At 41.8% G+C, this 105,760-nt stretch overlaps 2 protein-coding genes across 3 annotated transcripts; one reads left to right on the top strand and one right to left on the bottom strand.

The window, feature by feature from the left end:
- The first annotated feature begins 382 nt into the window (after positions 1 to 382).
- Positions 383 to 19,510, top strand: PACC1 (proton activated chloride channel 1). 2 transcript variants are annotated; one of them, XM_077175893.1, is made up of 8 exons: positions 383 to 623; positions 4,159 to 4,255; positions 5,872 to 6,081; positions 8,113 to 8,267; positions 9,117 to 9,259; positions 14,413 to 14,557; positions 18,008 to 18,112; positions 18,814 to 19,510. In XM_077175893.1, exons 1-8 carry the CDS (start codon positions 588 to 590, stop codon positions 18,973 to 18,975), a joined length of 1,053 nt encoding a protein of 350 aa, XP_077032008.1. In that variant the 5' UTR covers positions 383 to 587; the 3' UTR covers positions 18,976 to 19,510. The 2 variants fall into 2 exon arrangements, with proteins under 2 accessions (XP_077032008.1, XP_054485264.2); XM_054629289.2 differs by having other exon boundaries at positions 484 to 623; positions 4,096 to 4,255.
- Positions 19,511 to 21,468: 1,958 nt separating this feature from the next.
- PPP2R5A (protein phosphatase 2 regulatory subunit B'alpha) lies at positions 21,469 to 63,831 on the bottom strand. The gene is made up of 13 exons (XM_054628957.2): positions 62,976 to 63,831; positions 45,733 to 45,929; positions 40,547 to 40,648; positions 35,920 to 36,012; positions 33,733 to 33,863; positions 33,468 to 33,527; positions 32,153 to 32,261; positions 29,751 to 29,804; positions 26,666 to 26,716; positions 25,836 to 25,955; positions 25,620 to 25,747; positions 23,413 to 23,514; positions 21,469 to 22,693 (listed from the first exon to the last, which is right to left on the bottom strand). The coding sequence occupies exons 1-13, from the start codon at positions 63,124 to 63,126 to the stop codon at positions 22,561 to 22,563; spliced, it is 1,431 nt and encodes a 476-aa protein (XP_054484932.1). The 5' UTR covers positions 63,127 to 63,831; the 3' UTR covers positions 21,469 to 22,560.
- Positions 63,832 to 105,760: the final 41,929 nt, after the last annotated feature.

The raw sequence follows: 105,760 nt of genomic DNA, 5'->3' as shown, positions 1-105,760 counted from the left end.
TGCGGGCACAGCGTGAGTGGGTCACCCCAGGAGTCCTGCAGGAGTTCTGTCTGCTGGTCAAGCACGCCTGGTGTTCTGATAACAGCCTTGAGCAAAAGAAAATAAAAATTAAAATTAAAAAAAAAAAAATTAAAAGGTAGTATCTTGTGCAGCTTGGGGGGAGCCGGCTTTCCAAGTCTGGAAATTGTATGTTTCACGCTTGTGTTAGCAGAGTTTGCGTTGTGAAGCAGGAAAGTCTCATTTTCCCGTCAGTACGTCTCTCTGTGGGGAGAGCTGTCCCCACAGAGCTGCCCAGGAGCTGCTCAGGCGTGCGCCGAGCAGCCGGAGCGCCCTGCCCGGACTACGCCTCCCGGCAGCCCCGGCAAGGGGCGGGCACCGCCCGGCGACGGGAAGGGAAGGGCCGGCCCGGGCGGCTCGGGGGTCCCGGTGGCGCCTGCGTGGCCCGGCCCGGGCGGGGCAGCTCGGCTCGGCCCGGCTCGGCCCGGCTCGGCTCAGCCCGGCCCGGCTCGGCTCGGCCCGTGGCTGCCCCGCCCCGTGCGGTGCCGGCGGGCGCTGCCCGGCCCCGCGGCGCCGCTGCCGCCGATGCTATGCCAAAGCCAGAGGTGTCCGCATCCTACCAGGAGGTACGGGGGACCGGCAGGGCTGGGGGCTCGGCGGGCGGGGACAGCCGGCGTGTGGCCGTGAGCTCGGCTCGGCGCTGGGGCAGCAGGCGGCAGCTGCAGCCTGCAGAAAGCACCGGGTGGCCCTGGCGCGCACAGTTCCCTGCTTCACCTTGGAACGGGGTTAAAGAGCGGGCTGTTTCAGCTCTGTGAGGTGGGCACGGCTGGGCTCTGTGGCCGGGGTTTGGTCTGCCGGGTGGGAGAAGCGACTCGGGTAGCAGAGCTCCCGCACCCGAAACTGAAGCACGCTTTATCACACTGCCAAAAGCCCGAGGCAGCGCCTGCTCTGCATATCAATGTACAGGCTCAGCAGCCCGGCTTCTTTGCTTGTTCCTATCTCTCCTAGTAGACGCACGAGCAATTTATGCCAAGCTCAGCAGCGGTAGAGTTACAGCAAAGCACTTTTGTATCTTGCAGGCAAAAGGAATGTAGATATCTTCCTTCCTCTACACGTGACGGGTAGTTTGAGGCTCAGTTTTAATACATTCTAATTTAGTGTGGTACAGTCTGTTTAGTTTCAGCTTCTGGTTTTCTCGCCAGGCTAGAAGGCATTGGAAGATGATGAATCAGCAGATCAGCAAAAGGCCTGTATGAACAAGTTCTCCTTTTATTTAAGGGAGTTTTATCCAGTAGGAAGGTTTTAGCCCGTGACTATCAAGATGGGGTTGACTTGTGTGCTTGTACCTAGGGAAGGTGCTTGTGAGAGTTAGTGAATCTGCACTGATGCCTGAAGTGTGGACACGGGCAATACATGTTGTCTTTTTACCTTAAGTATAAGCCACCACTGACACTGCTCCCCACGTGTTTGGGTTTATCCCAAACTGTGTCAGGAGTCAAGATAGGATCTGTGTGTAAGTGCAGCACCTGTGTGTCCCCTCCTTCTACAGCAGTCTTGTTGCTTTTGCCCCTGGCAGGAATGCTCAAATGTCTGGAATTGCCTTTTCTGAGCTTCTTTTTGGCCAGTGTTTTTTCTGTGTACAACACTGAAAAAGAACTGCTGGGACATGGGCAGGTTCCTGTGGTTGTTTCTCCCTCAGCTGTCTGTGCTGAGCCCAGAGGAATGCTGAGTGAAGTTGTGCTTCATGCCCTTCCTGCCCTTGACATCCTGTGCTGTCTCTGCATCCTACTGCAAGCTCAACCACCCTGCAATCTGTGCTCCTTCTGATTGGCACCATGCTTCACCCCTTTATCAGAAATACCACATGGGAAGGGCTGGCCTGAGAGGGTGAGCCTGGCTGGCATGCTCCAGGTTTGCTGTTGGCAGAACCCCCAAATCCAAGGGGAGTGACAAGTGTGAACTGGAATGAGCTGTCCTGCAGTGTCCTTCCCAGTCCCTGGGAGGCTGCAGCAGGGTGTGTGTGTGAGGTGTTGGGCTTGTAGGTCTGTGCTGCCCTGCCTCATAGAGGTCTGTGTGCTGCTCAGAGCACAGTGGCTGAGCCATGCACAGCGCTGGGATCTTGGTCACCTCAGTTCAGGATCTGCAGTAAAAAAGAGCTGGTTTTAGCTGTCTTACACATCAGCTCAACCTGCTTACTGCATCTGAAGCACTCTTAGTAGTCCTGCTCTTGCCTGGCTGTCCTTCTCTGCCTTTATCTGTGGAAAGCTTATGAAACATCGTGTACAGAGATAAGAAAACATGGTTGCATATTGTTTGGGGGTTTTTTGGTTTGTTTCTAAAGAGTGCTGAAAGTTTGTGTTTTCTGAGATTACCACAGAATCATTTATATTAGGAATTACCTCTAAGATGATTTTACTTCCACTTGTTGAAAAAAAATTGCTGTAGGTCCTCTTGAGAAGATAAGAAATGTTGCTTATTTTGTTCTTTTTTAACCTTGCGTTGAGATCTCCTTGCCATCAGGAATAGAATTCACTTACCCTCCCAATAACCTCAGTCATTGAGGTGCCTGTAGCTGGGAATCAGAGAGGTGTGGGAGTCAGCTGAGGAGCTGCAGTGACTTAAATTGTTGGATCAGCCTTGGTATCAGCAATGTGCACGAGTATGATTTGAGCTGGGTTCTTAGCTGATTTAGTGTAACTAGTACAAGAGTTCAGTGAGTACTTTCCTTGGGTCAGAGTAGCTTATTTTGGGTCAGATAAACAGAACTAGCATGTTTCTACAAAAAGGAGCACAGTTTTAATTTTCCCTTATTTTATGGTGATAATTGAAAAAGGTATCTTCAGTTGGACCCCGGTAAGAGTCTTGCACGTGAGATGAGTTTTTAGCCTACAAGTTACCTCTTTACTTCTTGCCTCATGCTATGGGAAATCATGCTTTATTTATGTACTAAGCATTCAAAACCAGCTGGGTAGCTGCTTTCATCTTGCTTTGCATGATGGAAATGAATACAGAAATACAGCAGGAAGTGAAGGAGACTTTACGTCAGACTTTGAAGGTGTAAAATGAGTGGACTCTTTCCTAATAGGTGCTGATGATGACCTGGTAATGGCATAATGATGATTTCAGTACTGAATTAAAGCTGGGTGAAATAAAAGCACTCCCTTGTGGATACATTCACGTTTCTGTTGTGTAAGTTAGGGGTGTAGTGTTTAATAGCATTCAGTGCAGCTGCAGCATTAACTGTGCCCCCGTTTTCCTTGAACAGAAGCAAGGCTAATGTGGTGTGCTGCAAGCTCATGCCTTGGTTTGCATTGTTGTAATCTCTGTGTCAGTTATCACCAGGAAAGAAAGCTTGGAAAACATACAAGAGATACTTTCTATTTATAATGTACAACGTCTGTAGTGCTCCACAAAGTGGTGTGATGTGTATCTGCTGTGACAAGCCTCTGACTCTGACGGAAGTGGCCCAGCAGTTTGAGCCCAGAGCTCTGAATAGCAAAACAAGAAAATATCTGGTCTCTGTTGGTGTTTCAGAAACACTGGAAGACTAATTAGTTGCATAAGCACTAATATATAATAATCTGCACAGTGAGATCAAAAAAGGAGCAGAAATACAGAGATGCTTGACTGTTGTTTCGTAATGACCCTGCCACGTGTGGCTGAGATGTATTTCAGTGCCTTGCCTTAACACCTGTCAAAATGCATCTCCTGCTTTTTGTGCCTCTTTATTAAGAGGTGCTAATGCTCTGTTTGCTGCTATGTGCTGTGGTTTCTTTATGCCTAAAAATATATTCTTCAGTGAGAGAATGAAGTTCCTGCTTGTCAGAGCACACACTCCTAATTGTGGGGTTAAAGTGTGTTGGAGCTGCTGGGGAAATAATTACTTTGAACTTGAATGGAAAGGTGATGTTATTGTTGAAGCAGCAGGGTGGAAGTAGGTTAAATTTGTAGCATGCAAGTCACTTAATTTGTGGCTCTAAGTCTACAGAGCTGTGGCTTTTGTCTTGTGAACAAGTGGAACAGATGTTGGGTGCTCTTAGACTGGGGATGTGTTTTTGTGTGTTCGGTTAGTTGGAGCCTCTTTTATTTGTACCATAGAAATTCCAACAATTGCAAGTTGAGAGCATGTTTGGAAATTGAACCACTGTTTTAACTACACAGCTGAGTGAAGATGTGGAGCGAGTATCTGAAAATCCAACAGAGGAGAGAGAAGAAGATATGGAAGTTCATGAAGATTCCAGCTCTGTTATTTTACCAGGTGAGAACTATTGACCCAAAAATTACTGATTTTTAGGGCCTGTTACCTGCTGCAGTGTGTGGCTGTGGTTGTTTTGGTTTTGCTATTTTATTGCACTTCTGAAAGTAAACAAAAACACTAATTTCACTACTTATTTCCCTTACTTCACTAATTTAATTTACTTATTTTATGTGAATCAGTACTGATGGAAAGCCAAGGAGGTTATCCAAGGACTGATAGGAGAATATTTCTTTGTCAGGAACTGTGCTCAATCAAAACACGTTCAGCACATGTGACTCTGAGATAGCTTAGTGTGTCATCTTCCTTTGTTGTGTCCCACCTCAGTGGCAGTGGGTTGCAGGCAGAGTCTGCACCAGATTTACATGAGCAAGATGCAATGTTGAAGAGATGCTTTAAAATAAATTCTTAGTTAGACTGTTCAGGCTGCTTTTGGAGGGCATGGAGCAGTGTGAAATGGGCTTATTGCAGCTCAGGTGTGGGCACTGAGGTTAGCCAGCCTGAAAGGAGCATGGCCTAAATGCCTTGCACCTGTTCCAGTCCTATTTGTTTCAGCAGTGCAGTTTTATGCATATTAATGTGCTAATTGCCTTGGCTGCCATCTCCTGGCATGTAACTTGCCCATGGACATTTGTAAGTGGTTATGTGTGCAATAGGGGTCACTAAAAGGCTCCTGTTTGCTCTGGGAAGGCACAAACACCAAACTGTAGGGTGGGAGAGCAGAGTGTGGCATGGCCTGAGAGGGCCTGACTCATTAGGTGACACCACACAGAACAGTCAGCAGGGTGCATGGCTGCTTATCTCCTTTCTTACATTGAGTTTTAACATAAAATTTTGTGTGTTCAGCTGTATGTCACTCATGACAAAACACGATGTGTAACTCAAGAGTACAGGAACCTTTGCCTTAGAAGTATTGCCAAAAGAAATGGGAAATGCAAGGGGTATGGGTAAAGCAGTGTCTGTGTGTGGGTGACACTACTGAGAAGATCTAAAGAGAGCAAGATTTGAAGGAAAGGAGACTCTGGGAGAGTTGGGTCAGTCTCTTTCTAGCTGTAATTGAAAGAATCCTTCTATGGAAGTTTTTAATGTGCACAGGGATTTATGAACTAGAGGGTAACAAGTATCTAGTGACTTCTATTATGGGGGAGATACAATGCACAGATCTGGGCATGAGCATTAGAATATCAAATCACTCCACTGATGTCTATGCTGAGTGTGTAAGAATCACTTCAGACTGGAATTGGGGGGGAAAGAGTTTTGGTTTTTGGGTTTTTTTCCCAGAAGCAAAGATTTACCATCAACAGACTTTCTCCTGAACTTTATTTAAACTTTGTTTCTCAGTTGTCCTTGAATACAAACCTTGTTTCCTGCCTGCAGTGGCCTTAAGCAGAGTGCCAAATTCTGGCATGTGAAAGGAGACACAATCCTAGGTTGATTACACCTCATGCTTGAGAAGGAAGTATCTGCCTGGCTGATCATCAAAACTAGAATTAGCTGTGGTTTTTAAAATCAAGCTGAGTTTGAGGCTTACTTTCCTCTCACATGATTGATCTTTAAATGTAAATTCAGCAAAAATATCTGTGTGCTAAAGTCCCAATCCATGTTCTGTTTGGTTCCAGATGGTGAGCTGGGTACCACTACCCCTTTTTTGCGTTTCAGCAAGACCTGCCTAAAGAATGTTTTCTCAGTAATACTCCTGTTTATTTATCTGCTGCTCATGGCTGTAGCTGTGTTCCTTGTCTACCAAACCATCAGTGACTTCAGGGAGAAGCTCAAGCACCCAGTGATGTCTGTCACTTACAAGGAAGTGTCCTTGTATGATGCACCTGGTAAGAGTGGTAACAAGTAAAATGGGGTTAAATTCATGTTCTTGTTTTTCTTGGATTGTTTTAAATTTTTGGTGTTCATTCTTCAGAGCCCACAGTGCATATAATACTTGACCCAGGTCTTTCATTTCCTCACTTTAGATTAAAAGGCTGTATTGGCTTTGCACAGAAATGTAAATGTTGTATGGGAGATTTTTGGGCGCTTTCATGCCAATAACATGAATGGCAGAAGCTGTGGAGAATTACGCAACATTTCATAGATAAGAAGTGTTTTCAGGCTTTAAGATGAGTCCTCTTTTAGGGGACAAAGTGAATTTCTTTTGGAAACATTCCCCAAACTGTATCATTCAAACAGAGTAAGGCATAGGAGTAACACAGGAGCTCAGTGCTGCACTGGGCAATGAGATGCCATTCACAGTAAAGAGATGAATTTCTCAAACCAACCACAAAATAACCACAGTGCCACTTTCTACTTCCACCCTGCCTTGTTTACAACATGGCATTACATCAGTAGGCAATGAAAGTCTGATGTGACTGCAGGGAACAATGTTGGCACAAAAATGCAGCGTGGCAGCAGAAACTGTTGCAGTTTGCAGGAGGAGTTGCTCCACAGGGGCATTTTTGAGTAGTGAGTTCTGTTGTTATTAATTTTTTTAATTGTCCAGTAGCCGTTCATAAGTAGAGCCATGGTAGCAAATGCAGCTCAGTCAGTCATCAGTGAGTTTCCAGTTTAACAACACTTCTGTTTGAAGTGTTACCACATTTTCCAAATACCCACTTCAGTAGTTGTGGTTGAAAGGTATTTTGAGGTGTTGCCATATTGCTGTAGTTGTTTTTCTCTATGGCCAGTTAGCCCAGCTCTGGAAATAGTGCCTTATGTTTGGGCCATATGAATCTGACTGTAAGAGCAAGCAAACTCAAGCTTTTCCCTTTTTTTTCCTCCCCTCCTGTGAGCATTTCATACAGCAACGGGAAGAAAATAAGCAGATTTTAAATAAGCATAGCAGCATACATATAAATCCAAAAGTATTGTTGGAGATCCCTGCAGATCAGAGAACCTAAATCAATGTAGTCCTTTATTTTATTGCTCTATTAAAATGATGAGATGGCAAGTTGCAAGCCTGGAGCTCTGAAGAAAGGAATAAAGCATTTGATATATGCTGAGTGCTTTGACATCTCACATTTTGGTGGGCTGGTCATTTCAGTTGTAAGTTAATTATATCTAATCAATCATACTCTTTTTTTTTTTTTTTAAGTTGGACTAGATTATCTTCCAGCAAACTTGTTTCCAATAATTAATATGGCATAGGTGGTGTAAAAGCATTTTGAGGTTTGGCTCTTGTATTTTGCTGGCCTTCCAAAGCTGAGGTGGCTGAGGTTGCTTGAATGTGCTGTTGGACTGAAACAGGAGGTTTATGGCAAATGTGGGTTTCCATCCAGGTGGAGTAGATGCCTGCCCTACCCAGTGCTGTAAATAATAAGGGATGGTAGCAGTTAGTGCATGTTTGATGGCTTTGTTTTTTATCATGGTGTCACATTCAGTTAACAGAAGATATTGTATTCTGAAGAGCATCTTTTCACTTCTGTTAGCTCAGCCAGTGATCTTTGATCTGTCATGTATGGGTGTACATTATTTCCAATTAACACTTGATGTGTTAAATGCTAATATCTGAAAACTAAAGGACTACATGTCCCATTTGATGCTCCCCAATATATTTTACAGATTCATCTGGGATTGAGAGGGACTGGTGGATTAGCTGCTGGCTTGTGGGAAACTTGGTAGCTTCTATGAACCTTGAACTGTTTTAACAGAATATGAGCCCTGGTTCTTTTCAATGCATCATTGGGGTTCTGTCCTGATGCTGTTGGTGTTTTTGTCCTGCTCCAGAAAAATGTGGAAGTGCATGGTTTAATTTGATTGTTTTGTTGCATCTTAAAGACAGCTCAGTATCCTGTGGGATTAAATTCCAGAATGAAAATCGATGTCCTCAGGAAGGAAATCGGTGTTTTCCAATGTTTTTTCTCCCCAAACAGGTATTGCCTTTTACCCAGGCAAGGCTCAGCTGCTCAGCTGCAAACATCATTACTACGATCACATTCCACCTCTGGTAAATCCAGGTCAGCCAGGAGACATTGAATGCACCACTCAGAGGATCAACTACACAGATCCTTTTACTAATCAAACTATGGTAATAACAATATCATAGAACTAAGCTTATTCAGTGTGGGGTTTCTGCTCATAATCTTGTTGGAAAGTCAAAGTATGTCCTACGTGCTGTAAAAAAACTCCTTGCTTCTGGTTTGGATTTTTGTAAACCATCTGTCATTTTGTTTCCAGAGATGTAAAAGACCCCAGTCAGTGTATATATGTGTTTTGGAAGGTCAGCTGTCCTGTGGGTGTGAGCAGCACAAAACCCTTAATGGAATAAAATAAGTCATTTTTCACAGTGAAGCTCTCACTTCATTCTTCTCCTAAATGAGCTGAGAAGCATTTTCCTTGATATGGTAAACCTAGCTCTGATTGAAGGCAGTATCAGTATCCATTAAAGGAGGATAGCTAATCTCTTTTTTTATGTTTGCTGGGAATTCATACATGAATTCCTGCTGGGAATTACATACCATGTTTGTCACACTTGGAAGAACCTTAAATGGGTACCAAGTGCTTCATTACACTGAAATGCTTTGAGCCAGCAAGATGGGTACACTGAGGAGTGATAGTCTGCCTGAAATTGCCTTTAGAAGTGCAGGGAAGCTTGCTTCTTGATAAACAAATGTCCAAAACCCACAAATTACCATATTCAATACTTAAATATTAATATTTAAACACTGAATCTTGGTGTAAAGACCTCCTTTTTAAACTAAAAGGAGAGACTGAAGTGGCATTCTTCTAGGTATTTTAATAAATAGTACTTAGTAGCAGCCAAGAAACTCTGTGGTGTGTGTGTTAGATTTCTACAGAGTATTAGTGCCAGATGGTAAATTAATGAACAGGAAATGAGGATTCCTTTGCTCCTCTCACCATCTCTGTTTGCTTACAGAAGTATGCTTTGGTTGTTCAAGGCCCTCGTGATGTGAAGAAAAGGGAGCTGGTGTTTTTGCAGTTCCATTTAAATGAAACAGACCAAGATTTCAGTGCCATTGATTACCTGCTGTTTTCTTCTTTCCAAGAGTTTGTCAGCAGGTATGTAAAGGGGGGATGAGCCTGGGGCTGCATTGAACTTGCTGTCACAATACTTGTGAAAGCAGGGCATTTTCAGTAAAAACCAGGCAGGCTTTTATGATTTTTTTAAAATGTTTGGACTATGTTGATGCTCTTTCATGTCTTTGTTTACTAATGTGACCTTTAAAAAATGTATTGAGGGCTTTTTCAGTGACAAAAACTGTTCTTCATCTATGCTTAAACCATTTGTTGTGCACTTTCTAAAAGCTTGGAGTTTGTGCTGGCTTCCTGCTGTCTGCTGCTGTGGGTGCTCAGGAAGTGTGCTGTGCTGGGCAGTGTGTCAGGAAGTGCACCAAGAACACAAATATTTCTGTACCATTTGGGGGTTTTTAAAGCAATTGCTGTAGAGGTCAGATCCCTAGATTGCTTTGTTGTGATTTCATTGAAAGATTAACTCTATTTCTTTGTATTACTGGCTATATTTAAGATTCTGCAGAATGATGTAAATTCATATATTGGGTTTTTGAAATTGCTTTGTATTGGTTTGACATTGATTGCTATCATTGGAGTGTCTAATCTACCTTCTAATTTTAACAAGAATGGGATTAATCTTGTCTTGAACTTTCTTGAAAGACCCACTCTTTCTTCCACCTTTTAAGAATAAATTTCATATTTAACAGTTTAATTTTTGCTTTAATTTGAATTCAAGTTCAGTTCTTCTCTCTGAGATCCAGATTAAAAGTTAGTCAAGAAATATTAGTCATAGTGACAGCTGATAGCAAACCTTAATTTGATAATAGAGACTCAGTGAAAAAGGGGCAGGGGATAGAGGACCTATGCAGAACGAAATCAGGTGAGGGAGGGAAGAGAACAGATTTTATTGTAGCAAGACTTCCTCAGAGGCTTGGACAGGGTCATACTGATGTTTTTCAGATGGATCAAAGAGTGGAAGTGTTCAGGCATGCTACCTCTGGGTGGCCAAAGACCAGTTAGGTGGAATTGCCTTTTACAAAGCATTTCTGCTTCAGTGAAGACATCCTAAGTCTTTAACTGTTTTCTGTAACAGTTACAGAAAACTCATAAAATGCAAATGTTCTGGGTGTTTTAGGCATTGATATTTTAGGGTGAGAGAACACCAGTTAAGAGTAGTGGTGTAGAAGGTGCTGCTCATTCCTTATGTTGTTTTTTTCTGGTTTTATGGCTTGTGCTCTGGTAAGAAATGCTTACAGTGGGACCAGTTGCAGCAAGGTTGCTCAGCTCTTTCTGTACTGCCAGGCACCAGCACTGCCTGAGGCCACCCCTGGTGCTGCAGCTGGCTGGGGGCAGGATGAGCAGCTCAGTCTGTACATCCTCAGGCCTTGGCAGCCACAGGGAAATGGGGATGTTTGTTTGGGGATGCATCCTCTGTGCTTGCTTGGGGCAGACAGTAGGAATAGGAGTTGAAACTGGTTTTGAGCTAACCTAGGTGAAGATTAACATTGGCAAGGGGATGAAGGCCTTAGTGGTAAATGATCTGCATGTCTAGATGGAATAAAGGAAAAGAACCAGCTGTGGGCAAGAGGCCAGTGCTGTCTTTTCTGCAGCATCCTCCCAAACTTGATACAAATGGTGTGGCTTGTCTTGCTCAGTGCTGTGTTTGCTGTCCTGGCATGAACTGGCTGGGCTCAGGGCAGGTTGGGAGGTTACATTTCCCCTGACTGTGAAAAGTGCACGTGAAACTGCACTGTGTGTGTGGAGAGCACTCATTCTGTCCAGCTTCCAGCAGAAGAGAAAATAGAAATGGTTTCTTGTTCATCAGCAGATCCTAAATTTAGCTGATGGGAAGTCTGGCTTAAGATATCTGTAGAAACTGTTGTGTGTCCTTCCATACAGCCTCTGAAAACTTCAATTACTGGCCTCTGTTAACTACTTTTCCTGACAAAGTGTCTCACAGGTTGTGAGGGCCTAGAATAACTCTGTGCCCAGCAGTTCATGTACAGTGTTATCAGAGGTGCCACAAGCAAGAAAAAAATGGTAACTTGTACCTTTAAGAGATTTTCTGTGGTGTAGTAAGCACTGAGGACTCGAGCAAGGCCCAGTTGTTTCTGTCAAGGGCTTCATTCTCTGCAGCCCTTCTGTTAAAATTGGATCAGACTCCATGAAACTGGCACTGCTCACTGGTTTTGTTCTGGGCTCCACAGAACATTGCTGCTCTGTGTGCTGCTGTTGGCCTCTGAGCTGCAGGGAGATGCTGCTGCCTTCTTTTCCTTTTTCCTTTTTTTTAAGGTAGTGGCAGCTGCTGTCTGTACCATATTAATTGGAGAGAGGGAAATAATGAAACCCTTGCAAATTACCCAAAATGTGTGGCTAAAAATGCAAGTTCCTCTCCTGAACTGTCATTAGGATAATACATGGGGTTTAGAAGAAAATCCTAAATATATTCCTGACAAAACTATTGTTAGTGTAGCATGTCAAATAACTGAAATGATGGATACCAGTGTGAACAGATCAGAGATGATTTCAGGGTCTAAACTGAGCTCAGTGTTCATGTCTCTGATCTGGATTGCTGCATGCAGAGAAATACAACATAGAAGGATTGAGACTTTTGGTGCCACACTAGCCTTTGTTAGATGCCATGGCTGTTTGAGAGTTTCCTGCTCTGGGAAACACAAAAGCAAAAAAAAACACAGATTGGACTTGAACCACCAGTGGGTTTGGCTCTTGCTGTTGCATTGGAATCTGCTGGTGGCATGTCCTGAACTTCTCTGGCTCTCCTGGGGTGGTCCACACACACTGGTGGTAAAGGATCCACTGCAGCACTACAGCCCAGTCCAGAAATAGGTTAGTGACTCCCACAGATTAAAAAAAAAAAAAAAGAAAAAAGGAAAAAAAATCCCAAACAGCAACAAAAAAAGAGGTGTAGCCTGTGTGGGTAGTCTGTCTTTGGTGTGAAGAGGGAATTAAAAGAAACTGCCTGGAGAACTGTTTTTCAGCTTAAAATCCCTTTCCTGTCTTGTGTTCACTTGGCTGTGTGTGGTTTTAAAGCTGTGTAATTTGCCCTCTGCTATAATTTGTGCAAAGCTTGTTCCTCTGTGCTGTGCTCCTCCTGTCCACCCCCCTTTTTTCCCCCTCACTCTGTGGCAGTGGTCTGGATTATGGAGATGCCTCTCAGATCACTTCTCCACAGCTTCTCCCAAGATATTATTAATCCTTCTTTTTCCAGCCTGCAATTACTGTCAGAGGCAGAGCACACTGCTGCTGCCTGCCTGCCATGGAAGTTGTGGCTGTAACATTCAGCTCTGTGTCATAACTTCCTGCCTCATTTTTCCATCTTGGCTTGGAAAGCTTTTCTAGGATGCTGTATTTAGCCAGCCATTAGGCATATGACTGCCTGGCAGAGTGCTAATTATGTGTGTTCCTCCTGAGTGGCAAAGCACTCCAGAGCTCCCCTGGGCTGTCCCCTCAGCTGCTGCTCTGCCCACATCCCAGGAGGGGAAGCAGTTGTTGGATTGGGTGTTCCTGTCTCACTGGTTTCCTCTGGTGAGGAGCAGGCAGGCCATGGGCTTTGTCCTTAGGCTCTGCCCACGTCTTTCCTGTGGGAGGTGGAGAGGTGCCATCCTGTTGGGGTCACTACACAAGCACCTCATGTCAAAATAAAGATATTCCTAATTTCCTAGGACACCCTGGGAACAGCATCTGCCTTGATAGGTAGCAAAGTGTGTTAGCTTTTCTTTCCAATAACCCTTCTCTTTTCTGTGCATGTGCACAGTGGAATTCTGTGTCTGAGTCCATTGCCTGAAGCCCTGACTTGAGAGAATGGCTTTGTCCCATGGACATGTGTGTATTCATCTGTTAAGCCTGAGCAGGTGCTGTGGTACAGAGTAGCCATTGCTTTGATATTTATATCAGTGCAGTCCCTTTGGTCCTTGTAGACAAGGTTTGTAGTCTTGGTTTGTAGAAAGAAAGGAAGCCCTGAGTTTGAAAACTAAGAAAAAAAGACAGGAAAAGTGCAAATCTGATCAGCTGGACAAGTCTTCCTGATTGGCCTGTTCTGGGACAAGAGCTTGCTTCTTCACCTCTGCTTTTCTCCTTTACTTCTTTGCATTTTTCTCCTGAAAGACCAAAACACCTTCATCTCCTAAAAGACCTGGTTATGCACACCATCTGCCACAAAAGCAAAGAGCACTCTTTCCCTTCTCCTAGGTAGGTGGATTTAGTCTGGATCAAAACCCTCTCCCTTCTTTTAAGGACCAACATACCCTGGCATATCTCTACAACCTGAAATCTGCCTTGGTAAAAATAGCCTTTAATGGTTCCTGACTTCTCACAGTGGTTTACCCCTTCTTCTCAAATGAAACCTTATTGGAAAAGCAGCTGCAGGGCTGGGCTTATTTCACTGGGATGACATGGAAATGGCTAAAATCACAGTACTGGAGAGCTCCAAGTAAATAGCATGGTTAATTCACTATATTCTGTGCAGCTGGTAGAGAAGAGCTGGAGACCAGATATGCCTTAAAGCTGCCCCTTTACTACTTGCAGCATGAGGGGTGTTGGAAGCCCTAAAGATTTACAGGCACAGTATTAAAAAAAACAAAACCCCAGCCAAAACACATGAAGCAACCCTGCTGTTCTGGGGGCTGCAAATAGCTGGGATTGGATATTGGGATAGCAGTTACTGCAGCTGGGAGCCTTACACCAAAGCTTCAGTGCTTCCAAAATAATAGGATTATACTGAATGTCAATTTTGAGGCGTTTTAAGCATGTATGCATTGTAACTGGTTTATTTGGCAACCAGAAATGAGGTGAAGCACCCTGTCCTTCCTCTAGGCTCTTCCTGCTGTCCCTTGCTTCCTGACATGGTGATGAGTTGTTTCCTGAGGTCCTGGCTGTGCTCCTTTCTGTCCCAGGGGTGGCTGCTGAGCAGAGCTGAACTCCCTGTGGGGCAGAACAATCCCTGCAGGCAGGCAGAGCTCCAGGGTTGTAGGGCACCAGGTAAATCCTCTGCAGTTAAGGATGCACCAGTGAAGGGCTGCCATTCATGAAAACATCACTACACACAATGTTCTAGATGTGCTGAGTTTATCAGGTGGAGAATAAAAGGAATTGTGAATGTAGTTTGAAGTACCTGTAGGTCTGACCTTCTGCCTACAGTGCTCAGTTTGGTCAATAAAGTAATGCTTTTTTTTATGCTTTAGTCCAGAAAAAGCAAAATTCATGAAGGACTGTGAAAGCTCATACTCCAGCTGGAAGTTTTCTGGAGGCTTCCGAACTTGGGTCAAGATGTCCTTGGTCAAAACAAAAGAAGAAGATGGTAGTGAGACTGTTGAATTCAAACAAGAGGTAAAAATTAAAAAAAATAGTAGCACTCATAGTACTCATGATGTTTTGGGAGTTTGGTTTTGTTTCATTGCATCCATGATGCCGCTTTGCACTGAGCAGTTTTGGCTCTCATTGCTCACACTGTTTCTCAAAGAGGGATTCTGTAGAAGTGTGAATGTCTTGATGTGGTCTGCTGTTGGTGTGGCCTCATGGCAGAGCTCAGGAGAGCATCTCCTGACAGCAAGGCCAGAAATCCAAGCCTCACTTGGGTTATGACACCTGTAGTGTCGTATTAATTAGTTCTTAAATAATATTAAAACAGCTATCTACAGTTCAAGGTGGAATTGTCTAAATAACAGCTAGTGTTGGAAAGAGGTATTGTTGAGGTTGCCACTGATGTTAGGATAGAGAGGTAAATGTAAAGCCTTGCATCCTTTGTAGCATTCTTATCTCTGCTTTTTGTTTAGCTGTTGAGTGTCTTTAGAAACATGGAGTAACTTCACTTCTTGCATCATTTAAAACTAGAAAATATGCAGGTGGAAGATGCAAACTTATCTGGAGAGAAAATGAGCCTTTCATTCCTGTTCTGTTCACATTCATGCACTGGAAAATAATTATGGTTTGAGTTTGTTTTGCTTCCAGTGTTGGTTGGAAAGGAAGTGTCTCACCAGTGGTGAGAAATGCAAATTTTAGGAGCTGTCCTTTCCAGAGGGTGTCTCTTTCAGAGATTATACTTTCTCTTGGTCCTTGGTACTCTTGGGTTCTGGGGAGAGCAGAATGAAGCAGAGTGTGCAGTTCCATCCCTAGTTCTCACAATTGGGTGTTACATGGCACAGCCTTAAGGGAACCCAGAGCTGGGACTGTGAGGGGGGCACACTCCTACTCCACTGGAGAAGGACAGGAGGCAAATCCCAGAGTCATGCAAGTGCCAAGTCAATACTTGGTTTGGAGGAGAGGGAAGAATGCATCAGTCTGCTGCTGCTGCCAGGTAAGCACTGACAGCAGCTGACTGTCTGTCCTTCATCACCTACAGCTCTCTATCATTTGCCATTTGGTGCTTACCAAGTATAGGATTTTTGAAAGTCTTCCTTTGTGTGCCCAAGTCTAACGTGTCTCAAAGTGGAAACAAAAGACTGGCTCAAATTCAGGGGGGAAAAGAGCTTTTTGTGACCATAAACATCTGTTTAGTTCAGCAGTTATGGACTGGTCATCTGAGTAAGGGAACTGTTGCTGGTTTGGGTTTTCTGTTTGTTTATTTGTTTGTTTTTAATAAAACCTAGGAACCAGGCATCAGATCCCTATTAATAATACAACAGAAATTGAAACAGCTCAGACATAATTTGCACTTGCTTTGTTTGTCAGTACAACATCTGCTCAAATTGCACCAGGAAGTCCATTAGCCTTTCAAATCCAAACCTGGGAGCTGGCATACTGCAAAGATGGATACAAATACCAGGTGTAACAGAGCAGTCACTCATTCTGTTAACTAGCCCAGCAGTCATTCATTCATTCATTCATTTGTATTTTCCTCCTTTCCCATTGCCTTTGTTTTGCCTTGTTACTGTTCGTTTCCTGGTGTGCAGTTTTCTTGGATGAGTGTGGCTGGGACACTGGTACCCTGCAATAAGGAATCAGCTGTGGAAGTGTGGGGCAAGTGTTGGAAGCCAAAATGAGGGGATTCTCACAACTTTGGGCCTGTAAGCCAAAGCTTAGAATTAAACACTGGATTTGATCCGAGACCTTGGAAAAGGCTTCCAAACTTAGGTGCTAGAAGCAAGAATGTGGATTTGTAGTTTAGAGCAGAGGCACATTAAGCTAAGTAGAGGAAAGTTTAGAGTTTTAGGGTACAGTACTGTAGGTTTGTGTGTCAGAACATGACTGGCTAAGAAAGCTTACACTGTAGTATGAGTCCATAAGATGCAATATTTAAGCATTGGGTGAAAAACATAAATATCCTTGTTGGCAGTGTTTTATTGGTTAATAAAAGGTCCTGTAACTGGAGGTCTTGTGACCTTCTGATGAACCATGGGGTAAAGATGTGAGCTGAACTCACCCTTCCTGCCTGTGTAGAAGATAAGGAAAATAAATTGCACCATCTAAAGAGCTCAGAGGTCCTGTCTCTGACACATTCAAAACTCCTCACAAATCCTCACAGGCAAGTCTGCAGCAAAGGTGTTTGAGCAGAAACCACAAGCTGGGGAAGCTCCATATGCTCTGAGTGGCCATGAACAGTGTTCTAGCTCCTGCTTCTTTCTTGCCTGCAGCCTAAAATCTGTGCAGGGCTGTGGAGAAGACTGAGAGAAACCCTGAGGTATTTGTAAAGAGGCTGCACCATGGTGGATCAGAGGCTTTTGTGGCAGCTCATGCCTCGTGCCATGGGAAGCCTTGAAAGGAGGTGAAGAGTGGTCTCCTTAGAGACTTCCAGCTCTGCCTGGAAAACTGGGCTCCCAAAACATGGAAAAGGCACGCTCTTCCATCATCTCTCTCTTTTTTGTGTCACAAGCCTGATGCACAGTCACAGTGCTGCTGGACTCATTGTTTGCAGTACAGAATTAAACAGGACCAGCAGCAGTACTCCCCTCTGCACACACCAAGATGTAAACACTCCTTTGAGGCTTGGAGAAGTCCTTCCACCACTGTGCTTTCCTGAGGTGCCTGTGTGACAAACTCCTGGGCAGTTTGTGTTGTGTCCTGGGAGCAGGGGGCAGTTCAGACTGGTGGTGTTGGTTACTGCCTGTGTACAAACCCTGTGTGGTTCCCCCCACAGGCTGGGGGCAGCTGGTACCATACAAGTGTTTTCCTGGGCCTGATGTCTTAATATTTTCCTGGTTGTGGTTCTTGAGACTCTGGTTTCATGTGGCTGTAACACAGTCTGGTATCCTAACCCAGTTCCCTGTTGGAATTGTGTTACAGCTCTGCTGGGCAGCATTAGTTTCAAGTGGTGACCTAGTTAATGGGCAGTACTGGGAAGTGTGGGTTTGGTTGTTAACACCTGGGCTTCTTTCCTTCTTTGCTGGAATGTTCTAGTTTATTCTACAACCCATTTTTCAAATAGAAGGAGTCTTCCTGCCACCATTATGTGATTCTGTGGCAAATAAAGCAAATTTAACATTCATTCATGAGAACTTTCCAAATGTTGTATTACTGCAAGTAAATGAATTTTGGAAGTAAATTGTCCCCTCTTGAGAGGCAATGTAGAAATGGTATTGTAGTGTGATACTGAGTGAGAAATAGGAAAATAATATGAGCGTGAGACAGAGGGAGGAAACTGCCCTTGCCATATTTTGGCAGCCCATTGTTCTAGGTAGAGAAAGGCTGCAGTGGAAGTCTGGTATTTGGAAGTCTAAATAGTCTGATATCTGGAGGTCTAAATAGTCTGGTATTTTCACCTTCTTACAGGCCTTTTCTGTTGCACAAAAGACTCATTGTACTGCTGAAGAGTAACCTGCACTTTCCTTTCCCTGTCCCCAGACCAGTGTGGTTAACTACATTGACCAGAGAACCAAACCAGGGAGTGACCAGCTGTTCTTTGTGGTGTTTGAATGGAAAGACCCTTTCATACAGACTGTTCAGGACGTGAGTAACCCACCAGTCCCCTCCTGAATCACTGTCTGACTGTGCAGCTCGTGCTCTGTGTGTGCATGCACCTCCTTCTCTTACCTAACCCCAAGAAGAACTGCAGACAAGAATGAGGATGCTTCTGAAATTCCAGTGTAGGCTCTTCCTTATGTCCAGTGATGCATTCTGTGTGGAGGTCAGGACCATGTGATGCTGTTCCTTGGGCTGGTGACACTCAGCATTCTGCTTGCAGCTAGAGGTACCATGTGGCTAAGAAAATCCCCTGTGTTCCATCAAAGGGTAGCTTCAGGGCAGGGCTGAAATCTTTGCTTTAGCAAGTCTGCTGGATAATTTGATTTAATGATTTCTTTTTTTTTAACTGACAAGAAACCTAGGCTGAAATAAGAATAATAAAAACAGTCTGGTGTAATTTTTTAATCCATTATTAGAATAAATTCATTAGAATAAAATATGGTACTGTATTTACCCAACAACCAAGGTCCAGGAGCAGCAAAATTTAGTGTTGGTGTTTTCTTGCCCAAAACCAGAGTGTGCATGCAGACTGTGTGGGACAGGAGCTGGGCCTTTGCACTCCTGCTGTCCCAGCAGGACCCAGGCCCCTCCCTGACCTTTAGAGACCACTCCTATTCCCACAGCTCTCACTCCTCTCTACCTGTGTGGAATCAGATGAGGGGACTAATATTTGTCTTCTCTTTCAGATTATCACAGCAAACCCCTGGAACATGATTGCTCTTCTCTGTGGTATCTTTCTGGCCCTGTTTAAGGCAGCAGACTTTGCTAAGTTGAGTGTTAAGTGGATGATCAAGATCCGAAGAAGGCATCTGAAGAGGACTCGGCAAGTAACGAACCACATAAGCTGAGCCTAAGAGTGCCTTTTAACTGTTCATAGCAGGAGGGATAGAAAAGAACTGGAATGAACTGCAATCAGCAATTCAAGCTGAAAACCAGGAATGCTTTCTTCCAGAGAGATGCTGGCTGGAGGAACAGCCTAGTGAACTGGCCTTGGAACTGCAGAAGGCACTAACTCTAGGACAGGTCTAACAAACTCACGCTTTTCCAGTCCAAGTTTAACAAGTTCACCTCCATGTATGGGGGACCCAGGGGGAAAGGAGGGAACTCAGTAATGTTCAGAAAGCCATCACTGTAGTAAATTGTGAAAAGTGGACAGTGTTTTGAATGTTTCTCCAACAGACCCTTTAGTTTCTGCATCAGCTGTGAGCTGCTCCCATAGCAGTCACTGCCCTGATGGTGCTTAGTGGAAGGCAAAGTGCTCTGAAAACATCCTGGCCTCTCTTCTCCAAAGTATACTTTAAAACAAAATACACTGGAATTCCATTACATGTCATCTTTAAATCAAAGTACAATGACTTTAATATTAAAAAATACTTCAAGTAATCTATTGTGTGCCTTCTTTGAAAGTATCTGCTCTCAGGCTGGGAAGGAGAATTCACAGGAGGCAGGAGTGCTGTGGCCTGAGGAGAAGGTGAAAACCACTGATCAGTCCAGCTCAAAGGAAACTCAAGCAACAGGACAACGTGGGGGGCTGAGCTGGTGGCTGATCTCAAAGTCTCAGGCTGTTGTTTTTCCCCCTTTCTGGCAGTCTTTCCTAAGGAAGTGAAAAACAGTCTTTCATCAGCAGGGCATGGAACTGTGATTCTCTGTTCTGTGGGGAATGCCTGCTCACCAACTGTGCTGGGGTGCTGGTGTCTTTTTCTTCCTTATAAGTCCCTTGTTAGCTGGGATGCCTGACTTGGCCCTGTGGAGTCTGCAGGGAGCAGGGCACCACTGTGTGTTTGCTCTGAAGCCTTTGCTGCAAGGATCCCAACTCAGAGTTTGCTTCTTCCTTCCTCTTCCAGCAGAGTACTCAGAGGAGTAAGTGTATCCAAAGTACCCCCTCACCTTCCTTCCTTGTTTCTGGCATCTGAGGAAGCCTTTTGGGACAAAATTTCCTACTTTCAGCTGGCTTCCAGAGCAAATTAGGGCACTTGACAGAGCAAATTAAGGCACTGCATTGACCAGACAGCCTTAAACAGGGGAGCAACAACTCATTGCAGTAAGAGAAAGAAAATAGCAGTGCTGGTTGTTTGGGGGAAAGTGTTTGCTCAGGGGACAAAGATGTTTGTATGGGAGAAAGGTGGTGTCCAGTCCCCACCTTATCTTCAGCATCTCACAAGGATGGCTCCTGAACAGCTCAGCCTAGTGCACAGCAAGGGAATGAGATTAAACTGGGCAAGACCAGCAAAGGCCAAACACTGCATGGCTGAAGCAAAAAGAGCTACTCCATCCCTGGGTTATGGGGAACAGGACAGAAACCAGAATGCCCCACACTTAACCCTTCCACATCAAGAAAACCCCCAGACTTTACTACCTAACAGCCTTTGCTATGACAGCTGAGCTTTCTTGATGCCTCACTGCCAAAGGAACACCCAACTGTTCCTTGAACAAATGATATTTTTTGGATTTTCCAAAAAATATAATTTTCTATTCTTAGATTTTACAAAAAACAAAGAACAACAACAAATTAGAAACAATTGGAACCAGTTCTGATGGTGCCTACTGCATTTTTTTCTTCTTTTTTTGCTAATGAGGTCAGAGAAGGTAAGCTGGAAGACAATGTAGCTGCAGCTGTGGGGTGAGTAGAAAGCATAGTTAAATAAAGGATAAACTCCTTTTTGCAGTATGTACTGTTTCTTTCCCCTCAATAAACTCCCACAGCAGTCCACTTCAGTCACTACATCTCAGCTGTCAAGATGTTTTGTTTTATAAGGAAATGTTACAAGAGCAGACCAGTGATGCCAGCCAAGAAACCTTTCTTTTACATACCTATTTATAGGAGCAATCCTGACAGCAAGTGTTGCACAATTTGGAAGGCTATCTTACAGCTCCTCTGTTTTTTGGGTTTTTTTATTAGTCCCTATTTGTAACTTTGGGAAAAACTTGTCACAATTACAAAATGGCAGTGATTCATTCCTTGAACCCCTGCAAGGTGTTTGGTTCCCCAACATTTGTGTAAGTTTTTTTCATTTAGGCTCTGGGACAGCTGAACAAAGTTTGTCACACACTGGGAACTTTATTTTTCTAAAGGCAAAAAGGCACTGAAGCACTAAACCAAGATGAGCTTGTGCTTGTGACTCTTTCCCTTCAGGCACTGCCAGTCCCATGCCCTCTGTGAAACAACTACTTAGACACAAAAATGAAGCAACAAGTGCAGTACAGTTGGCTCAAAGAGTGGAGCAGGGACTTACCCACTTCTGCCACTCAGTGAAAAGCCACACTGGACAGTTAAGAAGTGTTTGGAACAGCCATTCTAATTCTCCTGGCCTTCAGAAACACAAAGATGTGAGGTACAGCACTAAATACAAACATAAAGACTTTATTGAATGCTGCTCAATTCCCCAAAGATCTTTCATTACAAAATTTTTCCACACAACTGCAATTTAAGAGATTGGAATGGTACTCTGATAAAAGATGTGAAAAAATACTTGATCAAGTAAACAGACAAGACTTCTATTGTCAACTTTCCACCTTTAAAACACACTGCATTTTCTTTAAAGAAAACAAGGAGTAATTTCTTGACATTCTTTCCTCCTTACTTAAAAAAAAATATATATAGTAATGCCAATTTTGGTCTCATTCTTCAGTCCATGTACTAATAGTACTGCAGAAACACCCAAGATGGGTCTCTCTTGGAGACTGCAGCACTCTGGAGGGTCCTTGGGCTGATGAGGAGCATCATTGATGGGCTCTCCAGAGGAAGCTCCATCCTCAGCTGTAGCAGGAGGAAATCCCTAACTAGCCCAGGACCCGAGAGGCAGCAGGAATGGGGGAGAGGCCCTGGCCACCCCAACCTGTTGCAGCAGATTCTCTCCCTACCCTGCCTCCTTTCTGATGTGAGCATTGTAGAAATCTAAATCTGAATCCAATCAGAATTCAAGGACAGCTTCTGTATCCGAGTTCCTTTCAAAGCTGTCAGGGGCATGTACTGAGTATCTCAAGTTACTGGTAACGTACCTTGGTTTTATTTGAGAAAATACAGCACAACTAGAAGCCTTTTCTATCATCTTAACCAAAGTATGCAGCAATGTGAAAAGCACATATAAAACAAGGAAAAAATGTGTATGTAGCAAACTATAACCACCTATGTGCAACACAATCAAAATTCAAGTCATAATTCTCACCACTCCCGTAATTATTTCACTCATTAAGGATGAAAACTCAGTTCTATGAAACATTGGAAGTGACAGTATATCAATAATTAGACAAATTTACAATATGTTGTGGTAATGACATCACTTAACTGCTGTATTTAAATTCAAATCTTTACATTTGCCAGAGAAAAAAATTGGCTGTTTCTATTATACTGATGAGGTTTCTTTTGCAAATCCTTATATATTTCAAAAGGGTACAAAAAAAGAATGTCTGCCGAGTGGAGGTGGTCATTTCTTTTATTTGGCACTTGTGTTGTGTGCATTGAGCACGTTGTGAGTGCTGTTCTGCTTTTCTGCCATCGCCTTCTTAAGCTTTAACTCCTCCAACCTTCTCCACAACTCTTCACGTTCCAATTCTTTCTTTTTCTCTCTGAAGAAAAGGGTGAAAGATCAATTTCAGATCTCTGTTTTAAGCACAATCTGGAGACACAGTGACTTAACTGTGACTTGCATCTACTAATTCCACTTTGAAGTTTTTCTCCAAAGCTATTTTTAGAAGCAATTACAGTTTCCTCAATTAAAAAGAGAGAATAACAAATAAGTAATGGTGAGTGGTGAAAAAGTACCTTTGCATTTCCTGGAGCAGACAATTGCTGTAGGGTGGCTTTGCACAGCTGGCTGCTGCTGCTTTAAGGAGGTTTTTTATCACATGCACACAAATTAAGGGACTGAGAATCTTTGTGGGGGAGGAACAGAGCTACCACTAGGAGGCTGGGCAGTGGTCTCAGCTGGCCAAGGGTCCCCTGTGCCCTGCCTCCCTGACCCCAAGAGTGCTGCTGAGTAGGTCAGTAGGGTAAGCACTGGTTCTGCTGAGCTGTGAAGAATTCTCCAGCTCCATTCCCTTCAGACACCTGAAGCAGCACAGGCAGCAGCAGCTGAGAGCATTTCCCCAGCCAGGAGGGAGCACAGTCCCTGCCCCTGCCCGGGCAGGAGGGAGCTGGGGCCCTCCCGTCCCTGCCCCCGGGCACTGCCTCACTCACGGCTCACCCAGCAGCAAACAGCTCCATCAGAGCCCCACAGGAGCAAAGCAACAGCCACAATCACAGCCTGGACACATTCATCAGGGGAGCCTGGGAAAAGGCTCAGTACCTTTGCCTTTCTGCTTTGTACGAGCTCGTGAGTTCATCAAAGAGCTTGCCATTCATTTCCATCAGGGTTTTCAGCACGTTGTACACCAGTGCCACAATGGTTCTGAAACAGGAGCACAGCCATGAGATCTACTAAGTGACAAAATTAACTTCAGAAAACAGGCATTTGATTTCTCTTTTGGATTCCAAGCTTCTTATTCAAGATACTACTGTAAGGTCCGGGAGTTTCTGAAACAAAATCCTCTCCATTTTATTAATTTACAGAGGAAATTATAGTTTAGTTAAACATTTTTTGAAATGGCTATTTAATCTTAAATTCCTGACTCCTGTAATTGCACAGGATATAATTATTCATGCTGTGGCTGTACTTTAAAGCCATTCAATTATGTGAACCTTTAATAAACCAAGTTTTAACAACAACTGTAATACTTGAGCAATGAAATATGAGAGTCTAGAAAAATAAAACTTCTGGCTTGTAGCTTCAAGAAAGCAGCAGACAAACCACAGGCTTAGTGTGGTTTAGCACACAAAGCTCTCCTAGCAGTGTTTCTGGGCAGCAAGAGTCTTGCTAGAGAGCTAGAATCAAGAACATCAGATAATGGATTTGGGTACCTCAGTTTCCTTGAGAAACTCACCAGCTTGAGCAACACTGGCTGTGTGTTACATGGCTGCCTGTATTCCTTACCACCCTTCTTTCTGTGAAAGTATTCACATTTCAATAAACCATCTTAAACATTACCTCCTTTAAACCTACTCATCTTTATACAAAGAAATAAAAAACCAATAAAATTAAACATTTAAATGCCTGTCATTAAGCTTAATCACTAAGCAAAAAGCAGGTAAGTTGTCTTCTCTGTTTTCTCCCTCACTAGCAGTTCCCCACTGACTGCAAAGCTGCAGCCCTGTGACCTTGAAAAGGAGTCAAAAAAACCCCTAAGGAAATAACCAAAGAACCAGGTTTGCCTTTTCAGTGCACTCTGTCCATCGTGGCACTAGGAAATCTCCCAGCTGTTCATGAGAGCCTTGTGCTCATTCCATTCAAAATGTACAGCATCCTTTGCCTGTTTATACACTTACTTTTTTAATTTGGTTTTTTTTTTGGTACCCTGGCTTTCATGTGGTTTGAGGCCAAAAGCTTATTTAATGTTTTGGTTTTCTGAGAGGAAAAGTTGGATTTTGAGCAAGAACTTGAGTCCATATCAGACAACCAGATGGATAAAAGCATCTTTTGCTGCCCTCCAAAAGAGATTAGAATCAAAGGATTAGACTTTCTTCCCCAAACTTCCTTGTCCTCAAGGAGGCAATTATCCTGTGTCTTCTACTTCCTTCATAAAGGGCAACTTCTGCCTGCAGATAGGGAAAGAGGGACATCCTCCAAATTTGTTGAGGTCCCAAATACATTGATGGTCCAAGGATTATTCCCCCAAGTTTATATTCAGTCTCAGCTGCTGTGTTTGCAGCTAGACACAGCATCTAGATAAACCCAGAATAACTGCAAAGCCTCCAAGGGCTTAAAACGGGACCTGTGTTTTACTGCAGGGCTGTGGGAGGCTCCTGCTCACCCTGGCTTTTGCCTGTACAAGCTTTATATTCTGCACACTAACTTGCAACTTAATTCAGGGTGCTGGCACCAGCAAGCTTTGCTTTGCAGCATTTCAATACCATTACTGCTTCTTTCAAACACAGGAATACCAATATTTAACTTGTGGCACTAAATATAAAGTGAAGTAGTCACTCATTTCTCAGTCCTACCACCCTTTACAAGGGTTGCTATTCTCTGATAGGATCTTTTCCTCTTCTCATCTCACTGATCAGCAATAAACACTTGGGAAGACACAGACAGCTGTATTCATCTGAAGTATTAACAGACAGCAAAGCATAAACAGAAGCAACCCTTGGAAATGGTTTTGGCCTAAGTAGCATTAATTTGCATTTTGAACTAACACAAAGGATCAGATGTGATTACAATATAGAGATCATCATCCAATTTCCTCACACTTTTTCAATAAATTTCAGGTTTCCATCATAACAGTGCAGAACAGTGAAAGAACAACACAGCTGAAAGTGACACTTGATTTAACACCCAGAATGTCATGGATTTCATCTGATTTAAGTAAAAATGAAGTCACATTTACAAGCTCCCAATCCAAACCTGAAAGAGGGGACAATTTATTTATGGTGCTACAGATAAAGTGAAATGTTACATACGGATTCCAGTGTTCTTTGGAGATCTTGTACAAACTGCCAAACATAATTGGTAGAATTTTATCAATGTTCTCCTCAATCAGGCTAAGAATATATTCATTATTCCAGAAGTACAAAGCTCTTTCTGCAACCTGAAACACAAAGTTAAGGGTTCATAACAACCATAAAATAAGTTACCACAAGGTTTGCTTGGGATTTTTTTATACTTATTTTATTTACCTGAAAATGTGAACTTGACACACTCTTGGATATTTGCTTAAATAAAGGCTCTTCTATTTTTTTGAATTGTGTTGGTTCTATAACATCTAAGATTTCTTCAATTTCACCTAAAAACATTACCTGTTAGTTTAGAAAGAAAAAAAAAGGATGAGAATGTTTCATATCACCCCTGTAAACAGAAGCACACAAAATACAGCTTATCCATTAGTTATGAATCCTGCAAAGAACACTGTTTGTCATTACAAGGCATTTGGACATTCACAGGGGTTTTTTGCAGCCTAAAAGAAATCAATCATCACTCTCATCTAACAGGTTACAGCTCTCCTCTTGGACTTCTTTTGTGTAAATACTGAATAATTCACCAAACTGCTTCTGCAGAAAATGGGATTTTACAGTTACAAAATAAAAAAATTAGGGCATCTTATTTCAAGAATGGTTGCAGAGATTATCAGAGATCACCAAAGTAGCTTTTAAAGTGATAAGCAGTTAATTCCCATATAAAATTGCAACCAGCAGAACTCTGTGTAGCTGGCACAGAAGAATTTGTCACCACTTGCAGAAAAAGAGACAACAGTGTTAAGGGACCCACTTTTAAAGAGTTGTTGGGGATGGATTCTGGTGGGACAAATCAAACTCCTGGTTTTTAAGCTCATTTTAACTACATAGAGGAAACCAGACTGCATCACATGACAAGGGTGAGTGCCTCAAGAAGCTTCAAGAACTGCAAGTTTTCTGCAAGATCTCTTGAACAGCATGGCAGAGAGGTTTGTGAATCTGCCCCACGAAATTTCACATCACAGCAGACACCAGAAATGAGACACAAAACCAACCTCTTTCTGACTGCATGTTTTTGGCCAAAATTTGAGCAATCCTCTGATTACCTGTATGAAAAACACAAACATGTTAAAGCAGGATAAGTTTCTACTACATACTAGATAAGAAAAAAAAAGTACTGGTTTGCTTTTCTTTATTCATTGGTTCAATGAAAACTGAATAAACATCATTTAAATGTTTGTCTTGTTTAGGTTATCAGAATAGCTCAGACCCCTATTGCTTTGTGTGCCTGTGATTATCCATTCACACTCTGCCCCCATCCCAGTACTCACATGAATTGACAGGATGCTGATCACACCAAAGCATCACAAAGTGAAGTTAAACTCCCTGTAGCTAAATCTCACAGAATATTTTTTTTTGTCTTCTACTCATCCATACTTTGGGGAGCACCTGCCTTGGCATCAAAGGTTTGAAGCTTGAGAGGAAACAATAAATGCTGACAGGGCTCTAGAGAGGAGCCATGGCCTCCAACTCTTCCTTTTCTCTGCCACAATTTGACATGTTAGACTGGAAACTCAAGTAAGAAAGACATGAACTTACAGAGAAAATGTATTCTAGTATCTACATTTGAAACTACCTTACAAAAGACTGGAAAAACAAAACCTTTGGGAAAATTAATTGGAAAGTACAGCCCCCAAGAGGAATGGAGGGAATACAGCAAAGAAAGGCTGGAGGCATTTTTCCTAGAAATAAACATCTCACATGGCATCTAAATTACAAAATGAATTATGGCTTTAAAAAAAAAGAAAAAAAACCCTGCAACTATATTCCAGAAGCAGAAACATTCTCAGAGCCTTATAAACTTTCATTCTGAAGAAAGGACTTCTACTTTGTATGATACAACAGCACCTAACTGATCATATCTAAAGGGAAAACTTTCTCAATTATTTAAATACCTTCTATATTTGCTTTTGTCATGTTGTTGTTTTTTTCCTTCAGCTTTCCAGCTGGCTGCTTTATTAAAAACAACATGGACTATCAAAAGTGGCTTTCCAGAGAAAAAAAGTTAGTAAGACTAAAGTGCACTTCCCAGCACAAATTACTGCAAGAATTTTAAAATATATTTTGCTTAAGAAGCATATTCCCAACTTGATAAAGAAATAACATGTTCTGAGTGTAACAGTGCACACCTCAACAAGACACCTATTCCTTGCTCCTCCTTGGAGTATCAGTTTCCAGCTTGACTGTGCCTTTATATTAAAAAGCTGATACCTGCACATTTATGTTCATGGATTGCTGCTTTCACTACACAAGATCAATATTCTTCCCTGAGCTACAGGATTCCCATGAAGTGGGTACAACTGTAGGCACCTGCTGGAAAACTGAACTCATGTACAAGGACTGCACATTTAGCCTGATTTCCTCCATGTAAAGGCCATTGCACTCAGCAGGGTTAGGTAACAAACCCCTCTTGTCAGCTCTGCAAACATCAGGACTGACCTGAGGCAGACTACCATAGCTACAAGAGCTTGGATTGAATGTCCTCCAAATTGACCCTGAGTGACAATCCCTGCCAGAAAAATAACAGTAAGGTATGTGTGAAGACAGCCTTCTGATGGAGTTCTTAAAATATTACTTGACCTAAAGCCAAGAAAAATTTCCAATGCTATCTCATCAGTTGACCCAAATTTTAACATTTACTTTTCAAGCATTTCAGAAAGTTTCTTAAAGCTTCACTTCTTATCTTACTGACTTTAATTCCTTTATAAAACAACTTTTACTACACACCCGAGTTACAACCAAGGCAGTGACTCTGCAGTGAGTTCTTGTGTCTTCTCCAGCCTGAATTCACCTTTAACTGATTGAGAAGCAGCCACAATTATATAGACCACAGTCCAGATGAGGCTCAGAACTGCCCTGCTCCAAAGCCCTGCCTTCTTCACAGCAGTTTGGGCTTGGATCCTGCCCCACACTTGTGTAAATTTGTGTCAGGAAGTTCTGACCTTGTCACGCTGTCACTTCACTCAATCTTGCAGGTTTTTACGTAACACTCCACATTTTCTGCTCACATGTCAGCTTTAACTGTCAAAATGCCTGGGTTGTTTCCTCACTTGGCTTAAGGAATACAGGTTACACAATTCCCTTCTCCTCTCCCTATCCCACAGAATAAACTAACTGACCAGTGTGGCTGGGAACACTGCAGCACAGGGGGGGAAAGATGCTTCAAGCACACAAGGCAAATCCATAGACACGAATAACTGGTCAGCTGAAATGGCTGTGCAGAAAACAAGCTTCCTGAAAGGGCACTCAGTCAAGATCAATGTTGTTTTCCCAAAGCTGTTTATCCTTTTTTTTTTTCACAGAAGAAAATTTAGGTCTTGCAGAAGCTCTTCATTTTACTGTCACAAAAGGGTATAAGTATTTAAATACCAACGTAGCCCTGATGGAGATATTCCTGATTGTCCAACTAAAAGCAGTTTCTTTTATAGCTGGCCTGACATCACTCTGTGTCCTCAGGAGCTGCTGCACTGCCCTGAGCCTCTGCTCTCCATGGGCCCTGCCAAAGCCTGAGCACAAACCCTTTCTAGCTGAGCTGTCAATATGTGTCACAGCAGACTCACTCTGGCAAAAGGCACAGATGCCTCAAGCACCTGAGTTTTGGCTGCCAAGAGACACCCCAGGAACTGAAGAGGACAGACAGAAACACCACATTTGGAATTTCAGAGTTCTTTCTGTCTAAATGAAGTGCTGTTATTCTTTTCATCTTTTATTGCGGGATTGTTTATTCCCTAAAATATTTCAACTTCCATGCACTGGCTAAGCACAAGCAATCTGTACCAAAACCACTGAAATTTTAGTTTTTATGAGGAGAGAATACAGTCATGACATGCTTTCTAATTTGGGGTAGTTTGGTTGATACCAGAAGTTCAAACTTATAGTTAAATCTGTGCTCTATCATGGCTCTATCTTTCAAACTCAGAATTTTCTTAGCTATTCTAGATTTCATTTCCACCCCCCAAAAATTCCTACCTCTCCATCTTTAATCAGGATAACACAGCACTGCTGCACAATTCAAAAGGTTACACTGCAATATTTAATAGAAATTAAAAATAGAAAGATATCCAACTGAAAAACACTTACAGGCTCTGTTAAAGTTGTGTCTTTTTCCAGGAACTGTACAACACAATAGGCAAGCTGGAATGTAAGTCATATGGTTATTTAGTTTAAGCAGACACTGTTTGGACATTGCAGCACTACTGAATATCACAACTGCTAATGGAAGCACTTCAGATCATGGGGGGAACCCAACCCAAGACACCCCTACACAGCCAGTTCATATTAGTCCAAACTAAACAAAACAGCAATTAAAGCAGCAAGATATACAGGCCTGCTCTATCTTAAAAAAACTTCCTGCATACCAAAAATCATCTTTTCTTTTCAACCTAGAAAATTATTTTTAAGCTTGGCAGATATTTCCCTAACTCAGATCCCATATCCAAACAGATTTTTCTTAACATCAACTCCTGTGTTAACAATACAAAGCTATCACTTTCAAACATCTATTTTGGGGTAAAAAAGGCCACACATCCAGTAAAAACCAAGTTGTGACAGAGGTTTGACTGAGCACACATTGCACATTGCTCAGGTGACATCTAGAGCACACAGCATCCAGGGGTAAGATTACAAGTGAAAGAATTTGAACATATTCCAAGGCCAAAAGAGATGAGGCAGCTGTTGCCCAGCTGAGTGTCCTGTCCTTTGCAGCAAGGGCCAACAAGTGCCTGGGGAAAGGTGGAAGGAATGGGGAGCCATAATGTGATCAAAGCACCAGCACTGCTCTCCCAGCCTCTCCTGCTTTCGTGTGGGGCCTGCTCAGGCCAAGGATATTTAATGTTACATAATTACTTACACTTTAATTACTGAGCACACAGTTGAGCAAGTAAACAAGCATCCCATGCAGAAACCATACAATAATGCTATTACTGAACTAGTTACAATCTTTCTTAGATTCCATTACGACTGATTTTAAAAAGTCACATTATTTCACAATATAAAGCAAACACAAAACTATGTGATAGGCATTACATTTCAATACTCAGGATGCTTGAATTTAAGCAGCACCTTTCTTTTTTTTTATTATGCCAAAGCAGATAATTATAATGCTGTAATTGCAACAGGTCTAATGTCTTTCTTTTGCCCTTAGGCTACTGATGCATTTGTATAGACTCAAAAAATAATAAATGTCACACATTAATCTCCCAAATCCCATTTTATGTGTATATTCAGTACAGTAATGCTTTACTGCTCAAAGACACAAAGACTCAAGCTTAGTTCATCTTCAAGGCTTTAACTTTTAAGGGAAGGCTCTTCTTTACTCAGCAACAAAGCAACCAGGCCACTTGGGATTGCAAAGCAGATTTAGCACTGGCTTAGCTCTTTGGGATAAAATGAAACACACAGTGCTGTGTGTGCACCTGGCACCAGTGTTTTATGAAGGGACAGAAGACTGGCCTGGTCAGCAGGAAGAATGTGACTTTCAGGTACAGCTGAATTAATAGGGCCCTTTCAGTAGCCATGAACTGGATTAAATGTACCCCAGAAAAAAGGGGAGTTTGCTGCACTGATCTGTCAGTGAGAACACCTCTGGGAGGTGACTGGGCCCTTTCATTTCACTGACTCATTTCATGGAGCAGCAAGGCAGTAAATCACAAAGACAAGTGATTTGCTTAATTTAAAACTTCATATGAGAATTAGGAATTGAGTGAGCTCTTCACTTGATCCTGTTTGTAGGCTATATAGTCACAATGACTTCACTTCAATTAGAAAACCATTTTCTTGTATCTTCAGTCTGTATTAGTGAGCTAAGTTAAAAATCAAGTTTTAATTAGCCACAGCAGAATTACTTCCAAGTTTACATCAACCATATTCAATACTTGAAGTGCCATATGTCTGGAGAGGATACAGATTATTCCTCAAATGAAATGCTGAATGTCTGTGGCAAGTATAAGAATCAAAGTCAGCTGAAGAACTGCAGCATTCTGACAGCGTGTCATGGATCTACATAATTCCTGCCTGATCCAGAGAGCTACTGTGCACTTCTGCTATTTATAAATGGAAACAACATTCTCCCTCCCACCCCATCACTGGTGCAGCTTTAGAAAGAAAAAAACACTTCTGAAATAAATACCTGGCCATACCCAAGGGTCCTTTACACCCAGCATTTAAGTTACAGAAAGGAAATGACAACAGCACAAGGCCCTGGGATTAAATGAAGGTTAAAGTGTGACAAAACTACAAGCAAAAAAGCTTCCAACTTCAGCTGATATGTCTTTCACTCACTGGTACATTCTTTCACTTGTAATATATGCCAAATAATACCTCAAAATTAACATTTAGATATAAGATCTGGAAGACTTTTTCTAGAAGTGACTGAATTGGTAAACGTTTTGGAATATTGATATTATAACACATAGTGCTTTAAATTTCATTTCAAATGTAAATACAAAAACCCCACCACTCTTAAAAAATAGGCAAAAGCTTACCTGTGCATGAAACAAAGCTAATCCCTTTGCAGTATGCATGGGAATCAGAACTTTCATAAGGAACTGTTTGTGTTCTGCTTTCAGTGGCAGTGCAAAACCATTGATAATACTGAAAACATGAATAAGCAGGATTTATTTTTATTAAAAAAATAATTTTTTTCCTAGCAAGTCAAGAATTTCTGTAAGTTCAACTGAAACTCCATTTCTGATTCCATTTTTAAACCTGATTATTTTGAAGCCATAAAATAGCTCAACATGTGCACAACCTTTGAAATGCTGGTATAATGAGAGTTTAGACTCTTGGTAAGGAATACCAGAGAATCATACTAGAAGCTGAATAATACCCATTAGATGAGCTGAAGTATTTTTATCATCCATTAAATAAAATCATCTACAGAAAGTCCTGTTGTCTAATTGCAAAGCTTAGACAGATGTATCAGGAGGCTGATCCATCTCACCCACCATCACTAGCAACATGCAGAGAAAAAAGACTATGCAATTTTAATAGTGCACTTTAAGCACTTGTTTTGAGATTGTTGAACAACCTTTCCCTTCAAAAACTAAGTTTAAAAGTTATCTCATTGATTCAGTCCTCTTATATTTAAGAGTTGATGAGCTATAGATCAGACAGAAGTCCTTCAGGAAAAGTTTAGTTTCTCTTGCCCCTTACATTTCAGGAAAATCTGAGAAAATAATGGGATCCCTATCACTTGATTTTTCATGAAAATTTGTTCCACAATAGCTTCACCATATTTGTATTTTCAGTCAGATCAATAATACAATTTTCTCCTGTGAAATGCATGACAGTTTTGGAAAGACAGTAAAAAAAACTACCAGAGAAAAACTTCCAAGTTAAATTGAAGTTGGTGAAATAACATTCAAAAAAAAGGTAACTAAAAACCCCTAGCACTTACAAGGCTTTCCTGAAAAGAACTGAAGGAAAACCAGCCTGCTGAAGATTAAAACATTTCATTCAGCACGAGGGCAAAAGTTAACATTCATTTTTTGAATCAAAGAACAAGTCATCCATCAGGCAGAAGATAAGCAAGAGTAGATAGGTCTGACAAACAAGGACCCTTGAGAAACATTTTTTGCCTGTCATCTTTAAAACTTGCACTGAAAAAAAGAGTAATTTATTCTGTGTCCTAATTTGATATTCATGTGGTAACCCAGACAGTATTAGATTATCAGTGACTGCACTTCATCACTTGTTACTGTAATAATTCTCTTCCCCCCTCTCCAGTCCCAAAGCACAAAAGCTGAAGCAAACATTCACAATAATGTTTTATATTTTTCTGTGTGAAATCAAACTTACCTTCCTAATATCTCAAGGAGTTCAGCAACACCATTGAAGTGCTCTGTTTCATATATAAACCTGTTACCAAAAAAGACAACCATCAAAATTTGCCACAGAGGCTCAGAGATTCCAAAGAAATAACGTTTACTAAGCTTCAAATATTTGAAAGCAAGATCACAGACCAAACACAAGTCTTTCATTTCAAGAATAAATCACTGCAGACCCAGACTGTGAAGGCAAGATAAAATATTCCTCAATCTAGTCACACACAAACACAGCATACCTGAGGAAAATGTTGTTGATCTGTTTCCTGATGAATGCTCTTAAACCGAGAAATTTTCCATAAATTCTATGAAGAACTGTCTTTAGGAAATCACGTTCTCGTGGGTCTTCACTGTCAAAGAGCTCCAAGAGCTTTAAAAATTAAATAGAAATGTATTACTTTTGAAAGACTTAAGGTTTTGTTTGGTTACTACCTGATTTGAACTTTCTCTTTAATTTACATGTTTACATTAGGAAAAAAATAGAATCAGCTTAACTGGACATTTTGTTTAGATGTCAATAGTAGATTTTCAAAATTACATTTTTAATAAAGTTGATTTTTCCTAATAAAGTCATCAACTTCAATCCTTTCCGGTGTACAACAGACACTGAAGTCATTTCAGTAACTATTATACTATCAAAATAAAAATGCAATTGCAAACATGAGATTATCAAACTGTAGGTAAGTTGTTTACACTTGTTATTTAAGAAACCAGAATTAATCAAATCCATATCCTATATTTACAATTTTGTAATTAAAATCCTTTACTGCTTATCTCAAAACTTGTGTCTTGATGGTCAAGTAAAAGCATTCCTATACAATAAATTTTACAATTAAGGAGAGGGCCATAGAATAAGCACAAGATATGTAATTACTAACCAATTCCCCATTAATACAGACTAAATGCTGCAGGAGATAACAAAACTTTCCACAAACTTTTATCTTGTAGAAAGTCTTCCAAGGATACAGAGAAGACCATGCTCACTCCAAGACATTAAAAATACTCAGATCATGTTACAGACCATAATTTTTGTTGTTTTTTTTTAACCCTGCATGGCCAAGCAACAGCATATTTAGAAAAGTTAGCCGCCTTGAGCAAGTCAGTAGCAGCTCAAGCAGAGTCTCCTGCTCAGGTCTGAGCTTAGGTATGTCTGTACCAAGCAGAACAAGGGACTGGAAGCAGCTGTTCAGGAACTTGGTTCAGGCTCATTTCAATTTTATATTTAGCAGGAATTTCTCAGGGTCACTACTCCACGTTTTTTCCCATATATAGCTAGCTGTTGGTGGCATTGTCTCTGTCTTGTACTCTAGAGAAAGATCAAGTGAAATGTCAGGAACAAACTCTGCAATGCTGCTCTCAAGGACCACAGGTCAGTTTGTAAAGTGGACACCCATAGCAAATAGCTCACCAGCAGCCTCAGGCTTAAAGTTTGTGTATAAGTTGAATAAAACTGAGAAGAAAACACATATACAAGAACAGCAGAACCAATTAAGTGGAAATTAAATGAAGGTAGGGAGGGCAAGCATCCATCTTGTGGTTTTACTTTTCCTTGCTGTATTGTGATGGCCTGCTAGCACTCACTCTTCAGGGACTGAGCAAACAAGTATTTTGACAAACAAAATTTGGCAAACACACATTTCAACACAGTGAAAAAATCCTCACTGAATTCACCTCAAACCAAAAATTGTTACTGCATTCTACACTGTAATTCTCTAAGAAGTTATATTTAATATGAAATCTCACTTCATTTTCTTGCTCATAGTTGCTTTGCATGGTAAAGCATGACTTTCCTAAATAATTTCTTACTTGATTTTCCTTCCATGGTTAATACACAATAGTAAAGAGAATTACACTATCCAGGCACAAGTCAAGAGGTGTTGAAACACATTTCATGTACAATAAGAGCATGAACTTTTTACAAGAAAAAAGCTTGCTGTAAGTTTTCCCATGGTAAAAAAATTTTAAAAACAATCATAGAAGGATTACAAAAATATAATTACCACATTGTTGATTTGGCTAGAATTAAGTTACAAATCATGAAAAACAGAACTTAGAAATCCCAAATATCTTGCACTGCAAAGCACTGAGGTTGATATCTGAAAACAAAGTGTTCCTGAATTTACTAAATACATATAGGCCCTGTGTTGATTTGGCTGGAATTAAGTTACAAACCATGAAAAACAGAACTTACAAATCCCAAATATCTTGCATTGCAAAGCACTGAGGTTGATATCTGAAAACAAAGTGTTCCTGAATTTACTAAATACATATAGGCCCTGTGGTATGATGTGCTGTTTATTTAGTGGTTGGCACCAAACCACTGCTGCAACAACTGAAATTTACCCTGTGTCAGCAGGAAAGCTGATAATTTAAGCTCCAGAGGTGATCTTTAAATGCCACTTTCAACTTTCCCAGTCCCCCCTTACCTGCTGTACAAATCTCTGGTCAATGTATCGCTTCGCAATGCTGGGCTGAAAATCCGGGCTCTCCAAAAACCTCAGGAAAAACTCATACACCAACTACAAACATGGAAATGAAAATTCCAGTTAGTAAGTACACCACAACATAGATCTCAGCCTTGTCACCACCACCAAAGGCTGTGGGACTATTCACGTGCTCAGAAAGTACAAAAGGAATCAAAGCCTAACACATCACTGCTTAACCACAGTTCCAACTGGAATTTACTGAAATAATTACAGTAAGTACCCAGAACACTTTAATTCCCAGAAGAGTCAAAGCTTAATAAATAATCTACTGAAAATACCACTAGTGGACAGAAAACAAGTTCTAAGTGTTACATTCCTGCCATGTTAAGAAACTGATTATGCAGAGATGGGTTACCAAACATTGAGCAGCACTGAGAGTTAAATTAGGTGCTCTAATATTACATAATTCCTAAAGAGATGAAGAAACATCTACTAAGTGTTCCTGAAATTAAGTTTTGACCACAAACTCTGAAAAAGAAAAGTTGTATTAAAACAGCTGAATGAACTCACAGAAACTGAAAGAATTCTGATTAAAATGAGGCTTCTATATCTTAAAAACTCATTTGTAGCATATTATTTCTACTTAGTTCAAGCTCCTATTTGCTACAATCCCACAATGCCCAGAGATAAAAATCCTGACAAGAGACAGAGCTACCAAAGGCCTGGGCCAGCAGAGAGTGGCATGAAGAGGCCAGAGCACAAGCCCCACACTTTGGGGTTCATCAGAAGTCCAAGACAAAACACTGTATTTGCATAACAATGGTAGATTAATAAAGTACACAGAAGGCACCTCTTCACTAAGGCAAAACTGAAAGATGCCTTATGTTTAGATTACATTCAGAGCTATTTGTGTTCTCAATGCCTATTTCATAACTCCATATAATTAAACAGCTGATTAGTAATAACACTACAATGCAATTTAGGTACATAATGCCATCACTGACTGGGCTTCTAAATAAAACCCATGCAGAGCTGTGCTCATACTCAAAGGCATGAATTTCAACTATTACCACTCTGAGGACTCAACTAAACTGAGAGCCAACACCTGAGTAATTCATAATTATAATTAGGAAGCTGACTTCAGAAAAATGCATGACAGTAAGTACTTTCATGTAGAACATTTGAGCTGACAGTTACTTATGCATAGCCCCAAGGAGGGTGTGCTGCATCTGCAAAGCAGAGGCTCAGAAACTCAAGCTACCATTCCCTTTGTCCCCCTCTGACCGAGTGCAAGAAGAGCTTTTCATATCAGCAGTTTACATAGAATAACAGGATTGTTAGGGTTGGGAGGGATCTCTGGGAATCATCTAGTCCAACCCCCTCCCAATCCAAACATGCCCATTCTACTGATCTTTTTCAAATTAGCAGCCAGATAAATTTGTATAGAAATGGGCAACATATGGCCAGAGGGAGGTTATATAGCACAGCCTCATAGGGATTAATTTTGGAATTTAATTTAATTCAACATTTCTGTAATAAATTCCTATATGAATTATTTCTATCAACAGAACAGTGACAACAGTAAAGAACAGCCATGTGTGATAACTGCCACAATATTAGAAGCTACCACCAGGGGGAAAAATAGAAAATAAAAGTTTCTATAAAATAGAAAATAAATGTTACCCACAAGAAAGGACAAGTTGACCCTGAAGCTCTAGAAAAATAAATACAGGATGAAACTCAAAGATTGCAAAGTCACAGTCGGAGTTCCAAGAAAAAGCTCTGCCAAGCATTTGCAAGCCCTAAAGCTGAGAAAGGGTTAACCATAGGATGATTCAGATCCATCCTCACAGTGAAGCTATGGAAGTGACACATGAAATCCTAGGATATTCCAGGAAGATACTGACAGCATAGACAGAGATGCACAGACCTACATGTGCTCGAGGAAATTGATTAAAACCTGGAAGGATACAGAGAAAGAGCCACCAGAATTGCCATGGGATAGAACACAGTTTCTAAGAGTGAACACCATACTGGCATATTTTGTTTTCCCTAAAGGACAGGGGAGGAAGGATAATTACAGCTTCTTTCCATAAATAAATACACTGACTGCAATAGACATCAAGCAGATGAACTAAGTGAAAAGCACAATGCTGCAAATCTTGTAACAAGCTGTCCAAGATTAAATTCGGGACATCAACTGGGTATGGCATCAAATAACTTTGGAAATCCTGGTGAGATACATGAAAGCCTCTTTATCCAGGGCATTTTAGGAATCAAGTTGCAGTGTCCATTTCTGAGTAAGTCAAACTCCCCCTTCTCCTGTATGCTAAAGTTTGTAAACTTAAAACCATAACAACAATCAAACTAGGGGCACCAGAACAGATTCTGGCCACAACAGATCCTACCTAAAGAGACAGGCATCCTCAGCTTTCTTAAAAGAAACATTACTTCTGGAAATACCAGATCAGGGGAAAGATGATGTAGTATTTTTTGTTCTCAAAACTGGTCTGTTTGGGTCAAAGAGCTATGAAATACAACTCCCTCTGCTTCAGTGATTCAGTCTTGCAGGGACCACTAAAATATTTATATTTATATAATTATATTATTATATTTATATAATAATATTTCTATAATATTTAAACTACCAATTCCACCACCTCTGCAACTCCCTGAGCTTCAAAATGCTTTAAATGGATGGTTTTAAATGCCAGCCTGTTCAACCTACTTTGGCTGTTACAAACCATCTTGAGCACTTGCTGCTTTAAAGCAGCATCTTACAAGTGCCACTCATTTTACTGAAGGTCTGGAGGCTTTTGTTGTGGCTACACACACTGGTAACTTACTAAGCAATTATGTCAACAGATTCAAGCAGAGAAGAGGTTCAGATTTTTTTTCTTTCCTCTCCCAGAAAACTGGCTACCTGACTGCCAGATCAGGATAGAATTTGGAATTTGTTTGTAATTATCTGTCACAAATCACAGCCACCAAAACATCCACACCTTCCCTCCTCAAGCAGTCCTTTAGACTATGCCAAAAACAATACTGTATTTTGCTGAAGAGGAGAATGGTTGTGTACAGATTTTATTCCACACACAAAATCTGACATTTCCAGCAGCTTTGTGCTCCTGAAGGGCAATGAGCAAATTATCCAACTCCGTATTCTATGGTCCAGTAGCACATCAACTGTAAAAGGACAGAGTGGGAAACACAAACTGTTTCCACTGTGCTGCAAGGAGTGATCTATTCCAAGGCAGGATGAACAACAGACACAGGAGAGGGAAATCCACAGCCAGGGACCAGACAGCCTGGCAAAAACTCCCTTAGAAGACAGCAAGGAAGAAACCTGAAAATACAATTTCAAATAATACCACAGGCTACAAACCTCTTTCAATTCCTCTCAGGCAAGCCTAAGGCACAAGTGAATGGATCACAAAATCCACAGGCCCTTTTCTATGAGCAGGACTGGAGTTTAATTATGGCCTAAAGTGAACTGAGCTAGCATTTACAAATTATACCTCTGAGACACAGGTATTTAGAAGTCAGCTGGTGCTGCTCCTGACTACAAGAGACATTTGTTTAGCTCTTGCACCCTCCCACTCAACAAAGCCAAGCCTCTGATCCAGCTCATTTACAGCCATTTCACCTACAAATCAGAATCAGCCATATATCAGAAAAAAATTATTACAGCCTTTAACCTGCAGAGTTATTTTCTGTGGTAAATTCATTCTTGTTTGGTTTAAGTCTGAAATACTATGCTGAATACATACCTTTCAGAGTCAATATTAGAAACCTAGTTTTTAAATAAGAGTTTTAAAATAAGAGCATTTGTGGATGCATTAGAACTGTAATATTAAAGGGGCAGAGTAGCATTTTAGCTCTGGAGAGGAGAGAGCAAATGGTATGCAGATGTGCAGCAGCTTAATCTACCACTACTAGGAGATGCTACTTCACTCTTCTTTAACAGATACTACTTACATAAATTCAGCAATGAACTACCCAAGATATGTGCTTGGACATTTACAGCTTCTAAGAGTTAACTGAAAATAAAATAAAATTCAGCAGCATTTCAGGTCAATCACGTGATTGATACAGCAGAGCTATAAAAATCACGAGATCCCAGGGAAGTGCAACAATGGAATAACCGTGCAACTGTTACCAAACAACGCTGAGATTGTCAAGTTTTGGCATGGAGGGAGAGAAGAAGGAGGGCATTTCTACTTGCTCAAAGGACAAATAAAGGCTATTACTCCATTTTTTGTTATTGCCACGAGAAACAGAACTGTTAATATTAATTTATATTTTATTGAAGCAACACTAAAGTTGCTCAGTTGCAGAAAACAAACCTCTTAGGTGAAGAACATAATTACAGTTTTAAGACATACATACACCACAATTTAACAGTGCAACCCCTCTGTTTTAAAAACAGTATTTAAGTCACTTAGAAGAGTTACATTCAGCCATACTTATACATGCTTTAAAAAGTACCTTTTTTTTTCCCTCTCAAGTATAAAAACTCAATTGTATTATAAAAGCAATTTTCTTGTTCTTAACAAAGGCACAAAATGATTGAAGTATCCACATCTCTTGCCTTACAAGAAGGCTTGGAAATAAAGGAATCACATACCTGTATGTGGGGCCATGAGGCTTCAAGAGTTGGTTCATCTTCTTCTGGATCAAAATCTGGGTTATCGCTAGGTGGAAGTGTTCTGAAAATATTAGAACTAATCTGCAAGCAAAAAAAAATAAATTACTTGTATCACTGTTTATATCTTCACAGATCACACTCATTAAGGTACTGCATTTATCCTGAAATCAAATGAAACGAAACCATGTAAAAAAAGTAACACAAGAATTCACTACCTCATTTTTTTCAAAACTGCAAAATACAAACAGCCAGAAGTCTGTAAGATGTCAGTGAAAATAAGAATTAGCAACTCGTGTCTCAGCTGCTTTACAAGCTTGGGGCTTTAGACATGGTCATAGTCCAGAATCTTCCCTGAAACTATGGAAGTTTTAAAAAAATCAGCTTCCCTATCAAAAACAATTTTGAACTACATGACACCAAGAGCTGTTTTTATATAAGACCACAAATAAAACATAACTAATCAATTATGATTTAATGAGAGCTCTCTCCACATAGGAGAGAGCATGTCTGTCATGTAAGGCAGACAATCCCAAAAATATATCTTATATCTACAGTTCTTTACTTGATTTCAAGATATTTCTGTTTACATTTTTCACCTTTGAATATTTCAAGATGTTTCAAGGGTTTGGAAAGTTAGAAACACACAACCATTCTAGCTTTTCCATTTAATATAGTAGCTATTTTTTGCTGAAGTTACTCTAGGTTACTTCTAGTATGATACAGTCACATCAAATCCATTTCAAAAGGACAAGTTTAAAAAGGTTTCTTCAAGGATTTTTGAAGAATATTGAAGTATGGATAGAAGACCATTCAGATGTCAAAGGAAAAATGTCATATCTTGCACAGATAGCACATGCTGGATTGAAATCTCAAACACAAACAAAAGAGAACATGCAATGCAGTTCATTTCTGCATTTTCTACCATTCTTTCAGGAACAAGTTTAACCCAACTTTTCCAATCACCTTTTAAACTCTTTTAGACTTTTTGATCAAATCTGTTTCAAGTAGCTGCTTATCACCCAAGCCTACTAAGCACAAAAGGAACCGTTTGACAGTTTGCACAAAATCCTCCTGCACATATTCCAAGGAGTCTCCAAGGTGTTTGAAGAATCTAGCACAAGGACTTTACAGAGATCCTGTAGTCACCCAGCTGGCTCTGCACACAAGAATCAGCTGCTTCATGAAACAAGATACACAGCTATTGCATAAACTGACTTTTCATTTCCTCCTATGCCCTTTGTTCTGTGTCACTGTCTCCTGTTGGGACGTGGCAAAGCTCTCCTCGATTGGAAGGGCAGTGAAGTTCTGTGTGGATAGGCTCAGCTCTGAGCTTAATGCACAGGAAAAACAACAACAACAACAACAACAAACCAAATAAAACCACCCAAAGAAACAAACAACCCCACAAAAACATTTGTCCTTTAATGTTGTAAACACAAGGGACTTGGGATTCCAAAGCTCAAGAACAAAAGGCTGGGGGGGGGGGCAGGGAGAGGAAGGGGAAATAGGAGTCAGAGAACATTAATTTTAATCAAGCTCAAAAACAGCAGTACAATCCTGGGTCTCTTATTTGCTTTGTTTACTCTTACCAGGTATTCAATAAAACTCTCCAGCATATGAATCACTTCTCCTACAGAGAATGCTCTACCACTGCTTGCAAGTGTTCTGGTGACATCTCCTGAAAACACTACTTTTTCTTTCTAGATGCATCTTGCTGAACTGAGCTGGTCAGCCTTGAGCACAGAACCCCAGAGTGGTAAGTTTCATGTCCAAAACAAAGCTACTAAATACACTTCTGTAGCACAAATAATTAGCAAGCCTCTCAGCCAAGCCTTTGGAAAACCAATTGTATGATTTTCAGAGTATTCACTACTTCCACTAGCATTATTCATCTCTAAGAATATATGAAACTTAAAATAAACCTTGTACCCCTTTTACATACTAGCCTGTCTTCCAAAAAAAAAAAAAAACAACCAACCAACCAGTTAATTTACTTTATCATGCTTGCAATACTTCTGCAAATTCTTCCCTATATCCTCTTATACTATTTAAAATATTCTTTTTCTTTCCTAAGTGGTGTCTTATTCCAAAACTGTGATTTCAGAAACACAAATCATAAAAGGTTTTTAAAGCTGGATAGATTTCCAGATAAATCCAGCACCAGCTTTCTAAACTAAAGCCCTAAGTTTTCCAAAAATGACATCAGAAAATGTGCCAGTTAGTGTAGTGAAATACAGCAATTATGCTTTATTAAAACAAAAAAGAAAAAAAGTCCCTTATTGTCTGTACATTTAATCTAAACATTTGAAAGATACTAGGTTCAATTCCAGTTTCTGAGTGTGCAGACTGAGGATACCTGGCTTATCTTAAATTCTGAATTCACAACCCATACAGCCTGTTAGGACACTGTCATTACATGAGATTTCTATATGCTGCTGGGGAACAAGGCAAGGCTGATAGGTACAAGGGGATGAAGAGTTACATTTATTGAAGAGGCACTGCTGTCATGTTCCCAAAACTGATACAAGCTAGAACTTTCTAATTTCCCGAGTTTTAAAACTTAAAATATTTACAATTGCAAACTCTAATATCCTTTTAGCTTCAGAGTGCTTTTAACTGAGAATTTCCAAACAGAGAAGACACTAGTTTTGGATGACCCAGAACAGAGGTGCACTGACTGCTGTGCTACACCTTCAAAGCCATTTGTCAGCAGAACTCCTCCTCAGCTGAAGGAAAATCAGGCTGCCCAGGGCACCAAAAAGATAACCTACAGCGTGTCATGCACATCTGTTTAGACAAAGACTTTTTAAAACGATGTTGTTCCATCCTCAGCGGCTTGAAATGACACTGGTATCATTTCCACCTCCCTGCCTCAGGATCCCAGCAGAGCAGAGCCAACCAGAGGAGCCTGTGTGACACTTGGCTCAGCAGCTATCCTGGCAACAGGGACCAGTGAAGGAAAGAATGCCAGACACCTCCTCACCTGCACAGACCCTGCCCATGCACTGGTCAGAAAAAACATTTTATTTCCCTTCCTGCTGTCTGTAAGGCATTGTTGACTTTGCCTCCCCACAGCTCGGGCGACTCCAAGGAAACCTGTTTGAAACCTGAGGCTGTTTCCTCTGTGAGCTGGAGAGAAGTTGTCCCAGGCCTTTGGAAAGAAATTGTTTCTGCTTCTGCCACTGCTGCTACTCTGGCTTTTCTCAGGGAATTTTTTAGTCTGCCTGTCCTTTACTACCAGCCAGATTATAGCTGGATTTCATTAAGGCTATTTCTACTTTTTCATCCCAAAACCATACTTCAAACTCTGCCGCAAAACTCAATTTTTTTTTTCTTTTAATGTAGGAACACTGAACAGCCTAAAAACTTAAAACCCAAGAAAACAAAAGTGAAACGGTAACTCTTCAATCTCATACAAGTTTTGCTACCAAGAAAGGCCTGGAGCCTGATGCAGGTGTTAGGTGGAGGGAGAGACAGACCCATGCAGATTTTTTTCTGAAGCTGGTACTTCGTCCTAATTCACAGCAAAGGCCTTTTCTGCTGCCAGTTGCCAGGGAGATTAGAAATACTATTCAAGCTTGGAGGGATCTTTTGTCTCAAGCTCTCAAAAAGCTCTCACTGAGCATTTAAAGCTCTCACTGAGCTTCTTCACTTTCTGTCATTTTAGGGGAGAAAAGGAGATGGAAATTTGTTATGGAAGGAAAAACAAGCATCCACAGAATCCAATCATTTGCACAACAAAAAAACCTCAAAAGAACAGCTCGACACCACCTTATCTCCAAGAAAGGAAAACAACTCCAATATAAAAGAAAACCTCCCTTCAACAAGTACTATGGGCTAGTTAGTATATTCTTTCTTCTAACAAGGGGCTACAGAGGGCACACAGAATAAGAAAATACTGCAAGGATTCAGGCTTGCTGCCACCAGCAGCAAGAAAAAAAAGAAGCCTGAGAAGAGGTGAACATACTTTGTCCTTTATTTCCTTATGCAAAAGCATTTAGGACAGAGAACCAGGTCCTTTAAAAAACGAAACTATACAAAACCCCCCAGTGTCCTAGATTTTTTTGTAAAACTTAATAAGCATCTGCTGAAACAGCCAAAACGATTAAAGGGTTCCAATAATCCTAGCCCTTCAGTATAATGGCAAAACTTCCACACTTATTTACATTAAAGATCTGATCTTCCCTATCAGCTGCCCAGAAAAACCCTAACCAAACAACAAACAAACCACCAAACAACAAACAAAATGAACCTTAGGAAAAAACTAATTTGTACTGTATAGAGAACTACACAAGTTGCAAGCTGTATATTTGAACTGCTCTGCTTATGCTCCTGAGAGCTCTTTTAAAGTCAGCATTTTATCTATGTAAACTTCACCAAAGTTTAGAGAACCATTAATGTAAATGCATGGGCACTAAAGCCATTGTTTTTACATTTCACACTTCCAGGAAAAAAAAATTCAGATGATTCTTAAATTTCAGATTATTCTCAAGTGTCATTCAGTTGCATTCCCTGTACATGGGGTATAGGCAGATCAAAAACATTACTTAAGTAGCATTTGAGAATGTACATAAACACCTGGGAAAGTCAGCAGATAACCACAAATATTTTGTTCATTATTCAACAAGCCATTAGCGGCAATTGCATGGGACAAGTCATCCTATGGTTTATAACATCAGCAAACCACTTGGGCTGCTCTAGTACAGCTCTCCAAGGCCAAAATAGTAACAAACAGCCATAAAAAGTATTTACAAAGTGGAGTTGCTTTCTTATACTGATAAACCTTTCTGCTGTCACCAGCACCTGCAGCAATCACAATCAGAAAACTTTAGCCTAATTCTCCATTGCCACTAGGAAATAAAGATAGGCAGCACTGAAATATTGCCATTTTCTGAAAGAGAACAACTTTAAAGCTTACCCAGACTGCAAGTAGCTGCAGTGTACCAGTTCTTTCACTTTAATTAACCTGAATGCATCATGTTTCAGCTAATAATTAAAACCTGCAAGTTGTTTGTTTTTACAAGCCTTTCTGGGCCAAGTTATCATTAACAAATTATATTATATTGTATAAGCAGAATAACCAACCACAATTCTGAGTTAAATGCCATTAGAGTCATAAACTGATTTTATTAAAATACAAACTATAACAAGAGCATTCTACTTACCATTTTCACTATGTCAGCATAAGCTGACTCAACAATCACTCCACGATTTGTTGAAACATATTCAACCAGTTCATTCAGTGTTGCTCTCTTGATTTCTTTGCTTTTCAGGTCTGAAACAGAGTCCATGAAGTCAAAGAGCACACAGCACTGTTGCAACTTCTGACAAAAAAGATCTTGCTGTTCATTGAAGGTGGCATCTATAAAAGAAAAAAAAACCAAACCAAACACTTAAGTCTGTAGAAGCAAACAGGATTTCTAAATCTATTTTGTTGACAAGAATTTGCATAGCTATGACTTTTTTTTTAATGTGGAAGAGTAGTGCTTCATAGTCAGCAAACTAACAGCAAATTATTAAGCAATTTTGCCCAAACTAAAACCATCTGTATATCAGAATGGAACACTCACCATCCCCAACTTATGGTACATAAAAGAAATAACGGACAAAGACAAGGCAGTAAATTTATTTACCAGCAATGAGTTACTGAATTAACTTTATTTTAAATACATAAATATTAACAAGTCTCAGTTCTCCATCACCAAAAGTCATATCCAGAAGCAGTGCATCAAACTAACCTTTCATTCATCCGATTTGTCTCATTCTGTTCCCTAATCCTTTATTATGTAACCTGCTTAAAAGCTGTAAAATCTGCTTTGAAGGAACCTTGTCTTTTTACCCCAATACAAAATGCTTCACATACTTTCAACATCATGTGATCAACGTTTCTCTGAAGAAAGAATTCCAATATTTCGAAAGGATTAATCCTGAATTTTAATGCCTTGGTCTAAATAATTTATGACAATCTTAGTCATGTAAGGGTTTTCCAGATTTTTTGGCCTATTAAGACAATGTGTTTGGCTGTGACTTAGCATTTTCATTTTAGCATTCAGTACCTCTGTAATCTGATAAGCAGAATTCCTCCATTAGCATTTCACATTTACTCTAAAAGAGACGGATTATCAAACACTACACTCTTCAAAAATTTAATACATCCTTAATATGTTGTAACTATTCCAAAGCTGCATGACCATAACAACCATAAAAAAGCCATGGTTTTAACTGAAAATTTGGTTTAATGTATGTTTTGTTCTTGTTTTCAACTGTTTATAGGGGTTCAAAGCCACTGGACCAATACAGCATCACCTCCTCTATCAGCCAGCTGGCATTTCACTCACTCTGGTGAAAAAATAATACTCCCAATTTTATCTCCAAATAAAGAATGCTCTCCCCTGAAGAATTTTCAAGACTGGTCTACAGCCTGACTACATCCCTCAGCTCATTCATTCACTGCAGTATGGCTATGAGCACTGCTGTTTCATCACTAAAAGAATTAGCAAGACAAGAAAATGCAACTGAGTACTGAAAATCTTACATCTCACTTTAAAACCTGGACAAATCACGAAAAATCTCATGCTTCTCTTTAATGTTTTACAATTATTCTAATTCAACGCAGTTCATTAAGTTTATACCTTTAACTGTATAAATATAAATATAATTATCAGGTCACTCTGATAATACCTGTTTCTCAAGTTTCCTACCAAAGCACCTTTCATTTAGTGGCTGGAACAACAACAGTCAACAGCAGGTGTAATATTCAGCAGTTATCTGCTAGAATTGCTTTGTTTCCATAAGCAAATGTAATTGCTGAAATGGACTGACACCCCTGCACTGTGACCCATAGGTGCTTGCTGTGCCCTGGAAAGCCAGGCACAGAACACTGCATTGTGTTCCCTTTGCCCACCTGACAGCTGTGATCCTATTAGCTGAGCACAACAACTTCAGGAGCTTTTCAACCAGCCAGCAATCACTACTCCCTCCTGAAGAACGATTCACACTTCTGAATGTCAATTCTGCCATTTGAACCATTTTTCTTTTGAAGAAAAAACCTTGCAAGATGCTTATTTCACTCAGATAACTACAAAGACACGAATTCTTACACTCTGCAAAATAATGAACCTCAGCTGTAAAAACATTTGTAAGTTATGTAACATTTCAGCTCAGATCTTCTCATATTCTACAGCGGATTGCATGAGTAAGTATTGTATCATAGCAACAAAGCAATAACAGTGACATGCTGAGGATAAAATCCAAAAAAGCCTAATTTAAGGAACCAACACTGGGAGGACAGCTTTTTTTGTTGCTAGCCCCAAGCTGATAGCCAGACTGACACAGGAACCAAGCCTACTTTTATTTTCCCTCACTACAAACTCAACTATAGTTCGAGTTACAAAGGTCCACAAGTGAGACACAGGTAGCTGATGATAAAAATTTTTTTAAAAAATTAAAAATGAAGTGTTACTAAGCAAAATTTACTTAGAAGTTTCAAAAACCAGCAGACAGCACCTGAATACTTCTAACCATGGCTCAAACAGACTAAAGACCTCAGGTTAAAAGCCAGTAACTGGAATTCATACAAAATAATTAAATCACTTATTACCTTCCCTAGGATACCAAATAAATTCCTGCATTAGCCACTTCTAGTTAGACACCAGAGTAAAAGAGAATCTCTCCCCTGCCATGCATCATAAATCATTAGCAACCTGATCTCTCTCAATTGGACATGTTTCCTCAAATGAAAAACCTGCCCATTAATCTGTTTTGTTACTATTAAAACATTTAAAGTAAAACCAAAGTAAGTATCTTCTTGTAAGCATACATCCTTTTTTTTGGACTTGCAAGGGGAAACACAATTATTTTGTCAACTTATCATCTCTAGTCATCTGCAAGAGATGAAAATTATGTGCAACCATGTCAAAAATAAGGTAACAAGAAAGCCAGCTCTGTTCTGTCAGCACAATCTGTCTTCATGTGCTCAATCCCTGCTTGACACATTGCACATTTGTCCCAGGAATGTTATGAAAGGTACCATGGGAACCACCAAGTGATTGAGGAAAATTTGTTTGTCATATAGGGCTCTTAACTTTTCAGAGCCTTGTCTTTATCCCAGCACAGTGAAAGCTAGAAAACTTTATACCACAACAAAATCATATCACATTAGTTTATTCTAGTTCTACGAATAAAATAAACTGTGCCACCATAACTGCATAAATACTGGAGCTTTTGGCTTTAATAGTTGAACAACCCACAGCATGATTTTAAACCAGCTTTAATCTAATATTCTATGAAGATTTACATCATACATGTGGAGTTCAAGATAATTGCTATTCTTCAAATAATAAATACCATAAAGACCACAGAAGATAAATTAGGTTCAAAATAGACAGTGGATGCCTCAATGAAACAACCCTGAATCAAGCATAATGATGGTAAATCCTGAAGACAAAAACTTAACATCCAGCACCAAAAGAATTATTGCAAAGGATGATCCACTTTAATCATGACTTGCCTCTGGCCATTTCCATGATAGATAGTAGACAGCTTGTACCCAATTAAAATACTTAATTTGATTGTTGCACTTCATAATACTTAAATTCTCCACAGACTATCTGTACTGCTTACAAACCTCCACTTATTACAGACAGTAGGCACGATAATAAAGGACAAAAAGTAACAAGCAATTTGACTTGGAACTTCTTCCTGAGCAGAAGTTTTAAAATGTTGAAACTGCATGATTGTACACATCGGTCTGTAAATCGAATGCTTTCAGACTTATAAGGTCATCAATGCAAATCTAAGCACAGAATGTTGAGTTAAGAGACTAATCTTTCTAGGGCAGGCCCAAGCAAAATATGGAAATAAAAAGAAATATGGAAAGAAAAAGAATTCACAAGAGCTACCTCACTGGTACATAAATGGAGACAAAACACACTACAATGATGTCTTCCTACAATATATTTATCTCTTATATTTACAGGCCTTCCTCATGGAAGGAAAAAAAAAAGACAATTCTCCTTTCTCAACACAATTGTTTATCCAAGACCTTCAGTACAAAGCCAGAGAACCTAACATAATCCTTGATTTATCAGCAGAAACCGGACTTGAAATCCACAAAAAACTCTCTCAACTACACAAATGGCAAGTTCAAAATTCGTAGTTTTCCTGCCAATACAAAATCAACCCCCTCAAACATTTGCAACCTTTTAACCTTTTTCCTTTTTTTAAGTCTCACTGACTAAATATTTCTAGTTTGTCCTGAAAGAGCTACTCCAGGAAGATGAAGAAACCAGAGAACCAACCATGAGCTTTTGTCAGACAGCCTCTTAAAGCAGTTCACACACAGCCCTCTCAAGCACTTAGAGGACAATGATATTACAGAATAAAGTAACACCTATCTCCTTAGAACTTGGTGACAATTCTACATAATTCCCTGACAAGCTGAATACATGAAGAGGATCATGTCATAATTGTGCTGCATTCCCCAGTGCAAAGTTTAGGATTTAGGCACTTACTGCACTCTATTCAGCTCAGTGGTGGAAGGATCTGCTGGAGCAGGAGGAAGCCTTAACACTGACACGGAGAGGAGCATGGGGACTGAGACACCAAACCTCTGGGTTTGGTTTTGGGCCTTTTCATTTATGGGAATCAACGTTTTTGTACAGTCTGCTCCTTTCAGAAACACCATTAGTCTGAAAAGGAGGTAGTGTAATAAACTCTGCCCCACTTACACAAACCAAGCATGGGGAGTCCCATTTGACCTAAATGTAATACTTGGTTTTGTCCCAGAGAGCTCTTGTGTATGTGATTGTTGTGGTCTCTCCTAACAGCTGAGTGTCAGTGCTGATGTTAGAGGCATGGCAAAACACTGGTAGGAAATGCAGTTTTGGTGCAGTTGATGTCACAACAGTGTTTCCAGGCTCTCAGAAGTCTCCACCTGCAGCCTGCCAGGCAGCAAAGTCGTTGGCTGACAGAGATTGAGAGAGGTCTCTCTCCCTGCTACCCCCCTTCCCATTTACTCCTCCCTTCCCCTCCTCTGTTCCAGTCACATCCATCCATCAGCACTGGCTCTGGAACTTGTCAGGCTCTTCCCAAGCTGCTTTAACTCAATAACATGGTCATATTAGTGAGGTTAGATGGCTTCTGGAGGGGCCTGATGTGCATCAGCTCTGGCACAGGATTAGAGACAGGAGCAGCAGCTCTCTGCAGTGAGCTGCTAAGTTATTTACATCTCCTCTTGAGCCATATCACACAAGTACTGAGGCATGAGATAATGTATAGGTAAGATTTTTCAGTTAAGTTCGAGATTTCTGAGAATAATACATTTTGGATTTTGTGTTTGTTGTGAGGTTTGGTTATTTTTGGGGCTTTGTTTTGTTTTAAATCATTTTAAGCTCCTTTTTAAAGAAAAAATGTACCCCCATATACTTGGCTGGTAGTGTATAACATTCCCCAGGAACTCCACACACCCATAGGAGAAGTTCCCACAATTCCAGCTTTTGGCAGCTCAACAGCCCCACTGAAACTGAGGGGGCTACTCAGATGAGCTCTGTGCAGCACCACTGGCATCCAAGGAACTTTTCATCAATATTTTCAGGTTTTCCACATTAAAAAAATCTTTCTCACCCTAAAGAATAAGCACTATTTTTAGTAGACCAGGGCTGTAGGTTTTCCCTCTGCCCCCTCCAATCAAGTGTTCAAAGAATGTATTTTCAAATTACCTCTTACCCCAAAATCTACAGATGTTGCTAGAACTACAGAAGGGGCTGAGTGAATTTTTCTCCATGTTGTCAGTAAACAGAACTCTGACTTTCCAGGACAGATAAGGGAGTCAGAACAACATTATGCATCCTAAAAGTTAACCAGCACCTTATTCAATACTAAGTCTGTTCACTAGAGAAGGAGATTTGGAAGACAATGAAATAAAAATGCATTTTCAATCATTATTGAAAGGAAATTTATACTACGTATAGGAGATAAACAGAAACCAAAACAAAACAAAAAACCCACAAAGTAAACCACAAAAAGAACTTTGCACTGAATTACCAAGTTGATCAATCCTGTCTGGGATCCAGGGGCTCACACTAACATTTAACCTCTTCATTTCAGAAATCAGGACTGCAAAGGCAGTCAAGATAACAAGCTGAGCTTCTCCTGTACTTCCATTTTTAAATAAACTATTCTGCAGATGGTCATCAGCCAAGTCTTGCACACTGTGGCACCTTCCACATGGTAAACCTCCAGTCTCTTTTGGAATAGTAAGAAAATCAGAAATTTTGCTCATTGGAACATTCTCAATGTAAGATTAATTCTGTGATACATGCCAGGGAAGGAAAAAAAAAAAAGGAAATCACATATTAGAAGCAAAACTAGATGAGAATAGCAATCAACAATTCCTTTTATTCACATACAGCACTGTGATTTAGAGAGTTAGTTACAAGTCTGGGCTACAGATAATTTTTAAGTCATTTAGTAAAAAGTACTCCTGGAAAGCTGTCTCCCACCCAGTAAGATACTGTTTGTTCAGAGTCTCACCTACTGCTCCACGTGGCCAGCAGTTGACCTCAACAAATCAGTGCAGAAAATCTGAAAAGCCCACGCTGATCTAACAACATCTGTCACAAATTCTGTGACAGGGCTCCTTGCAATGATAATGAACTGCAAGTGTCTTATCTAGATTGTTTCTACCTTCTATCTTCCAGGCTTTCTTATAACCACATAAAGTTAAGAGTCTCCAGCTACTACCATGTTAAATTCCTTGATTTTAATTAAGATTTGAGTCAACCAAGACACTTCAGAGAGTAAGAAAGTACTGAAATGCTTTTATATTAACAGCCCTATTTCTTACTGTTTAATTACAGAAGACAACAAATAGTTAAGATGCAAAAATACAAATTATTCTCTTGGTCCTTAAAGTTAGACTCTAGTAACTGGGCCTGGCACAATTCACCTTATTTCTACCATACTTTCTAAAAAAAGAAGAATTAAAGCACCACTGGTTCTTTAAACAAATAAAAACTCACCCAGCATACCAATCACTGGAACAGGAACAAAAAACACCCTAAAGTACCCTTAACAAAATGTACAAGTTTAACAATACAAAGGTAACCTCAAGAGCACACCAGCAGTTCAGAATCCAGCTGAAATTCAGTTCCATGCAACAACAAGGAAAGGAAAAGCAGCTGAAAAAATTGTCCAATGGACTGACACAGTTGAATCAGTGCTGCTTTTGACAGTACTGAGAAGTTGAGGAATTTGCACATGGCTAACCATATGAAGTTTTGTTCAGAGTGAAGCTATTTATTAGAAAAGGCAAAGAAGTTTCACTTCTTACACATCTGAAGTGTCATATTTTCAAAAATCAATTACCCCCCTGCCCCCCACTGCTCCTGTATTTGAGACAAGCTTGCTCCCACCTATAAGCCAGTACAATGCTCTCCAATGCATTCATTTATGGTTTTGGCACACACTGCTACTGTATTTGCTGTCATCATTTAAAACCCATAAAGCAGTTTTAGTAACTGATCATATGGCAGGGTAAGCCTTTTTTGAATATACCCAGAGCCTCTAAAAATTAATTTAAAACAGGAACCTGCCTCTTTAAGAAACAGAGGTCTGAATTTAAGAGTGATAAATCCTATCATGGAGTTCCATATGCATACCCAGGTAATTCAGTTGGGAAAAGAGAGTAATTGATTTTTTTGAATGGGAAATTGTTTCTCAGAAGATATGAATATGGGATAGATAGCACCTTTAACTTAAAATTACAGAAATTGATACACAGGCCCAAGAACTGAAACCCCTTTCCCAAACAGCAAAGAGAGCTCCTAAATAGCTTTTTAAATATCGAAATTTAACAAAAGTTTTTGTTATGGTAAAACAGAGATGCATTCAAGAAGTCCTCTGAACAAGAGGGCAAATAAAGACCAAGGTAAGTAAACAGGTAATTTCTTTAAAATCTAAGTCAGTACACTGAACGAGCCACAAGGTGAAAGTACCCAGGGATGCTGCACAAGCAACTTGTTACTCCAGGTAGTTCACTCTTGTGCCAGGAAAATTAACCACCAGCAAAACCCAAGGGACTACAGAAATGGAAGGACACTACAGACCAAGCTTCTGGGAGTGTCAAATCAAAAAGATCAGAAAGGACAATTGGTATGATGCTCCATGTTCCCAAAATATAACCTTATTTACACTTTTCCACCAACTGAAGCACTTGCTCTTACAGAAAAGCTATTTATCAAAGTGTAATGGTTCAACAAAATACTGGATTTTCACATGTAATTTTGAATATGCAATAAAGCCCTTGAGGGTGTGACAAGGGTGAAGGTGTGAGGGTGTCACATCTACGCTGCTAAGAATTAAAAGAATAATCTGAGCAGCTCTGCTCCCTATTTTCCCTCCCAACAGCTGTAGTGCTCTGCACAAATTTTACCAGGGCACACAGCCAAGAAGCAGGTGACAAAGTTGTGTGCCACACAGGCTCAGTAAAAATTTCAGCTTAATACCTGTTATCTTGGACTGCATTAATAACATTTTCAATTCACAGGGACCTAAAACACTTTGCTTGAATGAAACAAATTGATTTGTACCCTGTAATTCTGAAGGGACAGCAACTGTATTTACAATTTACGTTCCCTTAAGTCAACTGCAAAACTCCTGTCTGACATTATGGTAGTTTATAATTAATGAGTGGTAATTATGAAGTATGTCATCAGTGGATCTGTGTTGCATATTATTAACAGATTAAAAATCTATTACCTTCCCCATCATTTCCTCACCATATCTAAGTATAAAATTAATTTTGAGCAAGATGATGAAGTTGCTCCAGTTTGACATCACACAAGAACATGCAACTCAACACAAATCAAGTTTATTTTCCAGAAACTGAAGAAACACTCATGTAATTTTCACATGGCAATATTAGTGCTAAGTGAAATATAAAAATACCCTTTATTGAAACCAAGGGTAGCTGTTAAACACAATTTAACAAGAGTTATTATATTACAAAACTTATTTTGTAATTAATTTAGTACTTAGCTTTTAAACATGAAGGAGATGCACAGAGGAGCAATTTAATATGAAATGTGTGCCAGAGGAAACAGCCAATCTAACTTTCCAAAACACAAGGAAAACCCACCTCTTCCTTTGAATTCCTGTGTAAATCTGTGTGGAAGTTACAAGTACTGGATTAACCCCTTGGATAAATATATAGTTTACAAATTGGCTAAACAAGTGTTTCTTACTTTTCAAAGTCTTCTTGGATCAATAACAAGATACTTCATAATTATGTTGCAGTGGAAAGAATTATGATTAAATTAGACAGGGAACACAGGTGAAATCCTGGTTGTGCTGCATTCAGTGACCCAACTCCCACCAACCTGAACGAGAAGAGATCATCCTGAGCAGACAAATACCAAACATTCATGGGATCTCTTTGCTTAATTTATGAGAAGCAGACATTTCGTCTCATAAATAAAAGGTTGAGGTAATTTTTTCATTAATTTCAAGCATACTAGAACAGTTACACACCTTCTACCAAGAACTCTAAATATGAAGTGTTCAGTAATGAGGGAACCTGCACTTTAAGTCCTCTGCCATTTGGCAAAATCTCTTGGCTATTTTTAAACTCAATTTACATAATTTTGATGTATTTGGTTTATTTCGATCCCACTTCCTACTCTTAAGGGAAGATGAACAAATATTAGTATTACCAAACCCTGTCCTTCCTGACTTTACTGTGGGACCAAGCTCTTGTCTCTCAAGAGGGTGCTGATACTCACATCTTCATTTTTCTTCTAGAAACAAGAACTGCTTTCCTACAGAATCCAGCTATGCTGAAATGCACAAGTTTGTTTCCCATTCATAATTCAAGACCTAAGCTCAGTTCTCACTAGTAGATAATTTTTAAACTCATAGACAGGGAATCAAAAGTTTGCTGCTTAACAAGACTTCAATCTTATACACGTATGTCATATTTCAAGCACAGAATTTGTAATCAAAAATACAGTATACTTCTCAAAAGTTTTACACAACTACACTAAATTAGAACCTTTTTTCAAAAAGCCCACTTTTTCCTCCCCTATACTCTCCCATATAATTTTACTTGGGATGAAATTAATAAAGTAAAAACTGTGCCTCTGTATTTTGAAGGACCGAGCATCTACAGAAATAAACCTATTAAATCACTTCTAAAAGCTCGCTTGTTTATGCAGTGGTGCACTCTGCTAATCCTTTAATGCAGCTATAGTAGAAATGAAGCTGTTTCTCCCTTCATATTTAGAGACATTGCTGTGACTTTTCATTCCTGATCATTTTCAGCTCAGCCTTCCTGCCCCATGCTATACTGTCCTCCTCTAAACTTGCTCAACCCACCTCCTCTTTCAGTTCTGAGAAAATCAACTGTCCCACTCTCACTGTCTGTCACCCACAGCTTGCCAACTCTCCAAGTGTGTGACAGCCTCAGATACAAACTTCTAATCAGTCATTTGAAACTTGTATTAAAAATGGAAAGCTTTTCTCTTATTGTAGGGAGTAACTTTATCATCTTTTAAATTGTTAGTGTTTTAAAAAATTATCTACTAGAAATAGAACATCTTCCTTTTGCAGCATTGTTCTTGAATAGACATGCACAAATATAATTTTTGCTGTTACTCTCACCTCGACCTCCCAACTCTCAGCAGAATTTGTATTTCTCTTCTGAATCCTATCATATCAACAAAGCTGACAAAACCCATCTATTTCACCAAAGCTTTGCTTGGTAAGATCAAGATAAACAATGGAAAAGAGAAGAAACTTAAGATGAGAATGAGAGAGATTTAAATCTTTTCCCAATAGTAGAAATGGTGCTGTTGCATTGACTTTTATTTTTTAATCTATAGCCTCTTTTATTCACCATCTCCATTGCAGCAGTACATGTTACTCCTTCAGCAGGATACAGGTCTACTGAATTCTGATCAGACTGCTGTTTGTTCCTGTAGCCTCCATGCCCTTAAGATACTGAGGCTTAGTATCCTGCATTTACATTTCAGCTTCACTTCCCACCCCCAAATGTACACTTATGCTCTCCTCAATTTTCAATTCTCAAGGAAAAAACCTCTCATTTGATGAACCAGCTAATCTACAATCAATTCCTAATGTACAGAACAAAAACCCTAAGCCTGTGAAGTTTCAGGAAGATCGTGGGAAGTTCAAAATCCACAGCTGCAATGAAAAGTTACGAAGAAATGAGAAGAGAACATGTTGAGAAATATTTCCAGAAAGTTTCACATCCAAGAGGAGTGTTGAGACTCCCAGCACTGAGCTTCCTGCAGCCACTGGAGAGGAGCTGGCTTCTGCCCTCTCTTCCCACTTTGGCTATTCCATCATCACAGCAGTTCCATACCATGTCTCCACCTGGAATGTACCCCTGGGCTCTTGCTTGTAGAAAATGACAGTTTTGCCTGCACTTGCTGTCTAACTTTGCTTCCTGCTGTCCTGGCAGTTCTGCAGACAAGAAGCCCAAAGAAATCCACACAGAGCAGCCTCCCAGAGCATGGCAGATGGGAGCAGCACAGCAAATCCTGAAGGAGCTAAACATACCAGCTTGGTAAATACCAACTCATCAGTCCTGCTACAACAGCTACAATTGGACCAAACAAGAATCTGGACCACAGGAGATTCATTTGCATTAAGAACCACGTGCTAAGCTCCAAAGTACAGCAAGCATTAAACCTCAACACAGCTCATGGTTTGTTTGTTTGTTTTTTTTTTAATATTGACACTATACAATTTATCTTTCCTCTAGTGTTCCAAGTAGTTTGAATTGGTTTTGCTGAAAATAAGAACATTAGCCTGAGGAAGAGCTGCAAATAAAACTGTCCATACTTGGCATGGAAAACTTCAGTACAAACAGTTCAGCAATGTTGTGAGCAGCTCAGAGTAAGATCTTGTACAGGAAAACTGAAGGTAACCTTAACTATGATGAACTCTGCTTTCAAGTCAGAAACATACTATGAAATATCATCTTGCAGACAGTATTATTCACTGGCCACAAATTCAGCAAAACTTGAGAAAAACTAGTTCAATAATTCTCTGATGGAATAAATTATTCAGACTTTAAAAAGAAGCCGTCACTATCCAGTTTCTAGTAGAGCATTTTGCCAAGGGAGTCTTCTAAAACAGGTGTTATTTGCTACCTATTAATCCAACTGGGCTGCAGCTCCAACCCTCCGAATCTACATGCTGCTAAAAGCTGTAATTTTAACCTGCTAGATTAAAACAAGAGTCAGGACAACAAGGGTATAGAAGCTGAATTTTACAGCCTTCTCAATGGAAGTGTCTTTTTTTCATCAGAACACAACACATATCCCCTCTGTGCCTTAAAAGAACATTAATCTGTCCAGAACTGTTAGTATGACACCTTTTCAAAAGCACTGAGTGATTTTAAGATAGACAGATGTTAAAAAAAATCTCCAATCTATAGATTGAAATAATCTATTGATCAGATAGCCTGCAGCAATAACTAATTCCATTTGCATTTCCTACAGCAACTAACATTATATTCAGCACCTGCAAAACTACTATCTGACTAAACCAGAAAGCAATGAATATGGAAAAAGAAATCTGATACTAAGCTGGCACATGGAAGATGTGAAAGATTGAAATAGAAAAGTTCATGTGAAGACAGTCAATAGGCTCTATATTTAGGAGCTGCATTTGATGGAAGTATATTCTAAGACCAAAAATTCAAGTTACGGATAAAAAGGTCAATTTGTTAAGAATAAAAACCAAAATGTTCCACTCCATAAACTAGGAACAGTTCCTTAATATAGAAAAAAATTCAAACAGCTCGTTTTTCATGGAACTACTACAGTTTTTTCATCTGTTATAGGTTGTTTATTTCTCAAGACTGTAACTTCACTAAAAAGGAAGTTTTGACTACTTCATAGTACGTCCTGCTGAGATTATAGTAAGAGGTAAACATAAATTCCTCATAGAACATCCTCATTCTTCATCTGAATTAAAGATTCTCACTTTTAAGGAAAAACTCATCCAAAATGATCACAGTTGCAAGGGATGTTTAATACAAAAGGTGGAGGATAGGAGACTACAGAAGAGGAAATAACAATGAATCATGAGGGACACAAAAAAACAAGTGCAAATCTGAGAGAGAAAACTGTCCTTTCACTTATAAATATTTATTAAGGCTGTAGTAAAAGTAAACCATTCTAAAACTGAAGCACACTTCCCCTTGGGGAGCAAAGGCAACTTAATAGGACAAGAAAATTCCTCTCAGCTGTTTTTAATTCCACTTATTTATGTCACTCTGAAGCACACACTATGTGACTCAAAACCACTCAAAGTGTGAGGCTTGAACTGATCCTCAGATTTAGTAACATTAAAATTTTACCTATCAGCAAGGTTACAGGCCTCTCTGCAGCATTCCCACAAAAGCTTAGCTTGAACACAGCAACCGGTTTTCAGCCAAAGCCAAGCTCTCTCTCAAGGGTTTAAGTAAAGAAAATAACCAGAATTAGCACCTATTTTACACCTTGTATTTGAATGCTGACACTGCACACTGGGAGGTCTTCTTAAAAAGACTTCTTATTCCAGTACACTCCTCTGTAACCTCTGCAGCTCTCAGCCCCACAGAGATCCCTCCAACTACTGCTAGTCCATGGCTGAAAGATTTCTGGATCACTCTCCAATTCTCCTCTTGTGAGGGTAAGAGGCATCAGGAAATGTTTATTCTTTCCAGCTGCAGTTGACAAGTTTGGTACACAAAAAAAAAAAAAACCTATTTACTTTACAAGCTGACGGGCCATATTAACTGTAGTAAATCAAAGCAACAAGTTGTGTTTTCTATTCACCACTTTCCACCTATATTTCTAGATGCTGCTTCAACCAAAAGTGGCAGAGACAAGCATGCATACATCTGCTGGAGAGTCAGATCAGGCTCCAAGGTCAAGTTGCATCTCTTTTTCAAAAATGAAGGTAACTGCCATGTTCTATTGCAGACTCTTAAAACAATCTCCTATTGGGACAAAATTTATCACCTCTTAAGACAAGAAAAATAACATTCCCTTTGCTAGATTTCTTGAAAAGCAACACTCTCAGAATTGTCCATGAAATTATAAAGTCCTGCTGTATTCCAGCATATTACTCTGGCTGAAGATTCTTCAAAATTCTTTTATTACACAAACTTCAGGTAACAAAATGAAAAGAAGATGGGGGGGGGTGATTAAACAATCTTTTCTTTTAAATATGATCACTGTGTCTTCACTATTTCTTATTCAGTTGTTAAATAATACACTGTAAAATAGTCACTGTCCTGAATAACAGTGCTTTAGGAAACCCCCTAAATTAACTGAAGAACAAATTACTAAATTATTTTGAGTATCCTGCCATCAGTCAGGTTTTGCTGAGCTTTCACCTACACAGGATAGATATCATCACACCCACAGATAAGCTGAATGTGAACCACAGCACACAGTCTTACCATCCCTCCTCTCCATCTCACTCCCCCAAAAACACCTCTGAAGGGAAGAGTTCCTCCTAATGGGGACTGTCACCCACCAGTAGAGATGTGATGTAGGAGAAGAAATACACAGCCAAAGCACAGAATTTTGGTAATTGAGAGCAGCAGTACAATTCACTAACTGCAGAAATACGTATTTCTTAGATTATCTGTCTAAAGGCTTTGTAGCAATACAACTCTGAAAATGTGTCTCACCATCTGAGCTGGCCATTCCAGTGGCAAACAAAACAGCCCCTACAGAAAAGGAAAAATCCCACAACACTCTCTGCCCAAGAAGGTACTTTCTAAAGTGATGGGTAATTTCTGTTTTTCTTCTGGAACATGTCTCCCTCCAGTAAAATAGATGCAAGTGCTTTAGGCCAGTTTGGCAAACCTATTGGGGAGTTTTAAAATACTGCTTAGACTTACTTTAGAATATAATCTCTTAAAAGTGATGAAATAAGACAATACCTATAAACAAGACGAAATATTTTACAGCAGCATAATACCAAACTGCTTTTTCATCTAAAAATATTCCATTTTCTCCCAATACAGGTTTGAAATACCTCAGGTTTAACATTTATTTGAAGAGCTCTGTAAAAGTAAAAACTTGATCTAATTACTAAGTGTATGCTGAGCATCATTAAAATGACTGTACTTTCCTTTTCCAGCCCATGCCTGGAAATTCTGGTTCATGATTCTGTAGATAATACTACACTGGCTGCATCAAAACTATTGCTGAATTGCATATCAACTTTCAAGAATAAAGCAAAGATTTATCTTCCCAAGACACGTGATTAGAACAAATAGTCGTATTAAACAATCCATTTGTAGAGAGAGGAAACTATTTCTAGAACCTTTTTTGGTTTCAGGGGCAAGGAAGGGTTAAGAGGAAAAGGGAGAGAGGGAGCATTATGAAAAGAAACCATCCCATGCCCACAGCTACGTTCAGGACAAACCCAACATCACAAACCTAAGGGAGAAAAACAAGCAAAAGCAGTGCTGCTTGACTTTCTGCAAACTGGCTACTTGGCACACTACAGCTCACAAAAGTACATTTTGCCCACAATTTCTGTTCTGAAGCAGGTCTCCAAGGCAAGACTTCACATCTGAATCACAAGCATAAAGACTGAAGGGATTTTCCTTTAAGAACTTCAGGCAATAAAGCGATTCAAGCTACTATAAAACCCTGCATAACTGAAGAAATTCCTCTGCTGGTTTATGGCTTCAAATTTCCAAACATCTGAGCTGCTGATGCCATGCAAAATTTCACTGTGTTACAAGTAAAAAGCTGTAAAACCACACTCACAAAACTACAGGACTTAATAATGCAGAGTTAAAAATTTAATATTAAAGTCCCAGCTCAGCAAAGAATGTAAACTTGGACATTTTGCTGATTTAAGCTGGAATTGCTCCCTGCATAACACACGTATGTTTAACTGTTTGCTGGACCAGGTCTCAAACTTTCTGAAGTCTGCCACCTATGTGCAGTATTAACCAAGGGCCTTTACGAAGTATCAAGTGTGGTTTCTCAAATTCAGCCCTGAGGAAAGTGTATGGTCTGAACAGCATGGGAACAGCAAAAACTGCTGATTTCAAACAAGTTATCCAGGCTGTCAATCCCTCAAATCAAAGCAGTCCTGACCAAGACAGGACACAACTTCACAGAGGACGGAAAGCCCAAAAGAAGCAGCGAGAACACCCCTGCTGTTGTTCAAACTAACAGCCAAAACCACTGCAACAAACATGTTAAAACCAAACAAACAACCCTGCCCTTGTTACTCCCCTGCCTAAGCTTATTTCTAGTCAATAACATTTCTGCTAAGAGCCAGATTTATGATTCATGTACATCTGTCACTCAAAGAGCAGGAAAACATGACAGCCTTGAAATACTAGAGATAGAGACATGATTGTAAATGCCATAAAAATCAAACTGAAAAAAACCCAAACCTTGGTACCTAGGAATATTTTTACATTTGCTATGTCTTATTCAGATTTTGGATATTTGCTGCAAATCAGACTTTTTTTTTACACCATCATATGATGTAGCTTCAAAAGCCTTAAGACTTTAAAGCCAGTGGAAGTAAAATTAACATGCTAGGTCACGTTAAGGTAATCGCTCTCCCTTATTTTCCAAGTCCCTGACAAATGTTTTAATAACAAGTTTTGTATTCCCTCCCCAACATATCCTTTCCGTAATTTTAAAAATATACAGAAATGTACTCTGATGTTCAAAGATGTAGAAGGTTGCAATGAACTACGCTTCATTTCTGTGACCTAATGAACCGAGCCTTCTCAATTTTAGCTGCGGCACAGGGGATAAAACCTTCACTGCCTATTTTCTGTTACAGCAATGCCAGCACTCAGAGTTTTCATTCACTCGAGAGTGTCTCCACAGAGCACCGTGCTGGAGGAGTCTCCGAGGCAGCTCCTGGAGAGCAGCAAACGCCGCTCCGTGCTGTCCGAGAGCGGAGCAAAGCACGGAGCGGCCGAACGGGAACTCTCCCCGCTACCTCGGGATGTCACACCACGGGCACAGCTCCTCTTGGCAAACCCCCCGTGGGAGGAGCCACCGCTCGCTCCCGGGTTTCAGCGCTCAATCGCCCGCACTCCTCAACTCAACTTATGGTCTGCATTTTCTTCAATAAGACCTTAAACCACATTTTGCTGTTCCCACCAGCCAGAAAAGAGGGGCGGCGAGTTAGCGGAGTCAGCAGCGGCCGGGACAGCGGCGCTGGTTTTTTGTGCGGGCAGAGGAGGAATTCCAGCCGCGGGTCCCTACCTGGAAAGCGCCGGGGGCAGGGGAGGACACGGCTAAAGGGCAGAGGGCGCGGGGCAGGGGCCGAGCCAGGGCAGGCGCTGTGGGCAGCGGCACCTGCAGTCGGAGGGGAGGGCGGGAGGGCAGGCTCGTACCTTTGAGCTGGGGCAGCGGCGAGAGCTCCACCGGGCTGCCCTGGCTGCGGAACTGCGAGGAGCCCTGCGAGCGCTTCTGCCTCTGCGCCTTGCGCACCGATTTCCGTGTGAAGCCATCCACCTTCTCCGCGGCAGAGATGGCCGCCGACATGGCTGGGCGGCGGGGCGGCTCTTCACGAGCATATATTGTACCGGAGGGAGAAGCGGGCGGGCAAAAAACAAAGGGGCTTAAAAAAAAAAAACCAACAAAAAAACAACAACGAAAAACACCACCAAAAACGAAGTCCTGGCTGCCCTCACACACTGCACGGACGAGGAGAGGAGCGGAGCGGGCTCTGCCGGGCGCTGGGGAGGCTCCCGGGTCGCTCCCCAGTTCCTGCTTCCCTCGCCGTTTCCTCCCCGCGCGGAGCCGCCGGGGGAGCGGAAGGGGGGAGGAGGAGGAGGAAAGGGAAAACAAACAAACAAACCCAAAGACAACTTCGCCCGGCGGGACGGGGGCGGGCGAGCGCCAAACTTTCCCTGCCGGGGTCCCGCTGTCCTCAGGGCAGGCGCGGCGCGAGCCGCCGCGGGACGGGCTCGGCGGCGCCGCTGCTGCCCCGCTCCCGCTTCGTTCGCTCCGCGTCCCCTTCAGTCGAGCCCGCTGTCATCGGCCGGACTCGCCCCTGAGCTTCAGCCGCTCGCCTCCACGCGCTCCGTGTCCGCCTTCAGCCGCCGCCGGGCGCTCCCCGCGCCTCCGCCGTCATCCCGCCTGGCCGCGCTCTGCCGGGGACCGGCGCGCGTGGCGCCGCCAGAACCGCGGAGCCGCCGGGCAGCGGCCGCGCAACTTGGCGGAGCGAGCGGAGTTGAGAGGAGGGAGGGGGGAGGGGCGGGGCGGGGGCGGGGGCACCGGCCTCGGTTGGCGGCGACAGGTGATTGACGGCCACGAAGGACCAATGGAGGAAGAGGAGCGCGGAACGCCCCCCGATCCGCCCGCGGCGGCCTGGGGAGAACGCGGGAGTTGGGCCGCGCGCCGGGGACCGGATGATTGACAGCTGGCCCCTCCAACCGGACGCGGGGGAGGCGGGGCGGGCGGGGTTTCCCGGCGGGGGGAAGGGGCGGGGGAACGGGAAGGGGAAGGGGCGGGATGGCGGGCGGGGCGCGCGCCGGCCAATCCCGCGGCGGGGAGGGAAGCGGCGCGGCGGGCACGGCGCGTCCCGAGCTCTCCGGAGACAGGGACACCGCCAAAGGGTGCTTGACGTGGAGCCGAGAGCGCTGGGAGTCGCACATCTCCGCTCCATCTCCGCTCCATCTCCCCTCCATCTCCCCACTGCTCCCGACTATTTATTTTTTTTTCGCCCACCCTCCCGACGCCTCAGCGCTTCATGTCTCCTGTCCGTTCCGCCGGGCTCGGTTGTTGGACGGCCGGCGGTGTTTGTCCCTGCCCGCAGGTCCCGTGGCGTGGGCGGGAGGCGCGGCGCTGCCCGAGCCCAGCACGGGCTGGGATTCCCGGGATGGGTGCGCACGGAGGAACCGATCCCGAGTTCTGAGCGCGTCCGGGGGCTGGGCTCGGGCTGCAGCCTGGCCGGGACACCGGAGATCCGTGACAAAGGCACGGCTGCGGGGCTGCGCTAAAGCGTGACTGCGCTGCTGTCCCATATCCAGTTCCACCCTCCCCCGTTCGGAGCTGCTAACACGTGGGATGCCTTACCTTGGAGCCATTGACGTAGAACTGTTTTAAGCACGTCAGCACATTTCTTTTTACTATATAGGTTGGGATAGCAATTCAGCAAATAAGTATTTGTAGTATTTTAAGCATACACTCAAGTTTCAGTAGCTGTGGTAGGGCATGAATACAGTAAGATCGCCATAAATGTTTGTAAAATGCCTTTATGACATGAGTTGGACTTTGTGTGTATAAACCATAAATCAAAAGCCAAATGATTATAGCTTTATGTGAATATAAAAGACTAGGAATGTGGAAGCCTGTTCAGTAGAAAGTGATCTCTCTGTTTCCTTCTGTCTCTTTTCATTTTCCCTTCCTCTGTCAACACAGTCTCTAACTTGTGCACTTCTCATCTTCTTCGCTTTTGGTGAAATAATCTTTAGTTGAGAGAGGGAGCATGGGCCATGCACTTAAGAAAGAGTTGGACTCAATGATCCTTGTTGGTCTTTTCTGGCTCAGAATATTTTACGACCCCTACCAGCTGAGCTGAGCTCAGAGAATCCTTTTCTACACTTTAGATTCAACCCTGGGTAGAATATATCTAGAAATTATAGGGTACTACTGTAGCATACTTTTATCATTCTTGTAGGTGTTGTAGACTTTTCATTTCATTTCTTTTATATTACAAAATCCATTTTACAGACAACATACCAGTCTTTAGGCACTTGTCCTTTAAACTGCCAGCTCCTGTATTGATTGCAGTAAAGGAAAGCCTTGCATTCTCACTTCACTTCAAGGCCCACAGCTCTTATTGAGAGATCACTGGGGCCAAGCCCCTGTATCAGTGTGTTCCTCTGTTCCTGCTTGCCCTCCAACAGCTGTCATTTTCTTCTGCACCCATTTTTAGAAACTGACACTGCCTAGCGTGTCCTGGGTACTGTTTATTGGCAACTCAAGCCTTGTTGCCAGTTCTCAGGGTAAAAGAGTCTACCTTAGAGGTTCATCAGTATTTCAGAGTTTGTTAAGGAAGCTTTATGCAAGTTCTAGTTAATGTAAAAATGTTTTTTTCTGAGGTTTAAAATGTTTTCCCCAAGGTTGCTTAGGCTTAGAAGTGCTGTTTGAAAATGTGCTGTAAAAAAATCTGTTTATGACACCAAGACCTCCTTGCAATGATGGGATTTCCATATTGACTGCACTGAAAGATATTTTCAGACTGCAACTTCATGTCTCATTTGTAAAAGAAACATTGGTGAAATCTGAGTCAGCTACACAAAACAAAACATTTATTCTCTCAAATAAATCAGAAGTACTTTTAGCCATTGAGTTTTCTTTTGCCTTTTTAATATAACTCTTCTGTTTCAGAAAAAAGTGAGCAGCATCTTTGGTGACCAGCTACGGTTTCCCAAACTGAAATGATAATGTTTGCTTTAAGTTACACAAGAAGTCAGTGGAATTACATCAATGTGAAATCATTAGAACATATAGGCCTGCTGGACTGGGGTACTTGGAGATAAAAAATGAAAGCAAGAGCTGAGAGTGGCAGTCTGTGTTTGAGAGGCTGGAGATTGCCCTTCCCTGCTCTCTGCTTCCTACACAGCTGTCGGAGCTGCTCTGAGTCAGCTTCTGAAGCCCCTGCTTTCCAGAGTGTATTTAAAGGCACACAGGGACGATGCCAGGTTATAAGCTGCTGGCTCCAGATTCAATTCATTGAAGTCTGAGGAGTCCACAGAGAATGCTGTGAATAGTAATCTTATGCCAAGTTATTCCAACTCCTAAATCAGGGCCCTCAATATGCACTGAGGCCTTGATTCTGGAAAAGCTCTCACGTGTCTCTAACTTGGAAGAAAGCTCATTATCATTCATGATCATTATTCAGAATGGAGAAGCAACATTCTGGAGCAGATTTTACTGAAAGTCACATTTACAGTTCTTCTCATTTAGGCACAGATGATTATTTCCTGCACTTTCTTATCATCTTTTTACCCAGAAGAGAAACCTTTGGAAAGGTGATCGAAAACATGATGCATCATTAACTTGCAGAATCCTAGCCAAGTTGGCTTGCAAACCTAGTGCTTCAAGTACCAGGTTGCTGCCAGATTTTTGCTGCAGGGAGTTGCCTGGCTGCCAGCAGATGAGGAGTTAACTACAGCTCTGCTTTCCCATTCATCTATACCAATGCTTGGAGGCCAAGCTGCCAGAAATCTAGCTCTTCTCAGAGACAGTGGGAGGAATGTTTCTGTAAAGAGGATGCCCAAAGTGGGTGAACTCTCAGCCAAGAAAGTTTGTGGAGAAAATTTTATTTCCCTCTCAAAATGAAAATGAGAAGCCCTGTTGACTGCAACTGTGCTTATGTTTACTACTGCATAACTCCAGCAGTTTTTCAGGGTATTTCATAGAATCACAGAATGTCCTGGCTTGGAAGGGACTTTAAAGATCATCTTGTTCCAAACCCCTTGCCATGGGAAAGGACACCTTCCACTAGGCCAGGTTGCCCAAAGCCCCATCCAACCTGGATTTGAGCTCTTCCATGGATGAGGCATCTACAGCTTCTCTGGGCAACCTGTTCCTGTGCCTCACCACCCTTACAATCGTGAACTTCTTCCTAATATGTGATCTAAATCTACCCTTTTTTAGTTTAAAGCCATTGTCCCTTGTCCTGTCACTAGTAAGTCCCTCTCCAGCTCTCTTGTAGACCCCCTTTAGATACAGGAAGTGCTCTAATGTCTCCCTGGAATCCTCTCATTTCCAGGCTGAACAGCTCCAACTCACTCAGTCTGTCTGCAAATGAGAGGGGCTTAGTCCTAGATTAAAATACTTCCTGGACTAATGCCCCAGTAAAACCAAGTGAGATATTCACCTACTTCAAGATAAATTGTATGTTTACATGTTCTGTAGTCTATGTTGGGTAGTTGATGTCTAGCATAAGTGTTCCCAAGTCTTCTGCTTGACAAATCCTTGAATAATACAGCATTAGTTATCTCAGGGCCATCTGTCACCTTCCTCCCAGAGCAGAATTTGAAATTCAGGGATTGGAATTCAGAGGTTAATTGGCAAGATCTATGTAAGGGTCCTGAGTTTGACTTCCTTCAGTATACCTATGAGTGCATCATTACAGCCTGTGGTGGGTTTAGTGTTGGTCAAATGCCCATGTACTCTCTAGATTTACTCATTCCCTGCTGTGAGATAGGATTAGGAGGAAGGTAAAGCAGGCTCAAAACTTTAAAAGGGTATAAAGAAAACTTTATTAACAGTAACTAAAAGAAAGAACGATAATAATCAGAATAAAACCTTTAGAACACTTCTCCTTCCCCTACAACGTTTTCTTTCCCACTAACAATGCACAGAAACAATTCAGTCAGTTTATCACTTCTAGAACTGTCTGTCTTCAGTTCACTTAGGGAGAGGAGTCCCTCTTGTCAATTTATGGAGACTGCTCCACAAGAAAACAGTTCTCTCATGGTTTTTAATTTCCATGAACAGCAACCGCCTGGAAATCTGCAATCGTGAAGTCTCTCCCTTTTTTCACTGCTTTTCCCACAGCTGTGTTTATAGGCCATGTCAACTTACGGGGTACTATTTTAAGGATGAGCTGTTTAAGAGCAAAGGTTCTCTTTATCTATCTCTCAGAACATCTTCATCTCTGGGAACAGAGGTCTTCTTCTTTCTCTGTGGGCAAAGGGTCTTCATCACTCTCTTCTCTCTGTTCAAACTTCTCATGTAATCACAGCTACTTCAACATCTGCTTACTTTAGCATAAATGACCTTTGCTCTTACCTAAAATTTGAAACCTTCATTCCCCCATACTTTTCAGTGGGTTACAGAGAAAAAGAGTCTGATGTATCAATTATGTTCTTCTCCATAGTTTTATAAGAGGATTTCAGCCCCAAGATCAAGGAATCTCCTCATCCCTCTCATCTGGGACTTGACTCTTTCTTCACTGACCTTGGTGTCTTCATGTTGTTCCTCTACATGTCCTCACTCTGTCCTTTTCTCTCACTTCAGAGAGGATTGATGTCTGTAGGTCTCATCTGTGCACTGAAAGAGTTAGTATCTCACCCAGGGCCTGCAGATGGTTACGTGATCCCTGCTGGGTGGCAATGCAGTCTCAGTGATGGATTTCAGGCCATGCTGGGCTGTGCTAGAATCTCAGGGGGCCCTGAGTCCCCTGCGGTGCCAGGACAGCCCTTTGGCAGCTATACATGGAGGCATCTCCAGCTTTCTCAATGGTTTAACAGATTGTCAATTCTCAAAGCTAATTACTGATTAGTTTTTCATCAGACATGGGGGAAACTAGTAGCAGTTTCTCCTAGAAAGTCCCTTCTGTGAATGGTTCCAATGCAAAGCCAACCCACTGGAGCAGCGCACCAAGATCTTCCCGCACTTGGCACTTGCAGGGCTTCCCTTAGCGGTGCCTCCGTTGGTGTCTGGTCAAGGCTGAGTTGTGCCTGAACCTTTTCCCACACTCGGGACACTCATAGGGCTTCTCCCCGCTGTGGATGCGCTGGTGGGTGATGAGGTGGGAGTGCTGCTTGAAGCCCTTCCCACAGTCAGGGCAGCAGAAGGGCCTCTCCTCTGTGTGAGTCCGCTGGTGCAGGAGGAGATTGGCCCGACTCTGAAAGCTCTTCCTACATTTGTCACACGCATAGGGCCTCTCCCCAATGTGGCTCCTCAGGTGGACAGTCAGGTGGGAGAGCCTCCTGAATCTCTTCTGACACTCCGCACACTCGTAGGGCCTCTCCCCGGTGTGGCTCCTCATGTGGACACTTAGGTGGGAGATCTGGCTGAAGCTCTTCCCACACTCCTCACACCTGTAGGGCCGTTCCCCAGTGTGGATTCTCCAGTGGCAGATCAGGGCGGATCTCTTTGCAAAGCTCTTCCCACATTTTGAGCAGTTGTGGGACTTCTCATGAAGCTGCTCATGGACCCCCAGCTCCAAGCTCTGACCGCATCTCTGGCCACCTCCCCAGCCTGGAATGGGTTGTTCCTCTTCAGATCCCCATAATCTGCAGCCATTTCTTGTGTGGGATCTCTGGGGGTTTTCCTCTCTGTTAGATTCTTGCACTGTGGAGCCTCTCAAAATGACCTCTTCCACAAGGTTCTGCCGCGGGGATTTGTCCTCCCTGGTCTCCATCCTCAATTCCTTCCAGAGTCAGAATCCAACCTGACACACCTGTTGGCCAGGGTGTTGGTAGCAGCCCTATTAAATGTTGGCTGCAATCCTCCTGGAGTGGCAGATGTGGTTCTGTTGGAGCAGTGATCCTATAGAAAGGTGGAGGTTTCCTCTGCAGGTCCAGTGGTGGTGTAGATGGATCGGGTCTTCCTCTGGGAATCCTGTAGAAAAAAAAAGCTGCTCCTCTGGGAATCCAGTGGGAAAGGCTGACTGTGGTGTTCCAAGTCTCAGATTATATTCAGTTAGGAATGCTTGGCTCCTCCCTCTGGGCAGAGCCTCTCACAATGGGATGATATAGCTTATCAATGACACTCAATGGCCCATTATCAGAAGATATCTCCTTGGAGGGAGGATGGGTTGTGGAAGAGATAAAGCAAACTGCCCAATTAACCCAAGATAACTGCCCCACCTCCAGCAGATGGAAATAGAATCCACCCCCCCAGCTACATCTTGTAACCTAAGACGCAGCCTTTCCAGGCAAAACCATGTGTATGGGTATATGCAGGCAATGGATTGTTAAAACTAGCTCTGATTCTTGTTGTGATTTTAAAAACCTTTGAATTGAGTCTTCTCTCAGACAATCCAGTGTGATTGTGTTGCAAATAAAAGATGTATTTTAAGAATTTTGTATGCACAAGCAAAAATACACTGCTTATTGTAACTGATAGTCCAATGAAGATGTATCCGAGTTTAACTCCTTAATTCTGCCTGTGTCTTGAGCTGTCATTTCGGGTGTAAACAGTGCTGTCTGAGAATTCAACAACAATCTTTCTGGCTCAGTAAGATGCAAAGCATCCCTTAGGGACATAGGTTTACAACTAAGCTTTCAAAGTCAGTTAGCATCTTTGCCATAATGATATTTCCTTTGCAAGAATCTACAGAACATGAGCATATGTGTATTAATTAATCTGTTCTCTGTGCTGAATATTTATTTGCATTTTATATATATAAATGGGTAAAGATCTTCAGCAAGAGGAGTGGATTCATAGTATTTTTAAATGTAACAAATGGCACCTGTATTCACTGAAATGCAAAAATGACGCCAGCTGCCACTGCCAGCAACAAAAAACATTGTAGCCTTTCCACTACCATGTCCTACATGCTTTTGTCTGTGGCAAATCAGACCCTCATAAATGCCCATGAGCACTATCTTCAGCTTTAAAGATCGTTCAACACAGCGTTTAGGAAATAAGAGGGAACAACTTCTGGTATGAAATACTTGCATGTAAAAAAGAGCACCTGGAAGCCTGAGTTCTTTCAGAAGTAATTCCTAATGCTCAGTGAAGGGAATTAAACAAACAGCAAGGTTTATTCTGTCAGCTTCTTAGCAGGCTAACAAGAATTACTGCATGCTAAGAATCAGCTGCTTGGAAGCTTAATGAATGTGGCAGCCAGGAAAGTACAAAACATGGCCAAGAGTTGCAAACCAGATATATATTTAGGCTGTTGTGCAGGCAAACGAAGAGGATAGGGAAAATCTCTCCCTAAATCCAAGGTGGAAAGGCTTTGCTCTACCAGGGTTTCCAGGCACTTTTACTGTGTAAAAGGCTTTCTGTAAAGTATTGTGTCTGCCTCTAGAATTGTAACTCTTTTCCCTTGTAGTTGTATTCTCTGAGGAGAATAATAGCAGAAAAGTATTTTTATATTTCCGTGTGCCTCTGCTGCGATTCAGCAACTGGAAACAGAGCCAAGTCCTCGGAGCAGGCAGCTCTGCACGGCCCACTGGTGACTGGGCTGGCACCCATCACCTGCAAATCTACCTCAAACCAGGCTCAGGCCCCAAAAATACCTTTTCAGCAGCATTGCTTAACCTCGTTTTGCAAAACCAGAATGAGTGATACTAGTCAGGAAGAGTCCTAAATATTGATTTAATTAAAATCAATCCTTCCACTCCCTGCTTAATGAATGAAATGAAGTCACATGCCCTTGTGCATACTACTGATTTGTTGTATGGGTTTTTGTGCGCAGTTGTTTCAGTTTTCAAGTGTTTTCAGAGCTGCAAGAGACTTAAAAGAGACAGCTGTGGCTTTTATGTAATAACATTATTTCCAGAACTAGATCTTTGGGAAAAAAATTTAAAAGTAAGACTTGAAATAGAGCCTTAAGTGTGGGTAAGCACACAGAAGAGGTTGACCTGAGCTTTAGAGAAATTGAAATAATGTTTATAGTAATTTACTCATTTGTCCCGTTGTCTGTAACATCCAAAAATATCTAATTTTGCAAGCAGATGCACTAAATGGCCTCACTGGTATTTCAGAAGGCAGTGCCTCCATGTTAGGACTTGTCTACCTTGGGGAAATGTGCTGCCCTTCCTGCAGCCCCAGCGCGGCGGTGGCTGCGTGAAAGCAGCGCAGGAATGCCCGGGATCTTTCCTTATGTAGATGTGCTCTGAGTCACGAGGGTAGAGGCAGTGGAGCTCCTTTCTGCCAAGCTTTCCCACACAAGTCACCGTCTGGAGCAGGATCCTGGCCTTCCCCAGCTCCTGCTGAAGGATGGAGCACCTTGGGTGACCTGCCTCGCTCTGCCTGCAGCGGAGCTGACACCACAATCGCTAAGCACAGACCGTGCAGCGAGCTCGCTTAATCCTCCCCAGCGAACACATGAGCCACAGTTTGCCTTTCAGTCTGTAAATTGTTCTTTTGTTTTGCAGGCTTTACTGAACACAGTTTTATTTCATGTGACTGTGCTATTTATGGAGGAGTAAATATTGCCGGGGGTCTATTTAAAAAGGCCAATGACCTGGATTTTTTTCCATTTGAATTATCTCCAAGAGTCAGACATGTTTAACAACTGATTTCCCCCCCCCCCCCCCCTTGTTTCTGTAGACTGCAATCATTTCTAACATCTTAGATCAACACCAACTAAAAAGACAAAAAATTTGAGTGAAATAAAACTGCATGTAGTATGAATGTGATCAGACAGTACATGACCTTGCCATTTTTGGAAGAGCTGAATTCCATCCTGATTTACCAGTTAACAACATAGCATGTTTTAAACCTCTGAATATAAGCCTTTTTGTACTGTTGTAGTAATTTGAGTTCATAACTCTGGTTTGTTCCTTTTATTGTTGTTTTTACAAAACCAATTATCAAGTGTGTTTTCACAAATTATAAGTAAATAAATAAACAAGCCATGTTTTCAGACAGGGAAGATTTAAACAGGCAAATATTCTTCTTGCTGTTCCTGTAATCTAAATAGCAGTATCCCTTTGCTATTGAAGAAAAAGAAAGTTGAACATTGCAGGGGAAATAGAGCTATATTTTAACTTTCAAGAAAGAGCTTTGTGAATGCAAACGGGTAGCCAAATATCTGGAATATTACATAGATTTGAGTATTCTTAGAAGTTGAGCCAACCATATCTTTTTAATATTGTCTTGGTTTGGAAAGACAGGTGTCTGCTAAGGAAGGTAGGAGCCTCCCCTGAAATGGAAAAATGTAAAAATGTAAACCCTCTCTCTCTGAATTGTTAGAATTTTGAAATTAAGGCCGGGCTCTCAGGCAAAAATATGGGAGCAGGAATAACAGTTCTTTATTAGGGAAGAAAATAAAAAGATAAAATAAACAATGCAGTAAACTAAAACACCACTGACTGGGTCAGAACACAACCTGACACCCTGTTGGTCGGGGTGTTGGTAGCACTCCAATTGGAAATGTGGCTGCAGTCCTCTACTGGAGCAGGAATCTTTCCTGTAGAAAGGTGCAGTCTTCCTCTGAAGATCCAGAGGAAAAGGCAGCTATTTCTCTGGGAAATCCAGTGGAAAAAGCTGTGCTGGTGTTCCAGAATCTCAAGTTTACATCTGGGTAGGAATTCTTGGCTCTTCCCTCTGGATGGAGCATCTCACAATGGGATGCTGCAGTTCTTATCAGCCATGCAGTGACATTCAATAGCCCATTATCAGCACATGTCTTCCCTGAGGGAGGAGTGGGTGTGGAAGAGATAAGGAAAACTGCCCACTTAACAGAAGGCAACTGCCATACAGATGGCAAATAGAATACAATTTTCTTGGCAATCCAGGACACATATATATGTTTTCTCAACAGTATACAATGAGTAGTATAATGGGCTTCAACTTGAAATTTTGCTGTAGACATACCTATCTTGACTCAGTCATGTAAAAGTATGAAAAGATAGAATTTTTGTACTGAATGCTGTTTAATATATGTTCTTAACTCTGTGGTGTTTACCATGTCATTAAAATGGCACCCTGGCATCAGTGCAAAGCTGGCTTCAGAAGTCACAACCCACTTTTCCCCTGGAGAGGTGGAGCAGGTGGACAGGGATGGGATTCCTTCAGGCTGGTTTTACTGCCATCACACCTGATTGCATTTCTTCAAAATTTCACCTTTCCTGGGGAAGGAGCATACAGGACAGCACATAATTCAGTGCTCTGATGGCGTAAACAATGAGCACATCTTCAGTATTATTCTGGCTTGAGCCACCCCACTCCAGGGAGTAACCTTGCTGCACGAGCTGCCCCATATATATGCACACATTTGTATATTTATTTATGCATTTACATATACAAGTTCTACCTGTCCTGCCTAATCCTTTGGGAAAATGAGAAGCAGGAATGGCAAATCTTCTTGCCCTGTTGATGTCTTAGGAGAGACATTTAGTTCAAAGTGTTGGGGAAAACATTCCACACAGCTATTTGATGTTTCTTCAAATGAAACAAAACTGACTTGTTGGAAAAGATTATATACAGACAAAAAAGCCTTTCTTTAAGGTTTTCCACTTAAGCCCACCACTTATTACTTCAGCCTTCTAATTTTTAGTGGCCATTTTCAAACACTGGAGTTTACCAGCAAGTAAACACTTGAAACAGATGTTGTCTTCCTTGAGTAAAAATTGTTACTGTGAAATGGACTGCAGCCAGTAGCACCTACAGCCTCCACTAAGATGAGAAGTACAAGTGCTGTTTATTCTCAGCTGTAACATGTCTTCAGTTCTTGTTTGTATTACTTAACAGGAGTTTTCAGATTCTAACTCAAACCATCTTTTAAAAATAAATTAGCCACAGCCCTAATTAGCCAGCACTGGTCAAAGCAGATCACAATGAGTGCATAAGCTACTCGATCTGCCTCTTTGTTAAAAAGTTGGCAACTTATAAGAAAAGAAAAAATTCAAACTATTTTCTGTCTTAATAGACCTCAGGACTCACTTTGGTGAGGCAGAATAATTATAGTATAACTGAGCACCTGCTAGTTCCTTTCTAGATTATTAAATTATATGCATGTTCTCCTACGGGGAGATCTCAGATTGTCCTTACATTTTTCCTTTCCTTTAAAAAGTGGTGGCCTGCTTATTCTCTACTCTAGTTTTTGGAGTCCACAGAACCATCAAAGTCATCAATTTTACATTGAAATAAAATGTACAGGATCACATCATTAAGGAAAAACTCCTCAAATGACCCCAAAGGTCAGAATTTATAACTAAAAACTTAAGTTTCCATTTTCTGAAATGATTTTCTTTTTTTAAAGATCAATTTTTCCTTAAAAATTATATTGAATTGGGTTTTTGGAAAGTAAAGCCCTGGTAGGCAGCAGAAGTATGAGCTGATGTGTAGGTAAAGCTCAATGCTGTTTTAAGAGGATCAGTTCTAAACTGATTTCTATAGTTTCTATAGTTAAAAAGGCCTTCCAGTTTTATTCAGTACAGGCACAGTCAACTATCTGTTTTCTCCATCACTGTAATGGACAGAAGATGGGATCTCTTCTTGATGACTTTTATTAATATTCACCACATATCCAAAGTAATGCAGACAAATTGGTACACTAACCATATATATTTGATTTCAGTGGTTCCTATCTCTGAATATATGTCCTAGATAGAAAACTATTTTCTGTCTTCCAGTATTTTTACCACAGAGATTTCAGAGTATATATGAGTTCTTGGCTTTTTGAGATAAAAATGTCTTTGCTCTAGTCCAGTGTTGAATGTATTGCTGTCTACACACATAATTACTAAACACTACAAAACTATTGTGACTGAAATGTCTTTAGTATTTGTTTTCCCTGTCCAACAGGGCAGTGGGGATTTCAAAAGCTTTTGTGTCTGCAGCCTGATTATTTTTTTGTAGGGGAAAAAAAGAAAAAATCAAAATTATCGTTACCCAAGTCTTACTTCAATATCTGTGTTAATTGTCTTGGCTGGTCAGCTGCTGTTTGTGAGGTGAAAGTAGGCTCAGTCCTGCTCCCTGTCTTAGGAAAAAAACCATAAAATATCTCTTTTAAATGACATTTAAACTCCATTTGATCCCAGACATATGGGGTGGCCTGCATGTTCCACGCATCTGAAGAATTTTGGGCGATGTTATTGTTAGTGTGGTGTTTTTAATGTGGAACAGCCCCTTTGCTGCTGGGTCTGTACCACATATTTGTCAGAGTGATGCAGAGCCATTAACTTTAAGGGCCTTACCAGATAAAGTGGAAAGTCCTTAAATAGGAAGAAGGAACAGGAATTAAAAGAATACCAGTTCCAGAGGGTCTCGCAGAGGGGAAAATAGGGGAAGACTTATGAGTCCTTCGAAGGTTTTGAATTGGAAAGAAAGACAATTTTTGAAGCAGGAGAAAAGGACATTTAACCACGAGACACTACAATGACAAGGAAAGGCACTCTGATTTTGAGGAGACGAGGTGAGATGCAGGAAGCTTGTGGATCTGACCTATTGCTAAACAATACCATGGAAAAAAACACCTACAAAGCTGGAGCTACACCAAAGGATTAATAAAAAAATCCCTATCCCACCACAAAACCTGCACGTGCTTTGCTTCTCTTTGTCCAGCTGCTCTCCCTTTGGGAAGGGATGCTTCCCTCTTTGTTTCTCACACTTTAGAAGTGGTTGCCACAGCCCAGCCACTTTATGCTTTTCAGGATTATTATTACAGGTCTGAAGAGGCTTGGAAGTCTGCACAGATCACGAGAAGAGACTGTCAGCAGTACTTGTGAGACTGGAGTTATTTCCTTTATAAGCAGAATATTGGAATGTTCTGTTCATCTGATTAATAATAAGCACATTATTTAAAGCTTTTTTTTTTCTTTTGTTAGATAATGCAAACTGAAAATAGTTTTCATTAATTGATGTTTTCCCCCTGCCTGGTACTTCTGTGACCATCCTAATTTCTAGTACTTGCTTTGGGCAGCTTTTTTAGCTCTGTTACATTAAGGAAGTTCATCACCTTCACCAAAGATATACTGATTGACTTTAGATGAGGATCTGGCAATTTCTTCAGTCTTTTCTTAAGAAGTTTCTTGTTTTTCTGCCCCCAAGCTATATTTAGTTTTTTACATTTGCTGCTTTCACTGATGACTGAACTCTCCTAACTGCAAACATTCTGTTGCTGTAGGAACTGTGGTGCTGTGTGATTTACTGTTGCTTTTAGCTATGCACACCAGAGCTGAAATTCTGTGTAACACTTTCATAGGCCAAGTCATGCTGGGTGTCCTTAATCAAGATTGCATGCTACTATCATTTGGCTACATCTGAACATTAATTAGGCATTTTGAGGAGTAAATAGTTTTAATATATTTAGGTAAATGTTAATAAACTGGTAAGAAAAGGGAATTTTTATGGACCAGGTAACCAAAACTGTAGGAGCTACTTCCCAATTTGCAAGCATATGCAGGTAAAAAAGTTTCACTGAGTTCAATTTGTTAAATGTTGTCTTGGGTTGGAAATGAGGGGTGTATTCTATTCCTATCTGATGGGGCAGTTATCTTGTGTTAATTGGGCAGTTTTCTTTATCTCTTCCACAACCCATCCTCCCTCCAGGGAGATATCTTCTGTTAATGGGCCAATGAGTGTCACTGCATGACTGATAAAATTACATCATCCTATTGTGAGGTGCTCTGCACAGAGGGAGGAACCAAGCATTCCTACCTGGATATAATCTGAGACTTGGAACACCACAGTCAGCCTTTCCCACTGGATTCCCAGAGGAGCAGCTGTCTTCTCCACTGGATCTTCAGAGGAAGAGCAGACCCTTCTACAGGATCCCTGCTCCAACAGAACCACACCTGACACTCCAGGAGGACTGCAGCTACCATTCTAATTGGACTGCTACCAACACCCTGACCAACAGGGTGTCAGGTTGGGTTCCGACTCAGTCAGTGGTGTTTTAGTTTACTGCTTTTTTTTTTATTATTATTTTCTTCCCTAATAAAGAACTGTTATTCCTGCTCCCATATTTTTGCCTGAGAGCCCTGCCTTAATTTCAAAATTCTAACAATTCAGAGAGAGAGGGTTTACATTTTTCCATTTCAGGGGTGGCTTCTGCCTCCCTTAGCAGACACCGGTCTTTCCAAACCAAGATAAATGTTTATTGTTCTGTGAGGGGGGGGCAGAAAAAGCAGAAACTGAGCCAGGACAGTAAGAAATGGATCACTGCAGCCACAGAAGCACCAATAGTCTGGCAGTGTTAAAAATAATTAAAAAGAGGACCTTTGGCCAGATTGCTAGCTAAAAAGGGGATTTGATTTGTAAGCAAAGCCTGCCTCTTCTGCTGCCTGATTCCTTTTGCTTTCAAGGACACAGGATGTTTTTTCTCTCTCATAAGTAAACAGAACTGAACAAAGTAATGCTGGTTCCAATTTCTTCTTCTACAGAAACTAAATCATACATTATCAGTTCTAGTTAGGAAATTATTTAAAAAGCAGCATGCTATTCTCATGGTTGCTGTCCAAAATCAGAAGATTTTCCTTTCCCTTCCTCCTCAGCCAGTCCAGCTGGTGATCCTGGGTTTCCCAAGGGCACAGAGAACATCCTGCTGGGGCTGGTACCATAGGGTGTGATGCTCTCCAGGAGATTAGGGTAGCTCTCTCCAGAAATTACTGGTGGGCATAGAGAAGGCAAGTAAATATACATTTTTATGATGCTTTCAAAGTTAGAAAGTGTTGTTATCAACTGACTGCAAACTAATGCTAGTGTGCTTATCAGATTTCCCTTACTGCCTTCCCTTCAGTGTTAGGGTTTAATGGTTTCCAAAGATGCTTGTTCATCTCCACAAGAGAAAACACTGGAAAACTGTTTAAGTTCTTTAGTTTTCACCATTGCTTCCTGTGAGTTACAGGCCTAAGGGTCAAGTTCAATGTAAAATTCCAAATAATTAGAATAGTGTCATGTTTCCATGCTGTGTCAGTGTGATCCACTTGGAACTATCAGACATTAAAATATTGGCTTCTTGACAACCCTTTTTTGCAAACTTATCTGTGTTGCTGTGACCTTAACTGGGATTTTTCTTCTGCAGATTAATACAAAGAGGGACCAAGAAGCTGTGCAGCAGAACTGAAGGTAGATGCCCAAGGTCCTGCCACACTTCAGTGACCACAAATTATTGTAGGGAGCAAGATGACTCCCTATGACCTCCCTGGTGTCCCAGTGCTCCTGAGGGCAGGACACAGGCAATGCCAGGGCTGGCTCTGGGGTCTGCTCCACATTGAGCTGATACAAACCCCAGGGCTGGAGAGCTCTCACAGGGATCCTCTCGTGCTGGAGCAACTGCTGTGGTGTCCCCACCACAGCCCATGGGCAGATTCGTGTGGCATTCAGAAGCTGCTTTCATCTTTCAGACTCCTGAAAGATAAAATCCTCCCCTTGTGTGGTAAAACTTGGCCAAGAGACTCAGGATTTGTCGTGGGGGTTCATCTAAGGGGCAGGACCGCAGACAGTGTGATTGTGTAAGTCCCACTTCCTTGAGAAAGCAGGAAAAGATGGAGCTGTCAGCAGGCTTTGGTGTGAGCAGTAGCATGACCTGCATTTTGCACATGAGCACATCAGTCTGGGTGGGACTGAAGGTGGCAGCCAGGGAGACCTTGGGCAGTGCCACCCTGGGCATGGCTGGGCACCACTGCCCCATTCTGCCCCTGGCAGGAGCTGTGCCCATGCCTGGCCACCCTGGGCACCGTGGCTGTCCTTGTGCCAGGGAACACCTGGGGCTGTCCCTCAGCTTGCACAGGGTCGGTCCCCAGGGGTCCCTGGCAGCTCCAGGGTCACACATGAGGCTGAAAACCTCCTTGTCTACTCCCCAAACTCCTCCCTGGGGACCAGGAATGGTCTGTGGTTAATCCTTACTGTGTTCCCAAGAGACAATGACCAGCAGCACTAATAATATCCTGACTCTCAGATTTATCCCAGATTGAGTCACCCCCTCTGTGGAGCACAATGACCCCCTACTCCAAGACAGGACAGGAACATGATTTTCAAAATGAAAGGGCTTTACCAATGGTGGTCACAATTTAGCTGTTTTGCTATAGTGCTGCTCATGGTCTGAGAACAGAGAAATGAGACAAAAACAATGCATGATGTAGGGGAAAAATGTAGTATTGTTTGGAAAATAAGCTTACAAAACTTGCTACTCTGTTTACATAGTTAATTTAGTCTATCAGTGAACAAATTGATTTTCAAATTTGCCTCTACAGCTCTTTCACTTGTTACAAATTCCTACGACACTTTATCAGGTAAAGTGTTCAATTTACAATGAAGATAATTCTGCCACCACCATGAGTTTTGCAGAAGTCTTGTCTAGCATGATTTGTTTTTAATGAGCTCATAGGGATTTTTTGTTTTCATGGACAAAAAATTTTGAAAATATAATTGTACTTATTTCTTGTCAAGATGAATTTGCCAGCTAAATGGAATTATAGCTTTGGCACAAGTTCTGAGGCAGCACTCCTCTGAGAAAACTTGTTTCACTTTCAAGGAGTGTGTGCTGTTAAGTCAGATCTGCTGCTTATTTTAAACAAATGCAACTGATTTAGGAAGATACATATGCTGGATACTGGGGATATCCCTACTTTATGGAGTTGCTTTATTTCTACTGTCTGAATTGCCAAATGTGTTGCAAGATTAGCAGTATTTGGTGAAGTTTCTAAAGGATGCAGTGACATGACTGTGTGAGAATCATTATAATTTTCCATGCTTGACTTGTGGACGTGGATGCTTGAATTTGATTTTATGCATGACAAAAGCCTCAATTTCATATTGTAAGGGGTTCATCTACATGTGTTGTAGGAAATCCTTCAATCTAATAAGCTTTGGCTGCATGGTATTAGACAGCTGCCTATGCAAAACTAGATACAGCCACTTATCAGTTTATCTTTGGGTGATATTTCTGTTAAATTAGACTTCCAGTGTGGGAACCTTTGTGTCTTTTAGAGAAATCACGATATATGTGGTAATTCTGATGTTAAAATCCACCCTTTTTTATTTTCTCTTGCTTTATCTCTGTGGGCAGCAAGAAGATAACATCTTTCAGTGCTTGCTACTGCCACTGCCATTCAGGACCAAACACAGGCAGTGGTAGTGTTCCCACAGTCCTACAGCAGGAGACAGAAGCCAGTCTTACAAAATAATTTTAAGGAAGGAAAATTGCAAGGTAATTAACTTCTAGATTCCTGTCATCATGTCCAGGCAATGCAGAAGTTAAGAACTGATAGCTCAGAGAGCTGTCTGCTTGAATATCTGTCCACACCAATGAGTCAGAGCTTGCATCACATCTCTTTTGGAAAGAGAAGGGTCTGGTACCTTCACAGCAAACCATCACTGGCTCTGAACTGTTAGGATGGGCAGAAATGGGATTTTAGAAATAGGAACTAGACTGTATTTTTAGCTATTAGGTCAGTTTGTTCAAAGTCCAGTAAATTTAATTGCAGATAGATACTCACTGTGATTCATGGTGTGCAGCTAGCATTAGTTCCTCATGTTCTAACAAGGAGCTGCAATGTTTAATATTAGATCCATTTTTATAAGAAAAGAATAAAGCAGCTGGACTATAGTTCTGTTGTGTAGTTTCCACTGAATACTGCTGTTTGAGTATTTTTGTGGCTTGAAAGAGTGGTGTGAGCTCTTGTACTTGTTTTTCTTGTGTTTTGTTTGCTTGTGCTACTGCCTTGCACTGTTTTTATTTGCTTTTACAGTGGCCCATTTTTCTTTGTCATTTATTTTGTTTTATGATCTATCTCTCTCTGATAATGAGCTGGCCTCACTTCTGTGATATGTCATCCAAGAGTGTTGCTTCAGCAGCTGAAAAGAAGTGTGAATTTCAACACCTCATGGCTGCAAGCAGGCTTTAAACAAACAAAACAAAATCCTTGGGCTGTGCTGGCTGTCTTACTATACAATAACTATTCAGAAAAAAAAAGCAGATGTGACTCCAGGGCCCAGAAATATAGACAAAGGTGGTGCTCCTATCCACAGTGGTGAGAAGACTCCATCATGTTGAATATTGACATCCTCTCACTGTTGGTAATGGGGTGTAGAGAACAAGTGCTCTTATCAAGTGCTCACTTGTTTGCACAGGTTGGAAAATTTAGCATCCAAAGCCACTCCTTTTAAAGGCCTGGTATATTTGTTTTCCATGAAGCCTGCATCTGATGGTGGGGCCCTGGGATGCAGAACCCTGACCCTGCCAAGAGCCCCTTGTCCAGAACAGTTTTCCTGCAAGGGCTTGAGACTCTGCACTTCTTCACAAGCCAACTTCTGCACACTGTTATTTTTATCTGTATTCCAGAATGGCTGCAGACTCATTCTCCTGGGTGCTGGATAAGCCCACAGAACTACAATAATTATTAAATAACTTACATATTCCAGATGGATTCATATAAATTAATCTTGGGCACAAAAGGTGCCTGAATTAGGGATTTATGCTCCCTCTACAGTCAGTGGAGATGCAGTTGACAGATGTGCTGCAGTTGCATTCTTGCAAACTCTCAGTATGGGGATGATGAGGCATTGATGTTTAAGACATCCAACTAACTTTTGGAATGAAACTGAGCTGAAGTTTCCAGCTCTGAAAGATGCAGCAAAAAGAGAGGGAGGGAGGTAACTGTGTCACCTTGAATGAAAGGCTGATTTGTTTGCCACAGTCATGCTAGTGCAAACCAGGAATTTCACCAGAAATGTGGGAAAGAAGCCATACAGGTGGGACAAATGGGCACACAACTGTATGACAGGCCTGCTAGAGTCATGGTCAGATGAAAGCAAAGAAAAAGACAATATGTCAGGGAGAGATGTGGTCTGGGTTGTTTGGCCAATGTCATGTTAGAGGTAAAAATTGTGGTTTTCTTGCTGCTGACCTCCTTCCTAGATTTGAGAGGTGATAACTGGAAAATGCTTGAAGGGCAGCTAAGTAATGGATTGGGAATTCAGTCTGTGGAAGGACCACTGGGGGATGGCCAGTTTGGGAAAATGCTGAAAGATGAAAAGCAGGTCTCAGTTCAGAAGCTGGGGTGAGGGCATAAGGATGGGAGAGCTCCCATTTCTGCTTGTGCTGGGACTCCTGGGGCAGCCTCAGCCCATTTGTGAGGCTGGAGGGGCAGGTGAGCACAATCCAGAGAGGAGGGGCAGCTCCAGAGCACAATCAGAGAGGCCAACAGCACCCTGACATGTCTTAGTTTCTGCTGCAAATACAGACAAGTACATATTGTGCCTGTTCTGAATTGGCAGCATATTTAAATGTTTGAAAAGCCCTTGTTAATAATTGTATTTACTCAAAAATAACACACTTGATAATTGCTGAAATTGTAGGTAAACCATATGCTTTGGTTATGGTTCTGGTGCAGTTTGTTCTCCTCAAATTTGAAAGGATGTTATTTTTTCATAAACTCTTGAGAACAAGTGAGCACTATGTGAACATAAGAATAAAGGAACTGATTCATAGATTTGGAAGTAATCTTCTGCTGCTCAGGGCTGTTATTGATTTTTTTGTATTCTTACAATATTTACTCTTTTTATCCGGGCTTCTCTGCAGTGTGTGTTGAAGTCCACCGCAGCTGAGTGATTTATGGGCTCCAATGGCTTTGTACAGAGGATCATCACTGGCTGAAGTTTCTGAAAGCTCAGGTTCTTTGGCTCCTTCACTGGGCCAGCCTTTATGAATAATGTAGGCTCTCTCCATTTTTTATACTCCTTAATTTGAAACTGTGAATAATGTTCTCTGAGTCTCATTTCTGAGCAGTCATTTATTTGGGTGGCTTGGGACTACAATGACATTCTGTTGGACATTCAAATTACATTCAGATGAAGTAGTTTTCTTACCTGCTTCAACATTTTATCTCTAAACCTCCCAAATCCAGACTGCAAGTTTTCAAGGTGAGATGAATAATTTCTGTACCATGTATTTACTCTTGTAACAAATTTCTGTGGGTACAGCCAAGGTAAGGCTTCCCTCTAGAATGCCTGATTAGGTTAAATATTCTAACACATTTTTTCCTGCTCAGAGATGAACATGAACTGTTTAGAGCACTTATGTACTACTCACCCTCAAAATTGGGGTTTTTTGCATCTTAAAGGATACACAAGATTTGGAAAGTGTATTTGATTTAATTCCCAAATCCTCAAGGCCCATTTGTGAACTGACATGTTTGCAAAGAAAAGCAGGCTGGTGTCAGCAGCTGGTGGAGACCAGGCACCTTCACTCATGAACATAAGCAGGGTTCTCTGACTTGGGGGTTTCTTCTAATTCAGATTCTAATTACCCTTTAAAGCTCAGCTTTCTTGCAGAAGGAGATTTGGGTTTAAGGTCCATCCTGATCCATCTGGCTGTTTCCATAAATTACAGCCCAAAGCACTGGTGATCTGCAGCTGGGACAGTAAGAAGAGCCCAGGAACAGAGAGCCCCATGGTGCCAGCAGCTCAGGAAGGTGCATTGCAGACCCCTGGCCATCCACTCTGCTCTAAGGTGTGTTTTAAGGGCTGTAAGGCACAGCCTTTAATAGAACAAAGTGCAGGTTCCTCCATAAACTCTCTTGGCAAGACACTGTCACAAGGCCCAGGCACTGCAGACTTTTGGGTTTTGTGTACAATAAAAAGACAAGATGAAACCCCTCAGATGAAGCCTTTTGCTCTGTGACTTGTTAATTTCAGTTTCCAGGCATCTCTGAGTTAGGAAATGAGTCATATGGTTATTATTTACTCATCAGCTCTGCAGTTTCTGGTGTCTTAATCATTTTGGTTGTAACTGGGAGTGTTACCTTCTTCAAAATAAAGGCTTGAAAGATGAGCAACTAATTGCAGTCTTCACTCCTTTGGTTACAAAACAGCTGCATGTACAGGGCTGGCAGCCATATTAATGCCTAGGATGAGGCACTTTCCTGCAGTGTTTATAGGGATCTCCCAAGTAATTAGTCTGTAAGGAGATTTAGAGGAGATGCAGGCAGTAATACAGGGGTATCCAACTACAGAGCCATAGCTCAAGGCTTCCCAGTGCCCCTGTACCTGGGTGGACCCTGAGCCCTGCCACCTGCAATGCTCCTGGGGCTCAGAGGTGCCAGAAGCTGCCCACAGAAGTGCTCCAAAACTGCCACCCTGTCTCCCAAGGGTTAGATGGCCCCAGTGTGATTCATTGTTTTCTGTGATTTGTTTCTTCCTAAACAAAAGTGGGGAAAAAAGGATTCCACTTTTCCAGTCCTTTATGGCATCTAATTTTGACATGGACTCTCTCTCACTGCATGACATCCCTTGCAGTCTAGTCCCACTCACATGAAAATGGAACAGGAGTTTTGCAGTGGCAGCTCTCTGTGAAACACTTTCTGAGCCTGAGTGCAGCTGTGGCAGCCACTGTTGTGGTGTCTGAGTCCCTCAAGCACCATTGCCACTCTGAGCTCACACTGCTGCTGCTTGCCTACACATAGGTTTAACAAGTGTGGTGTATTTTGGGGCTGTCTGCAGTTTGAAGTGACCCACAACCATGTCTTGTGTCATCTTCCTTCTTTGTGCAGCACTGGGGAGCTCAGTATCTCATTGGATTTTGCTGTAAAGCTGGCTGGTAGAGGCACAGGCCTTTCTACAGAGATTGCACATTCACCCACACCTGCTGGTGCTGTAATTGCTGCCGTAATTGCTCCTTTGCTAACAAGAGCTGTTAGTGCCTTATTTGCTGTCTCTGTCACTGCCACAGTGTGACAGTGCTCTTCTCAGTAATCATTAGACTTTCTTACTGTAGGATTTTTCACTTTACTTCTTTTATGGAAGCACCTACAAGTGTTCCATTGAAATATAAGAGTTGTGGTTTGAATCCCGTATGCAAATCCATGAAAATAAGTTGTCCCTGCCCCAGTTAAACAGCTTACAGTGTATATAAATTAAAAAAAAAAAAAAAAAAAAAAAAAAAAAAAAAAAGCCACTGATTGGACAAAATTAAGCCATTTCAGTACTGCATTTCTGACATTTAACGTCCCTCTCTGAATTGTTGGCAGGATCAAGACTCTGTGAGACTGTGAGTGCTGGTTCCGGAGAGGCTGAGAAAAAGGGGAACAAATAAATTCATCAGTTATCCACAGAGTTCCCCTTTACTGCACACAAGCCATAACCCAAGTATCACACTGTCATTAAGTCCTATCCACTTAGCCACTTCATTAGTTCAGGGATTGTGTTGCTTTTAATCTTTGTGATCTGGGTCAGAGCGGGATTCAGGCTGATGTTTCAGTCAATGCAGGGCTTCAGTTTCCTGCTCCTGACACCCTGGTTTGCAGTGTGGCTGCTCTCACTCAACTGGACTAAATATGAAGGAAATCAGACTTTGAACCTTGGCTTTTTTTTTCTTTAATAGTCACATCTGTTAGGTCCTTGCCTTGGCTTTTCCCTAGGTTGTTTAAATGACTGGCATGAAGTAATCAGGGATCAAGCACCCACCATACTGAGCACTGTGCAGTCCTTTGCTTCCCCAGCTCCCAGAGATAAAAGCTTGAGAGTGTTTCAGGCAAAAGTGAGTTTTCCTGTCTGGGGTTGCAGATTAGTTCCCTGAGTGATCTTTTACAGCAGCCTGGTACCTCTCCCATGTGCAAGGAGGACATCAGTGAAATGCAGGCAGCTCTCCAATGTCCTTCTCACGCTTCCCTTTTGAAAATACAACTGTTTCTGCAGCTGACACAACCAGCAGAGACATCACATGCAAGTTTGCAAGTCCAAAGAGTTGTGGGACTTCTCCCTGGACAGTCAGGCTGTGGTTAACATAAACAGACAGTTCTGCATATTAATTTGTAATAGATGAACCTGAGCTCTCAGACTTCTCATCAAATGGCCAGTGCCAGCTGTGGCATGAAGATGTGTTCAGAGGTGGTGACTGTCTGCTTCAGATGGAAGAATCTCTCCCTTCTCGCCTCCAGCTTGTGACTGCCTCAGAGAAGGACAGGTTGATGTGTGCCCAGGGGCTTGAGGGGACGCTGACTCCCTTCAGGAGGCATGGAGGAGTTACTCCAGTAGTGATCTCCTGTTGTCAGGAGTAATTGTGTCTCTGTTACCAGAGAAGTAGGGAAGATAGATGTACACATGTAGGTACCTTACCCACATTTGTGGGGTGGCTGCTTATTTCTGATTCAAATGTCTGATAAATCTGAGTGTGCAAGAGCCTCAGAGAGAACCTACATGGGGAAAAAACAAGATCTGCACTTAAAGAAACCTCTTTGCAATGGAAAATAGGCTGATGAGGCAGTCTCATGGTAAGAAGAAAACGACCTCTCTCAAATTGTATTCGTTCCCTACCTTTCTATATGAAAATGCAGGAATAAGCAGGTAACAGTATTGCTTAACATCCACCTGTCCTGCTGGAATAACCGGGCTCATGCTGGCCTTCTGCTCCAGCTGGTTTGTTAACCCAGCTCACAGGAACAAAGAGGAAGTGAATGTTGTCAGGAAAAATGGAATTCAGATGATCATACACATAGGGGAGGAGTCAAGCCTGGAATCAAACCTGGGAAGAAGTTTGGCAGCTGCAGCAGCACACATAAAAGTGCAGCAGGGAAGGCAAAGGGGAGTCACGATAAAGAGATCTCTAAAGAAAACCCTAGAAGAACTGATAGAGAAATAAGCAAGTTCAAGTAAAGGTGAAATTACTTGGGACTTCTGACCTAATTGACCCAAAGGTTTTATTAACAAGCATATGATTTTTCTTTTGAGATAGATAGATAGATAGATAGATAGATAGATAGATAGATAGATAGATAGATATACACATAGCTAGTAAAATCTGCCCTCTGCACACAAAGGTATAAATAAGTATGTACTCTCAATGTGTGTAACTGGACTAAACTGTAGCAGTATACTTGCTGCTGTGCCAGAAAGGCATTATGCTGCCCTGAGTTAGCATAATTAAAGCAGCAGAACTGGTAAGCATAGATGAATCCTTGAAGACCTTGGAATGTTGTTTGGAGTCATGTGGAGCTGCTGGCCTCATTTGTATTGCATTGCTTTTTAAAAATGTTTTTCTGTTTTGGTGTTTTACCCAAAAATATTTCCTTATTGCCATATAATCCCACTGAGAGTACTGTATGTGCTTAACAGCATATGTGGGTTTGTTTCTGAAGGGTTTCTTTTTTAATGTGCAGGGCTGCTGAAGCTTTGAATAGAAATGCTGAATCACTTTTTTAATGAGGTGTGGAAAGTGAACTGTGGGAATAAGTGGACTTGGCTGGACTGCAACTTCCCTAGATCCCATGGGAGTTTTGAGTGTCTGACAGATGCAAGAGTCCAATGTTAAGAATATCTCAGAAACATGAAGTTCCTGAAGGAAATACTAATCATCATCACATTCATTCTAAACCCTAGCAGCTCCTGAGTTTTGAAGCATTTACCCTGTACCTGCTGCTTCAAAGGAAGTATGCCTGAAGGGAGTAGTTAGTAGCTAGAAGGGAGTAGTAGCATTCACTCAATAAAGTCCATAAGTATAAGACAGTAAAAATATGTTCTAAAACAATTAGTAATATTAACAGTAATAACCTGTCTCAAATACTGTAGCTTCAACAAAATGTATGGGGGAAGATTCTGACCTCCCTTATCCTTTGCCAAAGGCAGAAGCACAGTTCTAAGCACCAGGGAGAGGAATAGCAGGGGATTGTCATGCCTCAGCCCCTGGGAAAGATAAGCCAGATTCAGAAGTTACGAGAGGCATTTCTACACACGTCACTGCAGAGAGGGGACATTTCTCTGAAGCAGTTGAAATATTTTATCTGTTTAGGAGGAGTTATAGCAACAGTCATCAATGAGATACTGCCTAAGAAACTCGTGAAGTAATCTGGAGGATTTTAGATGGAGACAAAATATTCCTTGGGGGCCTGGAGAAATATGTGCAACCATCTTTCTTTGAAGAGAATGAGAAACAGCTTTTTTTTCCTGTGGTTCAAACAGTGCTAAAAGCAAATGGGCCTTGTCTTTGCTCCAGCTAAAAGGATCTTGCTTCTCTAAGCAGAAATATTTGGATTCTGCCTGGGAGGCTGGCACAGCTTTGCGCGCTCCGTGCGTGCTGAGTGCGCAGCTGGATACCTGCGAAGTGCTGGGTGACCACAGACTCATTTCCATGTATACTCCAGCATTCCTGCAGGAGGAGAGGCTCTTCATAAGCCTCTTCATAATGGACGTGTAAGCACGCAAGCTTTATTACCTGCCAGCTCACCAGGAAAGTATGCCATTCCTGCACCAACGGATGTGTAACCAGGGCTGGCTAATTATCCTGTGCTCTGCTGCCAGAAGCACTGCCTTGCTCTGTCCTTGGGCTTTTCACTGCTACACACAAAGCAGGAGCCTCTTGCTCGCTCCTCTGAATCACTTCTGCTGTTATTGCAGCCGCTGGAGAGGGGCGAGGACATAGCAGGGAAGAGCTGGGCACGTTGCTTTATGAAGAAAATCGAGGAGATGCCGATGTCAGGGCAAATCCTTGACTCAAAAAGTCTGTGCCTGCAGCGTGTGTGACACTTGAGATACCCTTAAAAATATATATATAAAGGACTTTCTGCGAGCATCGTCCATTATAGTAGTTTAAATGGCAGGATTTAGACACAGAGGGTTTTTCTCTGCCTCTTCTAATGCTTGCAAACTAATGCTCTGAGACAGACCTGCAGTGCTGCCTTTTCAGAAGCTGTGCAGAAGAAATCTGATTACAGAAACACTATTAGGAGCTTGAGAAGCAAAAATAAAATACTGCAAAAGAAAGTTGAGGGATTAAGAAGAAAAAGAGAGTATAAACTCCAGCCAAACCAAAGCCACAGGAAATGGAGTCTGAATGTAAGAGCAGGATCTAGACAGAAAGGGATTTGGCAGGAGAGAAATTGTTGCAGAGTTGAAGGAAAAATATAAGGCCCAGTCCTGTAAAACAGTGCTCGTGATGAATTCTTATCTCTGCAAATGAGCCTATTTGCATGACTCTGCTATCATTTTGTAGGTCTAGGATGTCAGAAAAATATCATCTGTTACAAAAGGGTAGCAACACTGGAAAGGTAATGGGATAAGAAGAGGGCAATGTATAGGGTAGAGGGATTGCTTGCTTAAAACTCCCTTTGTCTGGGCGGCAAGGATCATATCCACAGAGACAGGTAGTGGCTGCTCTTTACCAGATGGATTGGGTGTTTGTTGGGAAAACAGTGCCTCTGCTTGTGACAAAAAGGGGTACGTTTCACATATGCTTATTTGCCAGTTCTTCTGTTTCTGTCAGGATACTCTTTGTGATGCTGGATTCCTTCCCAGCCTCCTGTAGATTTTGGAAAGTCTCCTAATCAGCTGCCATGTAGAAGGCTTTGAACTTAAAATGAAAACAGCCAAATGCACCCAGAGCTGGGTGGACCCTTACAATCCCTGTTCCATTTCTTTCTTCCTCATTGGGACCACCAGGAAGGTGGCAGGCATCATCCTCACTGTTGGCAGTGAGGAAGAGTGGGGACTGCAGCACAAGGTGAAAACTTTTGAAGATAGAGGCTTGGATGTTTAATTGTAGGCCAGTGCCTAATTAATTTTAGGATGAAGTTAAATCTTTCTGTGGAAAGGGAGGCACTTGCCCACAACTGGGGTCCAGCTGTGCAGGGTCTGTTGAAGGGGCACCTATTTCAGAGCCATAAGAGTGTGTGTAAAGGCTGAAAAGAGAGGAAAAACAGGCATCATTAGAATTTTTCTGTAGAAAAATCAGCAAACTACCTTCCTTTCAAGGAACAGACACACTGCTGAAAAACATGCCATTTGTGCATCAACTCCCCTCTTACAATAAATGTGTCTGAGGTCAGGAGAAACAGAACTGCAAACTATGGAGCTGATTAGGACAAGCAATTAATTTAGCAGAGGTGTGCAGTAGGCAGGTCTTACACCAGTGGAAGTTGTGTGCAGCTAAAGCTGGCTCATAAAACAAACATAACTCTGGGCAGCTACTTGGGAAAGTAGCTTCATCCCCTTTGAAGCACAGTCATGGCACTGATGTGTAACATATTTTATTTGTTGATATGTCTGATGTTTGCATACGGGGTCTGAACTGGAGAGGCAAAGAGGTCCCCTGAGATGTGATTAATACTGCCCTCCATATCCTTGGTACACCCAGAGCTTTGTTTACCTCTCATGGCACATTTGAGATGCCCTTCTCAGCAGCTTGAGGAGCTCCAGAGAGTTGTTGATGTGAGTGAGTGAGCACAACAACCCACTTTCTTCACTTCCTTCCTTCCACTCTTGCGTAATGCTGTGGTCACCAGCACAGGAATAAAAATAATGCACACTTTTTTTTTTTGGTCCTTCTTTCTAAAGGCAACAGAATTAGGCTTCAGTTCACTGCAGGGACCCTCAGGGCTGCAGAAGATGGTGCAAAGTGCTGCACCTCACAAGGGAGGTGTAGCCAGTCCACATGTGCCTCTCTCAGCTTGCCTTGAACAGATTTCAGCAGTGATATAAAAAACTGTCCCACCATCTCACAGGGATTTCTTGCAACTTCAAGAGTGGCTGGTCTGTGATCAAGGATATCTCACTTAGGAGGGGTTTGAGCCACACAGGAAATTCAGACGTCACAGGGATGAGCACTCCATTGTTGTTGGGTTTGTGGAATTTAAACATCCAAGATAAGAGCTTTGTTCCTCTACAAAACACAGGGAGGAGAAGCAGGGAGGGGATTTGACACAAATACAGCTACCCACCTTTTTTTTTCCTCCAGTGCATTTGAAAAAAATAATTCTTTTAGTTTTGTTTAAAAATCAGGTTGTCTGTGCTGGTCAGAAAAATGCCCTGTTACTAGAATTCTATCACTTGCTAGATACAGATATCTTGTATTGAGATAATGGGCTAATTTACAGAGGGGAGGTACTGATCTTTAAAAATTCCTCCTTCAGAATATATCAAGTTTACTGATCCAAGCCTAGCTTAAGGAAATTTGCTCTAATCTGTCTTTTCTTTCAATACTGTTGAAAGATTTTTGTATATATATATATATATATATATATATATATATATATATATCCACAGATACATATCTATGTATATATATATATATATATATATATATGTATATGTATATATATCCAAGTATATTGCTTGACTTGGCCAATCCCAGTTTGTTGTCCTGTTTGTATCCACCAACAGTTCAGAGCACACACACTCCTGGCCAGGTGATGCAGCATTGGGGTGACAAACACAAAGCTATCCAGAAGATTCATGGACTCATCTCTTCTGTTCATCTTGAGGATGCATTTCACTCCATATCTTTAGGAAATACTAAGTGTTCTACCTCAGCCACACAGGAGAAGCAATTTTGGCACAGTTCAGAGATGCTAAAGCAACTTGGGAAAGGAATATAACCTTCAGTAAAGTAATCAAATTCAGCAGATTACCTGGGATTTATTTTTTCCTACTGAAGTGTCCTCTGCTTGTCACTTGGATACTGTACAGTATCCAGTAGGAGAAAAAACTGTCCACTGAAGAGATCTCTGGAATATAACAGGAGAGAAGGTAATTCACTGAGAGCAGTCATGGACAGAAGTTACAATGCAATTCTCTGTTTTACTGGTATTTAACTGCCTGCAGTGTGTTTGGGCCAGGCCCTGGTGGCTGTAGGGACATCCTCTGCTACACCAACTGGGAATTGTTTGAGTCAGCAGCATTGATTGTGCTTTATGTAAACACAATAATATCACCTAATCTGTCACGAGGGAGAGGGTGATTTATTGATGGCAGTGATGCAACAGGAATATTTTGTGCCACCAACCAGAGAGGAGAGCCAGACTGCTGCTGCCTCTGGACAGATGTGTCAGAAGTGCCCTTTGCTTCCCCAGCACATCTGCCCAGGAGAGAACCATCACACTGTAGGCCAGCTAATCTCACTCCCTCTCAAGGCTTTGTCTTAAAAACAAGTATTAATCACATGAGAGGTTTGCATTCTTGGGCTGGAAAAAGTGCATAATTCAGGACTTTCTAAAGCATGCAGTGTATCTGTTTCAAACTACAAAACATTTGAAAGATCAGTGGTCAGGGATTTATGAAATGAAATCATGTGTCAGTGACCATTTAGATACTTCATATCAATGGATTATTCTTCTCTGTCATAGGAAGAAGATTTCTTTTTACCCATGGCCAAAACCTGAAGTCATTATTAATTTTATTACTTAGTCAAAAATTCTTATTAAAGACTTAAGCATTTGGCTTAAGGCTCAGTATTTCAAAGGAGAATGTATTTGGAATAGAAAACAGAAGGAAGATCTTTGTAAACATCCGGATGTCTCTTTAAATTAATTCAACTTACACATTCAATCTTTTGCAATGCAAGCAGAGAACGTTAATTCAGACGTAGTTCCCACCCTTCTTCCCTGCCACGAGCTGGATCTGTTTACTCCTTGTGGAGATAACTTTGTTTATGCTCTCCCAAGATATCCTTAGCCTTTCCCCTCATAGCACCTCCATCAGAGTGAGCCCTGCTAGCCTGCTTTACAGACCTGTGTGAAGCTTATCACCTTGGCACCCCAAGGATCTCAAACAGCCTCCAAGCAGAAACAACTCCAGCGACAGAGGCTCTCAAGTGTGCTGTCAGTGAACAAGTGATGGGGCCACTGAGGAAGCCCAAAATGAAAATAAACAGAATACAGGTTTCAGATTGGCCCCTAAATCAGGGAGAGAGGTTGTATCTGTATAAATACAAGGTACCAGCAGATTCTGCAGGCATGTTTTCAAGTCTAACTAGATACTTCTAAAGTATGGAAGTGGCTTACCTGTAATAGATTATGCTTTCATCAGTCAACTAGATTTGATCATTCCTTGGGGCAGGAATTGTCTTTGGTTCTGGTACACATATGGATTACAATTTAAAATTTAGTAATGTGTGGTAGGAGATCTAGAAATGACTGTAATTTGCTTTGCTTTTCTGAAATGTTAAAACTTCTGCAAACTGAGACTACAGTAGCTCTATGTTTGTACAGTGGTGAGCTATTGGATTTGAGAGATCAATTTTCAGTGGTAGTTTCCTCATGTAAATTACACCACCTGCCATCCTATAAACACATTTTCCCTCTCCATACATATATCAAAGTGTAAAAAGACACTTTCCTCTAAATTCTCAAAATTGAATTAATGAACAGGAATGGTTTAGGAAGAAGTGAGTGACCTAAATTTCACTTAGTCCAGTGTCTTGATAGCAAAAACAGAGAATGGTTTTCTTGAGTATCCAAACCAGCATGATGATGAAGCACCTTCACTTGGTGCAGTTTTAATATTTTGAATTCACACCATCCAATATGATCTATAGTCTGATTGCTCAGAATGCTGTTTTATTATTTCACCATGTATTCCCCCTATTCCAGACATCATTACCTGAAATGACACTCTTGGCTGTTCAACCAGTGATAAATGTGTATAAATACTAATTTAAACTCAACTGCAGGGGGAATCTGAGCAGATCTCAAACACTGGTGCACAGATGTGAGGCAGATCCATCATTCAAATTAAATGTGTGTTAGGTAACCTCCTACTCAGGACCTTGTAAAAGCCATTAGCTGTGTTCAGATGAGAATTTTTTTTCCTCTCTTATATTCACCAAACAGTTGTTATGCACATGGACAGTTGATTTGCCCATAATTTATTAACCCGAACAACACTTGCATATTTCAGGTATTCCAAACTAAGTCTTTTCTATGTGATCTGGGTAAAACAGCAGAGATTAATGGTCTTCAATCCACAATTGCCATATTTAATATACACCACACATGGAACATTTAGTGTCCTTTTACTCTCTCTTGTAAGTTGCAAGGGTGAGTGCTCAGGGCTGTTGAAATGTCAGATATTTTTCATTCATTTTTAACTGTCTGTAATGCATAATTCTGTCTCTTTGTGCATCTATTAGCACAGCCTCCAACTGCTTGTTTTTTTGGCAGGTGATTGGGCATATTTTCAACATCCAGCTGCATGAAAGGGATTTTCCCACTGGAGCCAGGATGAGCCTTTTGGGAGCAGGGCTTGGGAGCCCCACTGGGGCTGCCCAGTGGCCGTGTGAGAGGCCGGGCTGGCGGCTTGGCGTGGCCTGGGAGAGCAGTGCCAGCAGTGACCTCTGGAAGCAGTAAAGGCAGCCAAGATCAGCACTCTGCCACCTCATCTGGGCCCATGGCACAGTCACAGGCAGAGATCCTGTGGCTCCCAGGCGTGCTGTGCCTGGCCCTGGGCTGTGCCCTCGGTGGTGCCCAAAGGAGCAGCCTGGGCAGCACCCCCAGCCTGGCTGGAGCAAACACACCCAGCTCAGTCACTGCCTCTACCAAGGGGCTTTTGCCAGCTTGAAGGAGAGATAAAAAATGAATTTGGTTTCCAGGGCAGCCTGTAGGTCACCTGTAATAGGTCACCCTTAACAAACAGCGTTGACACCGAGCTGGAACAGCGGCGAGTGAATGAAACTTAGCTCTCTCCTATTTGAGCAATGGAATTTATTCCCAGCTCTGACCTTGTGCAAACTCTGTTACCATATATATCACATGGAAAGAATGACCAGAGCCTCTGCCAGCACTGTGGGCAAGAGGTCTCCAGCCAGGTCCTGGACACTGAGGAGCCAAATGACCCACGGTGGTGCTGGGAGAGGGAGGAAGGAGGGATGGCCTCTGCTCTCCCACCTGAATCTGGGCACGCTGAACCCAAATGGCACAGGGGCTGTGCAGGGCTTCCCTCCCCTCTCCCTGGGTATCTCTGGGGCAGGGGGCAGTGCCCCAAGCTTTGTCTCCAGAAAGGGGGAGGAGAGCTGGCCCCAGGAGCACAGCACACTGCACAGTGGTTTTGATCTTCCTTTCACCCTCATGCTTGAACTCAGCAGCTGCGTCTCTGACGGGTTTGCAACAAGAGATGCTGTGCTCACCCTGCCAGTGTCTCAGGAGGCCTGAAGGGAGGGGGATTCCTGCATGAAAAAAAAATTCTTCCCTTTGAATCCCATGTGCTGTCAGGGACTACTTAGCTACTTATCCAGAACCTGCCCATCCTGCACTCCCTTCTCTTCTGGGAATGCAGTTTACCAGAAACAGTGACTGACCTCCCTGAGCATACAGGAAGCATCCTGCTAAAAAAAGAAAGCAGATCATGTGAACAGAGATAAACTTCCCACAAGGTGTAATTTTTGCCCATTTGTTACTTTTAAATGCAAATGCAACATGGCAAAAAGATAGAGAGAAGCACAAGAGAGCAGGGGAAAACTCTTTGAGCTCTTGGGACCTGTCTGCTTTGCATTCAGCTGTCCTGAGCCTGGAGAGACATTTGTGCTAAAGGTTATTTGAAAGTAGCTCAAAGGGGAGGCTTATTCTTACAGAGGATTTTTGTTAATCAGCTGTGACGCCCCTCAAACCATTCATCTCTGAAATAAGTCTGTGTTTTTCCAGTTGTCAAAGTGGAGGAGGGAAACCTGCTTTGGTCCAAGGCTGGGTTCTGGTAAATAGCAGATCTGGGAAAGGAGGCTAAAAGCCAAGCCCAAGGTGCAGGCACAGCAGTGCAGCCCCAGGGACCCTGCTGGAGCCAGGCAGCCTCCTGGGAACAGGGCACAGGTCTTGCTGTGGACAAGGGCTGTGGGGAGGGATTCCCTGGCCCAAGCCTGCCTTTTTGGGTGGCTTGTGGCAGCACTGCAACAACATGAAAAGAGTGAGAAGGGTTTTCTACTGATTAAGTACTTATTCATTTGGACCAGATGACATTTTCTGGAGGCTTCAGCAAACCTGAAGTATAATAAAATGTCACCATAAAGAAATCATCCTGTGAAGCAAACTCCTTTTATTGCTTTAGGATGTTGATTTAAATATTATTTCACAGCCCTACCATAGTGATCCTTTCCTGGGTTTTCCCACTCTCATCCACACTGAGATGCCAGAAAGAAGGAGAGTGAAGCTTTTTTTTTTTGCTTCCCCAGCTGTGATGCAGAAAGCCTGTAATTACATTAGCTCTCTGGATTTGGGGGGGCAATGTGCTCTCTCCTCATCCCACCAGTTACCCTGGAGCTGTAAAGTGCATCTCTGTGGATGTCCTTCCGTGCAATGATTTTAAAGTGCTTTGCAATGGGAGACACCAACAGCATCAGATGAAATGGAGAGGAACAGCTTTACACAGAAGGAGAAACAAAGAGAAAAATGTCAAACAACCTGCAGAGAACTTGCTGCTGGCAAGAAGAGGGTTCAGCTCCAGCCTCCTGTCCTGTGGGCATCCCCAGGGGTACAGATGGCCACCCTGCTGCCCTGGCTCGTCAGGATGTGCCTGGCATGAAGCAGCACACAGAACTTGTGCTGGTGGATCTAATGACTCATCTGCAGCCTTGCTAAGCAGAAACCATTATGTGTGATAATGCAGTTGATAGCTTCCTGCCACACACTATAGGTACAGAAATGTAAGAGACTACCAATAAATTGCAGCTGTGGTAGAGCAAATTTCTGTTGTGTGTTATGGCTTGGTGAGTGAGGCTTTCCTTTGCTGTGGGTGTTTCAGTCTTGTTTCAAGGTGGGGCTGGGTGCTACTGCAAATTTCACTTCCTTGCCATCCTCTTGCATCTGATTGTGTCAAAGCTGCCCAGAGAAAGTAGAATTGCAGCTGAGATACAGCTGAGCAAGATTAAACTGCTCTTTTTGTTTGCTCTGTTTATCTTTTCCCTCACCAGTGCACTTCCCTGCATTCCTCTGGTGTACTTTAGAACAAATAAGCCTTTTGAAATGATTCTTCTAGCACACAGAGAAACCACCTCAGGCAGCCATCAAAAACCCAGGCACAATTTAAGTGAGGCATTCTGGCAAGAAAGAACAAAGGTGAAGCTTTTTGCCCTGAAAAAGTGTGAAGCTGACCATTGCAGTGTGATGCAGAGGAGATTTTGTTTAGAAACACACACAAATATGGTCATGTAAAATATCACAGAAGACATTCATAATTCTACTGGCAGCACATTCTTGCTAATGATGGTTTGAAGCTTAAATTGGACAAGAATAACGTGTGATTATTTATCTACTGCTTTTCTCTCTATCCATTGGCTTCATAAAACATTGACTTCATCACTCTTCTTGGTATCACTTCCCCTCTCCATACTGTGGCACTTCCACTTGGCCCATGCTCTGGCCCTTCAAAAGATTCATAAGAAATTCTGTAGATCTCTCATATTTAAAGATGAATATTGATTGTATAAAAATACATTGGTACTTAAGAGTTGAGCTGGGAAAATATGCTTCTAAGGTATCATTATTTTGCCATGAATAGGATGCTGCAGAGAGTTACATATGAATGTTTGATTTAGTACAGCATGAATTCAGTGTGGAAAATGAGCAATGTGCAAGCACATCAGCACAGGGCACTGAGAAAGCAGACAATGTTTGCATGCATTGATCTGTCTGATGATTTGATAAATCAGCAGGTTCTGCCTTTAAAATAGCAGAGAAGAGGTTCAGAGGCTAAACTTTGAAGATGCTAGTCTTTCCCTAAGTGAGATTTCTGTTCTCATTAACTCAAGCTTCATAGTTTCCCGTGGTGAAAAAGTTTCCAGTTTGATGACGGCAATGGCCAGAGTGGATGCCAGGCCAGGAAGGCAGGTGACAGCAGTGGGGAACCAGCTACAGTCACACTGGGAGCTGCCACCACCTGGGGTACAAAGCTGCCAACACCTGGGGTACAAAGCCCCCATGAGGAAATTATCCCCCTGTGTGCTGGAACCTGCTTGGAAATAAGTGTAGGGAAAAGAAAGTGTAGGGAAAATAAAATAAAGTGTAGGGAAAATAAGTGTAGGGAAAATAAAATAAAGCTTTGGTCATGCCAGGTTTAGTTGGGACTGCTTCCCCTTTCAACAGCTATTCAAATGCCAATCTATTTTTAACATTCCAAATATTTTTACAGCACAGTTTTGGCATGCATTTTCATACCGTAGTTTGGGAGGGCTAGGCTAAGGTTTTGCTTTTACTTTTTAGAATGAAACCAGAGGTATAATGCAGCACCCTCTTCAGCCAAGAGCCTGCCAATGAATGTGTTTACCTTGTAGTGGGACAGAGAGTGAGTGTAAATTAGAATCTAACACCTGAAATATGGTGAGCAACACCTTCCCTGAGTGTGAACGAGCAGAGCTGGGATGTCAGTGGAGCCTGACTGATTTATATCTGTGGGAGTCTGGCCCTTTGCCTGCACAACTCCTATTGGCCATGGCTGGCAGGCCCCAAAACAGCCTCCTTTTCTGCTTCTGGATGGAGACTTTCCTCTGGCTGCCATGTGGGGCTCGGAGGATATATCTTGTAGAATCAGAGATAGCCCATCAGGGGAATGCTTTCTTCTGGTGCCTGACCCTGATCCTAGAAGGTGATCTTGGCATTAAAAATCACCTGCAGGTGACCTTGGCATCAAAAATCACCTGTCTCTGCAGGTATGTGCAGGGCCAGACCCTCAGTGTGGTTCCCTACATTTAACCCCTGCTCTGTTCAGTGAGTCAAGCTTTAATGTTGAAATGTTCACTGTGCCAGAGGTCCTTGGAAGACAAACTCCTTCAAGCATTGCTGCAGAGCCTGCCTGGAAGCTCAGGCAATGGAGGCTCCTCAAGGATTCAGGCACTCCTGAAGGTGAGTGGGAAGGTGGGAACCAAAAGTTCTGATTTCTGATTTTGTCACATCCTGCCCACATTGCAGTGGCTGATGCTCCCCTGCTCTGCTCAGTGGAAGAGCTCCCATTTTGTTGTTTTATTTTTATTAGTTCACCAGGCTATAATGTGAAGCAGGCGTGATTTGGGTTGTGAGCTGCCAGCAAGCTGTCAGTCGGCTGCCATGGATGTGCTGTGCTTTGGTCTCTGTCAGCTGATCCTGAAGGAGAAATTGAAATAGTTTATTGGGGGGTATCACTGCACCCCGACCCAGACCACAAGACGCTGTTCTGGTGTTGACAAGAACAATGAACCACAGTGAATTGATGGTAAACCCTTTCACCTGGTCAATATGAGATTGAATTAATCTTGCTGGGGGAGTGAGCTCACAGCATCCGAGTGTGACTGAGCAATGCAAAAACTCAGATGTCAGAGACAGAAGGGGCTTTACTACTGAGGACAGATCATCAGCAGGGTTATAGCCCGTTTGGTAAATAGACTGAGAAGCTGAAGCAAAGCTAAAATACCACTATACAACCAGAGGTGTTCAGGAAACTACTATGTGCTTCAGCTTTGTAAAATTGAATAGCTGCCCTGTTTCGACCCAGACGTGGTTAATCTTCAGCTGCAGATGAGACACTTTGTTTATAGCAGGCAAAGGCAGCCTGCAAGGGGCTTCAGTTAGATGCAGAACCCCTATTGTCAACAAGAATAATCCTTGATTACTAAGAGCTGAAGTCCTTGCCAGGAAGAACACGTCTCCAAGTTTACACCCTTATGATCAGAAGGATAATCTATCAATAATCCATTTTTTTTAAGGAAGAAGAACTGGAAAAGCTGTTTGTGAGCAGCTGAGACTGCATTTTGTTGGTTGCCAGTGCTGAAAGGATGTATTATCACAGTCCTGGGCACTTAATCATTGAGTGGAGTACACAAAAATAGCCAGGAAAGTTGCAGGCTGTGCTGAATGGGTTGAAAGGTTGTGGGAACATGTTCTGGCACACCCTTGTGCTGTGGTGAGATACACAACGAGGGGGCAGGGGAGAGAGCATTTCAGCAGGCCTGAGCAAAGGGGAATATACTCTTGTTTCCATATAAACCCTCTTCTCTCTTTCACTCAGCATCATTTTGCTTCCTGGAGCAGAAATAATTTCCATTAGTCATTCAGGGTAACACATATCTAATGCATACAATGTGGAAATGTCTCAGCATCAAATCTATGGTCCAGTTCAAATGCTGGGAAAAAGCTTTAGTATATTACACAATAAAATATTTGTAAACACAGATGACTTGAGTTTAAGAGGAACTTTGGTCATCTGGAAAATAAACCAACACAAAATTACAACACGACAATAAATGAGCCCAGTGGGGAACCTGCCTATGACTCTTAAAAAACCACCACCACTGCAAGAAAAACCCAAGGCCATTGTTGGAGCAGCAGGTACCCCAAGGAAAATAGGATAAAGAAACATTTGGTTGGCTACCTGTGGTATATATTAAGAAACAGCCCATAAAGCCCAGTCATTGTGCCACAGTTAATATCAAGTTAGCTGCATTGCTGCCAGACCAGCCAAGGCATGAATACTAATGCTGCCCTCAGCTGCCACAGAAATTGTCTCTTTGCATAAGAGGAGCGAAGACCTTTTGTCCTTAACTTGCTCGTGCCAGGACTAAGCCAGGAGCTCCAGCTGCATCTGCAATCAGGCAGGCTCTGCTTAGCAGCCCTGAACTCTCAGCGCTGTATTTAAAACTCACTCTTCTCCGCCTCCCGGGGAGAAAATGAAAAGGAAGGCTGCACGCACGCCCTGTGCTCAGGGTGGCCCAAGGTGGTGTCCCTGCTGGGTGCACAGCAAGCCCATAAAAGCACGGCCAGAGCAGCTTTTTTGAGCACTTCAGCTGTGTGAGCACAGTGGGGGACCCAGTGAGGCCCTCTGGGGCAGAGCAGAGGCAGGGGCTGGGGGGGCTGCGGGCAGGGCTGCGCTGGCAGGGCTGGAGGTGCAGGGATGCAGGCACAGCCTCCCAGACCCTCTGGGGCCAGAAGGGAACATCCCTGATTCCATGGGCTGCAGGGAAGCAGAGCAGCAGGGCTCTGTACTAATGCCCAGGCGAGTGGAATTCCTTCTCACCGGGCACGGGGGTGAGGAGGGCTCGGCCCCAGGAAGCAGCAGCAGCAGCAGCAGGGGTCCCTTCAGCCCTGGATGGGCAGAAGCACATTGACAGCCACACCAGAGGCTGTGAGACTCAAAACCAGAGCCCTTCTCTGTGGCATGCTTTCTAACTGCTGTGGCTGGGGGTGCTGAGATAAGGAAGTTAAGACATTAATTTTCATGAAGAATTTTTTTCCTGCTGACTTATGCTTGAGAATATCCTTGCTTTTATGTTATACCGCTCCCCCAGCAGTCTCACATGACTTTCTTGAAGATTCACCTCCATAGTGGAGTTACTGTAGGGCTGTTTGAATAGCTGCTTTTTCAGAATAGCTGTTTCTGAACAACCCAGTGCAAAACCAGGTTTATTCTGAAAGAAGAAAACATTATTCTGATTAATCAAAATACTATGTCAAAATTGACTTCTTTTCAGGAGTTGATTAGGTTAAATCAGAACAGGTGAAAGAAGAATGTCCACAAAGAGAAGGAACAGCCTGCAAATTCACACTCTCTCTTGATCAGAATGAACTGGCAAGCATGGACAACTATTCCATTGCACTGAGGAAAAAAATAGGAGTATATAGGTGTGAGTCTGATACAAAGGTGCAGCATGGGCCTCCCAAGCCCTACTTTTTCCTCTAAGCATGTAACAACTGGATGAATATTAGTTTCTCCAGTCACTTGACTGTCTTATGCAATGAACTTTGCTCTTTCACACTTAATGGTGATTGTTTTCCCCCTACTAACTTGTGCAAACATCAGCTTTCTCTTTATCACTCTTCCAGTCCTGCTTCTTAAACAGCTGGATGTGTACAAACAGCCAATTCCTCGTATGTAACACTTCCAATTTTCACATAATTGCCTTGCTGTCAGCTACCTGAAGCAAATCAGTCCATTCAAGCAAACAAGAACTCATTGCAGTTATGCCATTCACAGGTTGTTTTCAAGAATCCAAGGGATCTCTTGATCTCAGTATACAAACTATCACTTCTCTGTCAGTGAATCCATGAAAAGCAGCAGAACAAAAATAATGGTGACACTGAATAATTCAGTAATACACTCTGACAATATCTGCTAAACTCCTGTCAACACAGCCTACATCGCTGTTGCTGGAGCTGGCTTTACAGTCACACAGACTATCAGTAGTCTGGTTTTTGGATACTTAACACTTTGGCAAAACAGGAATAGGAGAATAAACTGGTATTTTTATCATAATGATGTTACAACTAGAGGGATTAAAACCTCAACCAAAACAGGTTTGTCACAGTTATAGGCATGTGAATGTAAGAATGATCAGCTCTTCTAGGTCAGCCTTGTCTTTGCTGCTTGGGTTTGTGCCCATCTCCTCCTCTGCCACACTCACAATACAACATGAGAGCACACTTATGAGGCAACCAGGGAGTTACATAATTTATGACCCAAACAAAAAAATCCAAGGATGGCACAGAAGTGGGTGGTTGAAGATGCTTTGCCAAAGGATTCAGTCATTCTTCAGACAAGAGAAGTAAACCATAAATCTGAGTGAAGACAAGACAGAGTGGCTTTGGTGTTAATGTAAGCGGAGCTACTACTGTGGCTCTTTAATGTGCAGCAATGAAGCACTTCCTTGGCTGTTTTGGGTTTTGTATGTAGAATCTCTTTAGCTCATGAAAGAGGGGAACCAGAGGTGGTTGTATTATGTTTGGGCTTTCTACAAATTGGATAGAAGATCTAATGTAATATAAATATCTGCAACCCAGACTAAAAAGCGAGTAACCTGAGCTAACAGGCAAAAGACAAAGCTGAACAAATTCAATAAATCAGTCTTTTCACAATATCCCAACTCTAGCACAATTTATGTACAACTATAATGGACCTGTAATCATGCAAAGCATTTAAATCAAGACTGAACAACTTCAAAAATAAGAACTGTTGTAGATCCAGCAGTTAAAAATACTATATTGAAAAATTAAGATGGGGTATTCAGACTTCATTATACATAATGCTTTCTGATTTTGGAGTCTTTGTCTAGCTGCACAAGACTAGAGTAATGTGTCTTCCTGCTGTACTTTTAGTCCCTGGAATTTTTCCATAATGCACCAATTAAGATGGAAAGTTAGTTATTCTGATTAGAAAAATATGTAATTCAGACCAAGGCTTAAAATTTAAAGGTTATCTTTGATTGCAATTTTGCTTTTTCTCTTCTGGGTTCATGCTGTCCTCATATCAACAATGCATAATTCTATAAAACAACTGACATGAAATGTTTGAGTCATTTTAGAAGAAATTACATATGGACTCTTTCATGTTTGCTTTCCCCTCACCCATGCTTTGCATTGTATTTGGCATTTTGTGGAGTGCAGCAGAAGAGCAGCTCGTTATGGGTAAAGCTGCTCTTTGAAGGACAACACATGGACACTGTACAGTAGCACAATGTATTTTATTTCTTCTAGTCTGGGCCATACGTAAATCAGAGAGGGAAAAATGCAAACCATTGGGTTCTGAGTTCTGTGAAGAGAAACAGAGTGATAATTTCCACTTGGAAAAATGTTTAGGTCAGCTTCAGGAGGGAAAGAATGAAATTTGATTGTAGGGGACCTGAAGATGAACACTATTTCCCATTTACTGGAAAATAAATATTGGTGATGGAAAACATTTAATATTTGACCTTGAGGAGCCGCTTCAGAAGAATTACACATAAACCCTAGAATACCCAGCTACCAAATGCTTTTGGCAAATCCCTGTCTGAAAAACATATATTTCTAAACAAAACTTCTTAAGAAATGGTATTTCACATGCAGACAGCAACGAGAACGTTTTCCAATGCCATGATGGTGCATTTTTCTACCACCTCAGTAGTCAGGCTACAAGGTGGACACTCAAAGGTAAGATGGACCATACTGGAGATTTCAGCCATGTTCAGTGGCTGCAGAAACAACCATGCCAGAGGAAGACTCAAGCACTCCCTGACCAACAAGAGCTTGAACTCTACTAGAAGCCAGCTCTACACATCAAGAGGTAGTTTGACAGCACAGTCCCCTTGGTGGCAATGTTGTCCCCACACGCTCACGTCTGTCCCTTCCATGGTTTTGGTCCATAACTATCTGCTGACGCAGGGAACTGAGGCAATAAATTTCAGGTTTTCTTGGCAGGTAGCTTCCCCAGGGGACTCTTAAATGAGTGCTGTTCCCAGCAGAAATGCTTGCCCAGGCTTGCTGACCATGCATCTGTACAGATCCTGGGAGTGCCTGCTCAGTTTTGCCCAGCAGGGTTGGTTAGCCCCAGCTGCTGTCAAGTTGCCCTAAATCCAGACTGGTTGGGTGCTCAGAGCTGAGCAGGAGAGGCACAGCTTCCAACAGAGCAGCAGCAAGAGCTGTTGGATATAGCAGCAGCAGAAACTGCTGTGGTCAGTCCCAAATCCCACTTGGCAGTCAGAGGGTAAACACTGACGACAGAGACAGGACATCAGGAGTCACTATCATCTGCCTGGAAAAACCTGTAGGATACATAAGGTGGGATCTACATACATATATAGGATTATAGGGAATAATATCTTAAAAGGTTTAATTTGATTATGAAACATGGAGGTCAGAGTTTCTGTAAATCCTTTAGAAGGAAAGAAAACTCGGAGGTATAGCTTGTTGACATATGATTTATATCAGCAATTTTTCCATGCTTTTGCAATTTTGATTTTATCACAGATAAGGTCAAGGCAGTTGGACATATCAGTTCATTCTCCTAGACTCTGAACCAGGTTGACACCAGCTTCAGATGAAGAAATAAATGCGTGGTGGTCCATAAAACAAAACAAATTGTTCTACTAAACAAGTATCTTCTATAAAAGAAGAAAATCTTGCATGCCCATGGAATATTATTCATCCAAGTGATAAGCCATTACTATATATCCTCTCTAGGTAGACATTTATAAGATACAGGACATAGTGGTTTGGCTGCAGAACATTTCTGGAAGAGTAAAATACTATGAAAGAGTGGAGAAACACAAAACCCTATTGTTGATGTGTCTGATGACTCTCTTGTACTTCAATAGGGTTCATATCTCTTTGCTCTCCAACGTTTT

Source organism: Agelaius phoeniceus, chromosome 3 (genome assembly GCF_051311805.1).
Source record: "Agelaius phoeniceus isolate bAgePho1 chromosome 3, bAgePho1.hap1, whole genome shotgun sequence".
Taxonomy (NCBI): Eukaryota; Metazoa; Chordata; class Aves; order Passeriformes; family Icteridae; genus Agelaius; species Agelaius phoeniceus.
This window is presented reverse-complemented; position numbering and strand designations above follow the sequence as displayed.

Coding starts and splice junctions, on each gene's coding strand:
- PACC1 (XM_077175893.1), top strand. CDS start 588: ATGCCAAAGCCAGAGGTGTCCGCATCCTACCAGGAG. Junction 4,256..5,871: donor CAGCTCTGTTATTTTACCAG/GTGAGAACTATT, acceptor GTTTGGTTCCAG/ATGGTGAGCTGGGTACCACT. Junction 18,113..18,813: donor TCATACAGACTGTTCAGGAC/GTGAGTAACCCA, acceptor CTTCTCTTTCAG/ATTATCACAGCAAACCCCTG.
- PPP2R5A (XM_054628957.2), bottom strand. CDS start 63,126: ATGTCGGCGGCCATCTCTGCCGCGGAGAAGGTGGATGGCTTCACACGG. Junction 36,013..40,546: donor CCTCATGGCCCCACATACAG/GTATGTGATTCC, acceptor CCATGTTTGTAG/TTGGTGTATGAGTTTTTCCT. Junction 26,717..29,750: donor ACACAACTTTAACAGAGCCT/GTAAGTGTTTTT, acceptor TTTTTCATACAG/GTAATCAGAGGATTGCTCAA.